Source organism: Glycine soja, chromosome 11 (assembly GCF_004193775.1).
Source record: "Glycine soja cultivar W05 chromosome 11, ASM419377v2, whole genome shotgun sequence".
Taxonomy (NCBI): domain Eukaryota; kingdom Viridiplantae; phylum Streptophyta; class Magnoliopsida; order Fabales; family Fabaceae; genus Glycine; species Glycine soja.
The window spans coordinates 41,879,560-42,003,397 of NC_041012.1; the positions used below are offsets into that span (position 1 = coordinate 41,879,560).

The 123,838-nt window shown below is 31.8% G+C and overlaps 18 protein-coding genes, 1 non-coding gene and 2 pseudogenes across 25 annotated transcripts; 7 read left to right on the top strand and 14 right to left on the bottom strand.

The window, feature by feature from the left end:
• Nucleotides 1-7,211: 7,211 nt before the first annotated feature.
• On the top strand, nucleotides 7,212-10,354 carry LOC114375114 (phospholipase A1-IIgamma-like). Its single transcript, XM_028332864.1, has 2 exons — nucleotides 7,212-8,045; nucleotides 9,531-10,354. Exons 1-2 carry the CDS (start codon nucleotides 7,386-7,388, stop codon nucleotides 10,134-10,136), a joined length of 1,266 nt encoding a protein of 421 aa, XP_028188665.1. The 5' UTR covers nucleotides 7,212-7,385; the 3' UTR covers nucleotides 10,137-10,354.
• Nucleotides 10,355-15,259: 4,905 nt separating this feature from the next.
• On the top strand, nucleotides 15,260-16,886 carry LOC114373808 (annotated as a pseudogene).
• Nucleotides 16,887-19,505: 2,619 nt separating this feature from the next.
• On the bottom strand, nucleotides 19,506-21,727 carry LOC114374859 (GDSL esterase/lipase At5g45910-like). Its single transcript, XM_028332574.1, has 5 exons — nucleotides 21,384-21,727; nucleotides 21,039-21,260; nucleotides 20,800-20,945; nucleotides 20,355-20,628; nucleotides 19,506-20,088 (listed from the first exon to the last, which is right to left on the bottom strand). Exons 1-5 carry the CDS (start codon nucleotides 21,685-21,687, stop codon nucleotides 19,856-19,858), a joined length of 1,179 nt encoding a protein of 392 aa, XP_028188375.1. The 5' UTR covers nucleotides 21,688-21,727; the 3' UTR covers nucleotides 19,506-19,855.
• Nucleotides 21,728-25,672: 3,945 nt separating this feature from the next.
• Nucleotides 25,673-29,429, bottom strand: LOC114376942 (GDSL esterase/lipase At1g28610-like). Its single transcript, XM_028335282.1, has 5 exons — nucleotides 29,053-29,429; nucleotides 28,726-28,959; nucleotides 27,512-27,660; nucleotides 26,593-26,866; nucleotides 25,673-26,122 (listed from the first exon to the last, which is right to left on the bottom strand). Exons 1-5 carry the CDS (start codon nucleotides 29,318-29,320, stop codon nucleotides 25,845-25,847), a joined length of 1,203 nt encoding a protein of 400 aa, XP_028191083.1. The 5' UTR covers nucleotides 29,321-29,429; the 3' UTR covers nucleotides 25,673-25,844.
• A 967-nt stretch (nucleotides 29,430-30,396) lies between these two features.
• On the bottom strand, nucleotides 30,397-34,387 carry LOC114374699 (GDSL esterase/lipase At1g28600-like). Its single transcript, XM_028332372.1, has 6 exons — nucleotides 34,266-34,387; nucleotides 33,824-34,145; nucleotides 33,546-33,758; nucleotides 31,627-31,775; nucleotides 30,893-31,166; nucleotides 30,397-30,757 (listed from the first exon to the last, which is right to left on the bottom strand). Exons 2-6 carry the CDS (start codon nucleotides 34,074-34,076, stop codon nucleotides 30,510-30,512), a joined length of 1,137 nt encoding a protein of 378 aa, XP_028188173.1. The 5' UTR covers nucleotides 34,077-34,145; nucleotides 34,266-34,387; the 3' UTR covers nucleotides 30,397-30,509.
• Nucleotides 34,388-37,417: 3,030 nt separating this feature from the next.
• Nucleotides 37,418-42,307, bottom strand: LOC114373307 (annotated as a pseudogene).
• Nucleotides 42,308-42,364: 57 nt separating this feature from the next.
• LOC114375906 (pyruvate decarboxylase 1) lies at nucleotides 42,365-46,504 on the bottom strand. Its single transcript, XM_028333767.1, has 7 exons — nucleotides 45,760-46,504; nucleotides 45,508-45,671; nucleotides 44,808-45,369; nucleotides 44,174-44,262; nucleotides 43,961-44,078; nucleotides 43,141-43,329; nucleotides 42,365-42,788 (listed from the first exon to the last, which is right to left on the bottom strand). Exons 1-7 carry the CDS (start codon nucleotides 46,234-46,236, stop codon nucleotides 42,618-42,620), a joined length of 1,770 nt encoding a protein of 589 aa, XP_028189568.1. The 5' UTR covers nucleotides 46,237-46,504; the 3' UTR covers nucleotides 42,365-42,617.
• A 2,013-nt stretch (nucleotides 46,505-48,517) lies between these two features.
• On the bottom strand, nucleotides 48,518-52,012 carry LOC114375907 (GDSL esterase/lipase At1g28580-like). The gene is made up of 5 exons (XM_028333768.1): nucleotides 51,669-52,012; nucleotides 51,395-51,601; nucleotides 49,685-49,833; nucleotides 48,969-49,242; nucleotides 48,518-48,828 (listed from the first exon to the last, which is right to left on the bottom strand). The coding sequence occupies exons 1-5, from the start codon at nucleotides 51,943-51,945 to the stop codon at nucleotides 48,581-48,583; spliced, it is 1,155 nt and encodes a 384-aa protein (XP_028189569.1). The 5' UTR covers nucleotides 51,946-52,012; the 3' UTR covers nucleotides 48,518-48,580.
• Nucleotides 52,013-54,001: 1,989 nt separating this feature from the next.
• LOC114375452 (signaling peptide TAXIMIN 1-like) lies at nucleotides 54,002-54,701 on the bottom strand. Its single transcript, XM_028333233.1, has 2 exons — nucleotides 54,394-54,701; nucleotides 54,002-54,283 (listed from the first exon to the last, which is right to left on the bottom strand). The coding sequence occupies exons 1-2, from the start codon at nucleotides 54,507-54,509 to the stop codon at nucleotides 54,160-54,162; spliced, it is 240 nt and encodes a 79-aa protein (XP_028189034.1). The 5' UTR covers nucleotides 54,510-54,701; the 3' UTR covers nucleotides 54,002-54,159.
• A 1,339-nt stretch (nucleotides 54,702-56,040) lies between these two features.
• On the bottom strand, nucleotides 56,041-58,123 carry LOC114374795 (pentatricopeptide repeat-containing protein At1g28690, mitochondrial-like). The gene has a single exon (XM_028332487.1). The coding sequence runs from the start codon at nucleotides 58,029-58,031 to the stop codon at nucleotides 56,454-56,456; it is 1,578 nt and encodes a 525-aa protein (XP_028188288.1). The 5' UTR covers nucleotides 58,032-58,123; the 3' UTR covers nucleotides 56,041-56,453.
• Nucleotides 58,124-59,422: 1,299 nt separating this feature from the next.
• Nucleotides 59,423-62,243, bottom strand: LOC114373550 (THO complex subunit 7A-like). Its single transcript, XM_028331032.1, has 2 exons — nucleotides 61,557-62,243; nucleotides 59,423-59,788 (listed from the first exon to the last, which is right to left on the bottom strand). Exons 1-2 carry the CDS (start codon nucleotides 62,151-62,153, stop codon nucleotides 59,657-59,659), a joined length of 729 nt encoding a protein of 242 aa, XP_028186833.1. The 5' UTR covers nucleotides 62,154-62,243; the 3' UTR covers nucleotides 59,423-59,656.
• A 766-nt stretch (nucleotides 62,244-63,009) lies between these two features.
• On the top strand, nucleotides 63,010-68,074 carry LOC114374654 (GDSL esterase/lipase At5g45920-like). The gene is made up of 5 exons (XM_028332321.1): nucleotides 63,010-63,349; nucleotides 63,475-63,711; nucleotides 66,714-66,781; nucleotides 66,922-67,086; nucleotides 67,667-68,074. The coding sequence occupies exons 1-5, from the start codon at nucleotides 63,248-63,250 to the stop codon at nucleotides 67,824-67,826; spliced, it is 732 nt and encodes a 243-aa protein (XP_028188122.1). The 5' UTR covers nucleotides 63,010-63,247; the 3' UTR covers nucleotides 67,827-68,074.
• A 5,270-nt stretch (nucleotides 68,075-73,344) lies between these two features.
• On the top strand, nucleotides 73,345-76,241 carry LOC114372853 (spermidine sinapoyl-CoA acyltransferase). The gene is made up of 2 exons (XM_028330394.1): nucleotides 73,345-74,430; nucleotides 75,476-76,241. Exons 1-2 carry the CDS (start codon nucleotides 73,616-73,618, stop codon nucleotides 76,017-76,019), a joined length of 1,359 nt encoding a protein of 452 aa, XP_028186195.1. The 5' UTR covers nucleotides 73,345-73,615; the 3' UTR covers nucleotides 76,020-76,241.
• A 753-nt stretch (nucleotides 76,242-76,994) lies between these two features.
• On the top strand, nucleotides 76,995-79,439 carry LOC114375943 (magnesium-chelatase subunit ChlI, chloroplastic). Its single transcript, XM_028333813.1, has 3 exons — nucleotides 76,995-77,198; nucleotides 77,422-77,531; nucleotides 78,235-79,439. Exons 1-3 carry the CDS (start codon nucleotides 77,096-77,098, stop codon nucleotides 79,285-79,287), a joined length of 1,266 nt encoding a protein of 421 aa, XP_028189614.1. The 5' UTR covers nucleotides 76,995-77,095; the 3' UTR covers nucleotides 79,288-79,439.
• A 649-nt stretch (nucleotides 79,440-80,088) lies between these two features.
• Nucleotides 80,089-82,057, bottom strand: LOC114375944 (nudix hydrolase 15, mitochondrial-like). The gene is made up of 4 exons (XM_028333814.1): nucleotides 81,832-82,057; nucleotides 81,610-81,752; nucleotides 80,637-80,756; nucleotides 80,089-80,506 (listed from the first exon to the last, which is right to left on the bottom strand). The coding sequence occupies exons 1-4, from the start codon at nucleotides 82,025-82,027 to the stop codon at nucleotides 80,294-80,296; spliced, it is 672 nt and encodes a 223-aa protein (XP_028189615.1). The 5' UTR covers nucleotides 82,028-82,057; the 3' UTR covers nucleotides 80,089-80,293.
• Nucleotides 82,058-82,538: 481 nt separating this feature from the next.
• LOC114375551 (nudix hydrolase 15, mitochondrial-like) lies at nucleotides 82,539-84,029 on the bottom strand. Its single transcript, XM_028333353.1, has 4 exons — nucleotides 83,667-84,029; nucleotides 83,308-83,450; nucleotides 83,094-83,213; nucleotides 82,539-83,002 (listed from the first exon to the last, which is right to left on the bottom strand). The coding sequence occupies exons 1-4, from the start codon at nucleotides 83,959-83,961 to the stop codon at nucleotides 82,793-82,795; spliced, it is 768 nt and encodes a 255-aa protein (XP_028189154.1). The 5' UTR covers nucleotides 83,962-84,029; the 3' UTR covers nucleotides 82,539-82,792.
• Nucleotides 84,030-86,936: 2,907 nt separating this feature from the next.
• On the bottom strand, nucleotides 86,937-91,031 carry LOC114373490 (protein IQ-DOMAIN 1-like). 3 transcript variants are annotated; one of them, XM_028330958.1, is made up of 7 exons: nucleotides 90,729-91,031; nucleotides 90,197-90,304; nucleotides 89,929-90,041; nucleotides 89,486-89,653; nucleotides 88,302-88,529; nucleotides 87,720-87,833; nucleotides 86,937-87,631 (listed from the first exon to the last, which is right to left on the bottom strand). In XM_028330958.1, the coding sequence occupies exons 3-7, from the start codon at nucleotides 90,001-90,003 to the stop codon at nucleotides 87,317-87,319; spliced, it is 900 nt and encodes a 299-aa protein (XP_028186759.1). In that variant the 5' UTR covers nucleotides 90,004-90,041; nucleotides 90,197-90,304; nucleotides 90,729-91,031; the 3' UTR covers nucleotides 86,937-87,316. The 3 variants fall into 3 exon arrangements, with proteins under 3 accessions (XP_028186759.1, XP_028186758.1, XP_028186757.1); XM_028330957.1 differs by having other exon boundaries at nucleotides 90,197-90,344; XM_028330956.1 differs by lacking the exon at nucleotides 90,197-90,304 and having other exon boundaries at nucleotides 90,729-91,019.
• A 1,025-nt stretch (nucleotides 91,032-92,056) lies between these two features.
• TRNAI-UAU lies at nucleotides 92,057-92,130 on the bottom strand. The gene has a single exon. It is a non-coding gene; the product is annotated as a tRNA-Ile (tRNA).
• A 4,484-nt stretch (nucleotides 92,131-96,614) lies between these two features.
• LOC114373308 (E3 ubiquitin-protein ligase ATL41-like) lies at nucleotides 96,615-97,307 on the top strand. The gene has a single exon (XM_028330798.1). The coding sequence runs from the start codon at nucleotides 96,615-96,617 to the stop codon at nucleotides 97,305-97,307; it is 693 nt and encodes a 230-aa protein (XP_028186599.1).
• Nucleotides 97,308-103,010: 5,703 nt separating this feature from the next.
• On the bottom strand, nucleotides 103,011-114,671 carry LOC114376659 (probable pre-mRNA-splicing factor ATP-dependent RNA helicase DEAH9). Of its 2 annotated transcripts, none has more exons than XM_028334867.1 (22): nucleotides 114,276-114,671; nucleotides 114,131-114,205; nucleotides 113,954-114,043; nucleotides 113,655-113,734; nucleotides 112,803-112,881; nucleotides 112,591-112,676; nucleotides 111,378-111,447; nucleotides 109,931-110,026; nucleotides 109,486-109,591; nucleotides 109,259-109,305; nucleotides 109,074-109,157; nucleotides 108,933-108,986; nucleotides 108,277-108,377; nucleotides 107,266-107,356; nucleotides 106,343-106,507; nucleotides 105,576-105,665; nucleotides 105,306-105,377; nucleotides 105,047-105,145; nucleotides 104,869-104,955; nucleotides 104,308-104,361; nucleotides 104,091-104,170; nucleotides 103,011-103,505 (listed from the first exon to the last, which is right to left on the bottom strand). In XM_028334867.1, exons 1-22 carry the CDS (start codon nucleotides 114,531-114,533, stop codon nucleotides 103,358-103,360), a joined length of 2,112 nt encoding a protein of 703 aa, XP_028190668.1. In that variant the 5' UTR covers nucleotides 114,534-114,671; the 3' UTR covers nucleotides 103,011-103,357. The 2 variants fall into 2 exon arrangements, with proteins under 2 accessions (XP_028190668.1, XP_028190669.1); XM_028334868.1 differs by having other exon boundaries at nucleotides 112,812-112,881; nucleotides 114,276-114,533.
• An 839-nt stretch (nucleotides 114,672-115,510) lies between these two features.
• Nucleotides 115,511-120,716, top strand: LOC114373834 (glutamate receptor 2.7-like). Of its 4 annotated transcripts, none has more exons than XM_028331379.1 (6): nucleotides 115,512-115,782; nucleotides 115,854-116,040; nucleotides 116,139-117,424; nucleotides 117,850-118,156; nucleotides 118,500-118,897; nucleotides 119,399-120,716. In XM_028331379.1, exons 1-6 carry the CDS (start codon nucleotides 115,762-115,764, stop codon nucleotides 119,897-119,899), a joined length of 2,700 nt encoding a protein of 899 aa, XP_028187180.1. In that variant the 5' UTR covers nucleotides 115,512-115,761; the 3' UTR covers nucleotides 119,900-120,716. The 4 variants fall into 4 exon arrangements, with proteins under 4 accessions (XP_028187179.1, XP_028187180.1, XP_028187181.1 ...); XM_028331380.1 differs by having other exon boundaries at nucleotides 115,865-116,040; XM_028331378.1 differs by having other exon boundaries at nucleotides 115,511-116,040; nucleotides 118,500-118,825.
• Nucleotides 120,717-123,838: the final 3,122 nt, after the last annotated feature.

Here is a 123,838-nt window from a genome sequence, read left to right on the forward strand (position 1 = left end):
AATGAAAATTAAATTGCAAAGTAGTGTAGATTAGGAAAAAGTAGGAAATATTTACGAAAAAAAACCTTTATTTTTTATATAGCTAGTGACGCTGTAATTTTTATATATAATTAAAACTATTTAAAAATCGATCCGGTTTTACTCTAATAAATATTAGAGAAAAAAATATTATCTGATCAAATATAGTTTATATCCAATATTCGACATCTAATCAAGAGAGCAGGATGTGTAAAAGAAAACACTGAGAAGCTCATAATATTGCTAATTATAGGTTAGAAGATTGATTTAGTAAGGTATAAAGGACACTAGGGATTTTTGTTTATGTTGGACTTCATAGAATTTTGTGACACCAAAAGTACCCAAATTTGTTTCTGGCGTGAAGACTTTCCTTTCTTAGATTTGAAGGGTTTGAAAGTTAAAGTGTAATTAAAAGTCGAAATTGCTTTGTTAGCTCAATCAGAATTGGGCGGAAACTAATTTGAGTTAGGATCAAATTGAGAAACGAAGAAATCTTATGATATCGAATGCATAGGAGTGATGGGACAAACACAATATGCCTTCGGACGAAAGCAAAAAGGAATTTCAAATAAGACATTGCATGATTATTTGTGCATTGATGATTATTTTTAGGTCAAGATAAAATAACAAATTAAATTAAAATATGTGCGTGTGCATTATCATTGACTAATAATTATTAAAATAAAAAATATTTAAAATTGAGGAATAAATTATACCTATTAATTATAACTCAAGTTTTACTTTTTTACCCCTTTCTGTAGTATCCGTTGTCAGAACTGAAGTTTCACTCGTTCTCTCCATATTTTAGTTACTTATTTTACCTGTTATAAACTGTTTGCTTTCATTTTTTTATTTTATTTACAAATCATATATATTTTTCATGAGAAGTAATTATATTTGAGTTGGATAACAGGTTTCCTCCTATATAAAATAAAATAATTTTGGGACCAAAACTCATTAACACTATAGACCGAAAAAAATAATATATATATATATATATATATATGATATTCGGTATTATTTTTCTATTTTCAGGAAGGACCTTTTGGTGGTTTAAAGGGCGTCCCATTATGCCCACAGGAGAGGCGTCCGTAGAAGACAAGCAAATATGGTATATAGTTTTTTTTTAAAAGTTAAATTATTTATTTGATTTCTATAATTTTATAGTTCTTATTTTTTTAGTTTATATAATTTGGAAGTAATTTTTTTAGTTTATATAGTTTATATTTTAATTCTCTTTTAATTCTTGAAACAAGCCATTGATTTGTAATTTTATGTATATTTTAACATACAGAATAATGATTTGACATAGTGAGAATGTAGTTGGAATAAATTGAGATAGAATTATTATTCTTATTCAAGAAAAAGATTAATTTTATTATGTATTTTTTATATTTGAATGCTTTTCAATTCAGTTAATTATTTGAAAATATAAATAAAATTGAATTCGAATAACATAAATAACATCCCAAAAGAATAGACCAAGTAAAAAAAAAAAAATTAATGCATAGTGTTTTCATTTTTTTATAAAGTAATAACAAAATGATAAAAGAGAAAACTCTATTCATTTCGTGGATTAGCTTCACATGGGTCATAGCTCATATATGTATGGATCAAGCCCACTGAATTGAACTGGGTATAGCCTTGTATTAGGAAGTTCAATACTTCAGCAAGATTCTCTCATAGACCGAAACAAAATAGCAAGCCTATGCCTTAATATTTTTTGGGGAATTACTTCACGTACTCTCCTTTTTGCTTCCAGTACTCCTTAATAATAATCAAAGGACAAAATCATCCTTCTTTGTGTGACAACCAACACCCCCTTCCCTCACCTGCACAACCCTAGTCGTCACCTCCACCCAACTCCAACAACCAACGCACCACCACCTCCATCCAACCCCAACAACCATCGCGCCACCAACTCCACCTCTAGGGATGGCAAAATACATTGTGCCAGTAGATATTCATGGACAAAATCTGTAATGGATACTTGATGGGTACCCATAGGTAACAGGTACATGTATTTTGTCAACCCGCATATTAAACGGGCGAGGGCAGGTATCATGGTAACCCACAATGGTGGGTACCTGTTACCCATTGAAATACCAAAATACCCTTGTATTATGTTAACCTAGATAGCACTACTTTTGCACTATAGCAATCAATTTGTGGGTACCCTAAATAATAAGGAAAATGATATAAAAGCACTTAATTAACATCAATCAATTTTCTGACTCAAAATAGATCTTCACAAATAAACATGTGATGGAGAAGGGATTGTACCATGATACTGTGAGATATTTGGGGCCATAGGATAATTTTATTGGCTGCCTACAACAATTCTCGTGTTGAGTTGGTGAGACATATATTCTTCTCTCAATGTAAAGGCACATCTTGTGATTATTCTTATGATATAATAAAATTTCCTTCTTTTGCCAAACAATTTTTTTTAATATTCATGGATACCCTTGGTATTTGCCAGTTTACACAAAATTTGCAGGTAGTTGTCTATGCGGATACCCGTAGGATTGAAGGGGCGGGTATGATCGGATTTTCTAGCATGCAGGGTGGGTAGTGGGTAGCCACTACCCGTGCCTGCACCCATTATCATTCCTACCTCCACCTGACCGCAACAACCATGGCGCCCCCACCTCCAGCTGACCCTAACAAGAAGAATGTGAATTCCTTTGCTCAAATGTTGCAAAAGGGAGGTGGCTGTTGAAAAAAAGGACTTTAAGTTACTGAGGATAAGGATATTTGGTGTTGCACATAAGGTTGCGCTAGAGTTAGCACTATTATTGTGAAGAGATTGAAGGAGATGGTTGTTGGAAAAAGGAGAGGAACTTTGAGCAGCTCATGGAGGTTGTTGGGAATCTTAAACATAAGAATGTGGTTGAGCTGGAGGGGTATTTGCCACCCAAAATCAAGACTGAAAATATTGAGTTGAAGGGGACTCCAAAACCAAGAAAAGGGTGTCACCTTATTTCAGAATAACAATTTGAAATATGATTTTTATATTTTGAAATAACTATTTCGAAATAGGTTTCTAGTTTACTTATACACTTTTGGAATAACTATTTCAAAATATGAAAATGATATCACAAAATAGCTATTCCTATAATATATTGGTAATCCGAAAAACCTATTTTGGAATACCAAATTCTGGAATGACCATTCCATGATAAAGAGAGGGTAATATAGGAATTTTAAAACATTTGAAGGTGCAGAAAGCAATGAATGAAGTGCAAGAAGTTTGGTCTATCCAAGTAAGAGATAGGGAATTGCTATTCATGGTTTATAGGGTAATTGGTAGCAAATGGGTTGGAGTGCAATTGTGTGGGCCATTTGGCAACAAAGAAATGCAATGCTTTTTGAAGGAAGTAACTTTGAGGTTGAACAAATTTGGCAGAGAATTATGTTTGCGATGTGGTCTTGGATGAAGGAATATTGCAAAGACTTCAATTATTCGTTTGTGCAGGGGCAAGTGAACCCAACTGTGTGCTTGACGTCTCCATAATCTTATGCTTGGTTTCGCTTGTTATGATGAGGTTAGTTCTGGTTTAGTTTCATAGCATATAGTTGGTGTTGTGGAGATAGAATTCATATCTTTTGTTTTGCAGCATTGTTTTTGGCAGATTCAAATTCTATTTTATCCATGTCTAGTGTTGTTGGTACTGGATACATAAGCTGATATTTTCATTGGTGTAATGTTCTGACTTAAGTCTTTTGTGAGAGCTTGGACCTCACTATGTACTCAATAACTAACACACACACATAAATTCTAATGGCTGATAAAAAAAAGGGAATTGTTATTCACACCTTCACCCTCCTTTCCTCCCTACAACCTTCCCACCACACCCCCATTCATGATCCCCTTCTTTTGCTCACCGTCACACGAATCACACCACCCCTAAGACATCTACACCCCTTCTCTCATTCTTGCTTTTTTTTTTCTTATCTCTAACGTCGTATCGGACCATCTTGGTCTTTCATTTTGTTACTTTTTGCAGCTCTTCCGTTAATTATTTTCTATAATATAGGTTTAACATGATTTAATTACTATGCAAGTCCCTAAATTTTTACCAATTTTTTTTTCAATTAGATTTCTAAACTTGTATTATTTTTAATTAGATTCCTGAACTTATATATTTTTTTTTAATTAGGTCCTTGTATTAGGAACCTAATTAAAAAAAGAAAAAAATTATACACTACATTAATATAAAAAGTTTTACACAATCATACAATCACATCTTTGTATGATAAGTTTATTCATTTTTAAAATAATTCAAGCAATGATTTATGATTGGATGAAGGTGTAAAATTATTTTACATTGTTAGTACATAAATATTAAATTTTTTTAAAAAAATACAAGTTAAACAACCCAATTGATAAAAAAAAAATTCAGAATTTAATTTAAAATGGTTAAATACTTCACGACCTACTCATTAATTTAAATCTTTTACATTGTAAAAACTAATTTTCATATTGTAGTTACTAGTTAGCAGTGTTGGGTCACACGTACCTTAATATAAAAATACATTCTTATACTATTACGGAATGCGGAGGACGGAAGCAGAGGGACAGTGGCAGATTGTTGACTTGAGGAGGGATAAAGACATTCTGAACGTGAAAATAAAAGTTTTTTTTAATTAAATATTAAGATAGGATAAAAGATGAATTTTATAAAAAATATTAAGGATAAAAGTGAAAAAAATTATAATAATTTAGAAGTTATAAATTTAAACACTATTTTATCTGGGAAGAAATGTTATACAAGTTAAACAATGCTATAAGTTAATAAAATTAATTAAACTCATTCTTAAGGCAAATTTACTCATATTTACACATTAAATTAAGAATATGCTCTAATGATGAAAATTGTGTTGAGACTAACGTCTCCTACAGACATGAAATCCCTGGTAGGCGTGCCAGTCTTATTCTTTTTCTTGATTTAGCTTAGCTTTACCACTTTAACCTTAATTTATTTTGACAAGTTACGCAAAGCATCTAATCAATGAGTTGCAAATACCTGCCTTCTTCAACTTGGCAGCATCTTGATAACTGTCTGCGTGTAGCATAGTGGCATTTGTTAAATAGTGTTTGTAACTTAGAAGGCTAAACAATATCTTTAGAAGAATTTATTTTGAGTTTTTGAACCATTTTTATAAGTCTCATTATATTTTAAAAGAATTTATTTTGAGTTTTTAATTATTTTTATAAGTCTCATGATATAACATAAGATGGAATAATTTTTATTATTTTTTATTTTAGTTGTAGAACTTAATTTAGATTTTTGAACTTGCAAAAATAAAATTTCTTTTTTCTCAAATGATATTAAAAAAAATTAAAAAAAAAAGATTTTTAAGGGTTCTTTTCCTAAAATTTAACCTCCAACATGAAAAACTTTTAAATAAAAATAATAATAGATTTAGTTGACAAGAATTTTTGAGTTCAAGAACTCAACTTAAAAATCTTTATTAAAGAAGAATCTAGTATCTACTTTAGGACAAAAAATTCCAAGGACAGACAGGAATATAATTATGGCTAGGTCAATTTATATCTCTAATTTCAATTAATGTGCGCGACGTATGTTAAACAACGCTAAATTCTTCGATCTATGGCAATATAATTGTTGTAAAGCGTAAAACTATTATGTTTAAAGAAATTTAATAATATATATATATATATATATATATATTATAATGTTTTTTTAAGAAAATCTTATTGTTGTTTGAGAATCTCAATTTTGAAAAGTAATTTGATGGGTAGTGAAATCATATTGCGAAGTTATACTTTATTTGCAGCATCAATGATTCAAATCTTGAAAAAGATCATTGTTCGCAAACAGGAAAGTTTCTGTGGGACCAAGCCTATTTGGTATTTACCCTGCAAGAGACAAATGGTCTTTGAAGGCAAGTTTGTAAGGACAGGAAATACAAAGTACATAACACGACTTCACAGCCATTACTCCACGTACTTAGATCGCCTTTAAAGGGGTGAAACCTTTGCTTGCGGCGTTGAAATTGCTGGGAAACTTAAACTTTGGAGTATTGTTATGTTATTATTTATTAATTATTAGGAAAATACTAATTTATGTTGTAAGCACGTTAATTAAGAAATTTAAAATATATTTTTACTGAGTGATGAAAAAAAATTTTACTTATAGTTTTTTTTTTTACGTTTTTTTAATAATTTTTAAATGAATATTTTTCTTAAAATTTTTTTAACTAATGTTTTAAGAACATCAGCGATGTCCGATTGCTTTTTTTTTTTTTTTAGTAAAGAGTGCCTTGAAAACCGTCAATATTCTATCCGTCTGGATATATAAGTCATAGGATAACATGATGTTGGTTAAAAGAATACTATTTCTCAGAAACTGATAATTATATATGACATGGTTTGCGGGAAAAGATATAATATTTAACTATAAATTTTAGAAGTATCTACAAATAATTACTATCATTAACATTATTACGATCATTGTCACATCTATTTTAAAAGACGGGACCACTGATTTTTTTATTTATTACATCGCTATTTTAATTAAACGAGAGGCCCTTCAATTATTTATACAACACGCGCGAGGCTGAACGCCATCTGGATGGACTATATTTGAACAAGATCCAAATCTTGTCTCCATGTTTTTTGGATTTCATTATATTTTTTAATTAAATATTAATTAAAAACTCGAGCAAAATTAAGTGAGATTTTATTAAATTATATTTCAAAAGTCCGTTAGAAAGATTAAATAAAATGATTGAATATTATATTCCATGCAATTGAATTGTAAACATATATATCTTGTATCCAATTAATTCGAACCTTATGTTTTTTTTGGAGGTGGAACCTAGCTTATGTTATAAACTTCATATCATGTTTTTATATTATATATATAGTTGTTTTTTAAGGGAACCTAGATATTTCTCATGGAGAATCAATGATTAAGTTATCAAAAGTATTTAAATTTATTCAATTTCTTGTATAATCATAGTAATTATTATTTTTTATTCTTTGAAGAGTGTCCGAAGTATTCACAACTTAGTCTAAAATTTAATTATATTTACATCTTTTCGTTTCTCTAAAAATGTATTATGTATAAATTAAATTTATTTTTTCACCCATAAATTTAGACTGTGCTATCAATTGAATTATATGATAGGATAAATTTAGATAAGAGTTTGATATTATAACACAAATTTTTCTATGTAAACTTGAGGAGTTGGAACCCTGACCACAGAGACACTGGCAAGCATGTGCTGTATATGATTGATTAGAACTTACAACAATAACTAAGCCTAGTGGCTTTCATATTCACACCCCTTCCAAAGGCAGAGAGTCATCTAATTATATATTTAGGAATAAATACATGAAGAGGAAGTTCTCTCTGGTTCCATATATAGCATCGTTGATCAAAAGGTGGATCGGTAAGGAAAAGAAGATCATGAATAGCAGCATAGCGAAAAAATGGCGACAACTCAGTGGCCAAGATCATTGGAAGGGTCTGATAGACCCTCTGGACATTGATCTCCGCCGCTACATCATACTCTACGGCGAAATGGCTCAAGCGGCATACGATGCTTTCAACACGGAGAAAGCATCAAAGTATGCCGGAAGCTGCAGATACGCCAAAAAGAGTTTCTTCTCCAAAGTTGCTTTGGTGAATGGCAACCCCTACACGTATTCCGTGACAAAGTTTCTGTATGCAACGTCGGAAATCGACGTCCCTGATGCCTTCATCATAAAGTCGTTTTCTAGGGAGGCTTGGAGCAGGGAATCGAATTGGATAGGGTATGTTGCGGTGGCCACGGATGAAGGGAAAGCGGCGTTGGGGAGAAGGGACATTGTGATTGTGTGGAGAGGCACGGTGCAGACGTTGGAGTGGGTTAATGATCTTCAGTTTCTGTTGGTTCCTGCTCCTAAAGTGTTTGGTAAGAACACTGATCCTAAAGTGCACCAGGGTTGGTACTCCATTTACACCTCTGAAGACCCTCGTTCTCCCTTTAACCAGACCAGTGCTAGAAGCCAGGTATGTGTATACATCTAATATTTCTATTTTCTTTTAATTCTCTGGGAAATTTAATGTTGTCATCGCTTTTCATAAAACATGATATGAAAGGAAATTGTTTCTTAAATACAATTGAATTAAAATGAATAAATAAAAAATTAATATAAGATCTTATTTCGTTCACATAAATAAAAATAATTTATTTAGTCTAGGAATTTCAATCTTATTGTTTGTAATTAAAAAAAATTAATGCAGTAATGTTTACATATCATAAATTAATAAGATTAATAATCTCTCTAATCAAATGAATTAGATGAAGAGTGTAATTTCTAACCTAGGACAGAAAAATTGAATTACAAAAAAGTTATTTCATTGATTTTGGAATGTAACTTTCAGGGAAAATTATTAGATTGTTATGGAACACTGCCTTTATGATTCTGGCCAATTTATGTATGACATGTATTTAAGATTTTTAATTTATAAAAAAATTAATATTTAATTATGTGTCTATAAAGATTAATTGAGACCATTAATTTAAGAAAAAACTAATAACACTTTATTTTATTATATGTATATGCAATAAAATTAGTTGGGACTACAATGATTTTGAATCACCTAACTTTTTTTTATTTGTTAGATGTGTATATGAAAAAAGATGAATAAAAAAAAAGTTAGGTGGCGACACTGAGAGGTAGACAAAATTGGATATATTGAATATTGCTTATAGATTTAAAGTTCGAATAAAAAAAAAATATTAATTCAAAAATCAGATAAGTACATGACGATCTCATGAGATCCAACCAGCATCCTTCGACAAAAGAAAAAACCCAAGCCCTATAGCATCAAAGTTACTATATGCTTTCTAAGCTTATTGTTATACCAGCCCCTGTATACTATATTATCTATGATATGATCAACTATATTTCTATTCACATTATTTTTTAAAATTTCATCATTTCTATATAACCACACCTCGTAAAGAGTTTCAGTGAGTGCTAGTTTTAGGAGTTTAGCTTTCCACCATTTCTTTCCGGTTTCTCAAATAGTCCACTTAAGTTCTACATCCCAAGTTTTAGGTTCATGAGTAACTTCAATCCATTTAAGAATTTGCTCCCATATAGATTTAAAGTTTTAATATTCAGATAATGAAACTTATGAAGTGCATTTCAGTTGCTGAAATCAGATCGTCTATCTTTTTTTTTTAGAAGAAGATCGTCTATCCTTTTTATCTGTCTTGATTGTCTTCTTTCTTGTTCTTTTAATAAATAAATAAAATTAACAAATAGGCGCAGAATATTAATAACTAATTATTGATTTTTGCTATTCAAAGGGAGAGAAAATTTAGTGATATCGATCTTTGAAACAACTAAACTTAAGCTAGGAAATCATATTAAGTAATTAATGTTGATAACATGAATACTTTCTGCTTCAAATTAAAAGACAGAAAAACATTGTTTTCTTGATGTTGATTTATCTATATATAAAAACAATTAATATTATGTGCAGGTCCTAAGTGAGGTGAGAAGACTGGTGGAGCTATATAAGAATGAAGAAATAAGCATAACTATAACCGGTCACAGTTTAGGTGCTGCAATTGCAACCCTTAATGCGGTGGACATTGTTACAAACGGGTACAACAAGCCAAATGATCCATCTCTCAAGGCTTCTCCAGTCACTGCCATTGTGTTTGCAAGCCCAAGAGTTGGTGACATAAACTTTCAGAAGGTTTTTTCTGGCTATAAAGATCTGACAACCATACGCATTCGAAACGAGTTGGATATTGTTCCAAACTACCCTCTTGTTGGGTATTCGGATGTGGGTGAGGAGTTGAAGATCGATACCCGAAAATCGATGTACTTGAAGAGTCCTGGGAATCCTTCAAGTTGGCATAATTTGGAGGCTTACTTGCATGGAGTGGCAGGAACACAAGGGAGCAAAGGAGGATTCAATTTAGAGGTTCATCGCGATATTGCACTTGTGAATAAGACCTTGGATGCTCTAAAAGATGAATTGCTTGTGCCAGTGTCATGGAGGATCGAAAAGAATAAGGGTATGTTTCAACAAAACGATGGTTCGTGGAAGCTGATGGATCATGAAGAAGATGACTTTTGATCCTTAATTAATTGAGACTTGAGAATGCCTTTATTTCGTTAAGTTTCACATTTGAGGTTGTTGTCGATTGGAGAAAATATTAACTAATTGGATTTGTTTATTATGTAATCCTTTGTTTTTTTATTTATCTGCATGGTGTAACCCTTTGTATATAAGAAGCCTCACGCGATAATCGTTTTGAAAGAATGGAGTATTGGTTGAATAATGGCAGCTGTCAACTTTTGTTTGTCGAACTTTAATTTGAAAAATGTAATTTTTTATGGCTTAAATAATTTTTATTATCAGTAAAATAAGTCATTTTGATTTTATGATCTATTTTTTTATTTTATTTTAGATGTACTCAATATTTTTTGTTTTTAATTTTATTACTAAGTCTCAACGAAGATCCCTTAAGTGAATACTTTATTTCTCTAATTCTTGATATCATTTTTTATTGCAATACTTTTTTGTCATTGAATTAACTACTAATTTTATTGTTATTTATCTTTTTTTAATATTTTACACAATGAAATAAATGTCTTTCATATTTTTTTGGCAAAATAAGATATTCTGTAAAATATAATGTCGTTATATATAATTTTAAAATAATTAACTGATTTAATATATTAATTATGTTTTAAAATAATTAATGTCGTTATATATAATATTAAAATTTTTAATGTATATTTAATGCACATATAAATTTACATAATAAATTGTAACAATTAATTTTGATCTAATAATTAATTTATTTACACATATAAATTTTTATGAAACCTATGATTTTTATTTAAAATTTATATATGTAAAAAATATATTATTAAATCAAAATTAATTGTAATAAAATCAAAAAATACATTAGTATATTTATGCTAATAATGTCTTTTTTCTACAATTTACATATATAAACAAATTAATTATTAGATCAAAATTAATTATCACAAAATTTATTATGTAAATTTATATGTGAATTAAATTTACATTAGAAATTTTACTATTATATATAACAACATTAATTATTTTACAATACAATTAACTTATTAGCTCATTTGAATAGAGAATTATGTTAATAATACGAAAATTACATGTTTGATTTCTGCTTGAATCATTAATTCATAAAACATATTTTTAAATTTTTTTAAAAAAATCGTATGGATCACTTACAAATTAGTGTCTCATATAAATTTGCAATTCATAACAATTTTACAAAAAAATAAAATTAAAATTATGCATGTTATATTAGGTGTACCAACAACTTACTTGGTGTGCAATAAGATACTTGATATGACAATAAAAAAAAAAACTTGGTACCCCCAGAGGCTCCTCGCTATGCGAAGGTATGGGGGAGGGATGTTGTACCAACTACTTACTTGATGTGCAATAAGATACTTGATATGACAATGTATAGAAAAATTTCTTTGTAGGCCAGAGAGGGAAAGGTGATTAAGGTAATTCTCTTGGATCCACTTTATTCTCATTAATAAGTATTATTGTCATTATTACTAACTAGAAGTGGAAGTCTATAATATACTGTCGTTGGAAGATGGAAATTCACTTATTAAGAGAAGGAAATTAAATCATTTTTATGCATGATCAACGATCGAAAAAAGTTTCATGATATCAACTAATAAAAGTGATTGTACATGTGATTTTAAAATGATTATTATAAAAATTAATTAATTTATTAGACATGTCATTTTTATTCAATTACAATGAGAAAAAAAATTCTTGTTACTGATAATGCTGGACTATTTATTCAATTAAATAAGAAATTAATGTTCTCACGGGTAATAATACTATCTTTTTCACTCACATAATGAATACCTAAGAGTTATTTTCAAAAATAATGTTTGGAACAATTTTAACATGATCAAACTATTTCTTCTATTAAGATTTGATTTGAAATTTCTTTACTATATTTTATTTTTTATTTAAATTTAAAATATTCACAATTATAAATGCAGATGAATTGAAAAAAATATATTAATTTTGAATGGTCTTGATTTAATGAACTTTCTCATATTGATGATATAGTTTCAAAATTTGAAGTACTAAGAGAATTATTAAAAAAAAGAAATTAAAACTCCAATAAAAATATTAAGTTATATAAAAGAAGTTAGATTATTTTTCAAAATACACGAATTCCTTATAGAATGTTATATTTATAATGCATAAAAATAAGTTTTCCAAAATCAAAATTACCTAAATTCTATCTAAGTCCTACAATATTATAAAATAGATTGAATAATGGTTAAGTCATCTTATATATTAAGAGAGTAAAATACTAGAATATAATGAATTAATTATAAAACCTTAATAAATTATTAATCTGTACATAAGATTAAGACATTAATATAGGAAATGACAATTTATATTATATATTGAATCTGTTTAAAAATGTTGTCATATGCCCATACTGAGGCATGGTAAGAGCGTCACATTTTATTATACATCTACAAGTTTAAAATGGAAGTTGAAGCTGCTTGCTTAGTTTGAAACACGCAACACGCAAATACCCATAACATCACAGAAAATGAGAAAATACGGAGACTGATATTTCTGACGATCGAGAATATGATATGCTTGCTAAATCACTCCCATGAATAATTCAGCACAAGCACACATTGACATTGACCACACTATATATGAGCAGACCGTAGCTGAGCAAATTTCACCAGATCATTCTCCATGTTAAAGTCAACTTATTGATACTTTCTAGAATTAAATGTAAGTTCTCAAAGGAACAAAGCCAATCCTTGGTTTAAATTAAATATTTTGTTGCAAAAATGATACTCGTATGCACAAATTTTGACCATGTTTAATTTCCATTTCTTTTAATTTTAAAATAGAACTGTTTGGTGAATAATTTAAAATGTTTAAATTTACTACCTCACTCAATAAAAGAATATGTTTTTAAAAATAAAAATATTATGTAAAATTAATTTAATCTTAAAAAATTTATTTTAATATTAAAAATACATAAAATAAAAATATATACATTTTAAAAAATGAATTGTCAATTTTTTTAGTCAATAAAAATTAATTTAGAAATGATTTAAAATAGTTTATTATTGACAATATTAATTGAAGAAACTTGATTTTAAAACTCCACCAAGTAAATCCATCTTGGATTAATGGTTATATACATGAAGAATAATTTTAAAGCTGACCACATTCAAAATGAATGCCCTAAATTTGACGTTGTAGCCAATGCTAGCTGGACGCCAAGCCATTCTTCGTCATTATTAGGATATAATACACATCACTGGATGGTGTAGCTAGTTGTGTGTACTGTGTAATAATATTCCATATGAAGAATGAGATCAGCATCGCTCTGAAAACTCATGACAGCCATGAAAATAAAGTCTTGTCTTTTTCACTGGCCAGAAAGTCTCCTTTCAGCCCGGTGGGCATAAACCAATGCTTTCCTCCTTCGTCTTTCTCTGTTTTCATTCTCGTCTACTTTCTTTTATTCCCATCTCTCTTCATTCTTGACTGACTATTGTAGCCGCCCGAAAGGCTGCTATGAGTCATATATGACTTTGTCATAAAACCATGAATTTTAAGCCATTTTGCATAAAGGATTCCAGGTGTTATATTTCCTGTTTATATTATTATACTTATATATGACATTGCTTGTGCTTCTTCAAGGTCATAGCATATTTACACTTACTAAAGATTGTTAAACTTTTTGTAGTTTAAACTTATGACTGGAATCAAATTGAATTCGCCATAAAAGAGGGATTGATTAAAACTCGCAATCACGAGTTAAGAAAAATGAGAAGGTTTGGTTATGCTATTTATATTTAATTATATGGTTCAGATTTAATTCTCTTAAAGATAATTTTTTTCTTATATATAATCAAATATTTAAAACTTATAATGAGTGGCTCAAAGTAGTACGTTGGATGGTTGATGAACATTTTATCTTTGTAAGGTCATCAGGAGCTTAAAACTATGCAAAAACAATTGAAAACAGTAACAATCCCATTACTCTGCATGAAAATTAATGTACACTTATAAACTCTTATCGGTATATTTGTATCGGGAAAACATATAATTAAGAACCGGCAGTTGTTTAATTAATTAATTTATTTATAAGAACCGGCAGTTAAGCTGGCCTAGTGGCCGGGAAGGAAATGGAAAAATGAAAATGAAAATATGCTTACTTATTTTTTTTGTCTTTAACTCTAATTAATGAGAAAAAAATCATAACTAATTTGAAATTTAACGGGATAAATAAAGTTGGATTAAGAATTATTTTCCTAAAGAATCAAATTTAAATAATATTTAAATAATTTATTTTTAGCTATAACACATTAAAATATGTTTGCTAGTAAAAGTAATCCAATAATTAATCTGTGTTAAAATATGTTTAGAACTAAAAATAATAGTAGATAATTAAATCTAGAAATTTAGATAAAATAATTAAGAATTTCAATTTTAAAAATTAATAGCAGGACGTGTTTATTGATTAAAACTAAGTAGGCATGATATCACGTACCGTCACTCGTCCATGGTGAGAATGAAGACAAATAGAAATGATCAGCTGAACTGGTCAAGGTCTGACAAGTTAGAGTTAGAGAATAGATATGACTTTCCCTTCTACGCTTAAATGGCAACAACTGCAAGGACGTTTGACTTTATTTATTTCTTTAATGACACGTGCCTGACATGCACAATGGAGTTTACGGTGATTACGTACTTACTAATTCAATAAATGAAAATGATTCATGGTTCCATGCTACCTACCATCCAACCTTGTTTAAGCCATTAATAAAATGGAATGATTATGTATCTATAAAGAAAATTTTAAAAAATAAATGAAAGATAAAAATAATTATATATGATATTATTTTTTACTTTGAAATATTAATTTTTTTCCAATGAAATATAATATCTATCAGATTCAGTTCATTTTCTGGTTAAAAAAAAGAAATTCAGCTCATTCTATAATCTTCCAAGATTTTCTTTGATCTAAATATTTAAAGAATTAATTGACTGTTTAAAAATGGAAAGTCATACTGATGGGCGAAGAATATAACATCCAACTGCATGGGAATAACGACCTATAAATATAAACAACCTTTGCACGAAGAACAAACCCATTCTAGAATAACCTTTGGTTCCAAATTCCTATTTCTTTGGATTTGCACAAAGTGATAAACCTTTCCTCTTTGAGAGGCCACTCAACCCAACAATGGAAACCCCAACGAGATTCTCAAGTTGCCGAGGCGTGGCCTTTGAGGTGAAACCTCACGCTGATCCCTTTGCAATAGTAACTACACCCACATCCCAAAGCCTCTCAAACAGCAAACGAATTTGGCCTTTAGACACTTCCAGAGTCTTCCCTTCTTCATCACAAAGATCCTTCAGCAGTGTCAGTAGCCATTTCTGTGACCTCGACGACGACGATGAAGAAGAAGATGCTCCTGAAAGCATCTTTGAAAAAACCTACGATGTAGAGAAACAAAACCAACTTGCCGCTGTGCACAATAATGGTATTGTTGGTAGCACTAGCAAGTCTGAGCAACCCTCAAAGCCTTCAAGAAAAAACGAATCAAGACTCTCAGTCATACTTCTAGATCAAGGCTTGTTCACTGTGTACAAGCGACTTTTCATGCTTTGCTTAACCTTTAACGTTACTGGCTTGGTTCTTGCAGCCACAGGGAATTTTCCCTATGCAAGGAATAGAGCTGCTCTATTCTCTATTGGGAACATACTCGCCTTAACTCTCTGTCGAAGTGAGGCCTTCTTGCGTCTTGTCTTTTGGCTTGCGGTGAAGACCCTTGGAAGGTCCTGGGTGCCTCTCTTCCTCAAAACAGCCACCACTTCTCTTTTACAAAGCTTGGGAGGCATACACAGTGGTTGTGGCGTGTCTTCGATTGCATGGCTGGTGTATGCATTAGTCCTCACTCTTAAAGATAGAGACAACACTTCACCAGAGATTATTGGTGTTTCCTCTGCCATTCTTGGCCTTCTTTGTCTCTCTTCTTTGGCTGCATTCCCGCTTGTTCGCCATCTCCATCACAATGTGTTTGAGAGGACACATCGTTTTGCTGGATGGATGGCCTTGTGTCTCCTTTGGGCTTTCATCATGCTTACTATTTCTTATGACCCTAAATCCAAATCCTACTCAAAAGAACTCGGATCAAGGTTGGTTAGAAGCCAAGAGTATTGGTTCACAGTGACTATAACCGTGCAAATAATCTTGCCATGGTTGACTGTGAGACGTGTTGCTGTGAAAGTGTCAAGTGCTTCTGGCCATGCTTCAATGATAAAGTTAGAGGGAGGGATAAAGGCAGGGATACTTGGTAGGATTAGCCCCTCTCCACTCTCTGAGTGGCATGCTTTTGGCATAATCTCGGATGGGAAGAAAGAGCACATGATGCTTGCAGGTGCAGTTGGTGATTTCACCAAGTCTTTGGTCTCAAACCCACCAAGCCATTTGTGGGTTCGCCAAGTGCACTTTGCGGGACTCCCTTATTTGGTGAACATGTATGATAGGGTCTTGTTGGTGGCCACTGGGTCGGGAATTTGCGTGTTTCTTTCGTTCCTTTTGCAGCCATCTAAAGCGGATGTTTATCTGCTTTGGGTGGCAAAGGGTGTTGAGCAAAACTTTGGTGAGGAAATTAAGGAAATGGTAAGTGGGGACTTAAAAGAGAAGCTTATAATCCATGATACTGCTGTGCAGGGTAGGCCAAACGTGTCTCAATTGAGTGTTACTGCTGCAAAGAAATGGAATGTTGAAGTGGTAATTGTCACAAGTAATCCAGAAGGGAGCAGAGATGTTGTCAATTCATGCAAAGCAGATGGAATTCCAGCCTTTGGTCCCATTTGGGATTCCTAGTTGTTTTTTCCCCTCTGTTACGTACTATGTTTATGGTTGTTTCCATCTGGCCTAGATAGGACAAATAGTTAAAAAGTGTGTATTTCGTCGATTCAAGCATCATATACTCCCTTTAATTATGAATGAGATGATATGAGTATCATTCGGTAAAAAAAACCATACCCGTTTTCAGGTGCTACTTTGCTTACGTATCATTTTCTACGTTGATTATTTAAATTAGTATCATTTTCTACGTCGATTATTTAAATAAGAACCGTGTACGTAGATCATTTTTTATGTCAAAATGGAATGGTTCTTGATGCCTTTCGGATCTTTTGTGATCCCTTAGTACCACCCATGGCACTTATATATATACATTATATACTTTGGGGGAATTCGAGGAAAATAAATATCAATGTCCTAAAGTTTGGATTTATAAGTCTTTTTTCTACTTATATGATGTTTATTAACTTTTTTTTACTTTTATTATGAGACTTCATCTCATATTTATTCTGTAACACGTGGATTCATCGATTTTTTTTTTTTTTACATAACATTTGATAGGATTATTACACAAAAGTTTCGGTACGAGATAAACTACTTGTTTTTATAGTTTGCATATTTTGTGTATTATCTCTTGTTATTATTGTATTTATGTTAATGTACTTTGGAATGATATGTAATCTCTTTTCAATGATATTTAAGGACCCTAATGTGGTTTTCTTTAAACTCAACTCAATTTTAGTTTTGAGTGAGAGATTCAGTTTTATAATTTTAGATGCCATTATAAATTGAAAAAATATAAAATAAGTTCATTGTTATATTTTATCACGTTTTATTGTGAAATTATGTAATATAAAAAATATTAAAACAATTAACATAATAAATAATTAAAAAGTATTAAAAAAATAAATAATTGTACAACATATGGAATTCAATTAATAAGATAAGGCATTCTTTGCTAATTTCTTCACCAAAAATTTTAATCAACAACACAAATCCATAAGTAACACAAACAGAACATAATAATAAATTTTCCGAACTGCACTTTTTTAAAGAAAAATGATTTTTCCATTTGAATCTTAAAAGAATAGAAAGGATCTTAACATAATAGATCAAGGGATAATTGTACTCAAATTCGACTCAAACACATATTCAACTCAGTTTCAACAACATCTTAACAAATTATAAAAAATAATATCAAACAAGATCTTAATAGAACAAATCAAATCACATAAAAACAGTGAGAGAAAGAGAGAATGCGGCAAAGAGAATACACTCACTGAAATTTTGGAAATGGTTGTATAAAAAAATAACTGCAAAAACTGCAACGAAATTCACTGCATAGTAATGTTTTTCTATGATGCAAGCCAACAACCCCGACTACTAAATGGAGTTGTTTTCAGGTTCTGTAAAAACGTGAAACCAGTGGTTTTAGATTAATTATGGGTACTTATTGAAAGGTTAAGACATTATTTATTATTTATAATTGCCTAAAAAAAAAGTAAGATGTGGTGTAGGAAAAGGAGGACTAGGGCACGAGCAGTTGCAGTGGGTGGTGATCGACGCGAAGCAACGAAGGAGACTACAGCACGTGAACGGAGGAGACAGAGTACCAGCATGAACAGAGGAGAGAAACAAACCAGAATGGAACGAGAGAGCAGTAGCAACACCAGCCAGAGAGAGGACCACGTTTGAGAAAAGACAAGGGTAGAATCAACCCCAAAATTGTAGAACTTATATTCTTTTTTGTTTGTGTTTATGGTAAAAATAGTTTTAAAATTTAGTAAAATTCAAAACTCTCAACAGATTTTGCCGAACATGTATTGATTTTAAAATAACATTTCAACATTATAAATTGACAATCACCCCAAACAGGATCTAAATTTTCACACTAATCTTGATTTTGGTTTGACTCATGTTATTTTGATAATGGATTGCAAACTTGTACCAGATAGGATAAACTCTTTTAATGCTAATAATTCAGACGTAGGTTCTATTTTGTTAAGATGTAAATAATTACTTGCGAATAATCCAAACTAAAGATATAGTTTGTAAAGAGACAAATGATGTTGCTCAGTTTCTAGCTAGGGGAGCCACATTTCATGTTAGACTCACAGTTTATTTTATTGCTATAAATATGGATTATTTAAGAGAATAAGACGTGTGAAAAATAAAAAAAATGTAAATTAAGCGTAAAAAATCAAAGTTGTTGAAATTATAGTGAATTTGATAGACTATTGATTTCAAGTTTCATGTAGCATGTAAATTTTATTTTAAAATAAAGTGATTAATTTTTTTATTATGAGAATTAAAGACATTATCAATACTCACAATCAACTAAGTGTGCTAGATCCCATATTATGAAGTGATTAATTTATTATTGAACTTTTTATCTTGAAAACAATTTCATTATAAAACTTAATATTAACTTTTCAATCCATGGCAAAAATTATATTTTTTTATCATTTTTAGTGGAACTGAAGTCTTGAAGTTTTGAATGATATCAATTTTATCTATTAATTACCAATCATAAATATTTTTAATAAAATCAAGTGCAATTAGAGATAAAAATCAATTCTCATGATTCTTAACATGAAACCAAACATTTGAATCAACAACTTGGTGCATTTCTCCTCTAACTCTCATCTCTATTTTTTTTTTTTTCTATACATTCACGTACCCATCCAAACATAAAGATGTGCCGAAGCCAATGCTACACTTGGAAGTCAACAAAGAATTGCTATTAAGTGCAGGTCCTACATATGCGTTTGATTGTGACTCAAATTTATTGTAAAAAAAGCTTTGGCCCCTATATTGAAATCCAGACAATACTTATAACAATATAAACGGCCTAACATTTTATTATTTGGAGGTCATTGTTATAGATTTTTTTCCATCAACACCAACACTAGGCTATCTTGTTGGGAGAGGTCTTGAGGGGAGGATATGAGAATGGACCGTAAATTAGACCTTTGGCGATGTACCTATAAGCTGCTTCTGTCAAATGAATTCCATCCCAATTTGCATATGTGGACGGATCTGCACATGCTTTTGAACCTGTGTGACCACACCTTGCGGAAATGTTGAAATTGAAGGGTCCACCTCCACCACAGCATGCTCTCAACGCTCCATTAGTAAACCCTTCACATGTAATCAAAGTATACGAATTTAGGTGAGTCTAATAATTTGAAAAGAAATGTCCTACCGAGTCCAACAAAAATATTGTACATATATATTTTCAAAAAGAAAACATTACACCATAAATAATTTAACTGATAAATCTATCGCATTCAAACAAGTTGTTCAAGTAATTTTTTTATTTTTTTTTGTGTATAGACTACATATATTCTTTACTAAAGACAATTCTAATCGATATAGAAACACTGCACAACAAACTAAGAACTAACCATGGTGTCCTGGTGCATGGAAGAAACGTTTGGCAGCACCATAATAGTCAGCATACAATATCCTTGCGTGAGGATTCTTTTTCCTTAGTGTCTCCAAGGCTAGCTTGAGCTCCCTGTTATGGTACTCTGCAAAACCATTGAAAGTTTTCAAGCATCCACTTTCATCATAGTCCTCCTTGTTCTCGCTTCTAAATAAAGTTAGGTATAGCGCAGAGCATCCAATTGGAAAATTCCCCGGCACCAACAGCTCCCTTGCTCCTTCAGCTATCAATCCCTAGCAAAACAAGGAGGGAAAGTATAATGAATTTGATGGAATAGAATACTTCACGCATTTATGTTATCAACAAATTGACTTGAGACAGATATTAAAGACCTGACATTTCTAACAAACCTAATAAACTAACATTTACTAATTAAAAAAAAAAAAAACTGAGGAGAGATATACATTGATGGCCATTGTTATTGCTTCAACGACTGGAGGAACAGTAGATTGAAGTTGAGTAACATTTCCAGCAATGGCAGCATAGTTATAATCATTACCACCTATCTCCCCCACCAGAAAGAGAGAGCGTTTGAAGTAGCTATCACAATCTGTCAAATGTCAGTAATTAAGGGGACAAAAGTTAAAATTCAATTGTTGGAAATTTCAAACAAGTGTTTCCTTAATTTGGTGGTCAATGTTACCTTGTTTAGTGGTGCAAAGTGAGGGTTTGAGTTTCTTAAACCAGCCAAGCTGAATGTTCAATGAATTATTTGTCCATAGATATTTTGCAAGTCCTGCTTCGATGAAGAATTTTGCATCAAGTGCTGTGGCTCCGGCAACGGCAAAATTCACTCCACGTTGAATGTATTGGTCTTTGGTAAGTGCCAGATAGGGTGGTAAATATGGCAAGTCATATGCCTCAGCTACATTCAAAATTCATGACAAATGAGTAGTATAATATAATGAGCTCAAATGTACATAGTTAAAATTTTATTTTCTTCTCTCTTTTAGATGCAAGAGATAGTGGTTATATTTACACATCATACCTATAAAATCAATCATTAGTCGTCCATCTGAGCAACGACCGGTTGCACGTTTAAAAAAGGTTTGACCATAAGGAAGCTTTCCGATAACTGGGAATAAAATGGCACCAGATGCAAGGAAATTGCCGGTGTCACTTAGAGAGTCACCAAAGTTGAAAATTGCCGTATATGGACGAGAACTTGGATTTGAAACAACTTTCTCAATGAAACCAAATGTGAAGGAAGTTATAATGACTAGCAAAATATAGATCTTCATACTTTCTCTATGAAGATGAAGATCAGAAGGTGGTTGAACAAGAACACGCATATAAGTAGAGTATAAATAATAGTTATGAGGTAGAGTTATATAAACCACTTATGTAGTTGAGCTTTAAATATTCTCACATTTTTTTCTCATCTTTCAGTTTGATATGTGTGATACTCGGTCAACTATTTGATTCAAGAAAGAGTAGTGAGTTGTAAGATGTGTGCATTTAACTGAAGTTTTTATTATGGTTGGACATTATTAGTTTCTGATTAGTTTCAACTGTGAACCGTAGAGGACGATAGCAACTAATTAAGATACTAGCATGGTTATAATAATCACCGTTGAGAATTAAACATACAAAACGATTCTGGTTATACTTTTTTGTTCATCTTTTAGCTAAAGAGGAATTGCATGTTGTTAAGGTCCAAAATTAATCTTGTTTTCCTCCACTGAAGGTCTCTTGCTTTTCTGGCTATTAGATAGATGATTATCCGGTAATAATATATTATCAACTTTGCACACTGCAATGCTGGTTAGTGTATTTTTTTAAATCTTTTGTTCATGAGAAAAAAGAAATTATGATTAATTTGAAATTAACGAAAGATAAGTAAAATCTAAAAATTATTTTTATTAAGAATTGAATTCGGATAATATTTAAATAATTAAATTTTAACTTTTATATCTTAATTACTTTATTATATTATTTATGGTATATTATTGGTATCTTTTTTTCTTAAATATAAAAGATCATAAATTAGTATAACTTGAACACAACACAAACAATTAAGTATAAATAAAAAAATCAATGAATATAAAAAATCACAAACAATTAAGTCAAGACTCAATTACACATATGAAACTGAAAGATTATGTACAGTACAAAAAATCTCAGAATGCATAAAAATGGATTAATAGTAAATTAATGGACGACGTGGAAGAGTTTAGAGGGAACGACAAAATTGGTCCACCAACAAACCAAACTCGAGATAATTATCAATGGAGCATCTGTAAACTTAATTATACCCAACCAGTAGCAAGTGTACCGACACCTAAAAAAATTAATAAACTGTTGGCAGACAAAATCTTTTTGTGGTTGAAAGTGGTGTTCATTCAGTGAAGGTCAAATGTGTATTTAATACTACAATATGGTAGCCGTGCTGAGAGATGTCAACATCTGAATTTTTTATCAGTATATATATTTTTAGTACATTTGATGAATAAACCGGAATGTGATAAAAAAAAAAGTACTTGTATATTCTAATTTTATTAAAAGAAAATTAAAAAAAAATAAAACATGTCAAAACCATTCCATTATTTTGTGTTAGTCAGCTTAATTAATATGATTAATTCAACGGGACAATTAGGCTTTCACATTGATAGGATGGAGAGCATCTTTGGACACGCATTGACAAAGTCATTGGACGTGAAAGCTCACGAAGCTGGTTTGCATAGCTTCGATATGTATCCTTTTATGTATTAGACACAGAAATTACAAAAAACTTATATTGGATAGGTATTCGATTAGGACGAAAAGATACTTGATGCAATATACTTTGAAGCGGAATGCACTCTCCGCCATACACCTCATATTTCACACTAACACGTCTAAGCCTTCAACGTATATAAGTGACGAGTATTGTTCGGCCATAATTATCGTCAATAAATCCGCTTAAGGATAATTACTTGATGAGAAGTACCTAAGGAGGATTAAGAAACATATTATCTAATTGGTAATCAGAACATGTATGCCCATAGATCTTAGGTCTAGTAAAATCAATATATAAAGAAAAGAGTCCCTAAGTAAGAAGATTGATTCACTCTTAAGTATTCACTGGATATAATTAATAGCTCTGAATCGAACTCTAACTTAAGTGTCAGAGTGTTTTTTGTAAGTAGTCCCTCTTTTGAACTTACACGCATAAAAAATATCAACAATGAGTCATCAAAGGGACTCAACATGAATCTTTCAACATAAGGATAACTATCCAATCCATTTGTCACAAAAACAAAATACAAGTTTAATGTTCAATGAAAACAATCTTGCTATCAATAACAACGAATGAATATGGATTCCATGCAAATTTAATGACTATACATTGTTCATGGAAAAAACTTTTGAACTAATCAATAATGGAACATAAATCAATATTCATATAACTTTTTAAGTATTTATTATAAAATTCAATCAATTTATTATATAAATAATTATTTATAATTAAATGATAATGAAAAATTTGTTTATATTACCAATGTATATAGACTAGTTTTTTCTTTCATTTTATAATCAATCTCTTCTTCTATTAAACTATTATAATTATATTTGATTAAATTACATTCACTCTATTTATGTATTTTCATTTCACCCGGTGAAAATACGAAGACAAATAAAATTTTATAATATACTAATATTTTCTTAAATCTTAAAAATGACAGACAATAAAGTTTGTTGTCTAAACTGATACGATGGAGTGTTGGCTTTAAGTTTCTGCAGCTAAAATATATATGGGTGTAACTAAAATAAGAGAAATGTTGCCAACGTAATATAACACTTTCTTTTTACATATTCTCTATTATTTTGCCATGTCTCGCCTGGCTTTAGAAAATTATTGATAATTGTTAAATTATCTTTAAAAATAATTATTTAGCAGTTATTTGTACTTAAATATTAAAGAATTGATGTTTAATTGAATTTTGACTACAGATATAAAAACTGGAGGTGCTAAAAGTAAAAAGTGAGAAATAACGAAGAAAAAAAAGAAGAAATAAAAAAAGGTCCAGTCCAGTGTCACACTTAATACACAGTTCACGCTAAGCGCGAGATAGAAGACACAAGCGCTAAGCGAGATGTTAAGCATGAGAGCCAGAATTTGAGTTCAGGGTGCAACATGCGTTAAGCACGTGATCCAATGGAATAAAGTGCACTAAACGAGCCTGCGAAGGCCCAAAGCCCACTTTAGTAACTATAAATAGAGAGTTAGTCCAAGGAAAAATAACACACCGAGTCTAAAAGCATTTTCACTATTACCTTAGAGCTTGAGAACTCTTCATTTGGGAATTCTCTTCTTTTTTTCATCATTTTTATTCCTTTCTTTCTTTCAACCCTCTCATTGTAAAGTCCTCATAGTCATGAGTGGTTAAATCACTAGTTAGGGTCTGACAGGCCTAAAAAGTCAACAATGTATGATGTACTTCTCATATTTATCAATGCAACAGGAGTCCTTTTTAGATTTTTCTATTCTATTATCTTTTCTATTCTTATCTTGCATTATTCATCTTTATATTCTTTTGGGGATTAGACGCTTAGGAGAGGATAAATTCTAAATAAGATTTAAAGAAAATATGCATGCATTAATTTTAGGGGTTAAACGTTCGAGAGATGGTAACTTCTAATAAAACAAAAAGAAAAGATTTCATAAGAAAATCATTGCTAGACATAGAATGATAATTTTATGCCCATACATTTTTGCAAACATCTAGAATTTAGACTTCATACATTTTATTTGTTGAATCTTTTCAAAGGAATTTAGGAGATAGATAAATAAAATAGGTTTGTCATCCTGAGGAATTAGGGATAAGTAAATAAACATATGTTGATAGAATAAAATCACTTGAATTGATAAAGAAAAATCATAGAATCATACATCTTAGGCAAACAAGACATACTAGGTCCTAACACTTGCATTCCATTGAATTTCCTCTTTAATTATTCTGCTTTTAATTCTTTCGCTTTCTATTGCTTAACATTCACTATTATTGCTTCCTTTTCTTTCTTCTATCCCTCTCTTTTATTTTTCCCTTATAAATTAAAAATATCCAAAATAATCCTATGTAATTTGATCGTCGGACTTCCGAGACTTTATTACTTGAATATTTGGTACACTTGCCAAACTCCTAACAATTATCTTTTCTTCTTTAATTATGAAACTAATGCATACATTAGTGCATGAGTAATAATTATAGTGTATTAAAATTAATGTTTAAAACAATAAATGAATAATAAATAGCATTTTAAAGTAAATGGTACAATTCTTAGCTGAAGTCGGTATTAATTATGCTAAAGCATGCAATCATATACTATTCATTAAACATCATTTTACATACAGGTGCTGCTAAAAAACGTTATGCATTATTCATTCATTAAACAGATACAACTGCACGAGGCAGTGAAAATCACCTTATTGGAGTACTACTTAAACCTCATCAAATACGTGGATATTTTACATTGATTTATATTTCATTGCATAGTTATTAAAATCTCTGATGGTTTCACCTATGAAACACGAGACATTAAATTTAGGAATTGTGTATGGCCCATCTAATAAACCTTTGGTCATCCATCTATAAGCAGCCTCGGTCAAATGATAGCCATCCCAGCTAACATATTGTGAAGGATCATCACAAGCAACCACTCCTGCGTCCCCACACATGGCCGTTTCATTGTAATTGTAAGGACCCCCACCTCCACAACAAACTTTGAGAACATTTCCACCAAACCCTGTAATGACATCAAAGTAAATCCTAGTATCACTCTTCCAAAACAAGAGGCCATGCTATAATGCCATACTGAATGATCAACATCACAAATATCCTAACAACATAAATCCATTACCTTAACTACTGTTTCTGATGTTGTTCTCCAATCAAAATTAGAGTTTCATCTTCGTAATTTACATAATGAAGATTTACATTAAACATTTGTATCAGTTACTGAAATAAAACTCTAATTCTGAATAGAAAACAACACCAACACTTTAGGAGTTGCATCTAAGTTTTGTTCATATATTAAATGTGAACTCAAGTACTTAACCTAAAATTTAGTTCCATTGTATTCACTTATATTAGTTATTCCAATCCAATTAGTACTACTGATTGATGGCACATGGATATGACTAAACTTTTCTGTTACTTGCAAGTTGCAACCCAGAAACGTTGATATGACACAAAAAGCTAAGAGGATAGATCTACCAAATTGTTCTGGAGAATTGTAAAACTCCAATGCAGCGTTGAAATAATCTGCATAAATGATATTGGTAAGAGGATATAGCACTCGAAGCCGATTTATTTCAATCTGGAGCAGCTCATTGTGGTATTCATAGAACGTATTTAACCATTTCAAACAGCCAGCTTGGTCATACTCCTCTTTATCTATAGTCGCAAAAATTGTTAAATAGGCTGGATTGCATCCAAGTGGTAAACTTCCAGGAACCATAAACGTTACAGCCCCTAAATCAATCAATTCCTGCATAAATTAATAAGCCATCCAATATTTAGCCAATGACTTAAAAGAAATCACAAATCCTTGGTTTCTCAAAAGAAACTAATAACAGTCTCACCGATGGAAGCATGCATCAAAACAAAATTGTCTTGTTGGATGAAATGGAACATTTTTAAATAGAAAAATAATTTCCAAGAAGCAGTAACCTAATTGTTAGCCATCAGTCTTCTTTTTCTTTTTTGTGAATAAAAGTTTAGGTGAGGTCTCAAGTACTCACTATTTGAACTCATGTCCTTATAAAATGAGTCTAATCCTTACCAATTGGACTAACTTTTGCTGGCGTTAACCATTAGTCATCCCAAGATGCAGTAGCATTTTTTTTCTTCAAGAACGCTTCTCCCTCCAAGAAATAAGTAAAAGCTTATTTTGCCAAATACTCAACATAATTCATAACAACTTTCTGTTTCATTCTTACTTTTCTTATCACTTCTCCCACTTTTTCTTTCTTCCTCTTTTCTTTCCTCAAACCTTTCTCTTCCATCCATTTTACACTCCATAGAAGGGTGTCAAGAAAACACTACTGATTCATTAATTACAATGGAATTTGAACATGAAAAGATATCACAATGGCTACTAGCCCACTACTAAATAATTGAATCACATTCTTACCCTGATTGCTGAAGTGATTACAGATATTACTTGGGGTATGTAAGTCACAAGATCTCCAAATGCGGTTGTTTCAGACAAAGGATAGCCATAATCATTGCCTCCAATCTCTCCCACAATAAATAAGGAGCTGCCAATAACTTTTTTGCAGCCTGCAAGAATGAAATCCCATATGCCATTGGAAATAGCTAGGGTTAGGAATCACCAACATGCTGACATAACAACATTTGCAGAAAAAGCATGAGAATGAACTCTTGCTTATCAAATTTTAAGATTCATTTAACTATTTCCTCTTCCTCCTTACACATTAAATAGTTATAGACAACACTTGATAAGAGGATTTTAAAGTTTTTATCATGGAAAAGCACTCTAATTTTTTTTAAGAAGCCAAAAGAATATATAATAAAACTAACCTTAGCACAATATGTGCCAAGGCTAGATAAGTCTTGATACAAAACATCGAAAAAAACAGAGAGGCTCTAAAGAGAAAGAAAAAAGAACAGGATGCAAGACCCTCGATCATCCACAAAATGGAAATGCATTCTAATAAATACCCAAAGAGCAATGAAGTGAATGAAAATCTTAAATGTTTAAATACTAAGCTGGACTGGCCTACTGAATATTTAAATCAATTGGATATACTATCATAATCAAAGTATTTATTCATATAAGCTTAATTTTGATAGAGTGGCAGTATTTACACTATCAATCAATTAAAACTCACCTTCACGATGACTTCTAAACTAATTGTTACAAAAAATTTAATAATTACATTTATAGTAAAAAAAAATTCTTTGCTATTATCCGATCACTGGTAAATTTGTTGACTTTAACCATAACCACCTTAAAAGTAAAAGTAATGCCCACTACCATTTCTATCTGGTTGATTGAGAGTACACAAAATTTATAGTGAAAGTGTATCAAATTTAAACTTTAATGAAATTATTGAATTTTGTAATAATTATTTAAAAGTGAATTTGGATGAGATAATTTAAAATGTTTCAATTTAAATTCTTTTATTTTTTTTTAATTTTGTGTTTGAATAAAAAAATTAAATTTTTTCAATTTCAAAATTTTTTGTTTGGAAATTAAATTTTTTCCTTTTCAAAATTTTTGATAAAATAGTGAAATGCATTCTTTTTAAAATTTTATATTTGAATAAAACAATTTTTTGAATAAAATAATTATTCAAAAAAAGAAAGAAAAGATAGCTTTACTTGAAGAAGAATTGCAGAGAGAAGGCAGCAATTCCTTGAACCAATCTAACTGAACCCCCAGAGAAAAGTTTGCGGTCACATCAACAGCGAACCCCTTTTCTTCAAAGAAACCGCGGTCCAGCGCCGTGGCTCCGGCCACCGCAAAATTCACTCCCTGCTCAATATTCCCGCGTTTCACCGCGCCGTTCTTGAAACCCAGATACGGTTTCACATACGGAAGCCCCAGAGACTCGGCTTCAAAAAAAAAAAAAAGCAGCAAAAAGAATGAACTTTTATGCCAGAAATTGACTGAAAAAGCAAGTGGGTATGGAGGAATTTGTACAATACCGAGGAAATCGAGGATAAGGCGTCCATCGGAGCATCGTCCATTGGGGCGATGAAAATGGGTTTGTCCGTAGGGAGGGAGCAAGCAATCGGGGCTCTGACGAGGGGAAATGAAGTACAAGTTGCCGGTATCAGTGAGGGAATCTCCGAAGCTGAAGAGTGAGGTGTAGCAAGCAGTGACAGTAGCAGCAAGTAGTAGTAGTAGCACTAGCACGATACGCAACCTTTGTATTTGTCGTTGCAGCGAACTAATTTTAGCGGACAAAGGCATGGTGGCGGGTGATCATCGTATGTTCCGCTGTTCAATAATTATACATTTTGCCCGTATTGCTCATGGGTGGGGAGATATGTGGTAGGGACTAGGGAGTGTGAATTCGGCTTTTACACCAAAATAGTATTATTACCAAAATAGATAAATGGTGCTTTAAAATATGAATTTATATAAAAAAATCATATTTTAAAATACGATTTTACTTTTGCAAATTTTTATTATTTTTTAAATAATTTGTTACAATTAAAAATCATTTTAAATTATTTCTTAATCATGACAAAAGAAAATTTATTTATTTCCTTAATAAAGCAATTTGTGACAATTAAAAAATAATTTGATATTTTAAAATAATTCTAGTCTACACTTACTGTTTAGTGTGTGATAAGATTTCCAAATTTTGAATTTGACATTGTGTCTAAATGATCTTTTGATATAATCTAATTAACTATCACAATCTTCATAGTCAAACAATTGAGTACACTAATCCTTCATATGTGTTCACAAAACGAAATCGTGGGTTCTATTCTCAATCCGTCTAAGAATGTGTGAGGGATAGCAAGCAAATTCACAAAACTACCTCTTTCACAATAATTCCCTTTCTCTTCTATTCTAATTTTTTGTTGGTACAATTAACAGTATTTTAATTTAGGTTATATTGCTAATATATTTTAGTTAATTTTTATTTTTTTTATTAGATAAAAAATTTATTTAACTGGTTGATAAATAATTTTTTTAACTTTTAACATTTTTTTTAAATGCTATTGTTTTTAACTCTTGACTTTTTATATGTTTTTTTTAATCCTCCTCAATGTATCTATTCATATTTATTTTTACTTTTTTATAATTAAATCATAATTTTATTATTTTTTTATATTTTATATTTTTTATAAATAAAAAAGATTACTTTAACTAATGTTTCAGAAAACACGTTAGAAATTATATAAAAAAAATCTTATTTATCGAATAGTAAAATAAATTTTTTAACTAATAAAAAATTAAAAATAATTAAAATATCTTTACAAAATATAACTATTATGAATTGAGTGTTATAAAAAAAAATCGTTCTTTTATAAATAGAAATGAAACTAACAGTTATATTATTATTGAAAGATATGGGCGTCTTATGCAAATCATGTTATAGTGTTAGCTACATTGAATTTATTTCACTTCATTTCATCAAAGATACATTTTAGCTATTGAAATGGCCATAACTAGTGTTTATCAAGCACAAGGTATTAAATCGGGGGAGACAATATGGTCCTTTTATTAAACCTTGAGCAATTATTCTATATGCAGCCTCAGTCAGGTGAACACCATCCCATCCAATATGCTTAGAAGGATCATCACAAGCATTCACTCCTGGATCCCCACAATCTGCTGATGCGTTGTAATTATATGGACCTCCCATTCCACAACAGGTTTTAAGATTAGTAAAACCTACATAGACATCAAAATATAAATCACAATTATAGTCCTTAATTAATATGCTTTGCTTAAGTATCAAGCTACACTATGAAAGTGTTAGAATAGAATGGTATTAAATTACACTACGAGTTGAGGAAGTTGAATTACCAAACATTGTGGGATCACGATATAATGACAATATGGCATTGTAATAATCAGCATAAATGATATTAGCATGAGAGTGAAGTCCCTGAAGCCTATGTAATTCACTTTGGAGCTTTTGGTTGTAATATTCGGCGAACTTATTTAACCACTTCAAGCACCCATATTGGTCATATTGGTTCTTATCCATGGTTTCATAGATTGTTAAATACGTTATACTACATCCCAATGGTATATTCCCAGGAACTATGAGCGTGCGAGCCCCTAAACCAATCAACTCCTGTAATTCAAAAAAAAAAGTATTAGTCTTTGGGTATGCATCAAAACTAAAATCAGAAAAATTGGTAACAGATTATAAAATAAAAGGAGTAAATCTTTAATTTAACTCATTGGACTTGGAGTTACATATGTTATCACTACGTGAACAAATTTAATCATCAAATTAATATTCATATTTTATTTTTGTCACTACTTTAATCTTTAAAAAATTGTCACCAAATCATTCCACAAAAATAGAATCTATCATTGTATCAATCCATAAAATACCTAAAATAGAGTATTAAAGTGGTGATAAATTTTTTTTTGAATTACTGATTTGATAATAAAATCTTTGAAGAACTAAAGTATTGACCTATTTGTTGATAAAAGAATTTTCAGAGTACTAATGTGATAAGTGATAACATATGGAAAATTGGAAGAGCAAATTAAGGATTTACTCAAACAAAAATAATAAAACTTACGTTGACAGCTGAAGTTATTGCCTTGATCACATACGGCACAAATGTTTTAACCTCTGCTATGCTCCTTTGTTGAAATAAAAGATAGTTGAAATCATTTCCTCCAATTTCACCCATAAGAAATAATGAGTTTCCAACTACTTCATGGCAGTCTGCAAGTTTAAACCTTAATTGAAATATCAGCATTATCAAGCTGGATTATTGTTGGATTTTTAAGGCATGGGAACGTAACTTTGTCTTCACTTTCTATAAAATAATGTTTGTCTTCACGTTGAATATAAGAATATAAAATTATGAAAAGTATTACTAACATTTTATTTAACACATTCTTTATTATTAATTAATCCAAATCGGCTTAAAGATGATAGGTCTGGATAAATTGAATGAGATTCTATATTCATTATGAATATTTTTGTGATATAAACAGCCGGAGAAATTGTCCCGTCCACCAGGATTTCAATAATTTTGATCGTTTTATTATATTGATGGATAATAATATTATGAGTAAATTACAGTAATTATCTATACATTTTCGTGAAGTTACAGCAATTTTTTTTTTAATTTTCTGTTTCTACACTAACTTTTCTTAATTGTTATAAAATACTACACTAACATCTTATATATATATATATATATATATATATATATATATATATATATATATATATTATTACTTTTTTTTACAGTATTATATTGACCTCTTTATTTGTTTAAAACATTAGGCTAAATTCATCTATAAGGGAAATTGCTGCAACTTATATAAAAAGGCAGAAATATTTGTATAATTAAAAAAAAAACAGTATTATTTACTCTAACATTATTTTAAATTATATGGACTTGACAGATTGCCACGGCAAAACGTTAGACAAGATTTTTATATATTTATAGATTATAGATAAAGATGAGCAAAGTTGTTTCGGCAGTTAAATATTTCCAAAATTGAATAAAGACAGGAATTCGCCATAGCCGGGCCTGGAATGCGACATTTCATGAGTGGGAATCACCAAAATAAAAACTTTAGCTTAAATATATTATTTATCTCATAAAATTAAAAAATGCATTTTTTTTCATTTTTATAAAAAAAATTAATGTTTTTTAAGAAAATTAAAATATGTTATATTTAATCCAGAATAAAAAAATATTACATTTACATCATTTATATATAATTGAAATAATAAAATATTTTTTTACATAATGTATATAAAAAATTATGATTATAAGTTTAAATATCATCGAACTTTGCTTTTTACCAAAATATTATAATGACGCATTTTAATTTATAAAATAAAAAAAGCAGTCAGTGTCAGGCTGCTCAGTAATCGATGATGGTTCCATGCTTCTTTGATTTTTAGGCCCTTGTTTTTTCATGCTTGGTTGAAAAATATCAATCACAAAAGCTACTAAATGAAAAAAGAATTAAAAAAAAATACTTAAAAAAGGTGGATGTGTTGGTGTAGTGTTCGTGAACGGACTTATCCTTGTTTATCTTATTGTCAGGATTATCTATTTCTATTTTTAAAATTAAAATTGACCTCCTTTCAAAACAAAACAAAAAAAACAATTGACCCGAGAAAGATTCGAAATATTTAGAACAAAATTTGTGAACGTAATAAATAAACATACGTACAGTTAAATTATAAATTAAGAAAATTTGTAACTACAATTAAAGTATATTTTACGATATATATTTCAAGAAAAATAAATATTAATATAAATATAATATTCTGTTATATAAAATTTACTTATTAAGTAAAAAATATTAATAACATACAACTATTTAAAAAAAAATATTGAAGTTGAGACAGAGTTGGAAGAATCCAAAGTACAGGCGAATCTATTTTGAAAATATATAAAATCCAATTTCTAAATATAAACCTGTAAAAGTTAAGTTGAAAATCTGAAGGAGAGGATGATGAAGTTACCTGCGGAAGAATTGCAGAGAGAAGGAAGCAGTTCCTTGAACCAATTCAATTGAACTGTCAAAGAATAATGGGTAGGGATAGAAATGCCCCTCTCTTCAAAGAAGCTTAAGTCTAACGCCGTGGCTCCAATAACAGCAAAATTTGCTCCCCCAACAACATTCTTCTTCTTCATTCCCAAATATGGTTTCAGCAGTGGAAGTCCCAGTGACTCAGCTGCACAATATAAAAATTGTAATAATCTCAAACACATAACATGCACATACACAAAGATGATATACCGATGAAATCGATTATGAGGCGGCCATCGGAGCAGCGTCCGGTGACCCGGTGAAAGAAGGTTTGACCGTAGGGAGGGAAAAAGCAGTGATGGGAAGGTGGGTGGGAGCTAAAATACAAGTTGCCAGTGTCTGCAAATGAATCACCGAAGCTGAAGATTGATTTGTAAGGGCATGCTGCCAATATGGTTGCTGAAGAAAAAACTACCACAAAACCAACAATTGCAATCCATCGCTCTTCACAAATTGACCTCATTGTCCGCTACTACACATTTGCAAATATCAATTAATTTGTTCTTGTTCGATTCATAAAATCTCAGTCTCTCTTTGTCCATGCAATACAAAAAAATTAAACATGTCCACCACATATAATCCAAGTTAGAAAAAACAATAGTATGAATCTATGATAATAAATAAAATATTGAACTTATCAGATTAAGCTCACCCTTTATGTACTGGCAAATGTGTAATTTATGGAATAACTGATTAACTCCTACATACAAGTTTTAGGACTATTACATATAGCTTGTTTGGTTTTAGTGTTGCCGATTTTAGAATATCGGTTTATAGCTTCTTAACATGGTTTCATGGTTTTAATTTTCATTTTAAAATTATGTAAAGTGATCAAGTACGTAAATGTTCACCAACTACACACCATGTCCACCACATAGAATATTGGTGTCGATTTTAATACTGTCATTTTCATCGATACTTCGAACAAAGTCTAATTCATTTTCATTGAAAATTGAAAGGTTATTAGAATGATGTATTTCGTAAAAAAAAAATATATGTAAAATCACAATTCAAAGAATTAGAGTTATAAAAGTTTTAAGGACGGACGGAAAGGAGTAAGATACCCTGTTATATATATGACAAGTCACAACTTCCAAATATTTCGCCTCTTTTGAATAAGACGAATAAAAGTATGATGACTTTTCTTAAATTCATATATTTATTTTACCCTAAAATTTTAATATAAAAATATAAATCAAACTAGTATTTTAGTTTATGCATTGCACATAATAAATATTTATTTTATATAATTAAAATTTATAGTTTATATATATATATATATATATAAATTAGATTGTTTACTCTTGTTTCATCTCTCTTATTTTCACAACTCCAACAACCTCCATTAATTAAATTTTATTCAATTGCATTGTAAGGGTCTGTTAAAAAGAAAAAAAAGTTTTCACGACAGCTTTTTGACATATTTAAGGATAATTTTAAATCATCTTTGAAGTCAATGTTGAGGAAAATCAAGACTTTTTATGACGTTTTTTTACAAAAATCATCTTAAAAAATTATTATTCTAATACGATTTCATTAAAAATCGTCTTAGAATATTTTTTTTAAATTAAAAATTGAGAATTCTAAGATAATTTTTTGAAAATAAATCATTTTAGAACGTAGACTTTCTAAGATAATTTTTTTTTTGTTATTTTTTGCATATCAACCGGTAGATCTCTTAAATAGCCAATAATCAACATTAATTTTATACTTTCAATCACAATTATAAAGATTTTCAATTATAAAAAATGTAAAGGAATTTTATTAGAATGAAAGAAGCAGTACAAGGCAATTAACAATAGAAGTAAATTTATTTAAAATACATCAATTAGAAAAATGTAGAAAATTACAATTAGGACCAATACTATAGATTGTGAGTGGAAGCTAAATTAAAAACTTAGTGCCAGTAATTGAAAGTCTCAAAATTACAATTTAGAATAGTGCACTTACCGGATGAAATAAATTTTAGAAACTAGTATCAGTATATGCACTTATGAAGGGTGATAAAGCATGCTACAAATTTCCAATTGTCTCTATGTGTGTATCTAAAATCCAATGCATTATATGTAGTGGCAAAAAGGCACCGTTCACTGCACGGTGATTAATTATATGAGTAACTTCCTTGTAAAAGTTAATTTTCAAAATTATTTCCAATTAAATTGATTTTAAAACTGAAGAACACAAACAGTTACATGCTGTTTCTATTTTCACTTTGGCTTTTTTAATTCTAGAAACAAGGAAACAATTAATTCTGTTTTTAATCCTGTTTCAAGACATATTCTCAAAATAAATTTACCAAGCAGTTTTATTTTTATTTCATATTGAAAAATGAAGTCACAATTGAAAGAAAAAAAAAAGCAGTTATTTATATTAGGAATGAGTTTGGATTCATTGCTCTTTCTTAATGCTTGTGCTCAGAGCAGATTTCTCTAATAATATTAATACTTCTAAGGAATTAGGAGTTTAGTGGTCCGGGAATTTGATCTCATTCCATCAAAATAATTAAGGATTGAAGAAAATTGTGAGCACGTTTTCGCAAAGTTCAACCCCGACAACCTCCATTAATTAAATTTTATTCAATTGCATTGTAAGGGTCTGTTAAAAAGAAAGCTTATCTCACATTATTTTAGCTTTTTATCTTGAAACACGTGTTTTTTCATTGAACATGAATTTCAATGCTTAACAAAACACATTTTAAGTGTTTACAAAATTTCCAAAAAGAAATAATTCATCTCTTTTCATTTTAATTTGATTTTTAAGTACACTTATGTCAATTACTTCATCTTTTCATTAAATCTTAACTAGTAAATCGTGCCGATTGAACCAAATATTGTGCAAGTCCTGTGGAGACAATCTTGAATACTCATTGATACTAGCTAGTTTGATTTAGTATGCTTGCTAAATTGTTACCTTATAACCCAAATCGATTCAATGAATTATTTTGTCCATGTAAAACCTTAGTTTATACTTTGAACAATGTTTATTGATTATTTGGTCATTTAACTGATAAAGAAGACTAGATGATAAAGTGATGGAGAGGATCCAAATTTGGTTAAGAATAAGAAATCAAAAGTATCACTATTTTTTTTTATAAAGTAAACCATAATTTTGTTCATCTTCAAAAGTGTAACATGTTATCACATTAATCATTAGTTCAAAAACTAAAAAAGAATTCTAAATAAGTTCTTGAAATTTCCAATAGTTTCATAAAAGTTTATAAATTTAACTGTTTATTGTCTTTATAGTCACCTAAATATGTTAATAATATTATTCGTAGTGATTTTTTTTAATTGTGCTGCATTTTCAAATACTTATTTAGAATTCTCTTAATTTTAAAGACCAGTGTAATATAGTTATACACTTTCAAGAACTAAAATGCTACTTTACTCATTTTATATATTGAATTTAAGGATAATATTAAAGCATCAACTGATTGAGAGAACTTTTTTATTAATCGATGATGTTAATTTGTTAGAATGCTAATTTTTATTAGTAGAGGAAATTGAATTCATAATCTTTTTCCTATTCTCTTCTCCCATAATCATCCAAGACCCACCTTATATATGCTTTGGTTTATGAGAACCTGTTCTATCCATACATTTCCAATGAATTTCCATTAGTAGCAAGTTGCAATTTTTGTTGAAAAAATAAAATTGTTGATATCATTATCACTGTTAATCTTAAAGACTATGATTGTAAAAGTTGATAATTATATTCTTGAAAGATATGTATGTCATATGAAAATCATACTATAGTGGTAGGTACATTGAATTTATTTCACTTCACTTCATCATAAGAAACATTTTAGCTATTGAAATAGCCAGAGCTTACATTCATCAAGCATGAGGTATTAATTTGGGGGAGACAATATGGTCCTTTCATTAAACCTTCAGCAATTATTCTATATGCAGCTTCAGTCAAGTGAACATTATCCCACCCAATATGCTTCGAAGGATCATCACAAGCACTCACGCCTGGATTGCCACAATCTGCTGTTGTGTTGTAATTGTATGGACCTCCCATTCCACAACAGACTTTAAGATCAGTAAAACCTACATAGGAATCAAAATATAAATCACAACATTATAAGTATGAAGCAATGTTGTTGATGAATGTGGATTGTGGTTTGAAAGAAACATCTAAATTACAATGGGAGTTGAAAAGGTTGAATTACCAAACTTGGTAGGATCACGATATAAAGTGAATGCAGCATTGTAATAATCAGCATAGATGATATTAGCACGAGGATAAAGTCCTCGAAGCTTATCTAATTCACTTTGGAGCTCATGGTGGTAATATTCGGCGAACTTGGTTAACCACTTTAAACACCCATATTGGTTCTTATCTACGGTTTCGTAGATTGTTAAATAGCTTGCACTACATCCTATTGGAAAATTCCCTGGAACAATGAGCGTGCGAGCCCCTAGACCAATCAATTCCTGTAATGAAAAAAAAGTACAAAAGGCTTTGAGCATTCTTCAAAGCTAAAATAGAAAGAAAAAAAATAGTCAGGGATTATAAAACAAAAAGATAAATCTTCGGATGACATATGTTACCACTAATTCAAAAAAATTTATCATCAAATTAATGTGATAAGATATTCAATTTTAGACAAGAAAAATTAGAATTTACTTTAAAAAAATAAAAGATTAGTGTACTGGTATAAAATCTCATTACATTCACATAAATAAAGAAGATGATTTATTTAATGGAAGATTTGTATTCAATTTTTATTTTATGTAAAATATCTTTGATGAATGATAATCACATATCACAAGTGAAATTAATATTTGATTCAGTAATTTAGGAGATAATAGGTGATGAAACAATTAACCAAGATGATAACAATTAAAACTTTTGGGCAGAGAGGGCCGAAATCCATTTATGATATTTCTTAATTCAGGTTTCAAAATCTTAAAAATCCATTTTTCTTATGGGTACAAGGGTTTTTTTTTTTACACTTTTTCCAACCAACAATTATAATAATGTTGCTTCTTCCCCCCCCCCCCACACACACACACACACACACATATATATATATATATATATATATATATATATATATATATATATATATAATGTGTTTATTATTTAAATATGTTTATCTAATGGTTATATGCTTTATGATTTTTATAAATAAAAATAAAATGCCGAAGATATTGCGTTGATTACATATGGCCCATATGTTTTAACTTCTTCTATGTTTTTTCGTATAAAGAAAGCATGATTGAAATCGTTTCCACCAATTTCACCCGCGAGAAATAATGAGTTTCTAACAACTTCATGGCAACATGCAAGATTAAACCTAAATTTATAAATCAATATTGTCAAATTGAATTGTAGTTGGGTTTGTAGGGCACGGGACCATAACTTTGTCTTCACTTTCTATAAACAAGTCCTCTCATCTTCATGTAGAATATAAAAAATATAAATTATGAAAACTATTAGTAACATCTTATTTAACACATTCTTTATTATTAATTAACTCATTAAAATCAACTTACTAGAAAGGATTTTGAGTTGTTTACGTGGATTCTAATTTTTAACATCGTTGTTGTTATTGTATACAAATTTCTTTATTATTATTTGAAATTTCTTAAGATTAATGGAATTAATAAGTCTTAGCCTTTAATTAAATGAGTTTCACACTTAATGTCATAAATATTCTCAATAATATATATAGAGATGAATAGAGAAAAAAAGGTTCTCACCTACATATTTAGCAAAAGCAGAATGGTCATTTTAATAGGAAAAAAATTGAAATAATCTTTTACTCCTTATAAAATAGGAAATTTTTTAGTCATTTAAAGAGTTTTTTAGTTTTTGTTTTGTAATTTTTTTAATCATCACTATCAAATAACAACATTAACTATATAACAACGGCATCGACAATTATTTAACTTGCTATATTATTAAGAAGTATGATAAAATAATCAAATATAATTTTCTAAAATTCCCTATTTACTAGTATAACATCATCAACTAGTTTGAACATATGAAAATTTTAAAATATAATTTATAAAAAATATGATAATTTTATTAGATTCTTTGATCATGTGATAAGTCAATGGATTACAAATATCGTTATTACATCATTAATTGATATTATTACTTGATAATAAAGACCGAAAAAAATTAAAGAGACTAAAATTAAAATAAAAATCTTTAAAGGATTATAATAAAAAAAACTTCTATTTATTGTAGGATCAAAATATTATTTAAGCCTATAAAAAATAATTACTGGACACTGTGATCTTTGAAAACCTAGTTAGAAAAAGAAATGGGAGACAAAAAAATATAAGTATGAAATATGATATAATGTAATAAAAAAAATTGAGAGAAGTAACATGCATTAATGAAATGTTTGTAATTAAAAGATGTTCGAGTTTCAATATTCTTAATATATTAATATATTACTATAGTATTTCCAAAATAAAATATTTAATAGAAAATTGTGAGCGTTCACCTCATTTTTTCAATGGATTGTTGAATAGAATAAAAATAAGATTTAATTGTACTTTTTATCATTAATTTTTTGTTTTTTTAACGAATTTGGTAGAAAAGTTTGTAAGTTTTTTAAAAAATTTTGCCAAAAAATAAAAATAGTAATAATATAAGCCAAAAGAGGAATATGGAAAAAAGATAAGTGAAGGAAAATAATATATATATATATATATATATATATATATATATATATATATATATATATATATATATAATGAACAATGTGATAAAAAAAAAGAAATAAAAATAATAGTGACCAACATTCTTGGTCCTTATGATAATTGTTGTAAGACAATCTCAATAAGGACCGGATTCTAATTCAGCCGGTATAACATCCAAAATCAAATCGCAAGAAAAAAAGTAATAAAGGTGATCGATATATGCAAATAGTTTAAAAATAACTCAAATTTGATACGTATCTTTTTTAATTACTTATTTCGTAAAAAAAGAAAAAGTGGTTGAAATGTCCTGCGCTGGTCCCTAAATAAGGGAAACTACAAGTCCATGTGATGTGATTCATTAATCGGGCAGAAAATAAATTAATGAATCGGTTTATCAACTACAAAACATATCCACCACATATAGTGTTGGTATCGATTTTTATTCTTTCATTTTTTCATCAATATTTCGAAAAAAGTCTAATTCAATGGTCACAAGCACTTGAAAGGCTATTAAAATGATTTATTTCGTAACAAAATATATTTAAAATCACAATTCAAAGAATTAGACAGTGGTACAATACTTTTAAGCTGGAGTGCTGGAATTGAGTAAAATACCTAACATATTGTATAGATGACAAGTCACAAGTTCCAAATATTTTGCCTTTTCAGAATAAGGTGAATATAAAAATAAAGATTTTTGCTACTTAAAAATTGAGATTTTTTTTGCCCTAAATTTTTAATATAAAAAATAAGTAAAGTTATCATTTCAATATTTTCTCTCTCTTTGATTTTCCCTCTCCCTAAAGGAAGGACTTTTTTAGCTACTCATGTTTTGTTTTCTTTTCCCAATTAAACAGTAAAATATACAAAAACTTGTCTAGGTTAAGAAAACATTTTTTTTATTTTGTCTGTTTTTAATAAATATTATAAAAATATTTCATCATCTCCACTTTTTCTATTTCAAAAAAATGTTATAAGAAATGTTGAAGATAATAAAATGTTTTTTGTTTTATCATATTTCCATACAAATATTTAAACAACAACTGCAATGTGACTCTAGTGATGAGAGAAATTAATTGACAGGAAGAATTGCAGAGAGCAGCAAGCAATTCGTTGAACTGTCAAAGCATAATTGGTTGAGAAAGGAATGCCCCTCTCTTCAAAGAACAGCTAAATTGGTTCCCCCTTCCACATTCCATCCATCCCTGATCCCCCAAAATTCTTGATTCCCAAATGCGGTTTTATCAGTGGAATTCCAAGTGACTCAGCTGCACACAACAAAAACTCATAAAATATAAGTAAATATGACCAACAACTCCAAAGAGATAACGTTTCAGACACACAGCACTAATAAGATAAATCACAGTTTTATCATCAATCACACGTACATGAGTCTATTGAATTAAGATTTTTAATGCTTTTCTTTTTATAAAACAGAAATTTTTTATTTATTAAAAAGAATAAAAAAAGGAAAATTTTGTTGAAAATCATATGGGAGTCTATTTTAAAATCATGGGAGGAGGGGTTGCATATTTTTGCATCTCAACAAAAATATTTTCCCTTTTACTTCTTTAAAGAATCCGAGGTGCAAAGTTTTTAAGGATTGATGGTAAGGAGTAAAATACCATATTGTATATGACAAGTTACAACTTATAAGTTTCAAATCCTATTTGTCTTTCCCTCAAAAAAAATAATCATATTTGTCTCTAGAATAAGGTGAATATAAGTACGAAGACTTTTCCTTACCTTAGGGCCTAGATTGATATTTTTTTATTCCAAAGTTTTAATGCAAAAAAATATAAATATTATAAGCATGTTACATTATTTTCACTTTTTCCTGTTTCTAAAAAATTATATAAGAAATGTTGAAGACAATAAATACTCTTTATCATCTTATGTACAAATATTTAGAATAAAAATGTGGAAACCAAAAAAAAAGTTTTTTTTTTTCAAAACAAACAATCCAAAACATGAAGCAAAAATGCAAACTATAGTACACAATAAATAAGGGATTAACATCTGTTCCCATTTTGTGGAATAGGCATCATAGTCTTTCTCAATATCAATCGTGTTATCAGCACATGAATTTACATACAATGGCTATATCCTCTTTGATTCATTAACAATTCCATTATACAAGACATTATTACAAAGCAATAATAGTTCATGATTACAACAAGTCAACAAGTCAGCAACACGAGACCAGATACAAATCTGGAAAAGCAAACATTTATTTCAACTTATTTTTCATTTTTGTCGTTTTTCTCTTGTAAATATCCAGTAGTGGAACTCTATTCAACAAAATACACAAAACAGGCCAATAATTAGGAAATGATTTTCTATTGAGGATTAGGAGGACGACTGTTAGCAGCAGCAACACGAGATCCCCATTCCAGCAATTCTTTGCTGGTGTCATCCTTGTGTACAAAAACTTCTATAAAACATAGTGAATCTTTCTGTGGTCCAGTAGCTTTTGCAATTGCTTCAGTCAGATCATCCTCTGTACGTACCTACACTCAACAATAACAGTCCTTTGGTACCACGAGCAAACAACTTACAAAATAATTTTTTTAGGTATTTAAAGAGCAGGAAATTACTACCAACTTACAAAATAACAGGCCTTTTCACTAACAACTAAACAGAGTCCAGCCATCTAATGCTACTAACTATAAATGATAATTAGCATTAAAGAAAGACCAATGATTGCACAAGGCATTATTCACCAACAATTATCATAGTATATAAAATTTAAATTTTGTTTAAGAACAAAATCAATGAAAAAAAAATTAGAGAACTAAAACCAAATTTAACCATATTTATAAGGACTAAACCATATTTAATCATTATTAAATTTATACTAACCTTGGCAGTCCAGCATTTGCCTTGCCCATTATGGATAGCGTCCACAAAGCGAGTGTAGTCCCAATTCTTTATCACATTGTATGGACCATCATGAATCTCAACTTCAATTGTATAACCTCCATTATTGATGAGAAAGATGATGGTCTTTTGTCCACAGCGAATCATTGTTGAAATATCCTGTGCTGTTACCTAAATAAGGGGAACTATAAGTCCATGTGATTCATTCATCAGGCAGAAAATAAAATAATGAACATGTTTACTTTCTGTTGATGCTCCTCATTATACAAACGTCTTGGATGTGTAATAATGGTTGAGATAACCTTACTTCAAAGGAATTCACTTTTAATTTCAACATCGGCAGCAACTAAATCATTTCCCTATTAGTTGAGGTCAGGTACTTGAATCAAATGAAGTCAACATATTCTTATAAAGTATAATATCCAAATGGTGCTAATGCATTTTGGTGAACTTACACCTCACTTTCAAATTTAATTTCTAATAATTTATTCACCTGATTACCTACTGATGTAACTAACTTGATTGATGCAAGGACTATCATATCTCTACAGGGATATACTTTATTTCTTAATGAAATAACTCTTCCCCAAGCTTAGTTTCTCTTAAAAAAATATATAATATAGTAGCATCCATCAAGTTGTTAGCACGTGTGATTATAGCCATTCAGCCATGGTTTATGGTGGAGCTTCCATTTTGGACAAAATTTCATACTAGGTGAACAATGAATAAAAAAGAAAAACATATGTATATTGTCTTTAATATTCTGGACACAGATAGTTTGTATTCTTATAATCTTACTAACCTGAAAACTGCCATCACCAATGCAAGCAATTACACGCTTGTCTGTTGCAGCCTGTGCATATCCAAGAGTAGCACCTACTGACCAACCAATGGATCCATACTGCATCTGGAATTCATACCTGCAAGATGGAATTCAAATTTGACAATGTTAATTCCAACAATATAAAAGTCGCAATTAGCATATTGCTCAATGCAGTCATAGTTAATGACTCACCCGCAATTCTCAGGCAGATGGAGCTTCTGACAGTTGAACCATGAGTCTCCAGTTTCAGCTATTACAGCAGTATCTCCGCTTAGCAGTTCCTGTTCAACACATTCAATTACTGGCCTAAAGGGCAAAACTTGCTTAAATATATTAATCTTATTGAAAGCAAATAATCTCGCATATTTAGTAATGTTATGTGAATAATCTGAAACTGCTATGTTCCACGTTTTTGTGCAATGTTTCACAATTCTAGGCCACTCACAATTAACAGATATACACAAACCATGAAGCTACTTATGAAGACTGTTAGATGGTTTAACGTGATGAATCTGATTAAGGAATCATGCAGTTACTACCATGATAGATGAAAACTACTGGACCTAAAATCAGTTGGTAAGCAAGACCATGGCAATGATTTCAATTAAATAAATATAATCCCGTATGTGGAGCTCATAATGTTCAAGCCTAGACAGAATAAATGATGATAACTATCTTGTACTTAAGCATAAAAACAGAACACAAGTTTAGAATGAAATCTTAGTTATAGAACAAAGTAGCATAACAGGTAGAGAACTCCAATTCCAATCCCAGCCAAAGAACCGCTTGATCTAAAAATTTGAAGGAGGCTATAAATAGAACTTACTTGAATGTGCTTGAATAGAACATTAACTCTAAGTGGTTCATCCTTCTCTCGCCTCAGAGGAATGCCTGGTGGGACATAGATACGCCGGTAATTCTCCACAGCTGCGGTGTTGGTCTTCACTTTTTTAGCCAATGCAGTTAAGAAATCAGCCATGAAAACCCAGCCCAAGGAAGGACCATTGCCAATGGTTACCCGATTAGGCTGCACTATTATGGCTTTCTCCTTCTTTATCAACAACGAGTATCCAACGGAGCTATAGTCATTGAAGATGGGGCCAACAAAAACATATGCATCAGCAGACTCCACAATTTCCCCACAAAAGCTAGAGCTGACAGCACCCCAGTATGTCCCAATGAAATGTGGATGATGCTCTGGTACTAGTCCCTTCCCGGACGGCATAACTGCTATTGGATATCCACTTGCTTCTGCAAACTCCAGAAAGGCCTTTTGTGCCTTTGCTACCCTTAGTTTTGGCCCACCCACAATCACTGGCTTCACAGCGTTGTTCAGTAAAGCAGCCGTTGCTTCCACTGCTGCTTCTAATCCTTCTTGATTGCTTACCCTACATAAAATCAAATATTTTATTCTCACCATTAAACTAACGCCAAATGTGGATGCAAGAACAAACATTATTCATGTCACTTCACCACACAGATACACTTATGTTTTTAAGAAAATAGAAAAGCCAAGAAATACGTACTTAGGTGCAAGAAAGAATGGCACGGGGTCTCTAGCAAAAGTTGGATGAGGAATTCCAGGAAGGTTACAACTTATGCTGATATAAACAGGCTTGCTTTCCTTCAAAGCAGTAGAAATTGCAGTGTCAATAAGTTCATGCGCATCGTCCAAGTTATTCACCACTGCCTGAAGAATCAAAGAAATTACACCAAGTTATTCAACACCAATGATACTAATCAGAGAATGTTCAATTTCATTCACACTCAGTGTTCACCTGAAAACACGTGATGGCCTGAAAGCACCGAAGCTCTTGGGTGAAATCGGGTAAACCGATGGTGTGGTGGAGGATCCGGTTGGTGCCGTAGTCGTTGGAATTGGGTCCTCCGACGATGCAAATCACTGGCAAATTCTCGCTGTAAGCTCCGGCGATGGCGTTGAGGACGCTGAGTCCGCCGACGGTGAAGGTGACCACGCAGGCGCCGACGCCCTTGGCGCGCGCGTAGCCGTCGGCGGCGTAGCCGGCGTTGAGCTCGTTGCAGCAGCCGACGAGGTTGAGACTCGGCTCGGCGATGAGGTGGTCGAGGAGCGTCAAGTTGAAGTCGCCGGGAACGGAGAAGACGTCCCTGACACCGGTCTCGGCGAGGCGGCGAGCAAGGTGACGGCCCAGGGTGCCGTCGAAGGCGGAGGGAATCACCGACGCTGAAGCTGAGCTGGGCTGAGCCGCCGCACCGACTTGAGTGGCACTTTCCATGTGAAATGATTGGATATTTTGACGTGTGTCTGTGACTGTGACTGTGACTGTGGATGGAGCGACAGGGAGGGGTTTATGTAGGGGTTTCCAAAACCATGTGCTATTTGTTTGCGGGATCCAAAAACAGGCAACTTAGGCCTTGTTGTTTCACATTTTTTGTTTTCGTGGACTTTAATATTCGTAAATACCACCGCAACACATTAACACTCCCAAATGGGAAGGGTGTGTGACAGCCAAGACTATTCCACTTTTGACGTTTTAATAGGAAAAAACTTGCCAATATTCTCTTTCTGAGTAGATTTGTTTGCACCAATTCCTTTGCCGGTTTCTGAATCCACCCATTCCTTGTTGCCAGCGCCTTGGTTTGTTTCTACCTTTTTAATTCTTTAATAGTATTATTAACTGTGTTCTTTAGTTTTTCTATTGATTGATTAAGGGTATCTATGTTACCTAATCTCTTACACGCCAATGGCTTGCTCCGAGACTAGTCTACACAGCCTATAAAGATGTTATTAGATTTGTCTAGTCATCCTTCAAATAGAAAACAATAAATATGAAATGGGTGATGGATGAGAATGCATCCTTTATTTTTTTTATTGATAAATATTAATTTTTAATTTTTTAATTTTTTTAATAAGATTGAATATATAATATTTTTCTCTAATTTTTTTTAATCATTCAATCAATCTTATAATTTTTTTTTTCTGAATTGATCTTATAACTCAAATATTAAGTATTATTTATTCAACAAATCTGCATTGTCCACGATAACCAAATAACAAATACAGTATTATATTACAATTGGTAGAAACTTTGGTAAACACGGCTTTTTTATATATATTTATAGTCATATCGTTCAAACACTTCAAGCGCAATTTACATCCAATATAAATTATGAGTAGGACTTAATGGTTTTTAAAATATGTTATTTACTTACTTAAAAACTTAATGTCTTAAAACTCTTATATAAAACAAACTTTCAAAACAAAAATCAAATTTTTTTAGAGTGTGTTTGGATGAAGAAATTTAAAATTTTGAGAAATTTAAAATTTTAAGAATTTTAAATACTTCAATTGAAATTCATTTATTTTTAAAATTTTGTGTTTGGATAAAAAAAATTAAAATTATGAGGATGAAAAAAAATGAATAAAAAAAGAGAAGATATTGTTGGTGTATTAGTTATACGTGTTTCTCTATGCTCATACTCGATCGATATCTTAAGAGTTCGGATGGTGTTTCTTGAAGAGGAATGTAAGAAGAAAATTTCAATTTCTCACTTTTTAGAAGGAAATTGAAATTCCAGATTTTTAATTGTTTAAAATTCTGTTTTAAAATTCTAAAATTTTAAATTCTTTATAAAAAGCATCCAAACAATGAATTCTAAATTACAGAAATTCAAATTTTCTGATAAATTATTTTCCTCAATTAAAATTCTCTATCCAAACGCACTCTAAGTGATTTAGTATAACATTTTTATCAATTTTACTTTTTAAGACGTATAATGTGACAACTCAAAAATCTTAAACTTTAATAAATAATCAACTTGAAAGGATTTTAACAACATGCTCAAAACCCAAAACCTATTTGACACTTCTTTTAAACTTAAAATTTGCCTGTCACCTTTTTAGTCACTTACTCATCATCCAAAACTTAGGTCATTCTCAATACCACTATAATCCACTCTTTTCCAAACAATGTGTGTAAGAGATAATTTATTGAAAACAACCTGAGTTATAGGAAATGTTTTGCGTTCTTTAGATCTTCAAATGTATGTTGTTGAATTTTTTTTTCATCTTGTTGATCCTTGGTTTTTCAGCCTATCTTCAACACATGGAGAATGACAGTCATGGCAATAGTTACTAGGTGGTTGTAAACTTGTAATGATGATAATCATAATATAATGAATAGCAGTAACAATGTTGATGTGAATGGTGGTGGATAAAAAGTTGGTTTTTCTTTGGAAACTTTGCAACGTTGTTTGATATGAAAGATTTGCTTAAATTTTTACAAAGATTTTGGGAAAATGGACTTTTAGGATGACTTGATTTTAGAAGCAAGACTAATGTTGGCTAAGAAGAAATTGAATGATGCCACTTTGTTTTACACGGAGTTCATGAACAACATTGAAGAACTAATAGATCATGAGAGTTTAATCTAGTATAAATTAGCATTTTTAGATAAACAAATAAATAACACTTTTGATATCATTGTCAATTTGTCATGGACAATCTTAAAGACCATGGTTGTAAAAATTGATAATTATATTCTTGAAAGATATGTATATGGACCATATTATAATGGCAACTATATTGAATTCTCAATTCATTTAAAAAGAAGAAACAATTTAGCTATTGAAATAGCCAAAGCTTACATTCCTGAAACACAGGGTACTAAATTGAGGGAGAGAATATGGTCCTTTTATTAAACCTTTGGCAATAAATCTATATGCAGCCTCAGTTAAATGAACACCATCCCATCCAATATGCTTAGAAGGATCATCACAAGCAATCACGCTTGGATTGCCACAATTTGTTAATTTATTGAAATTGTATGGTCCTCCCATTCCACAACAGATTTTAAGATCAGTAAAACCTGCACAGGAATCAAAATATAAATCTCAATGTTATAATTTGTTAAGTATTGTGGTGTTGAAGTATGAAGATGCATTGTGAAAGCATTATTGAAAACAAACTTCTGCTAAATTACAACAGAAGTTGAGAAGGTTGAATTACCAAACTTTGTGGGATCACGATATAAAGGCAATGCAGCATTGTAATAATCTGCATAAATGATATTAGCACGAGGATGAAATACTCGAAGCTTATCTAATTCACTTTGTAGTTTATGGTTGTAATATTCACCAAACTCGTTTAACCACTTCAAACACCCAAATTGGTCATACTGGGTTTTATCTATGGTTTCATAAATCGTTAAATAAATTACACTACATCCTATTGGTAAATTCCCAGGAACCATGAGCGTGCGAGCGCCTAGACCAATCAATTCCTGTAAAGAAAAAAAAAGTACAAAAGACTTTGAGTATGCTTTAAAGCTGAAATAAGAAAGATTAGTAAGAGATTATAAAACAAAAAAGAAATATATAAATCTCTAATTTAATCCTTCGCAATTACATATGTTACCACCTTTTCAGTAAAAAAAAAATGTTACCACCTTAATACTCCAAAAAATTTAATCATCAAATAAATCCTCGATTTTTTTTTGTCATTACTATAATCAAGAAAAAGATTTTTGTCACCATATTAATCCATAAAAGTAGAATATAATCATTTTATTAGCTCATCATATATATAAAATTGAGAATTAGAGCGGTGATAGTAGACACATAGTGCTTGAAATACAAATTTGTGACCATTTTTTTTAAGATTAATGTGATAACATGTAATTTTAGAATAACAAATTAAGGGTTTATTAAAAAAAAAAAACTTACATTGATAGCTGAAGCTATTGCATTGATCACATATGGCACATATGATTTAATCTCTGCTATGCTCTTTTGTTGAAAGAAAAGATAATTGAAATCGTTTCCTCCGATTTCACCCATAAGAAATAATGAGTTCTCAACAATTTCATGGCAATCTGCAAGATTAAACCAATATTCAGAATTTGATATTACCATATTTGCATCAAATTGGATTTTGTATTCGAATTTTAGGGCATGAGACTGTAACTTTGTTTTGCCTTTTCTATAAATTATTGCTTGTCTTTGTGTAGAATATCAAAAGTATATAAAATTATGAAAAATACTAATAATGTTTTATTTAAAAGTCTTTATAATTAGTAAAAATTTATTATGATTAATAAAGTACACGAGTCTTACTCTTTAATTAAATACGTCTCACACATAATTTCATAAATGTTAATAAGTTCCCCGTAAAGTTAGAAAATCAGTTAAATTAATTTGCAACTTCCTAAACTATTTAACAATTTTTAATTAGGTTCTTCAATTTTTTAAATTAGGTGTCTAAACTTTTATTATTTTTTAATTAGAGAAAATAAATATAAGTTCATAGACTCAATTGAAAAAAAAATCATTAAAAACAAATGCGGACCACTATTTTAACCTCTGTAGATTAATATTCTCACCTCTACTTACAACTTTGTAGGTTCTAAATTCATTGTTCTCAACCTGCAAAGGTGACAATACTGGCTTGTAGAGATTTGAAATTTTTTAATAAGATTCCTGATTTTTTTTTTATATATATTTTAAACAGGTCCTGAACCATATTATTTTTATATGGGTAGAGGTGGGGGAGGAGGTCCCTCAACTATGTAGAATATGAAAAAAAAATCAATTTAACAGTTAAAATGAATTATTTTTATAAAATTTCATGCAAATAAAAAATTAACTCCTATTTCATTGTACTATTTTATTTTGATGAGGAAATATTATTTAATATAAAAGTAAATGCCTATATTACTAGTTAACATACTATCAAATGCCCAAATTATGTGAAATTTAATATATATTTGATAAATTTATTAATTTTTATAATGATTTTCTTTAATATTGACTTAAATATTATGGAAAATCATCAAAATTTGTGAATTCATTTCTTATTTAATGAGTTTCATTAATAATTTTATATTCTTTAAATAATTTTAAAGACTACATTAAAAAATAATAAAGAGATGAAATATTTAAAATGTGACTAAATTATAAGATTAATCCTTAGAAAAAGATGAAATATTTTAAATGTGACTAAATTATGAGAGAGGATTAATCTCATTGATAATCAAAGGGCTTAATCATGCTAATGTCAAATTTTTTTATAAAAAAAACAGAAGTAGTTGAGAGCACGCTGAAAAATTTTAAAATCACGTGGAAGAGTTTTTTATTAGTCCGGTAATAAAATAATAAAGCGAAAAAATAAAAAGATAAAAAAAAGTCGTCTTCTCCTTGGTGCACAGCACAGTCCAAATAATTGGTAAGCATTAAGCAATTATCTTTCCAAAAGACGCTGCTGTTATGCTACGATTACGAATGGTATATTCAGAATAATGACAGGGATTCGCATTACCCGAATGTAACGTTTCATTATCAAAAGTGAGGAACACCAAAACAAATAGTAATTTGAAATAAAATAAGAAAAGTTCAGTTTCGGTAAATGTAAATGATGATGATGATGAAGAAAGTTACTTGTGGATGAATTGCAGAGAGCAGTAAGCAATTCCTTGAACCAGTTCAATTGAATTGTTAAAGAATAATTGGTTGGAATGGAAATGCCCCTGTCTTGAAAGAAACTGTAGTCTAACGCAGTGGCTCCAATAACAGCAAAATTGGCTCCCTCTTCCACATTCCATCCACCAAAATACGGTTTCACCAGTGGAAGTCCCAGTGACTCAGCTGCACACAACAGATAACGTTACAGACAATATTTATAAGTGAAATGAAAAATAAAAAGTGATGATACCGATGAAATCGATGATGAGGCGGCCATCAGAGCAGCGTCCAGAGACATGGTGAAAGAAGGTTTGACCGTAGGGAGGGAAAAAGCAGTGGTCGGTGGGTGGGTGGGAACTGAGATACAAGTTGCCAGTGTCTGCAAGTGAATCACCGAAGCTGAACATGGATCTGTATGGGCATGCCACCAACAAGCTTGCTGAAGAAGAAACTGCCACAAAAGCAACCATTGCAATCCATCGCTCTTCACAAATTGATCTCATTCTGCACTTTCTTCCCCTAAACATCCGCAAAACATCAATTTATGCTTTTATTATAGTTAACCAAAACATATGCATTCCTTATAATTTGTTGTAAATGATTTCTTATGTAGGAAGTCCACGTTCATGTTCCAAGTCCTTTATTATTTTATTTTATTATTTTAGAAAATTTTGTTATTTTCGAATCTGGTATATTTTTTATTCACATTCAACATACATGTCTTTGCAACATATTTGTAACCACTTCTACTAACAAATCACGAACTCATCTCACTGATAACTTTTATCTCACGTTATGATAATAACGACAAAGAGAATGAGGTGCTCTCCTTTTGTATCACTAAACTCACTCATCTATCTAAAAAAATGCACTATCTATCTGGAGTAAGGGTATGAAAGAATAAAATTGTCTTTCAGGTTCGTGTGTGTGTCGTTTCACATTCGATTTACAATGGTTATAGGTACGGTCATAATATTTTAATTTTCGCTGTTTGATTTGAATATGTTATTTAAATTGATGTGCATGTATAGATCAGTATAACAAAAATATCTTTATTAATTAATTAATTTTTAATTATCAACCAATTATATATAACAAAAATATCTTTATTATAGTAAAAATTTAAACAAAATTACATGACATCATCATACATTTTTTTCAATTATATATTTTTTTTGCCATAACTTTTGTTTGAAATATCTACCATTTATTTTATTAATATCTAATCTTTGTTAAGTTATTTTATATTTATCTTTAGTAGATTTTTCTTTTTAATTAGATTGTTTCTATCAAAATCGTTTAAACTCAAGACATTACTTAAAGTTTAAACCTAAGTTCAACCTGAACAACAACATATTTACTATTTATTTTTTAATTAATAAAACCAAATAATTACATATAATTATAGTAATTAAGATAATATAACAAATATATCTGATAATTAAATTAATCAATAAAATCAATGAATTTTGAATTTATATAATATGTTAATCAACTTATTAATTTTTATGTAATATTTTTTTATAATTATGATAATTTTATAATAATTTATCGTAATTATAATTATTATGGTAGATATAATATAACTTCTTATATTTGTCACAAAATTTGTGTCAGATTTATTTTCATATGTAAAAATCAAAGAAAAATATCAAAATTTACAATATTAAATAATTTAACTGAATTGACTTAGTTAAATAACTCATGTATGTATATGCCAATGAAAATTTTGCATAAACATTTCACCTTTCATTTGGCCAGACACTTCCTTAGTTCCTTTTACGTATTACTTTTTTTTCTCTCTTATTTTTCATCTTTTGATTGATCTTATTTTTGTCCCTTTAAAATTTTTATTATTAAATTAACTTCCTTGCAACGTTTATTTTTATCTATGTTTTTTTTTTTTCCATTACTTTTTATTTTTGATGCAGTGACCTCAAGGACATATCAACTTCTTACCCCCACCCCACCCACTTTGTTTATTTTTCTGTTTGCATAATGTCCTCTATTTCTGTTTTTGCATTCTTTTTTGGTTGGTCCTTCATTTTCTCTTCACTTCTCTGTTTTGACTCACTTTATTCACTTTCAAGACAAGCTCTACCTCTAAAAATAATTAGACCCAAACTAAAAGGGCTACACCTATATACAAGCACGTCTCCCAGCAACCTCAAAGAACAACACGTAATCTTGATAGGCTAAAAAAGACTATTCTACACTACTCCTAAATTTCCACCAACATATTTTACAGTGTACTCTATTTTCAAAGAAGCATGTCACCCAGTAAGTGTTATTCTTGCAACAACACAATATGACCCCTTCTCATTATAAACACACTATCCATAACAACGTTTGCATTCTCTAGACTTAACAATATTAAGTATGTACACTAGCCCAATCATTCACAAAAGTAAAAAAAAAAAACCACAACAATCACACAGACGATAACAATAGTAGACTTCAGAGTATAAAAGATATTTATGTATGATATTTATAAAATTGTAAAGGTTAATGGATGTATTATTTTCTTCTAATTTGTATAGTAATTACTTTAAAATCTCATCGATCGTGATTGTCAAAATACAATGACACAGAAGAAATATAATTTTTTTTCCCATTGGGGAAATGAAAAATTCCTTACATTCATTTGGACATAATTTAATCAAATACATGAATCAACTAAGAAGGCAATTCACAAAAGAATCCACCAAAATTCGCATCTACCACTTTAAAAATACAAATATCTAACATGGAATCTTGGAGATGAACCACTCCATAACCACTATCGGAGCCTTGATCAGCGCCAGAGCAAACTCAACTATGATGGTCACACAAAGACAACATGGGCATATGCATGTCAAAAGCAACCTGCCACGGCATGAAAATTCACACACATAACTTATGCTCAATATTTTGAATCAAAGAACCAAAATTATTAAGAGGGTACTTGAATTAGTAGAGAAAAAAGAGGGACTTACCCAACTATCCAAACAACCACACCCACAAGGGAGATGAGGAGAGACAAGAAGGCAAAAGGCAGGCCCAACAAAAACCCAAGAGGCCTGCACTCACAGTCTTCAGAGCAACAACACATGGTTTGATTTAATGGTTGCCAATTTGATCTTCTTTTCCAGATATTGCTTACTATCTCTTGAAGCTTTTAACTTAGGAAAAGCCAAATACTTACAATATAAACTAGAGAGCATTGACGGAGAATACTATAAGTATTAGTAAAATGGGTTAAGAAGAAAAAACAAAATAAAACAAGCATACAGAAACACGTAGTTAGGTGCTAGTTAGCCACCAGTACTGATCCTATTGCTAAAAAGAATAGGGTAAGGGTTGATTTTAATTACGAATACCAAAACTCCACGTTTATCACGTCTTAGTACATGATTAACCAACCTTATTATCTGCTTACGCGACTTTCTTAGCGTTATAGATAAAGTTTAATTTTAATTTTATTTTATTTTTGGGGAAATTAATTAGACGTGGCTGTTGCAAAATACAATTGTGTGACGCCAAGTCTGCGTTGCCCATGCTAAGATTGAATCATTGAATGTGATGTGTTCAACTGGGGGGGGCTATCAACTGAGGATTGAAATCAAGATACGGACACGACACGATGTCTAGAATTGGATTCAGCGAATTCTTAAAATAATTACAAGTCATCAATACTACATAAACCAGGTATAGTCATTATAAATAAAACTATCACGATGCACAATTATAATTTTTTTTTATAAATATTTTAAGATATAAATTAAAAATAGATAAATTATTTGAAAAATATACTATATACTATACTATACAATTCGTTAGTCATTTTAAAGCAGAGGTACTTTTTAGATAAAAAAACGTTCTTATTCATATGCCATACCGCCAATCAACTCTTTTTTTTAGTGACAAGGGTGGGGGTTCAAAGATTAATCTAGATAGATTTGCTATTGGTTCAAATCCTTGACTAATAACTTGGATTTGTTGAATATGTGAATGTGTGAAATGGGCAACTAATCCATTTTCGTTCAAAGATGGGGCTGGATTATTAGGATAATGGATAATAGGATCCAAACCCTACTTCTTTTAAGTTCGTGTCTCCCAAGCTTCACTGCTTAATTATCACTTTGGGACCGCATGCTTAATTTGTACTAGAGCATGTTTTTAACTGACTTCAAATTACATTTTTTATTTCTATAGCGTGGGTCATTATTGCTAGATTAAGATAGAATTTTTTTTAACAAACGAAAATTATTCTTCATGAGAAACAATTTACTCGAATCAGGTAAGACTATTGTAGGCAGAAAAATTCTCCCCCTAAATATTTAATATAATTATATATCTAAAATTCAAATTTGATACTACTAGTTAAGCTGAAGAATCCCGAGGGAATGGCTATTACATGTTTTAGTGAATACCCCGTACATTTTATCCAATATCAATGTGTTAGAAATTCTAAACCCCCTTATACTAAAAGAAATTGTCATGGCGATACGCTAAGGTTCATATCAGAAATCTCTTCCCTCTGTGTGTATCCCTCTAACTACTACTGTATGGCACAACAATTTGCCTTTTGCTTTTTAGGTAAGAACCATTATTCAAGACAAAAGAAAACTAATTCGCCCGTCTGCCATATGAATTTGATGAACAGATTAATTTCCTCTAAATTTCACTATAAAGAGTAAAACGAAGAGTTACAAATATTGATTGAAAAATTTAATGATTGAGATTGTGGTTATATGCATACACATATATAATAATTTATATAGTTTGCAGCAGCCGGACTTGACTTCAGCCTTGCTCAAAATAGTCAGTAACTGCATTTTGTGTTTTCTTCTATTTGATCAGTTGTGATTAACCTCCTTGAACCATACTTTCTGCAACTTCCTCTTAAAGCCACCATTGTATCTCCACTTCATCAAACATTGTTTCATATTTCAATAAATACTTTACATTATTGTTAGAAGCACAAGAAGCAATCTAGAGGGATCATCTCATTTAAAAAAAATGTTGTCGTGCATCTTTGCACCTTTTATAAAAACTAAAAGACACTATCAGCTCCAACCCAACTTCGGCCAGTGTCCTTGGATATTCCTCTCTCCTTCATTATTTCTCTAAGCTCAGTTACACTTTCCCATTTCCCAGCAGCTGCCAAAGTATTAGATAGTGCAACATATGCCCCCGGTCTTCCAGTAGCATTCAGCTTAAAAAGCTCATTTGCAGCTAATTTTGCCATCTCTAAATTACCATGGAGTCTGCAAGAACTAAGTAAAGCAGCCCACACATCCAAATTCGGTCTCTCAGGCATCCTCATGACAAACTCCCAAGCCTGATTCAGCATCCCTGCTCGACCTAACAGATCAACCATGCAAGCATAATGCTCCATTCCTGGCTTTACCAAGTATTCATTCTCCATGCTCTGAAAGATCTCCCAACCCTTATCTACAAGTCCAGCATGTGCACAAGCTGAAAGAGCACTAAGGAATGTCACATAATTGGGCACAATGCCATATTCTGTTTGGATCTTTCCAAATAGCTGAAGTGCTTCATCAGGAAACCCATTCTTCCCATATCCATCAATCATAGATGTCCATGAAAAAACATTCTTCTTAAGCATGCAGTCAAAAACTCTTCGAGCATCCACAACTCTTCCACATTTGGCATACATGTCTATAAGGGCACTTCCCAGTTTTATGTCGGCATAAAATGGAGTCTTCATAAGCTGACTTTGTACTTGTTGCCCAATTTCAAATGCCGCAAGCATGGAGCAAGCACCAATTACGCTGGCAAATGTAGAAACATTTGGCCTAAAGTTCAACCTTTGCATGTCAATGTAAACTTCAAGAGATCTCATGGCATATTCAGATGTCTTGCTGTAGCCTTCTATCATCGCATTAAATGCCACCACATCCTTGTCCATCGTTTTCAGAAATATACATTCAGCATCTTCAATAGACCCTTGATTCATGTAACCGGAGATGAGGGATGTTGAACATACCACATTCTTCTCCGACATCACATCAAACACAGTCCTCGCGTAAGCAACCCTCCCATTCTTAACATAAGAGTCAATCAGTGCAGTACAAAGAACTTCATCTCTCTCAATATCAGATTTAAGGATCTGGGTATGCACCATTCTACCCAGATCACCAAGCAGCGCAACATTACACCCAGAAGTAGACGCCTTTAAAATCATTGAAAAAGTAAAGCCATCAGGCTTCTCACCAGACACTAAAAGCCTATGAACTAAACCAAGAGACTCTTCAACTTGGTCTTGTTTGAGATAGCCACTAATCATATAATTATAAGCAGACAAAGTTCTGTCCCGCAAATCATCAAACACCTGGCGTGCATACCTCAAGCAATTACATTTGAGGTACAATATAAGTAGTTTGATGGAAATATTTGTGTTTGGAACAAACCCAGATTTCAGAATGCTGGAATGGATCTTTTGGCCGTGGGAAGGAGTCTCGGAATTAATGTAAAGCTGCAGAGCATTGGAAAACGAAGTAGAGGGAGGAATGAAGTCATGGTTTTGCGGAAATGGTTGATGGTGTGAGATGAGCGAAGTGCAGAAGCCACGCGACGAGAAGAAAGGTCGGAATATTGCATTTTTCATCTTCTCATTGACATCGCCGGAGCCAAGTTAAGTAAACCGGGTCACGGGTCAGAGTGTCGACGATACAATGGGAGATATAAAAAAAATGTGGAGCCATAGCATTTAATATAAAAAAATCAAATTTAGGAATATCAGTAAGCTAATTAATCTAATGATTGAAATTTTTTATATCATATTTACTTTTAACATTTTTTTTCACAAAACGAAATATTTCAAGCGAAGATTCTTTGGAGGTTTTTTAAAATTGGAGACTATTCAGGTTCGATTTGATAACAAAGGCAATAATATTTTTTTTATTAAAACTTAGTAGGCAATAGCAACTTCTATATGAAAAAGTTACCTTTATTGTAAAATTAATTTTAATGGAATAAAAATTTTAAGGTTTGGTTCGATCCACATAAAAGTAAAAGTCTAGTTTAGCTTACGAACCTGTTTAAAAGGTCGTTTAAAGACGTTTTTATCAATTATTTATTTTAAAACCTAGTGAAATACTAATTAAAAAAAACTTATAAAATTTCATATAAGTAATGTACAAATTCAAAAATAATTGATAAACAAAATCATATTGAATTCAAGTTGTTAAAACACAAAGTATATCAAAAGAAAATGAAAAAAGAGAGCATAATATTAAAAAATATATAGATTAAAGATGATTTATACTAATATAACCAAATAAAAATATTTAAATTATTTAAAAATGTTTCTACAAAGCATTCTTTTCTTTAAAAGTATTATTATTATTATTATTATTATTATTATTACTACTTAAACAAGCCACTTTGTTAAGCTTAACAAACTTTTTTTATTGTTTGGCTTTAGCATTTTTATCTAAAAAAGTTTTTAAAAAAACTTAAACTCGACCTTCATAATAAATAAGTCAAGTCCAACCAAACCTTAAATAGACCCGAGCCAAAGGCACTTAACAAACGACTCGACTCATTTTCATCCCTAATAACAACTTCCATATAAAAATATCTTTACTATAAAATTAATTTTAATGGAATAAAAATTACAACCATAATAAATGTAATGTCACTGAAGTTGTAGTATATCATGTATAATTACTTGAAAAACGTTAACAATACTCTTTCAAATAAACTCTATTGAATACATTCTTTATTGTTGATTAAAATTAATTTAAAATTACAAATTCAAAAGGAAAACTTTTTAATAAGTACAGTAAAATCCAAAAACAATTGTATTTTTTAACAAACTCCAGCCTGCACAAAGAGTATATTCCTAACATTTGTCTAATAAGCATACAAATACAAATTCAACATTTCATTAGTAGTACCTACTATAATTATACTCTTGTTTCTAAAAATCGTCATACCCCAGTTTGTATGGTTTAGATAGTGCTACACTAATACAATAAAAAAGAAAATATGAAGTGGACAAAACACAACTATATTGAAGGATTGGCTAGACAAAATTGGTAGAAAAATCCAATCGAAGTGCATTTAGTAGTTCCCTTTTTTTTTTATAGGAAAAAAGCATTAGTTTTACTAAGGTCTAAGCACTAGCATAATACTGATGTTTCATTTACATATGGTTCCTAATCACTGTAGGAAAAAAAAAACACGATAGAAATGTTACAACAGGAAGACTGATATTCAATCTAGTTACTAGTCAATTGCCATTGCTTCCGCCCCCCCATTTGTGTCCTCCATCCCATTCTTAAGCTCCTCGGTTGCCATTCTCATCTCCTCGACTAGGCTCTTCTGCTCTTCCTCTATTGTGTTCTGCAACTCATCCACCTGCAGGAAGGAGAGGAAGTGGAATAAATATTAACATCAACAGTTAAACATTGGCGACAAGGACAACAGACAATATCACTAAGAATAGTCTTATCTCAATTAACAGATATTAAACAAGATATATCACCTGTCCCAATTTTGGAAATCATGATGGTTACAGTTCATAAGATATAGGCTATGAAACACAACATACTGAAGAACAAAGTTCACGTGACATGGGAAAAAATAGACAAATAGAAAATACAAAACTTATTGAGAAATTCTTGAACCAAAGAGCCTCACTGAAACACTATAAACTCATTAAATTCAAGTGTTTCAGTTTGCACTGCCAACACAGGTAAGCATAACAGAGATATAAATCTTTCATTCTACAATTCAATAAATAAAAACAAGGCAACAGGCAATAACTGAAATGTATCAAGGATGAGAATGAGAGATTGGAACTCTTTCAAAATGCTGAATACGGGTCATTTTTGTAGAAAAACACATGGTCCCGATTTAATACCCAGGGGAATTAAAAGACATTCACACTGAAGTCCTCTTCAAATAGAAAATATTGCAGAATGATTTCATTATCCACACATGTTACATGATAAATTAAAAAATTACAATTTACAACTTGTTCGGGCCCAGACCAGCTAATGTATTTATATAATTAGACAATTGTCACCCTAATCATCAATGTAATTGTTGAATGCCCCAATCAAATAACCCTGAAGGCTGAAACACTGTTTTATAAGCTTCAACTATCCCTTTCAAATACCTTGCATCCTCTTGTTTCTCTTTGACTTTGTAAGTTTAAGACATATTTTAGTCTTCAGGCGTGTCAAAACTTAGACTTATGTTAAAATAAACTAATAATATTAGGGGACTAGCTCCTTCAAATGCAGAGGCAGTCCTCTGGTTTATTCAAATACAAATGCAGAAAACTGTAGAAAACAGTAAGGTATAACCGAAACAGAGACACAATGGTTTCCCCAGGCACCAGGGAATACTGCCACCCAAAGCCGCTCTCCTTAAATTTACTGCATAATGATTGTCTGCCCTCACTTAGACCCTCACCTCCCTCTTAGACAAATCTTCCTCAATTTTTACTTCTCCACTCCATGTTGCCAGCTGTCCGTTTCCACAAGTAACTCATTTGTCTTTCCCCAGCCATCCATTCCAAATCCAGTCACTACTGATCCAAAATTAGTGTCAGGCCAACCTTTCCCACTTAAAACCTTTTGCAAACATGTCTTAGATGTGAGCTCAAGGGCATATTATCTTACCCCACAGCTTCGTTTATTTTTCTGTTTACACGATGTCCTCTATCTATTTTACCATTCTTTTTGCTCCTTCATTTTCTCTCCATTTCTCTGTTTCTCCATCCACCCTGCTTTAATCCGGGCTATTCACTTGCCTAATGAGTTCTAATTCTAAAAATCAGACCCAAACTAAACGAGCTACACCTATACATGTCCCCCTACCACCTCAAAGAATAGTCTGTGTCTGTAATTTCTAACATACTCTGTGTCTGGTAACATACTCTTTATTTTCAGTGAGTGTAGTTTTTCACATACATTAGTGGTTTCATCCGAATATTGTTGTCATTTGAATCTTAATCAAAATAAAAGACAAATCTATAGTGTCATTAGTGTGCTCAATTTTCAGTAATCCCTTCTCATTATAATCACACCATTCATAACAACGGTTAAATTCTGTAGACCTAATTTAAAAAAATCAAGTATCTACACTATCAGAAAATTTCAGCGCAAATTGTGCATACCACATGTAACAACAGCGCAAATTGCTTCTTCCTGAGCTCCAACAACCTCGAACCAGCCGTGTTCTCGGCGTCCAAAGCGGCAATTTCGTTCTCCAACTCTGAAATAACCTTCATAGTCTCGGACCTCGGGGGCTGCATGGCAATCAACTTCCTAATAGCCTCGCACTCCTCCTTGTGCCTTCTCTCAACCTTGCTCTCCTCAAGCTGCTTCTTGAGATCCTCAATGTCATCCTGCGCCTGCAGGATCTGGCGATTCATTTCCTCCTTCAACTCGTTGAAATTCTCCTTCTCCCTAATGTTGGCCTCCACAATCGCCTTGCTCTTCAGAAGAGGAATCTCGAATGTCGTCAGCTCCTGCAGAAAGGCTCTGGCGAGCTTGTCGCATTCGTTGTAGTTGTTGTCTTCGTCCTTGTCCACTTCGGAGACGAACGAGGTGAACTTCTTCTGAAGCTTCTTCAAGGGAGGGTCGCCCCTGGTGGTGGTGGTGCGCGTGAGAAGCCTGTGCTTGATGATTACGTCATCTTCGGAGGGACCGAAGGCGTAGTTCGCCGCCACGGATTCGCCACGCGCCGAAACCTTCCTCGTCTTTCCCAGCATCTCGATCACTGCTGCAAGGCGAAAAGGGGGGAAAGTAGTGTAACGAGTAAGGAGGTCAGAATGGTGATTCCGCTTCCAATGCGGAGAAGAACGACCCTATTATTTAACTGATCGGCCCAATTGTTTCCTTGGCCCAGTGTGTATCAATTTATAGGATTGGGTTGGACTACAAAAGGTCCCAGACTTGAATGGATCATACTTTATAAACTGTTCAAAAATGTTGCTATTGGCCTCATCTAAAATTGCTTTTGGCTCCCAACCTCTAAGGAAAAATACCATTCTGCCCCCAAAACTCTTTGCTCATTCTCTCCCTTCCCAACCCTTCCATTATCCTTCCCCTCTGATTTGTGCCCCTGACCTAGTTATTTTTTTCCCTTCATTTTGTATTTAATGAAATCGTAATTTTATTGTAGATTTGTCTATATCAAAATCAAAATTCCATTATTTTTTTTGAAAAAAAATATTTGAATCATGATTTTGTTGTTTTCTTTGACACAACAAAATCATTATGAAAAAAATATAACAATAGAAATGTAATTATATGTTAAAGGGGTATCAAACAAAAATAACAATAGAATCATGATTCTATTATTATGTCTAAAAAAATAAGAAAAATATACAATAAAAGCATAATTATATTGAATATTATACAATAAGACCGGAATGTAAACAATTAGAATGGGGATCAACAGTAACTCAAAAAAAAAAAAAAAATCAGTTCTGCTGATTAAAAATTGCAAGTGCTGGAGCCCCATCTGTCCCTGTCGCTCGCCGCCCCCTGGTAGTGTCTTTGTCAGCACATGCCTTTTTAGTGCAATGCAATGAATTGGGTGCATTTAAATATTTGCAGCCTTTTTCCACCAAAACCTAAAAAGGATTGTCAGCTTTATCAAATGACCAATATTGCATCAACATCGTAGCATAGCATAGCAGCGTAAGTAAACGCAATCAAATCTGCATTCTCCATTCATTCATTTCTTCACTTGCACCCACCAAACCAAACCACACTCTAGAGTACAGTGAGCGAGTCTAGTTCAGAGCCACCCCTCCATTTCCACTAAGCCAAAAAAAAAAAAAAAAAACTCTTCTCCATCATGACAAGGCCAAAGATTTATCTCTTCGGTGATTCAATCACTGAAGAATCTTTCTCGGTTGGTGGATGGGGTGCTTCTCTCGCCCACCATTTCTCTCGCACGGTATTAATTCCTCGTATTGTAGTTTTAACCAACCACGTTAATTTCCATGTGATTTCGTTTTGTTTTTGTCGACAATTTTAAGGTAAAGTTTACGTTTTTTTGGCAAATGGGGTTGTTGGTCTCAGGCTGATGTGGTGCTAAGAGGTTACAGCGGATACAACACTCGGTGGGCGTTGAAGGTGTTGGAGAGGGTTTTCCCTGCGTCACATGGCGGTGACGGTGGAACCGGAACAGCGCCAATTGCTTTGAGTGTTTTCTTTGGGGCCAACGACGCTTGTGTTCCGGATAGGTGTTCTGCTTTTCAACACGTCCCTCTCCATGAATACAAGCAGAATCTTCACTCCATTGTTTCCTTCTTCAAGGTAAATTAGTCTCTGTTGCTTGCAGCAAGTGTTTAGATTAAAATGATTAGGCAAAAGTTGTAGTCAAGGTTTTAAATATCAGGATCGCGGAAAATCACATAAAAATATGATTAATGTGATTTCAATTACCATCACAAATAATTGAAAAATCTTGACATCACAACCATGGACCTTAGTTGTAGTTGTAGGGTGTTGAAACCCGGAAAAGGGTCGGTCACTGACACAGTGACACTGTTTTTAAGTGACGTGAAAAGGGTTTGTTTATTTTAGTTTAGAGTTTTGACTCTTGCGGAGTTGATAAGCGTGCTTTGGTTGCGTATATTGCATGTCACGAAAGGGTTAATTATTTGTCATTTGGTGGGGTCAAGTGTTATGATGATTTTCTGGTCAATATGGTTGTGGGGTTTCATGAATTGAGAAGTGAGAGGTGGTTTCAGCTAACACACGTGCGTGGCCGTGGGTATGGGAAGTGTGGTTGTTGTTTGCCACTTGACCATAAGATACGCTGTCATAAGGGACCCTGATTCTTCTTTGCTTTGTTTTTATTTTTTATTTTTCCATGGGAGTGGAGTTTGCACGAGATGTTTGTGTAAAGTTGCACCTTTTTATTGGTTTTCTTTCGGGGAAACTGGGAAGGGTTAGTTGGAGGGAGCCTACCGTTGTTTTCACGACCTAAACTCTTTTGTGTCTTCTTTCTCGTGTCTTTCTTTGGCTCCCATGCAATTATATTATTCGGTTTGGTCGACCATGAGCTGTTAGGTAGGAATGTTAGCGTGATATGGGAAGACCCACATTTAGGACTCAAAGAAAGAATTGGTGCCTCTCCTTAAGGACTAAGACATCATCTTTCCATGTTACAGGAATGTTAATTGTCTATTTTATATTATATATGAAAATTGATTAAAACTATGAACAAGAATTAGTTAGAACATACAATAATTACTCCTTCTTACAGACTAAAGGCATCATCTGCCCCCGCATTCCAGGAGGACGGGTATTGCTCCTTGCTGAGGCCCACGGGTCTAATGAATGCGTACTTGTATTATATATGTATTTTAGTTTAATGGGAAGATACATATGTATAATGAATGTATGGACTATATTCATCGGCAAAAGTTTGAAAGGATGTTGTAGAGAAAAGTAGAAGCTACTAGCTAGTTTGTTATGGAGTACAAGTAATAAGAATTTAATTCCTAATATGATAAGATGTGTAAAGTAATAAACTAAGGATGGATTGCCCTTGCATTGAAATTGAATAAGTTTATAAGGGGTATACCTTTATTTATTTATTTTTACTTTATATGCACTTTCTCTTTTGTAGGAACTAAATATAAGTTATAAATGTATCATAAAAATGTTTATAAATTCACGTAAAGTGTAAGAAGTACATAAATTTATTAAAAATAAAATATTTAAGAAAAATTAAAAGTATAAGGCATGTATCCGTAATAATTTTATTCAAGAAGAATATAAAAGAAAATTTAAATTGTTAAAAAACTCGGTCCTAATCTAATAAAATATATAATTAGTGTTTTTAGTCACACAGTTGATTTCCAGTTTGCCATAAATATATCTGAGTTCTTTTTTAGGAAAAAAAATATCTAGTTTCTTTGTCGTTTAGATGAGCCAGACATTCAACCATCTTGTGTATGGCAAATCTCAATAGCAAGTTATCTCTTTGTTCACGAGACCAACGTTGGACGTCGTGCATTTATTTTGTATGAAACGCTACTATATAACTTCTGGGTTTTACTGGATCGAGCAAATAGCTATGGAAGATCTCTGTTACAGTATTACATTTTCTGTATTTGTCTGACTCCAATGCACTTCCATTTTATCCATTATTTGCTCTTGGGATAAAAGTTTTTATAAAAAGCAAGACCCTAGCTAGCTCCATATTACACCAAAACAAAAAAAGCCTTCCCTCATTCTTTCGATATGATTGATTATATATTTACATCCAAAAATTTCAAACACTCAATTAATATTTTTTTTTCTTATCATATTACATTATCAATCAAATCAATTATTTATTTCTTTTTTTTCTCTCTCAAGTTAAGGATGTCCCAAAAACATTTTTCTTTTCAATATAATACTCCCTTTATTATTTATAAGATTTAAATTTAAAATAATATTTGTTATTTTTTATAAAATCAAATTAAAAGTATTATTTGCATTAATTATTTTTTACTAGAAGTATTCCTTTTAAAAGAAAAAGGAAAATGTATTGTCAATCTAATAGAAGAGAGAGAAGTATTAATGACAATGATAGTTTTTTACAATAAAAATTATAAATTTAAGATAAATTTATTGTTATCAAGTAAATTAACCATATTTTTTAATCTTGATTGGATGTTATATATAGAAATAGAAGGAGTATATAGCCTTTTTCTGGACCAGGTAGATTAGAATCAGCCTCTACCTTTCAACATTGGAAAAATGAAGTGTGTTTGGTTATATGGTCGAAAGTATGATCTGATTTTAGTAAAGATACATATATTTGTTACTATAAAGTAAAAAAGAAACTTTTAACAGAAAATTAGTTTTTCCTTAAAACCTTGGTTTGAGGAGAAGTAATAAAAGTAGTTTTTGTATTGGATTGAAAAATTTACATTAAGTTAAGTTTTCGATCAAGATAAAAACATTCAAACAATAAATTATTTATTTTAAAATCAATTTTGTAAAATTAATTTTACTAAAAATCTATATTACAAATGTTCTGGCAAACATGCACATGCACAGCATTGAAAGCAGTGCTTGTTACTTTATATTCCTGAGAATCAGTCAATTTCTGTGAATGTTTTTACAAAACCTGTACCTGGCAGTATGATATTCCTAAGTGCACATTCTTGGAAATCTTTCTTAAAACCTTGAAAGAAATGCCTCCTTGCAGTGGAGGATTTTTTTTTTAAAATCAAATCAAATCAATATATTTGTTTCTATTCTAACCCTCTTGTATAAATGATAAAATTAAATATTGCAAGTTTTCCTTTGAAATGCAGAAGCGATGGCCCACAACTCTTGTTCTCCTCATAACTCCTCCTCCAATAGATGAGGATGCACGTTGTAGGTACTGTTTTATTGGCCCTTTGTGCCTCATGTTGTCACTGCTTTTATTAGATTTTCTCCGCTTATATGATTTAAATAGAGATACAATACAATAGAGGTTAAACTCGATCGATTGGGTAAATTTCTATAAATCTTTTGCAGATATCCGTATGTAGAAAATCCACAGGGTCTTCCTGAAAGGACAAATGAAGCTGCCGGTGAGTATGCTAGAGCATGCATTGGTGTGGCTGGGGAATGTGGAATCCCTGTGGTTGATCTCTGGACCAAAATGCAACAGTACCCTGATTGGAATAAAGATTATCTATGGTCTCACAAAACTTTTAGCTTTATATATTTTCAAGCTTGCATCATATATACTTTTGCATCTTTTTATATACTCTTGCACCTATATTGACAATAGTTACCACTTAAATTTAAAATGCTGACAAACATGATGGCTTTGTCCTGTAATATAACTGAATGTGTTTCGAATTGTTGTTACATCGTACCACAATTTTACGAGAGTATCGAGGTTTTCATTGCTGAATTGGTTTTTCAACTTTACATCTACTGTGTTCCTGCTATGTGTATGCTTCAGTTATGCCATAATTGCCAATTTGGTAGAGTTTGCATGGAAGAATATCATTCTTTGATGGGTATGGTTTGATAAAAAATTTAAAGACCACTGAACTAAAAATTTAGTTACTTTATGATGGTACAAACAATGTGATTTGGTTTTTCCTAGAATTTAGTTGTATAATATGGATAATTAATTAGTGCCTGCACTCATTTCTCTATATGCAATTGCCTTTAATTTCTTGCTTTATACAATTATGAATCGAAGAGTGTGTTGTGATTATATATTTGGTTTTGATATGAATTTATGATTTTGGTTACTTAAATCCAGTGATGGTTTGCATCTCACGCAAAGCGGCAATCAAGTTGTTTTTGAGGAAGTAATTACAAAGCTGAGAGAAGAAGGCTTGAATCTAGAATCTATACCAGTTGATCTCCCACTTATTGCTGATATTGACCCTAATGACCCACTGAAGTCATTTCTGCAGTAATAGAATGACAAATTACAAAAGGGGTACGTGCCTCTTCTTGGGGTTGTTGTGCTTTTGTCGTTATGGAAAGATATGTTAATACAGTATATTACCCCATAGTATTTGGATCGTCCTTTTGTTGTAGCTATTCTCTGAGGAAAACAATATGTTGGGTAATGTCTATTATTGGCCTGTCAAATGTTATTTCTGTAACAGTGTGTTTGGACGGGAAACTAATTATCTAGAGGATTTAAAATTCTCTCCCTAAATAATCTGTTTGAATGCTCCATTAGAAGAAATTTAAAATTTTGGCATTTTAAAATGGAATTTGTTTTTAACTATAAATTGGGAATTTTAATTTCTTTCAAAGATGAAGGAATTCTAAAATTCCTAGTGGCTTTCAGAGAGGCGGAAGCTTGTTCGCTCTCGGAGTCGGAGGAGTCGCGTTGTTTGCACTCACTCTCACATGCTCAAAATGTCACATTGTCCACTTGCTCTCATAGATCCTAGCTCTTGGCCTCTCCTCCATTACCACGGTAGATCTATTCGATAGTGTTGACTTCTCAGATCTAATCAACATCGTCGTGGTTGCTGTAGCAATGCAGTCTTCGTTGTCGATCAAGCAATGACAGTGAGTTCTCATATCTATTTGATGCTGCCGTGGGATACTGTCTCTACGGCAACACAGTTGTTCAGTAATGTCTCTATAGAAATGCGGTCGTCATTGTCATCGATTGTTACTGTTGCTTGTTACGTGGAGGTTTGGCAAGGCTAAGACGTGGAGGGTGTGAGAGTGATCTGGTTTGTAGGTTTCTCAAGTCCAATGACGGGGCAGTGGAGTGGACTGGTGGTGAAGAGGACACTCCAAGGGATAGAGGGATAATTTGGGAAAAATAAAGATAACAAAGAATTCTTTATTCAAACAAGAAATTTTGACAATTGAAAGTAATTGAAATTTCTAAAATTTAAAATTTTCTAGAATTCCTAAATCTCTGATCCAAACACACTCTAAAGGAATTTTTAATTTTCTTCTTTCTTGAATGTGAATGAACCAATATGAAAGTTTGTACGTAGAATGCTAGATATATACATTCTATGGCCTCAGAATTCACATGAATTAGAGCCATTTGGATATGGCATGGAGACAATAGTATAGTAAGTACTGGCAGGATATCTGAAGTCAGTTTTCTGGTTAAAGTTTAGCTAATTGATGAGGTCAAATAAGTCCTCATCAGCATGCCGGCATCATCTGGAATTTGTGATATGACAAAAAGAAAACCGTCTAAAGTTTGTTGTTAGATACACTCCAATAGCGACCAAAAAGAGACTGGCATCGATCCATCCGTATTGAGCTTCTGTGAATGTGGATTTCATAAACTTCAATTTCATGAGTTTATTAGTAGTCTTGGATAAAAATACTTTTTTTGGTGAAAAAAAAGTAAATACTTAAAGCAAAACAATTACGGCTCATTCATTCTTTTTTTAAGAAAATAACATTTATAATTAAAAAATATATGCATTTACAAAAGTTTATGGTAATTGATAATTTATTAAAAATTATTTTTTAATATTTTATTTGTAAATTAAAGAAAGTTGAACAAAATTACATCATCACGGTTTGTGGAGATTGTCACATTTATTTGTAAAAGAGAGTACAGTTTAAGGAATAATTGGAATGAAACTAAAGTGTAAAGTATCTACTTGTAAAAGAAGTAAAGTTGAAGGAGTATTTATTTTCCTTATATGAAGACTTGGAGAAATGCTGATAAAACTGTAACAGTTATATTAATGTCATATTACATACAATATTTTTTTTTTAACTTACAGCAATACAATGATTTGTTAGAACTATTAGCATAGGTTCACCCATAAGCTTTTTTTTTTAGGGATAACCGTAAGCTTAGATTGTAAGTAATTTTATTTGTTTATTACTATTTAACTAGTCCTTAAATGTCATTAATAATCTTTCTAAGAAGAGTAATCTACCAAATAAAATTTTGGCAATTACAGGAAAAATCAATTGATCGCGCCTACAAAGAAAAATGATAAGAATTAACTCTTGGTCTCTTACCATTATTACCATTCCAAATTGGCAGTCATTTGGACTGTACTTGGGACTCGGTAATTATCACATAATTAAATTCATGCATTGTCAAAAGAGAAGGCAAATTGGCATCTAAAGGCACATTGATTAATATAAGCCAGATTAAAAAATTAATGCATATAAAGCCAAGTAGCCAACTATCCAAATATCATATATGCTCATGCATCATGCATTCATCATTCTTATTGTTTAGACGATAAAAAAGTGAAAAAACTGATGTGCCAAACTAACGTGGTTTCCACATATCATCATCCATCACTATGCTACACACGATTGCAAAGAACTTTTAATTTTTCCTCTTGGACAAAAAGTTTTGTCGTTTGAAAAGTTTGACTAGACGCAATTTCGATTCTTTTGCATGACTTTTTGTTTGTATTGTCATGTTGTGAAGACTGAAGATACATTACAAATTCTTTAGCTCATTTTCCTTGGTGCAAAATGGGTAAAATAAATTTGACATGTAATAAAAATATTAAAGTTCGCATAAGTATGCAGGTTATTAAAGTGAAAACTCCAACTTTAATTAGAAAACAATACAATAACACCTAAGCAACTGTATATAATTTTTGTTATGACTTAAAATGTTTTTGGTTTCTCAAATATAGTCCTATTTTATTTTTGGTCTCTAAATTTTTTTCTTGAATTTTGGTTTTGTAAAATTTATTTTTTTTATTTTAATCCTTCTAATATATATATATATTTTTATTTTAGTTCTTATAACATGTAGATAATTTATTTTTTATTTTTAGTCCCTATCAAATATTTTTTGAAGAGACTAATTCATAATGAACAAATATTATAGGGACTAAAACCAAATAATATATATATATATATAAACTAAAACAAAATATTAATAAAAGAGTTTTACAGGTACCAAAAGTAAAATAAAAACTTTTAGAGACCAAAAATAAAATACATTATATTTTAGGAATTAAAGCAACACATAAAATTTTGTCTCGGGCTTGATCAATGATGCTTTGGGTCTGGGCCTTCAGGGGCAAGTCTTCCAGGCTTACGTGGGCTTTCTTGAAATTCCAAGAACCTGCTCCTCAGACTAGCATGGGCTCCATAACTTAAATCTTGGGCTGGAAAGCTCTTCAAACTAGTTGGAGTTCCGAGAGGACGGGATTTACAACTCGATAATGAGAGGAACACAAGAATAAGGCACAGCCAGAAGGAAGATTTCAGTTTCAGCATTTTCAATGCGAGCACTGACTGATCTTAAACCGTGTTAAGTAATATGATAAAATGTATTTATCTATGAGAATGTAAGAGCTGTGCAGAGGTACCAAGTATATATAGTGATTAGCGAGAGAGAAAGAATTTAATTAAGAGTTTGTATTACAATATTTTAGTCTCACTTGAGCAAAATTCCAAGTTCTCAAACTCATCAACTCAAATAATTTTCTTGCGTTCTCCTCCAGTAATGGAGCTGTTTGGTACTATGATGACTCGATGAATACTAGGACACGACACAACCGCATCACCAATTCGTCTGCGCTATAAAGGCAAATCTATGTTCTATTTTTCGTTTCCACAAATAGTAGTTGCACAATTTGAACAAGTAATTCACTTCTTCCTTCCTATTGGCTCGAAGCTGACACCTGCAGAGCTCGAAAAAGTTGCTATACTTTTGTCACATGTGACTAGTAAGTTGTGTTAGTTTAATTAAATTCATGATTAAAAAAATTTTAAGGCAAAAATTTAAAACTTAACTCAAACTAATTTATTTGTAAACCGTTTGTGTTAGGTTAACAAGTTAAATTATTTAATGTTGTCTGTTCTTTTTTAAAATATAATATTTTTTATAACTTAAATTTTTTATTAAGAAAACTAAACACAATTGTGTTATTTATCTATTTATGAGAGATAAAAAAATTAAACATACCTTAAGGAATTTCAATAAGGATGAGCATGCGTTTCAAGTATTTTTTTCTATCAAAATTAATGTGATATTATGAGACTTACTTTTTGTAAATAGATCTAAAATATTTTTAGAAACTCATTTGAAGTAGTTTTAATCCATAAAACTCTTGTCGCTTTGATCCTGAAGATTAAGAATGTATTAATACTTATTCGATTCAGGTTGATAAGTCTATGTAATTAATATTATTTGATTTTTAAAAATTAAAAATATATATTATATATTATATATATTAATAATAATTATTACAAATTAAGGGATTAACAATTTCACATATTAAAACTTGTAATATAATCTAAAATTTGATTTAATTGATTTAATTGATTTAATTCAAGGCTTATTTAAATACAAAAATTATCCAATGTAAATTATTTAAGTTAATTTGTATCAATTCAAATTTAGGGGTCATTCACACCCTTACACCCCTATTTGTGAGGTTATCTAACTTTCCAAACATGCCTTCGGACAAAATAAAAAAAGCGTGCGGCTAACGTCAAACATTATTATAAAGCAGGAAGAACAGACGACTTCAGTACTTCTATTTATTTATTGGATAAGCACAGAGATACTGAGAACTGAGATGCCATTCTATAGCCCTCTATTTTGAAATGACTGAAGGAGAATTGAACGGATACCTACGAACGGGAAAAGAAAAAATCAGGGTTAAATCTTTCGACTCTTTGGTGATTGGTAGTATTGCTTTTAAAAGAAGGAAGTATAACAAATCAAGTGACACTAGTTCTTTCTTAGGCCATCACCAATGCTTATCACCTATTTGCTTTATAAGCACCATTGCTTCATAAGATAGTGTCATTGCCTCATTGGAGCTTGCACTTATTTAGCACCTCTCATATACAAGTTGCTAAATGTGCATTTGTTGTTGAGAATGGAGTCTCTTTAAATTTCAATGTCATTGAAAAGTTAAATAAAAATTTATTTAGAATTGTTTATTGAACCAAGATAATGATCTGACATAATTAATAGATAATTTTATCATTTAAATATATGATCAAAGATTCAATTTCACCTTTATGCGTATGAAAAAAAATATTAAAAAAAGTTAACCCCTTAAATAATTTTTAGTATCTGAAAGATTAGTCATTAATTTTTATCGATAGATATCTTAAATTTATTAAAAAAAAAGTTACACATTGATAAAGAAAATAATGAATAAACTTTTATGAAAAATAATGAGAAAATGGTTGTTAGAATCGTAACAACTACATCCAATTTATCATAAGAAAAATGGTGCATCTTTGAATTTTAGATCAATCATAAGAATCAATGATAAGATTGTAGTATAGGTTAAAGCTTCCTAATTGTTGAGTTTTATAAACTTGGTCATTTTTTTTAAATTGACGAATATTATAAGATTATTGAGTTTTATTAAAAAGTTATATCTAAATTATTTATAATTAATTAAGAATGTAAATATTTTATCTTAAAACTTTACAGTTAGCCTTACCCCCAAAAAAACAATCATTTTAATAGTGGGTCACATAATGAGGAATGCTGTAGGGTAGGTGGTGTGTGTTACAGTGCTACTGTGTTTGGTGAGCTCATGGTCATGGGGTGCAGCATGCTCCACGTCGTCGTCCCATCTTCTCACCGAACGAGTCATTTTTTGGTACAAACTCACAGCAGGAGTCATGCCATGCCTATGTATTAGTATGTCTCTGGGTTTGGTGTGAGACAGTGACTCCCCAAAGCGCAGAACACAACACACAACAATAAAAGAAACTTGTAAACAACAAGAACAACGGAACATAGATACACTTAAGCATGCAAAGGATCAAAACCTCAGAACGCACTTTGATCTTCCCTTCCCACCCTCCTTTTCTCCAAGACCACCCCTTCCCTCTCTCCCACCTCGACACTGATCCCAACCTCCACCTCACCTTCCGCTACCTCCGCGCGTACACCTCAACAACAACAACAACCTCCCTCGACCCCTTCCACGTCATCTCCTCCTCCCTCTCCCACGCCCTCCCCCACTTCTACCCCCTCACCGCCACCCTCCGCCGCCAACAAACCTCCCCCCACCGCCTCCAACTCTGGTGCGTCGCCGGCCAGGGCATCCCCCTCATCCGCGCCACCGCGGACTTCACCCTCGAGTCCGTGAACTTCCTCGACAACCCGGCCTCGAGCTTCTTGGAGCAGTTAGTGCCCGACCCGGGACCCGAGGAGGGGATGGAGCACCCGTGCATGCTCCAGGTGACGGTGTTCGCGTGCGGGGGATTCACCCTCGGCGCGGCGATGCACCACGCGCTCTGCGACGGCATGGGCGGGACGCTGTTCTTCAATGCGGTGGCGGAGCTGGCGCGTGGGGCGACCCGGATAACGTTGGACCCGGTTTGGGACCGTGCGAGGTTGCTGGGTCCCAGGGACCCGCCCCTGGTGGATTCGCCGTTGATTGGGGAGTTTCTGCGTTTGGAGAAGGGAGTTTTGCCGTACCAACAGAGTGTTGGTGGGGTCGCGAGAGAGTGCTTTCACGTGAAGGATGAGTGCTTGGACAATTTCAAGAGGACCTTGTTGGAGCAATCTGGGTTGAACTTCACCGTTTTTGAGGCTCTTGGTGCCTACATCTGGAGGGCTAAGTAAGTGCCACAATCATTTTAAATTTAATTTTCAAGAATTCACTGAAATCTCTGCATGAGATCATCTCAGTTACAAGTTATACATCAGAACATATATTATTGGTATGAAGAGTTAATTCTTGGTATAAAATAAACAGGTCCTAAGTCAATTTCTTAAGATTAAATGCTCGTTCTTTTTTTTTTGTTCAAATGTTCGTTCTAGTATTAGGATAAGTTGATTGTTAGTTTATTTTAGTAGTAAAATTAGTTATTAGTCAAGCTCATAGATTTTTCGCAATAACATAAAAAACAACAGTAAAACAGTAGTATTAAAAATAGTAGAACTATGGTAAGTAGTCTTTACATATTAAAAAAAAAAAATCTTCAGATTGGTCTCTAAATTTTACTAAAATAGATTAATTTAGGACTGAAGTGATGAATATTAGAAATTTCAAGGATTACTTTAACAATTTTATTACTTTAGAGATAATAGTATTTTGAGGATTAAATTGATAATATATTCAATTTTTCGATTAAGTTTACAATTGATTCATATGATTATCAAGATGCACTCTTGGTCGGTAAAAGAATCTAGCTCAATTATTAAATAGAATATATGGGTGTTGGAAACTTTGTTCGGTAAAAGAATCTAGTTCAATTGATTAAATATAATATGTAAGTGTTGTAAACTTTGTTGTATTTATTTTTAATTTCTACTAAAAAAAAGAGTATGACTCTTAATTAGATCGTTTCCTCTGATTTTGTCGTATAAAAAAATTAAAATAAGGGAGGAAAATAACGTACATGTTAGATGTCATGATTTTAAATAAAGTAGTAGATAAAGAAGAAAAAATCGCCCCTTGCATTTTGTTTGATGCTAATGTTTTGTTAAAATTGTCCCTTAAAAAATTAAAATACAATATATGAAAAGAATAATCTATTCAATTACTTGCGGAGAATTGCGAATCAGTATTAGAACTTTATATTTTCATGATGATATGAGCAATATTGTTTGTCTCCAATGAACGATTTACCATGTTTCTGACCATTCTATTTGCCACGACAGGGTCAGGGCCTCGGGAATCCAGGCTGATGAAAAGGTGAAGTTTGCATACTCAATTAACATACGGAGACTGGTAAAGCCACCACTGCCTGGTGGCTATTGGGGTAATGGTTGTGTGCCAATGTACGTACAACTTAGTGCCAAAGATTTGATAGAGAAACCCGTTTGCGAAACCGCAGAGCTAATAAAAAAGAGTAAAAGCAATGTCACTGATGAGTATGTTAAGTCCTACATCGATTATCAGGAGCTGCATTTTGCTGATGGAATCACTGCGGGAAAAGAGGTTAGTGGGTTCACGGATTGGAGGCACTTGGGCCATTCAACTGTGGACTTTGGGTGGGGTGGCCCAGTTACTGTTTTGCCCCTTGGAAGGAACTTACTTGGGAGTGTTGAGCCTTGCTTTTTTTTGCCTTATTCAACAGCCACTTCAGAGAAGAAAGAGGGGTTCAAGGTTTTGGTGACTTTGAGAGAGGCTGCGTTGCCTGCTTTCAGAGAAGACATGAAAGTGTTTTGCAATAGCCAAGAGCAGTGGCTGAGCCACATATAGATGTGGCTTGAGAGTTGAGCCATTGATTTGATGTAAACAAGTGAAGATGTTAGTTTTGCCATTGAATATTAGAATTCCCTTCATAATCAATGGCACCCACTAACATTTCCGCCCCTATCAATATTAGAATTCCCTTAATAATCAAATAGTTTGTTTGTTGTTATAAAACATTGTTACTTTCCTTAATTTATTATTGATTTAAGTATCAGAATTTTTGCATGCGGTTAAAACCTTTATCCTGAATTACAAGCATAAGTTACTCATGGATTTAAAATGAAGGAAAGTAGAAGTGAAGGTATTGAATCTTTCAAAGAAAAAGAAAGGAAAAAAAAATCATCATACAAATGATGAAAGAAATGTGAGATATCCTTAAAATAACGCTACAATTTTTAACATTAATCTCAATTTTTTTTAGTGAGCATATGATTGGAGAACACACACCTTTTGTCTCGTGTAGATGTAAGCGACTCCTTGCATCCTGCATTTTCACCATTTGAATTCTAGTTTTACTCGGATGGCCTTAGGCTCAATGGATTCGGGTTAAAAAAATCATAGGAAACTAAGAAGGCCACCTAATTCCGGTGCTTTTGTGAATGACCACAAAACTTATATTTATTTTTATTGTCAAGTTTTGACATCAATGGCATGTACGTGATTATTAAAATGTTACCATACAATGACCTCATATCCTTAATAGAGACTATTTAATAGTATTAAAAAAATAAATACATATCGTTTTTGTCTTAAAAGCTTGATTAGGAGAATATGTAGAAGTTGATCAATATTTTTAGTCTTAAAAACAAAGATGTATGTAATTGTAAGGATACATGGTCTCCTAAATAAAAAGGATACTGGTATTATTTAAAAATAAAATTGAAAACTTTGAGGAATGATTAATTGAGTTATTTTTTCAATTAAAAAAGAACAGAGAGAGAAGAATGAAATCTATCTATCTTCTTATCCGAAGTCTGGGAGGCCAATAGGAAGCACGCCAGCTGCTACGAATGGTGAATAAAAGACAAAAGAAACAAACTGCTACATAGCATACAGTCTGTCTTCTCTTCTCTTCTCCGGTTATGGCGTCCGCCTTGGGCACTTCTTCAATTGCGGTTCTGCCTTCGCGCTACTTCTCTTCTTCTTCTTCCAAGCCTTCCATTCACACTCTCTCTCTAACTTCAGGTACATTGCTTGCAAAGTCTATGTTTTTTGTCTGTTTTTTGCCTCTAATATCTTGTTTTGGATGGTGTGCTGCAAACCCATTTCATATATTTTGCTTCTCTGTGCTAAAGTTGTGATTTTATTTTGCCTGGGGGGTTGTAGCTGGAAATGGAAGGTGGGTCTTTGTGGGCATTATGTGATAGTTTGAACTTAGAATCTTAGTTGAGTGGTTGTGAATTTGCAGGGCAGAACTATGGGCGGAAGTTTTATGGAGGAATTGGAATCCATGGCATAAAGGGAAGGGCTCAGCTCTCGGTTACCAATGTTGCCACTGAAGTTAACTCTGTAGAACAGGTAGGTAGGATATTGGATTTTTGAGGTCTAGATGTTCTTTCAGTGTCTTTGCCTGTGTTTTGAATTGCATTGGGTGGATATACTAGGTGCACCCGAGATTAATTGTTGTAAAGATTTCCATTCTTTTGTGTGTTGTGTGTGTTGAGTCATTGAGCATTCATTCCTAGTGAATTTTAAACAAATTATGGGCAGAAGACAATTTTTAGACTATATTGTGAATTTGTGATACTTTTCTTGGGTTTAATCAACATGCACGGTAATATAAAGGCTTTACATTATCAATTAATCCAAAATCATTTTTTGTATGACCTTTAAGATAACTGTTGTAAAATTTAACAAACTTACCGTGCATGACTGCAGTTCATGATTGGATAATAGTATAAAAGTATAAAACACTTTTACATTGTTAGTGCATATATTATTTATTCATTTTTCTTTTCCCTTTAAACGTAGATGGTTTCTGTTACCATTCACATGCACATTTAGAGTGTGGTTGATTGGCGGAAAATAGCAAGGCGAAAAATAGAGGAATGTAAATGAGGCAGTATGTGAACTTATATTTTTGTCATGCATTTTTTCCGTTCAAAATTAGTGCTAGATTTCTTAGAAATTAAGGATTGGGGGCCAGGCCTTTGCATTTTGATTCTTTGTGTGGTTGTGTGAGTGTTACAATAATCTAACCCTGTAAACTTTTCGTATCCAGGCTCAGAGTATTGCTTCTAAAGAAAGCCAGAGGCCAGTATACCCATTTTCTGCCATAGTTGGACAAGATGAGATGAAGCTTTGTCTTCTCCTTAATGTGATTGATCCTAAGATTGGAGGTGTAATGATCATGGGGGATAGGGGCACAGGGAAATCTACAACGGTCAGGTCATTGGTTGATTTACTTCCCGAAATCAAGGTTGTTGCTGGTGACCCTTATAACTCAGACCCACAAGATCCAGAATTCATGGGTGTTGAAGTCAGAGAGCGTGTACTTCAAGGAGAGGAACTTTCTGTTGTCTTGACCAAAATTAACATGGTTGATTTGCCATTGGGAGCTACAGAAGATAGAGTGTGTGGAACGATTGACATTGAGAAAGCCCTGACTGAGGGTGTCAAGGCATTTGAGCCTGGACTACTGGCTAAAGCTAATAGGGGAATCTTATATGTTGATGAAGTTAATCTTTTGGATGATCACTTGGTGGATGTGTTGTTGGATTCTGCTGCATCAGGATGGAACACAGTAGAGAGAGAGGGAATTTCTATCTCGCATCCTGCACGGTTTATCCTAATTGGCTCAGGCAACCCCGAAGAAGGGGAGCTCCGGCCGCAGCTGCTAGATAGGTTTGGAATGCATGCTCAAGTTGGAACTGTTAGGGATGCTGAGCTCAGAGTGAAGATTGTGGAGGAGAGAGGTCGATTTGACAAAAATCCAAAGGAATTTCGAGATTCTTACAAAGCTGAGCAAGAGAAGCTCCAACAACAAATTACCTCAGCAAGGAGTGTTCTTTCTTCTGTTCAAATTGATCAAGATCTCAAGGTGAAAATCTCCAAGGTGTGTGCTGAGTTGAATGTGGATGGATTAAGAGGAGACATAGTAACAAATAGAGCTGCAAAAGCTCTGGCTGCTCTGAAGGGAAGAGACAACGTAAGTGCCGAGGATATTGCTACTGTCATCCCTAACTGCTTGAGACACCGTCTTAGAAAGGATCCCTTGGAGTCTATAGACTCAGGTTTACTTGTCACTGAGAAATTTTATGAGGTATTCAGCTGAGGATCATAGATGTAACACGGTTTGTATTCTGTGGTATTCCATGAGTATAATGCTACTTCATTATTTACATTTTACCTTTTCTGTGGAGATTTTCATTGTCGTTAAACATCAATAAGATTCATGAGTTCCTTCTACACAGGAAATTCCGAGCATTTAACGTGCAAGAGTCATTCTCTAATTTCTTCTGTTATTTGTAGCCTTTACAATTTTCTTAAACTTGGGTGGGATGTCGAGACTGTGGTTCTTATATTAGCATAAATTTGAAAGAAAAAAAAAAACTTACTATTTTGTTAAAAACTTTTAGTTAATCACACCACAACTTTTTTCTACTTGAATCAATTAACAAACGGTTGTGACTCAATCAACATTTCCCATTGGCATCAAGAAGGTTAATTATTAGAAGAATCATAGCAAAATACACTCCAAGATTAACTTCATAAGTTGTTAGTGGAACTCCATTTTTTTAATATTCTCGTGGCCATTATTATTCCTCTGTCAAGCAGCGCTTCATATATACGTATCCACTAACTCTCCAAGTCTCTCTCAATTCGTCTCTCTAATTCTTTAGTATGTTTGTTTGCTTCTCATATCCATTCAGATCTACATCACTCGGAAGCTAACAAGAACAACTTCTGCATTCATGTTATTGCTGGACGTGGTTTTGCTGAATGAAGCAAGTATAAAATGGGTTTCCAAACACACAGTAACCACATGTTTGGGATTCTCTTTAGCAAAAACTTTACACCATCCGGCAGAAACAACTCCCAGTAGCTTCTGTGTCTTTTTCTGATTTTGAAGCAATTTTCTTAACATATGAATCTTATTAATAAGTTTCCAAACACACTAAATGTGAGATTGTTAATCTTCATTCCTTCTAATGTAGATCCCATTGAATCTAACGCAGAAGCAAATATATGCTTCATTTCTAAAAAATGCAGCTTCAAGTGTTAAATTATTATACAAACTTAAAAGACAAAATCATTATTTGGAACTCCTCCTAGTATTATCATATGCCATTTTCAGTCATTCCTCCCCATATTTTAGGTCTCTGCTCTAGAAAAGCAGGTGGTCGCTGAAGTAAAAGAGTAGCCGCCCTAATCAAGATTGCAGCAGTTATAGCCCATATCACATACTTGTTATTCCCATCCTCATAATCAAAATAATGTACAAGATGTTTCTCCCCCATCCATTCTCTTTCCTCGGCTCTTCTGTTATCGTTCTGCATTCAAACCATGGTGTCAGAAATTAAGTTCATTTGCATTTATGTCAAAAAGGGCACCAACATTTCCACCAGGGAAAAAAAATAAGTTTACAAATTTTTAAGTGAGAAGAGGAACACTAGCATAAACCTTGAGGAACATCTCCAATGGAACATCAAATATTGCTTCAACTTCAGTTGAATTTAAAATTGGAGAAAATGCATCTTTGTCGGACAGTACTCCTACCACGGGTATTATTGTAACACCATACTGCATTTAAAAACCACTTTGTCAGGGTATTGAGTTATGCATATATTTAAATATTCGGATTGAATCATCAAAGAAAATAATAGACTGAAATAAAATAGAATGTAAAATTGCACTACGAACTAATGAACTTGAGCCTGGGTAATATGTGTCTTAATAGTTAAATGGTGTCAAAACCAGCTAAATTTGTATATTTCTACACACTCGAATCAGTCACAAGAAGAAAATATAATGAATCAAGAATGTAAAATTGAATTAAACTTGTCAACCAACTCATGCACCTAGACCTTTTTAGAAGCTACCTCATCCAATTTCTCCATAAGCACTGATAAACTGAGGAAAACTCTGCATTATTGGTTTAAAAGAGTCCTAATAAAAGAGTTTTATAATTGAAAATCTCTCGTAAGCTAAAAGCCAATCGAAACTGGGCATAAATGAAGAAGCTTTAACCTTATAAAGATAGTGAGATACATATATGAGCTCAACAGTTAATAATTCAATACAAAACATGATTCTGAGGGTAGTAAGATACTAAAGAGAGTAAAATACTAGCTAACTCTAGAGTTGATAAACATAACTGATCTGATTAAGAATCCTGAATAACATCCCCAAGCCCATAATGGTTGGAACTTGTGGGCAGGAGGGTGGTTAATCAGCTGAGTGTGTTAACATGACAGCACTGCCACTCGCTCAGAATCTAAGAAATGAATTCGTGCAATTCGATTGAATGGTTTACTAATAAATTAGATTAAATGTTTTTGTAACTTTGAGTGAGGAACAGTTAAATCTAAGATGAAATTGAAAAGAGAGAGACATATATATGTATATATATATATATATATATATATATATATACCTTAGTATGAAAGGGTGGGAGAAGAGTGAGTACAGAAACAAGAGAAGGGTCCAAGCCAATTTCCTCCTTAGCCTCTCTCAGCGCAGTTTGCACATCGTCAGCATCACCTTCTTCTCTCTTGCCACCTGGCAAAGAAACCTCACCTGCAATGGAACCCATTTCAGTTAGTATGCTGAAATAAAAATGAAGCGAAACATTGCATTGGAAAGCATGAGGTGAGACCGGAGTGGGTTGAGAGAGAGGAAGCCCGCTGGGTGAGAAATACTCGCAGATTCCCATCGCCGCCTTCGAAGACGCAGATCAGAACTGCTGCTCTCTTATTCTTCTTCAAAACGGTGAGTTTTGATTTGGTGATGAGATCATTAGAGGAAGAGGGCGAATTATGAATACCTCCTGTCTCCGTACTGTTCGAACCCATTCCCTTGTTGCACCACTTCACGTTTCTCACTTCTCCCCTTATATCTCTACTATTTTATTTTATAAAATTAATTTTACATTATTATTCATTTATTTTCAGATTTTATATTACATCATTAATATTATATATAAAAAAATTCATTATGTTAAAAAAATTAAAATAATAATTATTTTTACATGATAATTATAATGAAGACCGAAAAATTAATATGTTTATAATGCTCCAAATACTAAACTATTAATTGGTCCCTTAAATACTATACACTCCCTCCTCCCTCATGGATAATTCTTAATATAACAAAATAGTCCACAAAATAATGAATATTTATCAATTTTGTCCCTTCAGTCAAAAAAATCAATTTAGTCCTACATTGATATATTTTACTAATATTCAGGGATTAATTTAAAATATTTTTTAATACTTAAAAGATTATTTAGTATAATTTTTAATACTTAAGGAATTGTTTACATGATTTGTTTACTTTTAACTACTATTTAGGAGAGACAAAAGGTAATACTTTAAAAATGAAATCAATGGTTTATTCTAAATTCTAAGATTCTTGATAGTACATCTTTTGGAGTAAACCAATGAAACTTACTGATGACATTCTGTAAGTAGGAATTTGAATTCCAAGTGCCTGGACACTTTTCCTTTCTTAGTACATATAAATACCTACCTACTCTTGAAATCTACAATTGTGGATGAATAGTAGAATGAGCACATGTTAAGGGCAAAAATACATTAAATGTCAAATTCAATGCATTATTACATAGTTAAATCCCGAGGAAGCTTGAATTTAGGATTCTGCTCCATGAAGGCTGGAGGTCGTTGGTACACAACTGATGCAGCCCTTATCAAGATCCCAGCAGTCAAACCCCATATAAGGAATTTTTTATGTTCGATTTCATAGTCAAACAAATGTATCAGATAATTCTCTCCCATGCACTGCATCTTCTTTTGACTCCTTTTTTCATCCTGGTTAATATAATGACATTAGACACTTTCTAGATGAATTAATATAGAGGAATGTAAAACACATAATACAGAAATAAAACTAAGAGCGGACCTTAAGAAACATTTCTAAAGGTGCATCAAATACAGCTTCTACTTCAGCAGGATTCAGAACAGGTTTGAACGCTTTTTTGTCATGAAGAATGCCAATGACAGGAACCACTCTCATGAGGTACTACAAAAGAAGTAAAAACCAATTGATCACAACCATGTCAATCAAAGTTATATCAATTACTCCTACATGGGGAGGTGTAAAACGGAACCTATACCTTAGAGAAAAATGGTTCAAGAACAGTAACAACATCGACAAGTTCAGGATCCAACCCAATTTCCTCCATTGCCTCTCTTTTTGCAGTGTCCCCATCATCCTTATCCCCCTCCTCCGCTTTCCCACCAGGCAAGGCCACTTGACCTGCAAAAAAATGTCAGCAACATGCAATACACACGATCCTCATTTCATTCCCTATCGAGTCACAGTGCTTAGATATGAAGGGAAAGGAGAAAAACATTTTTCAAACATGTCATATTTAATCTATCAACATCTTAAAAAAGTACAAAACATTGTCACATAAATTGTACTACATTTAAAATCTTTAAGCAAACATCAAATGTATGAAACGTAACTGACCAGAGTAAGTGGAAAGCTTGGAAGAGCGCTTAGTGAGTATCACTCTCAGATCCCCAGCATCCCCTTCAAAGATGCAGATCAAAACAGCAGCTCTCTTGTATCCGATTTTTGCTGTGTTTTGAGCAATTGGGGTGGCTGATTTCGTGTAACTCACTTCTGAGACAACCTTATCTCCCTTCTCTTCCATGATCTGATCCAAGATGTCTTCAGGGAATGGTGGGGGTTTGTACAGGCGGAGCCGTTGAGCCAAGTCCAGGAGCCTCTGTGATGCTCCATTGGAGTTTGAAGAATCCATGAACTTGGAGAGAGAAAAAACTATCTTCTCACAATAGAAGCCATGAGTGGCAGTTAACTACTTATCATAATACCATATTATATAGTAGCATGCACTAATGATATTTGAACTTGTAGAAATTAATGAAAAAGGGTCGATGGTAGAATGGTACAGGTTCTATGATTGAATGATGTGAAGGAATACCTGTTTTTGGCAACAAATATTAATGTCCTTGAAACGAAAAGGTGCCACATGAATGGCTACATCCTCTTCATTCTTTATCAGTCACTTGTCACAACCAGCAATGATGTGTCTCTGCAGTTTTACTGTCTCCAATCCTAATATCACATTTATGACACACACATGCAACTGAAATTCTTCAAACTAATCAGACAACAAGGAGTTATGGCAAGTGCAATTTTCGTGCTAGAAACTATGGGTCCAAATAACTTAGCTTTCCTTTTTCACCCAATGACAGCTAAGGAAGATCAGAAATGGAAAAATGTTTAATGCAACAAATTGGACAGTAACTGAAGGAATTAGAAATGTACCAAGTATTGATCCATGTTGTTAGGTTTCTGATTTCAACATTGGTCTTAAGATTATATTATTGCTCTTTTAGTTGGATGAATCTCTTTGGTACTGAGTCACATTAAAAAGACAAGGGCCAGTTATGAGACGATAACGTTATGGCTATCCAAAATGCCGGCTTTTAATGACGAGTTCTCAGGAACCGATTACGTTATTTTAGTTGTACACTCGCGATCCATGTTTACATGTAATAAAACATTTATTTGTAGCGTACGATTGTTAATGTGTCAGTGTTTAAACCACTAAATTCCATTGGATTCCATTTTCTTTTAAAGAAAAAACTGTGACTAATCTCTTATCGCAGAAGCATTTGTGTAACAGTGAGAAACTTAGTTTTGGAAAGAAAAAAAGTGTAAGAAAACTTGTGGAGATAACTTTTGATACGTTACAGGCTTACAGCTTATTTTAACAAGCATTCCAAGATAATTTTAAACTTATAACTTGTATGGAAACAATTTAATTTCATTTTTTAAAATTATAAAAAACAACTTATATATGAGTATTTATATGATAAACAATTATTTAATAGATGCTTAATGAAACCGTTTATCCAAACTGAGAAATTGTCAGTGTCATCTGCTAGTTGCACCAGTAAACTTTGCAATAGGAAATGGGCACATAACAGATGAAAAATTGGAAAATTAATAGAAACAAAAAACAAAAGCTTTTTGTTAGGGGGAGGGGGGCCAGGCCTTAGGGTGGTGTTTCATTTTATAGGAAATGCAGGCTCTAATGCTCTATTGCCCCTTTAGCTATTGCCTTATTGGCCCTATATATGGCTATTGCATTATTAGCAATATATCTCTAGCATTATTGTTCTCTAAGTATCGATCATTTTATTTGACAAAAAAAATTTATTGATCATTTTAATTTATGATTCTATAAAAGTATCACTTTAATCTTTAATTTTGTAAAACGCCATTATTTTATTTTTATTATATTTTTTCCTGACATTTATGATTGAAAAAAATGATGTTTTACAAAGTTATGAAATAAATAAAAAATTTTGTAAAATTAAGTAAATTGTCTGTTATTTACCATGTCAACGAGAAATTTTTTATTCAATATCAGTGAACATCTAGATTTCAATTATGTAAATTTGTAATCTTTCACTTTAATTATTTTTTTCAATACTATGTTTGAATTGATATCAAAATAAGAAAAATTATTTAACTGACACATAAAAGATTTTTTTAAGGCAGTTGCTTCTTGCGCTCCCATAGTTCTTGCACCTAATTCGGAATATATTTTGTATTCCAAAAAGGTGCAGGAAGCAAATTGAAGGTACAAAAAGTAACTACCTAGCTTTAATTATGGGTTGTTTGGACTAACGAACCCATTGGACTATGCTCAACATGTCAGCTCTAAAATTACGAAGTACTTAATCTTTAATTTTGTAGTTATTAATTTATTATGAAATGGTAAAATTAATCATTATTTTTTTGTTGAATTATCGGATTTTAAAGCCATTTTTTTATTTTAAATTGAGTGATATTTAATTTTGGTAAAATTTATATTCAATCTCATTTTTCAAAACAAATACAATTATAATAAAATTTCACATATGTTTGAAATGGAATTATTTTATCCAAAAAAATGGAATAAAATATTAAATTACTTTATTTTTTAAAAAAATATTTTGACAATTATAATAATTACGTTTTCAGGCATTTTAAAAATATTCGGATTGAAAAAAGTGACCCCACCAAATAATTATAATAAATGGACACATTGGCACTGAACTTAATGTATTTTAGGGTAGGCTTACTTTTTGGAGATTTTTTTAAAGCTCTCAACAAAATTTTAATTATATGTTATTTTAAATATAAAAAAATAAGCTGATTAAAACGAACATTTAAGAGTAATCAGATCGTGGTAGTTTAACAGATGATTCTATTCCCTCCTTAGTTGGACATTAAGATAGATGCAGCAAGTAGGTGATGGCAATTATCAAGCATAATTAATCACCTGCCAACTCCAACTAATCGGTACTCTTTCCACCCTCCACTATCATGTAGGAGTTGTTCTGCAATTATTTGACATATCGTAACCATTATTGCATGTGTATATGATCTTATTTAAAACAATAATAATGACCCCTAATATAACTTTCTTAGAGAATTTCAAACAATAACCATTTCTCTAAAAAAAATTGAACCAAACATGTCATTAGTAATTTTATATAATGATTTTGCATTACAAACCCCAAATTTTACATTTGGCATAGTTTGGGAGCGTTTCAAAGCATTGTAAATGAAATTATTCAACTGGTTGTATTACACGTGATTTGTCACTAAATATCTGTGTTGACTCTTGCAAAATAATAAGTATTATGGTAAAAATACATATATATGTATGCATTATTTTTGTAACATAATTATAAATGGAGCAGAAACACTAGGAAGTTGCACAAGTCATCTCAATATGGTAATAATAAACCATGACGAAGTCAACAACTTGATCACATATTGGAAATTTTCTATTACAACAGAGAAGGAAAAAAATAGATATATTGTTCTATCTACAATCTCTCTTGAATTTGAATATACAAGATTGAAAAAGATAATAAACAGAAGCAATCAACAAATCGCACCCACAAGCAGGTCTGTTAACACATTCTCTGCAGTGGTTTGAATTTCAGTCACGCTCATATGCACAAATTGGAAGCAATCAATAAATAAATAAGTTGGCTTTTTATGGACTGTAACCAATTGAAAATTTCAAGTTATCAAAAAGGCTTGATACTTAAAAATTGTGATTTATCTTAACAACCCATCCAGAGAACTCATTGCACTCCTTGAACCACAGTTTTCTCAGTTGTTGGATAAGACAATCTCCTAGCTTTTGAAGTGCCTTTTGCGTTGGCTGAAGGAGGTTTAACCGAGACGGGAGTTTTAGGTGTTGATGTGTTCTTATCCTTCTGAACTTTGCTCGGGCTTGGCTGCTTGTGTTGAGATTTCTTCGGGGTGATGGATAAGCTAGGGACACGGCTTTCCCATGGACGAGCAGCAATCCAGCGTTCCTTCCAACTCCAACCCCAATTAGCTTTGCTAAGTTCATAATTACCTAGCAATTGGCTCTGACTAGAGTTGGCCCTCCACTAGTATGATTCATAAGATATGCATGTGATTATCAGTAGGATCAGGTGAAACAGGATATTGATACATTCCCAAGACTAACTAACCTACCTGATGGGAAAAGGCATATGCCATGGCTCTTTCACGCTTAACTGCTGCTTCTTCCCTGTCATGTATCCTTCCAAGGATTTCCTCCTTGGTTTCAGAACCACCACACCATTCAACCTGCAATTTATGCTGTCTAGTGCTTAGAACAAGATTAATTGGATTGAGTTCAAACAAGCTTGTGTATCTAGCAAAATATTAGATCAGTGTTAAAATGATAGAAAATTTCAAGCACTAATGTCCGGAATTGTTTTTCTTTTTATTAAGAACACATTTTATGCATATTTTGCAATGCAATTTAACTTTAAACTGTAGAATATAGAAAATGCAGTTCCAGGCAGACCATAAAATTTCTATAAAAGTAAACATGCATCTAATAATTTCTAGCACAATATGAAAGAGTCACCACTTAAAACCAAAACCAAGGTTCAAGATAACTAAAATACAGCATTTACCTTCATCAAATAAACAGATAAAAGTGCAGATCCATTAGAGAGAGCATTGGAAGAAAATATCTTTTTTTTTAAAAAAAAAAAAAATTTAAGACTTACACAAACTTAAAGAAAATTAGGGCAAGCTAAAGATTACCTCCAGATCATGAAGCTTTGCCTCCAGTTTTAATTGAGACTCCAGTTTCTTCCTCCTGATCTTGTCTTCGGTTACCATACAGATTCGGCGAGCTCTAATCTCAACTTGTATCTTGCTCCATGAATGAAGGTATGTTATAGCTGTACTGGCTTGCTTTTTAACAGAGAAACCTTCTGTTAGGATCTTCAGTTTTGTAAATCCTTTCATGCGACGTAAAGCTTTTCTAGCCTGGATAGTTTAAAAGTCAGAGTTGCAAAAACAAAGACCATTCGAAGATATTAACACAGGTTTGAACTATTATAAATAAGTAACACAAACCTACATCTATACATCTTTATAATCATCAACAGCATGCATATTTGGACAATAATCAAGAGTCAACATGTAACACCTTGTGAAAGAAGTCACATACTTATGAACTGTCTCTATAGTAGCCAATTTTGTTAGTAGCAATAAAATTAAATTGTTGACAAGCAGAAATGAGTCTTTAAATAAAAGGTGGAATTTAAGAGAATAGACAAAGATTTACCAATTCATGCTTGTCTTGAAGAGCTACAGCATCCAATTATAATTAATGAACAGGGAAAAGGTGTCACGATAGAGAGCTAAGATATCACTCTTTGCTCATAAATAATAGCAGAATCCAAAAATTCAATTTTAACATAACAATAATAGAAGAATCTCTGTATTAGAACTCCTAATCTTGAGAACATATTAGTTTCATGAAATGGTGAAAAAAAGGTCAATCGAACCCTTGCCATCCTAATGTATTAGTCCAAAACTCCAAATACACTTTAACAATTAATTCATAAAATTAAGAGCACATTGATTTAACTCACATTTTGCAACGTCCTTCACATCATCCAATACTGTAGATATATCTTAAATTATATAACGTGTGTATGTTTGTGTGTAAACATTGTAATTTAATTACAATAGGATTATGCACTCTCAGCAATAATTTTTCCTACAAACAAAAACTCAGCTATCATATACCCCTCTATAATGCAATCTGAAAGCTGACATACCAGCAATAATGGTACAATAGTACATAAACATTCGCAGTGGAATAATGAAATATACAAACAGAAGTATGATTGCTAAGGACATGCTCAATCAAAAAAGTCAGAGTAGAGTTATCCTGTATAAGAACCTGTCTCTGCAAAATTTTCAACTCAACACACCTTATAAGCTCGGAATGCAGTCTGGATCCTTTTTGCAGCAATAGTTTCAACTGACACCCCAGCTGACACAAGGTTTTCACTTTTAGTACCATTTGCTAAACCACCAGACTCTTTTCCTGGATAGCTGTTTGACTTTGATGCATTTAGTTTCTCTTGAGCTAAGATACCCTGTCTCAAAATGTGGCCAGATAGAGAGAGAAACATTCTCATTACAATGGCTCTCATGCAAAATAAATTATCATACTTGGTAATAGAAGGTATTGATGCAGCCTAAATGATAAATAAAGTGATAAAGTTGCTTTTGCAAACAACATCTACGGTGATTAATTCAGTTTTTTAGGAGAATAATGGAAATATATAGGTTTAAATCCAACAGATTGACATTTCTGCATCATTGCAAGAATTAGATAACTAAACAAAAAATGACAGGAATTGCATTATACCTTTGCTTTCTTTGATCTACCTTGTTTTGATTTTCTTAAGCTAATTATTGTCTTAAACCAATCACCTGAACCCATTCTTGATGCGAAGTAACTTCTTTCAAAATAACATAGCCCTGGGAATGAATATAACAAACATTAGCACATTACTCTCCATTAATACAGATATAGTATGTTGTTCATAATTACAAGAGATCCATCCATACAAAAAAAAAACCCGAAGAAGAAGAAGGTAAATGAAAACCTTAGACAGTTAGACACTTAGACTTACTTCTTCAAACATTTCATTAGTCTCTATACAGAAATAGATGCTTTTAATTGAAAGCTCGACAAAGGAATTCTCTTGTGTATGTTGTTCGTAATGAAGTCCATGTATATTCTATGCCACCCATGAAAGATTATGTTACAAATATATCATCCTACCAGCAATCACATTATGATCAGAAGAGCTAGAGATTGGATCACAGTTTGAGACACTTAAAATAGAAAGCAGTAAAAATTGCGAATATTGAAGCTAACTGTAGTTATGAATATAGGACATGCTGTTAGAGTTGATACCAAAAAGCAACTCTTTTTTGTCTTCCCGACAATAATAACAGCCAAGTCAGCAAAACTCATAAGAGAAATTTAAACAAACTCATATTGTGATCTACCAAAACAGCACATAAAAAACACATGGATCAACAACTCAACTTCTGAAAAACAAAGAAGGAATATGCCCAAAACAAGCATGCAAATGGGAATTCTGAGAATCACAAGAAGAGAAACAAGAATGCAAGTAGGGGTGAGAATGACAGACATACCAGAGAAGTTTCAAAGGAGAACTTTTTTTGTTTTCTTGAACTGGCAACAAAGAAATGAGGGGGTGGGGGAAAATGATATATTAGTGTAGAAGTAAAGAGGAAGAAAAGGAGAAAGAGAGAGAGTCAGCAAAATAATAAAAGGTGGGTGTGAATTGTGAAATGTGGATTGCCATGACCCAATACCAGCTTTAATTCCCTCATCTAATAACGTATAAGTTGAGTGAAAGATGGATATAAGTATAAAAAATAAAATAAATAAAAAAGGAAAAGACTTTATCTCTATGAAAGCGACAACCGACGAATTACAAATACATGGTGATGGGGTCAGTACGTGTAGTCCTGCCACAGAGGACAGAGAGAGAGAGTATCGTGATATGGCATGGTTGGATTTTTGAAGAACTCGGCAAGAAAACCTACAACGACAGCGGAACTAATTTCTTGCCTTTCTGGCTCTTCTATTCAATTATTATTTATTTTCCACATATTTTTGGAAATATATTTTCACAAAACTATACACATACAGATAGAAAGACAAAAGGAGAGAAGATTTTAGTATATATAAAAAAAAGACAAGAGAAGAGAAGAAAATGAAACAATACCTCCCTGTCCCAGAATAAATAATAATAATAATAATTTTATAAACTAACCTTCATATTAATAAACTAAAGTCAGACTTACTAGAATCATTGCTGAAAAAATAATTAATACAACATCAAAAAATTAAATGCAACAATATTTTGAGATAATTTTCTTTTAAATTTAATACATATTTTGGAACGAAAGAAATACTTTTTACATTGATAGTCTAAAACTTTTATTTTAATGTTATTTGAGTCATAAATTCTTAAATATAATATTTTTATTATGCTAAGGATTAAAAATAATAATTTGTTAAAATTTAAGAACTAAAAAAACACACTCAACCAAATTTAGAAACTAAAACAATATATATATATTTTTTTTACTAAACAAGGGAGTATATTAGAATTTTTGATAATTTTTGTTTATTATAAATTAATGTAACAAAAATAATATACAAACTTTTTTCTTTTAGAGGCATACACAAAAAACAGATATGTCATGAAGACAAAACAGATATAGAAACTTTTCTGTATAATGTAGTTGTCTGGTTAATGAATATACAAACTTTTCTGCAGATAGAGAAGGGATCCTTAAATTAAGGTTTCGGACGTGGAAGGTTGTCGGCCTTTGGTTGGAAATCAAGACGTGACAGATAGGCGTGAACGATGATTGTTTCCGGTACAGCGTCACCTACTTTATCATTAAGCTGTGTCAGATGTGGACCAAAACTAAATATAATTTAAAATTGGTCCCGGCGAGGCTCGAACTCGCGACCTCCGGCTCATAAGACCAGCGCTCTAACCAACTGAGCTACGGGACCAATTTGTTAATTTGACCTACAATATTTAAATTATTCATTTTTATTTTGTTATACTTGAATTATTTTTTTGTTATAGTTGAGTTCTGGTACTCACGTTAGCTTTCTTAATCTTCTATATTCCACTAGTCACTCCTTATTTTATTTGACTTTTTGAAGCTTATTTTCTTGTTAAGCTTGGGTTCTTGTGCTATTATTAGCTTTCTTAATATTGTCGTGGACTAGTCACCCCTTATTTTTATTTTATTTTTCGGTTCTAATATTTTGTTCTTATTTATTGAATGAAGACTTTTATCTCAGTTGAATCATAAAAAGCTACGTTCGTTACATAACTAATCTGCTACTTCAATTTTACTACCTTGAATCAATGTAGTATTTTTCATCATGTTTGTTAAACATCACTAATAGAGCAATCCTACCTGGCTTTGTGTTTAATATTATTTATACCAAATTGGCTGAAAAGGCTATATTCTTAATTGGTTGGGCAAGGTTTAAAAGTATTTAAATTTTCTCATACAGTTGATCCTACGAATAAAAAAAATTATGCTTGGTACAATATATATTTTCAAATAGACACTTGATCAAGTATTTTCACCTTGCATAGAGAATAAAAATAGCAGTCAGTCAGGTTCACTCATTATCATTCTATCAATTTGTTGTCATTTTCTACGATCCCTATTTAGGTTCCCAAATCATCCCGCAAGAAGAACTTAGAAAATAGAAATAGAACAGAAATCTCATTCACATGATAAACTCATACCTTCTTTCGTTCTGGTTGGGAATTGTTCAAACGCTAAGTAATGACATAATTGTAATAGCTTTCATTTGTTCAACTTATAATACTTTCTGCTGCAGCTTCTTAAGAAGGTTATCTCTTGTATATCTCTCATTTTGAATTTTCTTTATGTTTTCTATAATGCGTAAGTGGCCATAGAAAGTAAAAACAGACATGGCAGCTCACCAAGCACTACGGTCTTTATTCACAAAACTGTTTTTCCTCATATATGTTGGTGCTGGTCTGGCATTAGTGTGGTTGCTTCCTAGACTAGTAGTTTTTTTTAGTTCGGATAGAGTTTTTTTACCCGTAAGAATTAAACATGATATCAGAAAATTTACAATACTTACACATCATATTTAATCTACTAAACTTCACTCCTTTTCGAGAAGGTTTTAACTTGAGTTTTAAATATAACAATTTTCATTTGATTTTTTATCCTTTTATTTTGAAATACGATATTAATCTTTTAATTTTTTATTCAATTAAGTATATTTATTTAATTTTTAAAATAAGTAAATTTAGTTTTGTTGTTCATTATTGTTTAATTAGAACCCTTAAGTTTTCATTTTCTACCCAAAATTCATAAAAATTAAATGAATTGATTAAACTGTTTTCAATGTTTTTTACTCAAAATTTATCCAAAAAAAGTTAAATTAATTTTTTGGTTCAATTTGGTCCAATAATTTTTTTGTTTGATTTGCTCCTATAATTTTTTTCAAGTTCAACTAGGTTCTAATTTTAAATAGGTTTAATTAGGTTAATTTTATCTAAATTGTTAATGGTATTCGACCATAAGAAGACATCACATCACGATCACATAAAATTTTACCATTAACGTTGATTTTTGTCTAAATCGTTAACGGTGTTCAGCTACAAAAAGATAACATGTTACAATCATGTAGGATTCCACCATTAACGATTTGAATGAAATTGACCATGAGAACTTAATTAAACCTATTTTAAAATTAGAAGATCTAATTGAATCCAAAAAATTAGAGGATTAATTTGAACCAAAGAAATAAATTAGAAGACAAAAACCTAATTTAACAAAAAAAAACATCAAATTTTACTCAATAAAAACTCAAATCTTTCTCTAATTAAATCTTAATTTCATGCATATAGAATCTTTCTAATTTTATCATATTTTAACTAAACTTTTATTTTAAAAGAAACTTTGACTAAACTTTTCAGATTTGATGGTATTTGTAATTCTATATTTAACACATATTTATTAAGGAGTTTAGTTCAATTGATTGAATATGGTATGTGAATGTTATAAATCACATGATCTTGTGTTTGATTTCTATGGAGAAAAAAATTATACTTATTTTCATATTTCAAATTTTAGTTGTTCATATTTATTTCTCATAATTTGATCTTCTAAGTTTAATTATTCACATTTAATCATGATAATTTTCCAATTATTACAATCAAGTTTCTCATATCATATATATTTCGTCCAATAACTAGTGAGAATGTTATGTAAATATAACGTTTCATTAATTTGTATAATTTGACATAGGGAAATACGTATAAAGTATTTAAATAAAAACAAAATTTTATAAACTATCACAAATCATTTCTTATTTTATATATATATATATATATATATATATATAGAATAAATAAATGGGAAAATTTATAAAGAAAAGAAAAGGATTTATTTATTTATTTTTAGATACATAAATAATAACATTTATATATCTTAAACAAATAGAAGACTATATATATTAAACTAATAAAAAATAAGGTTTTTTTAATTTTTAAAATTTTGGGTTAATAAGTTAGCCTGACCTACTACAAATCAATCTATATCAAGCTAATAAATATTTTGGGTAGGATTGGATTGAGATAAAATATTTTTTAGCCTAAATTTTATTAGCTCAATTTATGTTTTCAACAAGCTGAATCCCCTTTTGGCACCACTAAGTCAGAGTTATTACAATACTTTTAAAAAAGTATATTTTTACCATAATAATTTAGTATAGTTAAAGTCATCACCTTTTTAGTAATGTTTTCCAATACAAGAGATGAAAGATTAAGAGCAATGCTACTTGCTACATAACTGAAAGAATTGATAGAATTAATCCAAAGATTAATAAAAATATTCAATTTGATTCTTGGATTGGATGAGTTATGATAATAATTTCAAAATTAGTAACCACGCTAAGTCATTTTGACAATATATTTGTGGAATTGTGGTTGTTCAGATTTATTTTCTTTTAAATAAAAGATCTCGTACATCATTTAAAATATTTAAAGTTACCCAGGAATCAAACATTTAAATTTAAATGAGTGTCTTATGAATATTGAAAGTGGAAAAAACAATATTATTATCAGTAAATTAGATCCTTCAAAAATCATTAGTTAATTTGAGAATTGAGACAATACAAAAAAAAAAAACTTTTGGATAAAAAAAATAAAAATTAACCATTAATTTTCTGTCTAATATGTAGATTTTTAACTATTATCAGTTGCTAGCACTTTTTATTCTATTTTGGTTAAATTGTGATTTTAGTCCCATTAATTTTTCAAATTTATTATTTTTGTCCTCTTAGATTTTAATTATAACATTTGATCCTCTAGTCTTATAAATGAGTGATTTTGATCCATCTGATATATTATTAATAAATAATTATGATTAATTAAGTTATTAAGTTAATTACAAATTAATCAAAATTATTAGTTAATAAAAAAATTAAATAAAAAATTATTAATTTTAAATTTCCACAATATTGTATTCTGTTTCTTTGCAAACACCTTTTTTTTACCTTCAATGTCGCACATGACTCCATTAGTGACATCACACTATGGTTAATAGTCTTTTATTAAAAAGATTTAATGATTAATGATTTCAATTTAATTTAATATCTTTAATAATTACTATTATTAGTTAATAATCTATTAGGGATTAAAATAAAATTTTTATAAAATTAAGATGACCAAATGTTATAATTAAAAATTAAAGAGACCAAATCATGAATTTGAAAAATTAGGGATCAAAATTATAATTGACCCCTTCAATTTAATAGAAAATATTCTTTCTATCTACCTAAGTGAAAATAATTATGTGCTCCAATACAGTTAAGGTCATTTCCATAAATTTTAAAACTAATGCTGCCTTGATACTGAATCCCAGATATTAGTAAATGAATATCTGATTAATATTTATTCTATACGACGTACCATCTTGAACCATATATATTTTTTCTTATTTTCTTTTTAAATTGTAATGCATGAAATTTCTAGTCTTTTTATTGAATAATACAAAAGAAAATAAAGATGATAAATATTATTTTATTCAATTTGATAAGTTATTATCCATGGGTCAATTAAAATATAGGAAAAAGTAGCAGCGCGTGATAGCATAGTTTATTAATGTGTACAACAAGTCAAAATCTAAACAATTTTTTTCAATGAAATTAACTCTGTAATGTAGCGAGAAGTCTACAATTGACCCCATGGATCAATAACTCCACATACCCGAGAAACTCGTTTATCACCCCAAAGTCAATAACATTGACGGAAACAAAATTAAGATTCAAATGAAAGGCTTCAATTTAATTTTCGTGTTCCAATCTTCTTTTCCACCCACCAAACCAACCAATAATTTCCACCTGAAGCCGGACAATATATTCCGTAGAAACAAAATAAATTAACCAAAACCATATCTCCATATACCTTAGATTGAAATTGAAACCAATCAAGCATGTCTAAAGACAAAGATGGTGAGGAGCCACTTGGTATAGGCCTTCAGGTGATGCTAGCAGCAGCTTTCTCATTATTTGGTATGATCTTATTAATCATCATCTTCCATTTTTGTGTAAAATATTTCATTAGACGCCAACAAAGGAGACGCCAAAACGACCTTCTTTATCAAATCAGCACTCAAATTGCACCAATTGATGTGAGTTCTGTGGAGCCACGCAACTCTGGCCTTGACCCTTTGATCATAGCTTCCCTGCCTAAGCTCTTGTACAAGCAAACGGACCAATTCAAGCAAGGTGAAGAAGTTGTAGAGTGCTCGGTTTGCTTAGGCACTATTGTGGAAGATACAATCAGTAGGGTGTTACCAAATTGTAAGCACATTTTTCATGTTGATTGTGTTGATAAATGGTTTAATTCTAACACCACATGCCCAATTTGCCGCACCGTGGTTGACCCAAAGGTGCAACCAGAACATGGTCATTTAGGTGCCACACGGCTTCACAACCAAGTCCAACCCACAGCACCACCAGCTGAGGGTGGTGATGAGCTACCAGATGGTAATGAATTGGAGAGGGTGGGATGTTCAGGTTTGAGAATAGGATCTTTTCATAGGATGGTTAGTAACAGGGAAAGATCCGGGAGAAGGACTCAGAGCTGTGATGGATCTACCATAGTAGATATAGAAAGACACTAAATTAAGTAGTGAATATATTGTTAATTATTTGTTAATTTTCTCCTTTCATTTGGATATATTCCTTAGTTTAAATTAGTATTGGTATGTTTTCATTTGGATATATTCCTTAGTTTGAATTAGTATTGGTATGTTTTTTGTAATGAGTGTTGGATTGTTTACGTCACAATTTTCTCGCTTGTTTGTCAATGCTTGTATTTCAATTTATTTACTTAGGATACCAAATAATATTATGTGAAATTTGATTTATTAGTTTAATTATTTTGTCACCATAATATTAATATTATGCTTATTGATCATTAGTTTTGGTAAAAAAAAAAAACTTATTTAATCATCATTCAAGACTTTATTTAATAAAATAAACTCAATTTTAGTCAAATTAACCACTTGGTGAATTAGTCCAACTTCTCATCAAATTAAGTATAAGTTACACTTTTTTTTCAACTTTTCAATTGTTATATTTTCATTTTTTCTGAAATCTAACTTTTCTTGAATAAAAAAACTTGAGAGATATATTTCTTATCAAGTCCAAGAAAAATAACAACAAATAACTGAATCTTTTGAATATATTCTCATAATTTTTCACTCAAATTAATGTATGAGATATCATTACATTTCTGGATGAAATTGATATATATATATATATATGTATGTGCGCCTGCGCCTTAGTTGGCTCCTCCAACTTACCACCATAAGTATACATCTTTAAGAAAAAATGAAAGTGATAATTTTTGTTGCTCACACATTAGACCACCTGTTTGTTATATTAACAACTGGCATTGATAAAAAAAAAAATACTACCAATTACTCAAAATTTAAACTACAATTTAATTTCGTTCTTGACAGATTTTTTTCTTTATTAAAAGTAACTACTAAATACTAATGCCATTTTTTAAGAGTACCTATTAATGACTTTAATATTTGATAAGAGAATTCCAATCTATAATTGGATTTGGACGTTCTGCTGCTAACATAAATGAAAAAGGACTATTAATTATGATGAAGTGAGGATGATCATCCTAATGAGTAAAGATTACATGATCGACCCATTCATGTGGGTGCTTTTATATATTTAATTATGAAATAAAATAAAAAAAAATTTATATATGTATTATAATTTTGTTAATTTTATATCATCCTTTAAAATTAAGGTTCACAAACCAATACCAGATAAAGGTAGAATATAATTATGATTTTATGTAAAAAAAATCAAATAAAAACATAATTAACACAAATTGTGACCAGGTAGGACACAACCAAGTGGAGACCTGAGAACAAAAGAATTGGGCAAGAGCCAAACATATCAAAACTTGGAGACAATAGAGAATAATCCTTTAAGGTGTTAGTACCAAGCACAAAGCTAAGACCAAGGAAAAAAGCATGAAAGAAGGAAGAATCCTAGAGACTAAGAAAAGTTGTACAAGAATGATAAAAAAAAAATTAAAATTTAATTTTTATCCTTTTTTTTAAATATGTGATTTTAGTTCTCTTCTTTTTTAATTGACATATTTTATATTATTAATTTTAAAAGTTTACTATTTTAATTCTCTAATTTTTTAATTGAGACATCCCGTCTCTCATTTTTTAAAATCTATGATTTTAATTTCCTTATCAATTTCAAACTTGTTATTGATGGTGTACTCCTTAAATTCTTTTTTAATAAATCAAGTTTGTTAGCAACTAAATAATTTAAAAAAAAATATCATGTGCATAACATGTATAGAGTACATGCATCAACTTTGAGATTGAACACAATGATTTTTTAATAGTAGGAGACAAAATGTCTTAATTAGAAAATGAAGGACTAAAATCGTAAATTTTTAAAAAATGGGACATAAAATGTTTAAATTAAAAATAGAAAAAGAGAACTAAAAATATATATTTAAAAAAATAGAAAAATAAAAATTACATTTTAACCTAATATACAAACTTTTTACTGTTTATGAAGTGGTTTGGGCAAAAATATATAGATTTCTAATATGTTCAAGAAGTGAAGAAAAGGAAATCCAAGAAGCTACAAACACCGGTTATCCCCTTCTATTTGTATAAAAGACATTGAAAATAGAACAATTTATCAATGTTGTCTACCCAAACGCTTCTAAGCTTCACCCAGCTTGCATGCACAAAAGTATTTCCTGATCCTGAATCCTCTCTGCATGATTAGTGCTTAGTTTCATGGACTTGTCTCTCAACAACTCTAAGGAAAGTGAAAAAACCACATTATGGTGGCAGAAGTGGTGAACAAACCAATAAATATATATGCACACTGATGCACACTAGAGATGAGTATAGCCATTAGAGATGACAAATAAATATATTTTGGATTATGGATTAAAAATAGATAGCATGTAAGGATAAAATAAATCAATTTTTATTCTATTTGCACACTCATGCATACTCATCTTTTTTTTTTCTACCATGAATGTTACCCAAATTATTCAACTTTAATTTCATACATTAATCATTTGTATTTAATCACTTAGTTTAGTTAATCAACCTATGAGATTAGGATAAGAATATGTGTCTTAACTCTTAACAACATTAAAAACAATACTCTTAATAAAGGACTACTGAAATCTCTTTGTTTAAGATATTTTTTAAAATTTAGAGAGGAAATATATTAAGTGATTCATAAGATCTTAATTATCAATATTATAATTAATGATTATTATTTATATTTTACCTATAAAATATATTTTTTGCTGAACCAAATCTAGAAAGATTTTAGTAACATATCTTTTAATATATTATTTTTTCACATAATTTTATTAATTAGTTATCTGAATTCTGTTAATTATAAAATAAAACTCACAAACTTTAAAAACCAAAATGAAATGATAATTGTTGATTTAAATATTGATTTTTGAAGAGACAGTTTAAACGTTGATGGTTGAAATTATAATAAAATGAATAATATATACCTATAGAAAATATTTCAAGTTGTTAAGATTTTAATTTTAACTATTAAATTTTTAATCAATCATTGTTATTTATATTTTCGTTGGAAAATATACTTTTACTGAGTCAAATCTTGAAAAAAATACATATATTTTTTTATTGTTTAGTTCTATAGATTAAAGAACTTAGAAATTAAATAACTGTTTATTTAAGAGGATTTACATTTTTGTTTCCCATCATTCCAATTCCTATCCTTTTGCATGAAATTTCATCCCCACATCCTCCAATTTCAAGAAAAATAAAGATAAAATTATATTTTTAGTCTCCCATTTTAAATCTAATTTCGCATTTGGTCCCCCATTAATTTAATTCACAAATTGGGTCCCCTATTTTATAAAATCCTGTCATGTTGATCCCTAGAACCTCAATTGGAGATACGTTAAATTTAACGGTCACATGTAGAGGCTCTTGAAATTCTGCACCGAACTCTCTCGCTCAATGCAAGCATTTCCAAGGAATCTCTCATATGACATGTGGTAGTCAATGTCTGAACCTTAACTGTCAACGTCTTCAGGGAACATTTTAAAATTTTACAAAATAGGTAGATCCAATTTTCAGGGAACATTTTAAAATTTTACAAAATAGGTAGATCCAATTTGTGAATTAAATTAGTGGGAGATCTGCTAAATTGAAACTAAAACAGGAGACCAAAAGTACAATTTTACTAAAAAAAACTATACCTTCTTCGCCTACCTATATCAAGCAATCTTCCCAATGTTCCTTATGCTCCAATATTTGATGATTTAGGTTCCACCACACACTATCAACCATAACATCTATGTATGGTGACTGTGGATTAATAGACAAAATCAGGTGAATCTGAATCTCAACACATAATGAACCAATTCATACAAAACCTGAGAATGTATTCAATGAGTATAATTTAACTATTCCAACGAGAATGAATCGGTACTCTCATTCTTCTAGTACAGTTTTTTTTTTTGTGATATATCTTACAATGTGAGTCTATGACTGGTTTCATTGATTGTGTTATACATTTATATATGAAATACATGTAGGCAAATCAATTTGGTGGGAGAGGGATTCCCTCCCGTCGGCTTTAATCATTTATTATTATCCCAAAAATAACATCCTTTAATGAGAAAAATTAAGATTCTGTCTCATTTTTTACTGGACAATGCTTATTACATATAATTCTAGAAAAAAAATAAGAATTAAATTAGGGACAGAGAACTATTTTATGTCATTATAAAACTTCAAATTTTGCAAGTAGTATGTAATTATTTTCTTAAAATTTAGATAATGACATAATTATAAAAAGTAAAGTCTTATATATTTTTAATACAATTGAAACATAATACAAAAAAGTAACTATTTTTATAAACATAACTATGTAAACATTTGTTCCTTTGTCTAAAAACTAAAAAATACAAAAAAAAAAATATTCCTTTATAATATAATATTGATGGAATTAGATTAAACGATTTAATCCTTTGTTTTGTTCATCCTAATTACAATGATTTGAAAACATTATTTCATTATTAAGTTTAGAATTAAAAATAAATATGTCAGCTTATACACATTTAATGAATGATTTAAATTTAGAAAACAGTGATAATTGTATTTAAAAAACATCATGCCTCAAACTCATTTAAACACTTAATTAAGCATTTTAAATAAGTTGATAAACTATAGTATAGATTATAATTATGCAACTTATTGTGAAATATTGTTTCCATGTAACAAAGTAAGTACTTATTATCATAGTTGAGATACTATTGCAGTTTTGGTTTTTAGTATAAAATGATATGTTAACATATTAGAAATATTTTTAAAACAATGACATTTAGCAGAAAAAATATGATTAAAAATTGTATATAATGATCATGATAGGGACATTAATTCCTTGGATAATACTTTAATTTTACATACAATTTAAGAGAAGTGGTATCAATTATATATAACAAAAAGTGATCATTCGAAAATACTGTTTGAATCAATAAAAATATATTTAATAAACAATTTACTTGTGATTTAAAAATAAAAAATCTTATTATTCTACATAAATATCTATAACAATACATATAATACATAATTTCACAACATTAGTTGAAACAAAATATTGTTTTATCATTGAAGAGAACGAATCTAAAATATTGCCCTTTATCATGAAATGTGAAAGGATTGAAAACAATTTTTATGTGAAGTTTAATTTAGTTGAAGTTCATAATTCTATTGTCAAAATTGATTGAGCTTGATGTTTGGCATGAAAGATTTGATCACACTAATTTGAAGTCATTAAAGTTTATGCAAGATGAATTTGACATGATAAATCCTGAGAGTAATTAAATTGGATAAGACAGTGGTTTAAACTGAAATTGATGGCCAACTTGTAGACATAATGACTAAAAAAACGCTTTCTATATCAAGTTTGAAGATCATGGAGAGCTTAACACTAACACAACAAATTTCAAGGAGTAGTCATGAAAAAATTGTTATTCGAATTTTGAATAAGTTTTGATAGAAAAATTGTTATTTGAATTTTGAATAAGTTTTGATAAAAAAAAATTGTTATTGATGTGTATTTTTATCTTTTTTTTAGTTAATTTAGTTTTAAATAAATCTGATGATAGATTTGATTGATTAGAAATTTTAAATTAATTGTGAGCCTTTACATAGATATTCTCTTTTATGAATTTGAATGATAATTTTCCTCCAATTTAATCTCTTTTTTTTCTGCAAGTTCCAATAGTTTTATATTTTATTTTACAAAATATGCCCATCACATTTAAAGAATAAAGCATTACACTTTTCAAAAGCCATAGCCCACGATTGCCTTCAAAGATTACAAACAAGAAAACATTCTAGAGTTTGCAATTTCTTAATAAAAAAATAAACCTTTTCGTTCCTTATCCTTAAACAATAATTAACAACTATAAAGGCATTGAGACAATAACAGCCCTGAGGACTACAGAGGATTAAAAAAGACTTCCAATAGCCTTGACAAAGTATGCAATTTACACACAGGAGAGTCCTAACACCACTGGTTAATCTGCTCTACTTGAACTGAAATTTGTCATATATTAACAATTTCTTTCCTTCGCCTCAGACACAGTTAATTAGCCTACGGCAAATCAGCGAAGAAGATGATTAGATTGCTGTAGCTGGTAGAAGTGAGGAGCAGCCTCCAATAGACATGAGGGATCTATGGTTATGACATTACGCATGTATTGTCGATCAGTTGATACAAGAGAATTGTAAATAACCCACTTTGGATTTACTCTGCAAAAGAACACAATTTTAGGTTAACTTCAGATACAGAGATCATCTATTAAAATATTTCATTGTATCCCCTAGAAAAAAAGGAAGAAAAAAGATACAAAAGTCAGAAGTTCAACAGACACCGGAAGAGACTACAGGATTTCTGTTTTAGTATTCCAGGTTACTTGATAGGCAGAGGAATATGGGCCAACAGCAGAGCAATGAAAGGCCTAAAAGGGGGAGCAACCCACCCAAGCGTTTAGAAGATTATGTTTGAAGGATCCTAACAGATTCTGTTATTCACGGATATGCTCGCACTAAAGGAGAATCTGCCAGAATAATTGTTATTTGTTATTGCACAATTCTGATTATTGCTTTTTGCATTTTGTTATTTTCTGTATTTGTCATTTAGCAATTTGCACGAGTTATATATACGGTCTGAAATAGATGAAGCAAAAGTTATCAGTCTCCTTCTTCCCTTGTTTAGTCTGGAGGTTCCTTATTCCTCGAATTCAGACAGCTTGATACCCAACATTACTTGATCTTCTAAAGCAAAAATAGTAGTGCACATAATACAAAACTTTCACAAACTCAGTTTGTACTAACCTGAATAGCACTGATGATGGATGAATATAAACTTCCTGTGATCCTCTTAACGTCTTATACATCCCGTTATGACTGTATTCCTTTTAACAAGGTACAGAAACAAAATTTAACCAAGTCAAATGATTTGCTTCACTACAAAATTTGTGGTGAAAAATGGTAATATACATGAAAATGAAAGAGAAACGCATGTATTTTAGTGTGTCAAGAAGTATCTCACCTCTAGATGGCATGCATTAGCGAAAAAGCCAGCAGTGACTGCTTTTCTGACCACCTGGAAAGGTATAACATTTAAATATGCACCTTATAACCTAGCCCCATTTTAAAGAAAGTGTACAACTTATTTGGACTTATGACATAAGCACTCATGTATGTGTTTGGAAGAGCTTATGAAAATATTAAAATGACTTATGACACGCCCATAAGTTGTTTTTAGCTTATTTCAATAAGCTCTCCATGATAGCTTATGAAAAAAATATATAGCTTATATAAAAACAGTTTAACCGTTTTTTCCCCTTCAATTACTAAAACAACAATAGGACCTTAATTAAGTTGTTTGTCCAAACGGGCCATAAAACCAAGGAACTGAAAGTGAAATCATGTAGTAGGGCGAAAAACCAAAGAATGGGACAGGATCAATAAAATAATAATTACACTAGTGCAGAGCTTTCCATAACTTTGACTATTTAAGCACCCAACAGAGAATAAATCAGGAGAAGATTGAAGACAGTTTTAAAAAAATAAATCATAATCAGTAAGTATAAAGAAAAAAAAAACCAACCTGCATATCACTTTCGCAAGATTTTAAGACTAAGCCTATCCTCTTGGCAATTCTTTTGAGTTGTTCTCTAACTTCAAGAACCTTTCTCTGTGCAATTTAAGCATCCATGTCAACATGAATATTGGAAAGGACATATTGAAATGCCTAAATTGTGCAAAATTGCTAACCATATACACACCATGGCATGGTAGTTTACATAGTTCTTGTGACACCACTGTGAAGATTTACCAGACTGATGAAACCCCTTATATACATTAAGGAACGTTACATGGTCACCCTGTAATTGTACCAATTATCAAAAGATCACATTTACGAATAAAAAAAATACTTCATACATCATATTGCTACAGATAAACAGTTATATCACACAAATAATGTAGAGGAAATTACGGTTTTAAATAGAAAAAGTGAGTCAGAAAAAACGCAAACTAAAGTACCTCCGCAGCAGCAAATCTCAATTTTGCTTCATCTGATTCCTTTTGTATCCCTCTCCCTGAGATCCAGATAGACTGTATACATAGATAATTTGAAATTAAGGTCAACTGCTCTATACATTAATGTTCAGCTATATATTTGTGATGATATACAGATAGAGTTCATTTAATATTTCCCAATGTCAGCATGAAAATTGATTCTTACACAGAATTTTATTAAAATTTGTATCTAAAACAATTATTTATGGTCATGACTACAGCAAAAAGATTCACCTGGACGGAAAGAACAGCAGCAATGGTGATTATCTCCTCTGAACACCCAAGTTGACTGGAAGCAATTATCATTTTTGAGACCATCGGATCCTGGCAAATGTAGTGATAGTGGTTGTGTCAGTAGAGGTAACAATTATAGAAGCAATCATGATACATGCTAGTGATGGCAGCAGCAATAGTAGTGATGGCAACAGTAGCAATGGTTGTGGTGGCAACAATGCTGGTACATCGTAGCAACAATTGTGGTAGTGGTGGTGGTGGAGCAAAACAATTGCGTAGTAGCAAGGTGAAAGCCTGAAAGGTGGAAATTTTCTCTATCCAATCCTACCTGTTCCTAACCTAGCTCCCTCTTCTGGATAATTTTTGAACTAATGAACATGACAGGATAAGCTTATCCTATCTTGTCAGCTCACCAAACAATACATTAAAAACACAGGATATGATAGCTTATTCGTCCTATCTTTTTTTATCCTGACCACTAAATGACTCTCTTAAAATGTGGGTTTGGGTCTAACTCAACCCCAAAAACTAGCTCTTAGGGTGAGGGTTGCCCCCCCCCCCCCCCCCACACACTTATATACTCTATATTGGTTTGATCTCTAACCGAAGTGGGGCTTGGATTTTTCTCAATAGACTCTATATGTCTACTGTACTTAGGACTAACCCTAGGCCCATGGTGAATAAAACAAGTCTTTATAATTCTACAAATAGAGATGAAGCATTTAACAAATGAATCAAACATGATTTTTGTGGTAAGAGAAATTTACAAGTGGAATCTCTGCAACTTGAAATCCAGTTGGTGAAGTCAGCTTAGCATCATCATCCAAAACCCTAAGTGAGTAGAGAATTTCTAATGCTCGGATCATTGCTTCAGTAGATGGAGACGCTGGCCAGTCAAAGCCCAAGATATTATCAATCCCCAAGGCCTTTAACTGGAAATAACCAGAAAAAAGTGTCAAGTAATTAATTTTAGGATTGATCATTAACTTGATCTACCGACACACACTATTACATCGAACAATATTCCAGTAATAGCACTCCAATGAAATGATATCAGTAATATCAGAAAAGGTAGAGGTGATAATTGGACAATCCATCTCATCAAACACTATACTACTAAGCTTTTTCTTTTGTGGATAAAATTGATAAATTTTAGTAGAGGTGATGGACAACTAAGGGGAAGAGGCTAAAGAATGCAACAAAGTTGTTCAACATCTTCCATATTAGAAGAGAAACCCCCCTTAAAATTAGCCATAAGCCAAGTAACAAAAATACCAGACCATGAAAAAGAGTTAGTAAATACCAGGCCAGGAAAAAAATAAAGGCGCACTAAATTCATTGGAAGAAAAGAGTTGATAAAATGAATTGTCAAAAACACTGAAGTTTCGAATGCAACTTCCTCTTTCCCTCTCTCTGGTTAATCTTGATTTTTTTTAATTAAATTATCATATATGGGGAACAAATACCCTTTTTTATTATTTATTAAATTCAAACAAATTCATGATAATTCAAAATAGCAATGATGCAACTTTTCATTAGTCGTCATTCTATTGATCAGAAAAATATCATCCCAGTCAAAAAGTTCCATGCTAGGAGAAAAAGAAATAACAGATAATGGTGGTAACACTAAAAAATAAACCAGGCTAAAATACTTCTGTTTCTGTGAAATTATTCCATAACAGTTACTAACCTGGATAACGCAGGAGACCATACTTGATCTCTGTATCTCTGGAATCCCCTCATTAGACATGTGGTTAAGAAAATATTCTTCTGTATATAGCCTGGTTGCAATCATGGGCTCAGTGAATGATTGCCAAAGTTAACATTTACAAGATACAAATTACAATTTGAGATGTTGACACGGTAACAGGAACACAAAACAGAATACAATAAACAACCATTAAAAAAAATTAGTAAAACACAATGACCATTATTACACCGCGAAATTGAAGAAGCAATACCAACTTCATGAATGGAATACTTAATATGATATCAGAACACACACATATGAGGAGGAATCAAATTACACCGGTATAACTTTGACCACTATTACATCATTTCTATAACATGATATAAAATGCGATTTTTATTGATCCAACCGATGAATTATATCTATGTATTACCAAGATCTTTTGTGTCAAATTTTGTCAAAATTGAACAGCAGCAAGAAGGTAATCAAATAATTCATATTTTAGTATTTGAAATGTTTATATTACATTGATTTTAATTTATATGAAAGAGGTAGCAAATGATTTTGGATTAACATGAAATTTTGCATATGTGATCTATGTGAAAGAAACTTTTAATCCAACGGTGAGTTTTAAGAAAATATTATCTAGTTGAAAATTATAAAATGATGTAATAGTTGTCAAAGTTACACCGGTGTAATTTGATCCCTCCTCTCTCTCTTTCTCTATATATAGAGATATATATGACTCTCTCCATATATAGAGAGAGAGAGAGAGACAAAGGAAGGTTATGACCACAAACTACAAAGTAGACAGGAAAAGATATCCTCCAAACCAGATTAAAAAAATTAAGTTAATATTTAGTTAAATAATTGTGGTTCTTTGGAAGAAAATCAGTTACCACATACAAAAGTCGATCTCTTATCTCTGAAGCAACAGGTGACTAGGTTAAAAAATCATAATTCATAGTGAAACATGTTCATTAAACAGTTGAAGGTAACTAACTACTACACCTGTAACACTTTCCTGGTCGAACTCGTCCAGCCCTACCAGCTCTTTGTCTAGCAGAAGCTCTAGAGATTGGTGCCACAACCAGATTTTCAATATCAGAAATCTATTACAAAGCATGGAAGAAAATTAACCTTGGAGACATAAAAAATCTGAGTAAGGGAGAGGAGAAGAATGGAGAAGGGACAGCTTCCAGAAATAAAATTACACTTGGAGACATCAAGAAATCTGAGCCAACGAGAATTAATAAAAATTTAGTGGATAAATTCTAATAAAGTGAATAATGAAGAAAATACAGAATAAATGTTAATTTAAAATTCATTAGTATATCATAACTGAGAAATCGTCATCCCAATATATATTGAAAATTTTAAGGTTTTAAATCCTTCATGAACCAACAATGACTTGTATAAAATTTAAATAAGTTACATAAAAAATTGATGAAGCTTTTTTAAATTTTTAAGAAAATACCAGGGCAGAAGTGGAAAGTGAAGATAACTCCTCTGCAGTGGAACAATCTTAGATGAAAAATGGAGATCAAAAACGAAACTTGAATGGAAGTAAAGATAGATCAAGTGACATTTATAAACCAAAAACAGGAACAAATCAATATAGGGATCATTACTATATCTCTTTAATAGAAACAACAAAATGAAAATACCGGATTGTAGAACCGCTGTTTAGAGAATCCACTGTCAACAACATAGACAATTCCCTGCATGATTAGAAAAATAAGAATGGATAAGGAGGATCTTGTCTCTAACCATAGGCATAGTCAAACTTATGGTAAAAGAGATGTTACTTCCAACGTCAGTGATGTTTCTGCTATATTAGTAGAAATGATCACTTTTCTCTTTCCTCGAGGGGCTTGAGAGAACACTAACTCCTGAGAGAATGTAAAACAAGTATCACTCCATTCAGAAATTACAATTATAATAAGTATAGAAACAAATTTTTGACAAGTAAACCCACAGATGTATTTCTAACCTGTTCAGCGCGTGAAAGTCCTGAATACAGGGGCAAAACAATCAATCCTGGAACAAAGAAAATTCCATGCATTAGTTGTATCTCATTGAAGACTTAAAGATATGAAATCATTTTCTTGTTATGTTCGGAAAACACAAAAATTTATACATATTTTACTCATTTTTGTTGTCAGTAATTAAAGACATCAAAAGCTAACAGTCCAAATAATAATTATTCAGAGTGTGTACCTGAAGAGTGCTTTCCAGTAGTTTGAACCTCATCATTAAGTAACTGAACAGAAGCATCAATATCATCTTGTCCAGTAAGGAACACTAGAACGTCTCCTGCAGGCTCCTAAGGAGAGATAAGAAAGACCAAACAACCATTTCAATCCATTTTGTTTTTGTTTTAACTATTTAGATAAATCTGACTTTCTGCTTACATCAACAGCAGAAATGTATAGTTACTAGTTACTATAGTATGCATCAAAATGAGCACTCATATTTTGGATCAAGAGTACACTACACTGATTTAAAATGCCTCACAAATAGAATGCATTAGTTGAAGTTATCCTGTTTCGATATAAGATAACATACCCGCTCATGGATCAAGAGTACACTACACTGATTTAAAATGCCTCACAAATAGAATGCATTAGTTGAAGTTATCCTGTTTCGATATAAGATAACATACCCGCTCATGGATCAAGAGTACTGTTGAAACAGCAGCTTGAACATAGTCTTGGACAGGTTCCTCAGAATAATTAATTTGTACATTGAAGCCTCTACCCTAAAAATCATAAAGCATAAAGCATAATAATGTATTTGTATTTTGTATATCGAAAACTTTAACCTGGAAATCACAAAGTCATAGCAATGCCCCACTTAATTAAAATATTTCCAAATTATATTGTAGTTCTGAAAAGTGAGGTGTTTCTTTGTGAAAATTAATATTAAATGGAAAAGAAATACACCAGGGAGATGATACAGACAGGCAGGAAAAATTTAATAATAATAATAACAATTGTAAAAAAAAGAACAAAGGAAAGAAGGAAGATAGCAATACAATAGCAGCCCAGTTCTGTCATTGGATCAGATACCACACTGAAACAATCATAGGCAGAGAACTAGAGAGAAACCAATACATAACCTTGTTGAAAGCAAATTCAAGGGCAAGGGAGATGCAAGTGACCTTAAATATGAATATGTTTTGCCCAGTGTTATCAAATGGCGGCCATGGCGGAAAAGCGTGGCGGAATTTTGAAAAAACGCCACCGAATAGCGGTGGTGTGGCGGGTTGCTAATGGTGGCGCCATGGCGGGTCATGGTGGAATAGCGGGAAAGGCAGAATAGTGGCCTTTTTTGTTTTTTCGCAGTAGGTGTTGGGCTGACCTGACCCAACCCTACCCGATAATATATTTTGAAAAGCGCAGCAGCCACGAACAGAAACAGAACAGCAGCGAACCAGCACCCGCACCCAGCAGCCACCACTACCAGCAGCGACGACCGGCAGCAGCATGACCCCGCGAAGCAGCGACCAGCAACCGCACCCAGCAGCGTCGCAGTGACCAGCAGCACCATGAACGGCGGTGACGAACGGCAGCATGATGCATGGCAGCATGACGACGAAGACGAATATTGTGGACGACGGACAGTGGTGCCTTTTTTTTGTTTTTTTTTTTCCTTTTTTTTTCTGTTTGACATCCGTTTTTTATGTCTGCAGCTTTTTTTTCATTTTTCTATTTGACACTCTTTTTTTATTTTTGACAGTCCCATTTTTATTTTTTTTCCTATTTGACGTCACGTTTTTTTTTTCTGTTCAGTCCTCTTTTATTGTATGAACTCATGAAACTTTTTTAACTTTTTTAGTTTATTTGAATGCAATCCATTGTTTTTTTCAATTTCAATGAGTTTATTTAGTGTTGGTACTTTGTTATTTATAATTATATATATGTATTCTTTTTTTGTCCGCCATGACATCTGCCCTTTTCCACTACACCATCCACCATATTTTTATGGCGGATTTTTGGCTTTCCGCCATGAACCGCGATCCGCCATTAACAACACTGGTTTTGCTTCAAACAAATGCACTTAGAAAACAGTAGGCATGAAAGCACGAGTCATAATCCCAAAAATAGTACCTCAACTGATAAGATTACAGGTTCCACTTGTAGTCCATGCTCCTCGTTTTCAGGTTCTCGGCGCTTTTTTCTGTTAATAGAACACATTGTTGTATAAGTGACTGCTTTTTCAGGTGACAATCAACATCTGAATACTCAACACAAAAAATCCAGAATACTTTTAATTTTAAACAATTCAGTAATTTGGTATTATATATTAGATAATAAGTAACAGGTATGGTGAATTGGACACAATCCTAATGGTTGTAACTAAGTACAACAAGTACAGAACTAGTCAGCTTAACAGTGAATCCAGGAGAGTTTGTTAGGCACTCCTATATAGGTAATAGGCAAAAAGAGGGATCTGCATATGCTGTAACAATCTTTTATATGTGGCAAGAAGTGTGGGAAGCATGAGGTGAAGTTAGAGGCTGGGTGGGGATATAAGGGAAGAGGGAATGAGAGATACGCAATCAATTGGGTAGTCTTAGGTGGCTCTTGCCATAGGGCAGATAAGTATACTTATGATATTTTCTTTCTTTTTCAACATTTTTCTGCATTTTCATATTGTAATTAGAGCTTTGTTGTCTGGATTTACTATAATCCCTATAGTGAATTCTGGTTTTATCAGTTATGCTTACCAAATGGGAAAAGTAAGCAACTAATATAACAATGTTAATATTAGACACTACTAGACAGGCATGCTAACAATAACAAACAAATGCTTACCAAATGTGGCCAAATTTTACCCATAGTCTAAAGAAAGGAGAAACAACCAAACTGGATTAAATATGGTATTGCAAAGGTTATATTTTTTTTTTCCATTGTGCTTTTGTGGGTGCAGCAGAGAGGAAGAGTGTTGAAACATGACAGTTTAAAGCTACTGATTAGACAATGATCTAGCATCACAAGGTCATTTCTTTGAGAGAATAATATTAGCATTACAAACAACTAAATGCAAACAGATATAGGTGTATTTATGTATGGATAAAAATGTCCTCCACTGATGATGAATTTGGATTCTGATAGAGAAACCTTATCTTTTTGCAGGTTTGTTTTTTTGGTGGCTGTCTAAATATGATCCAGGTGAATCTTAAAATCAGACAAGCAATTTTCTTGATAAAATCTTGTGACATTTTTATGAAGATAAATTCTATGAATACAGCTTTCAGAAGAATGTTGAAGTGTAAATAAAAGTCTGAACAATTGAAACATAGCACGAGCAGAAGAAAACCTCATTCGAAAGAAGTCAGACATCGACTTTGCTTCAATAGTAGCAGATGAGATAATCAACCGCAACTCTGGCCGACGCCGTTGAATCTAGAAAAGTAGCAAACAGAATTCATACAAATTAAAAGATTAAAAAAAATTAAAAATAAAGAGGCCAGTTTTTAATTACCAAAAAAAGAACAGCATTTTATTCCTATAGATATGTTGTGCCCGTACATTTAATACCTTTTTCAATAGTCCAAGCAAAATGTCAGTTGATATTGACCTTTCATGAGCCTCATCCAGCATTATAACACTGCAACAAGTATTTACAGAGGTCGGCGTAAAAGGAGTTCAGAACAGGAAAAGGGAATATAGCATCTTTTTCATAGAAACGAATATAGGGTCCTTGCTACTTGGCATGGCCACAAAAAAAAGGTGTAAAATTCAGTATAATGAACACTATTTATATAACAATTTAACAATTAGCATTTGCATGGACAACATTTAAAGTCTCAATAGTCAATTAACTTGTTTTGTATAAGAGCTAGACTAATATCCCCTGAAAACCTCTGTTGCTATACTGCCTATGGGGAGGGTTAGGAAATCTGTTAAATTAAAAACTGGCAAAATTCAAGGGCACCAAAAAGAAAGATACACAAGGACAATCTCGAAGTCTGCTAGCGACTTCATAAAGAAGGAAAAGAACACCATTAGTCTTGATGTTTTAAAAAAGAACATAACAAAAGATAGGATGCTGAACTGCCTTCATACAACTGCCATAGTAGGAGATATAAGGTTGGTTGGGCGGTTAAGAAAGAAGAAAAGGAGGGAAAGGTCGTGGGTTCGATCCCTCTTGCTAACAAGAAACTAACAAACTAACAATTGAAATTTGTCGATAAAATAAAATACAACTGCCGCAGTTTCTCTAGTTCATGCTCAAATGCTCGTCCAGGCACTTTGACATCTAACTCACAATTTCTGTACACATAATAATGTCATTTTCATAATAGTTATACAGGTAACGTATGCATGTAACATTTGAAGTAAATATTTCATCGAAATGTTAAAAAAGGTGATAACAAGTACCTGTATTTGGTCAAAAGAGGATCGTCCATCATTTCCCTTAGCAGCACTCCATCAGTTAAGAACTTTAGCACAGTTACATCCTGTGCTGACACAAAACGAGAAAAAAAAATGTTGTAACAACTCCACTCATTCGTTATCATCTAATCAACTCTCCTCTTCTACTATTTATTTTATTTCATCCTTCTTGTCTGTGATATTAACATAAATTATATATACGCAAGTGTGTGCAAGAGTAAAATGACAACAAACATAAGATGCAAATAAGTGATAATTGAAGAGAGTCAGAGAGAGATGCTCACCGGTTTGGTAACATCTTCAAACCTAATGGTGTAGCCAACCTCTTCACCGAGTTTTACTCCCATTTCTTCGGCAACTCTGGAAGCAACAGCCTGTAAAAGCAAAGAGATAAGATTTGCGATCAGAGAGAACTGTGAATGATGAATTGAAGAATGAGTGATATGATGCGAAGAAGTGACCTGAACGGCAAGTCGCCTAGGTTGAGTGCAAGCAATGAGTCTGCCACCAGCGGCCCAACCTGCTTCCTTCAGGTACTGCAATGCACAATGCAAACTGTTAGTCACATGAAATTTGCATTTGAATTTGAATTTGGAGGAAGATGACCTGAGGAATTTGAGTGGTTTTGCCACTTCCGGTTTCGCCGACGATGATAGTGGTGGCGCGAGTCTCGACGAGGTAGAGAATGGCGGTGCGGTACTTGAACACAGGCAAACGCTGGCGCTGCTTATCGATGCTGGCGTAGCCGTATCGAGAAGAAGAAGAGGAATGGTGAGAGCCGGACAAGAAGAGAACACCGCCTTCTTCATCGTCCACCACGCGACCCTGAGGCCTCTCCGTCCCTGGCTTCCAGAACTGCGACATGTTTGGTTTGTTCAATTGTTCATCGCCCCAACGCACGATGACCGCCGACTCCTTCAGAATTCTCCTCTTGGATCCTTTTGCTCCAGAGGACCCAATTTCACTTGGCCCAAACCCATGTGTGTTTTGTTTTAGAAACAGAATAGTTTAGTTTATGTCACTTAATTAAGTGCTGTTGGCTGAAATTCTGACCTTAGGTCTTATACTAAAAAAGTAGTGTGTAGTCTTTAGTTTGATATCTAAGTAAGGATAGATTTGGTCTTATACTAAAAAAGTATTACATTAAAGATATTGATTTAAATAAAAAAAAGAATTTATAATTCATTTTAGAAAATATAAATTGCATAATACTATGTAGAGTTGGGCAAGATTAATGGATTTTGTTGAGTCTAAGTTATTATGTTTGGCGGAATCTCGAGCTTGTTTAGATTCACCAAGTATATATTTCCTTAAATAAATGTCCGGGAAGCTTAAATAAAATATATCATATGAATTAACTTAGTTTTAAATATAAAAAATTACTTTTGTTTTTCAAAAAAGTTATCTCGATATTTTTTCAAATATGTTATTTTAAATACAAGATTTTGTTTTGAAAGATTTTAAGTACAAGATGAACAAATTTATAAACACAATATGACTTATACTAATGGATTTTTATAAAGCTTATATGAGACTATTTTTTTATTTTACCTTTGCAATGTTTTCATGAGATAAGCTCAAAACAACTTAAATAAATTTTAAAATTATTTTCAGAAAAAAATCTAAAAATGTTTCAATAAAGTGACAATTCTTAAGTATTAGCTGCAATAAATAAATATAATAAACACAAAGAAAATTAAAATAAGCTAATTTTCGTACGGGAAAGGGATGAGGTCCAATTGCGATTCCTCAACCTCTTCTCAGCCATCCGTATTGACGTTTCAAATGTCTAACTTAATATCATATTGTCATGAAATATCTTTCCTATTCTCCATTTACTCAGCCAGGGTCCAATCCAAGAATAAAAAACGGAAAATTTGTTACGTTTCAACTTAATACTACTACTAGTCAAGATACAAACTTTCAAACTGATATTTGCAGCAGAATGATCATCACTAAAGTTCTAACATTCCATTCTATTATAGGATCATGATTTCTGAGCATACATATTTCATTACAAGAATGTAACATCACTCTGTCGAAATTTAAGTTTTAAGTCAGTTATATTACTTGAGAGCCAATATGAATTTTCATGCCCAAACTTACAAAGCAGGTAAATATCTTTTGCTTTGGCCTTCTCTAAAAATCTTGCTTCTCCTATTCAAGTGCCTTATTGGAGCTCAGGTTGCCTACAGTTTCCAAAATACAAGTGTTGGCGTGGTAATTGATGCCAATTCAGAGGTTGGAAAACAACAGAAGAGAGCCATGCATATTGCAGCTCAAACTTTCAATAATAACTCAAAGAATCACAACAACATAATCCTTTTCTTCCACGACTCTGGTGGAATCCCTTTACAAGCAGCTTCAGCTGGTAAGCACTATTTGATGATGAATATTTAATTATTTTTTTACTTTCTTAATTTCATTTAAGCACTCTTTATAGAATATCTTGCTGCTTCTTGTTTCCAGCTGAAGAACTAATCATGAAGAAGAAAGTTAAAGTGATTGTTGGCATGGGGACATGGCAAGAAGCAGCTCTAGCTGCTGACCTTGGAAACAAAGCTCAAATTCCAATTATTTCATTTTCTTCTCCTTCAATAGTCCCTCCTTTAATGCAACATCGTTGGCCTTTTTTGATTCAAATGGCTAAAGATCAGGCTGCACACATGAACTGCATAGCAGATATTATCCACGCGTACAACTGGCAGAAGGTTATAGCTATATATGAAGACAACCCTTATAGTGGTGATTCTGGATTGTTAAGCCTCTTTTCCGAGGCTCTCCAAAAGGGTAACGCGCAGATTGAGAACCGATTGGTTCTTCCACATTTCACTTCTTTATCTGATCCAAAAGGGGTTGTTCTTGATGAATTGCTTAAGCTGTTGCCACTAAAATCTCGTGTTTTTGTTGTACTTCAAGCATCATTCCCTATGGTAACTCACTTGTTCAGAGAAGCCAAGAAGATTGGATTCTTGGGGAAAGATTCGGCTTGGATAATCAACGAGGGGATCACAAGTATGTTGGACTTTGCAAATAAATCTGTTTTATCCTCTATGGAAGGTACTTTAGGAATCAAAACCTACTATTCTACAAATTCTACTGCTTATACTCATTTGCAGGAAAATTTCCAATCTGAGCATGCTGAAACAGCAGGCACTAAACCAGGATCAGATGCATTACGAGCTTATGATAGTGTTATAATCATTACAGAGGCCTTAGAGAAAATGAATAGAAAATCTAGTAACTCAAAGCCAAGGGTGTTCTTGGAGAAAATTTTATCTAGCAATTTTAATGGTTTAAGTGGTAATATAAGATTCCAAGGAAGTCATCTATCCAACACTGCAGTATTGAGAGTCATCAATGTGGTTAATAGGGAATACAAGGAATTGGACTTTTGGACCCCAAAATTCAAGTTTGCTGGATCTCTTGAAATACTGAAAGACAGAGAGACAAGGGGTGATTATGCTACAAATAACTTAGCTGGCCCAGTGGTTTGGCCAGGAGGCCTAATTTCTGCTGATCCTATTGGATGGAAAATGCCTACGGATACAGAACGTTTAAAAGTGGCAATTCCCACAAACCCTGCTTTTGTTAATTTTTTGAAGGAAGACTCCCAAAAGCAATATAGTGGTTTCTGTATTGATCTTTTCCACGAGGCACGGAAAATTCTGAGTGACAAGTATTCTGGGATGCCTTATGAGTTTCACCCCTTTAATGAATCCTATGATAAACTTCTACAGAATGTCATAAACAAGGTAAAATCTTTGCCTTCTGAACGCATTAAGTTCTAGTATGCTTGTGTTTGCTATTTTCGTCTCATCTTCAATATATGCGTTGCACACCACAACATAACATTACCACATAGACCAAACATCATATGCATATCAAAACTAAAGCAAATTGTTTCTTAATTTACTGCCTTAGTTGACCTTTGTATTTGAACAATCCAAAACTTGTATTCTCATTCTGCACCAAATTGGCACAAACAACATCATTTGTCAAGGAAAATATATTCACCCCGAAGCATTTTTATTGTTTGAATGTCTCAACCCAAAATGCTTTCTGGTATACTTTTTAAACTATATCCTCTTATTAGAAATTTTTAGTATTTCAATTTTATTCTAAAACAGAAAGGGAAAAGAAAACTAATGCTTCTGTTTTGGACAAAAATCAATTGCAGTCCCATGATGTTATTGTAGGAGATGTAACAATACTTGCTGAACGATCAAAGGATGTGTGGTTCACTCAGCCATACACTGAGTCAGGCTTATCACTTATTCTTCCAATAGAGACTGAAGGGTCAGCATGGTTGTTTATGAAACCTTTTAGCTCGGAAATGTGGATCGCAACTATTGGAATCCTCATCTACACAATGTTTATCGTATGGTTCCTGGAGCATCACTTGAATCCAGATTTTGGTGGACCATTGAAAAATCAGATCAGCACAACACTGTGGTTTGCTTTTTCTTCTCTATTTTTTGCTCATAGTAAGTATAAATGTATAAATAATGAAAACTCTCTCACTTTCCTTTTTCTTAGTATTACATTCAGAGCTAAAATCGATTGGTAATTTAGTATGGGCCATTTTCGTTTGTGCTATTTCTGAGTCAAGCTGCCATCTTGTACAAATCTTATACACAGTGGCTTCAAAAGTATGGATAAAACAATATATAAAGAGTAGCACTTAAGAGTTGCAATACTTCAAAAAATCGTGTTTAGAGAAAAACTTTAAATGTTAGATTTCATAAGGATTTCTTCTTCGATTGGAAAACCTAAAACCTTGTTTTTGCAAACTAATTCTGACACATATCTGATTTTGATGTGCCTCAGAGGAGAAAATAAACAGCAACTCTGCACGAGTAGTAGTTGGTGTATGGCTATTTCTTGTGTTTGTTCTAACCTCAAGCTACACTGCCAATCTTTCGTCATTACTTACTGTCAAACGATTGAAATCTGGAAGAGATGTTGAGTGGCTAAAGCAAAACAACTTATCAGTTGGTTGTGATAACAGCAGTTCGTTTGTAAAGAACTACATGATAAATGTGTATAATTTCACACCACAGCAAATAATAGAGGTGGATGGTGAACATGACATTGTGGATAAATTCAAAAGCAAAAATATTTCTGCCCTCTTTCTTGAGAGCCCGTATGAGAAGGTTTTCTTGAATAAGTACTGCAAGGATTACACTGCAATTACAGCTACCTATAAATTTGGAGGACTGGGCTTTGTAAGTGCTTACTGCTTACAACTCCTTTTCCAACCGTAGTTATGTATTTAGCACTCTCAAATTCTGTTTTATACTACGAATGTCAGATGAGTTTGTTCATTTTTTACTCTGTAGAGTTAACTTCCACAAAAAAAAATTTAGAGATGCAGCAAAATTACTCTAAAAATAGGAGGAATTATATAGGAAAAACTTAGTGGCTGCCCTTTTAAGTGTTGGTGGTGTTCTCTAATTAGAAATGGAGTTTCAGCTAGTAATCTGCTTGATAAAAAAGGTTTGCATTAAAAGATCAGCACAACTGAGGTAAAAATCCAATTAGAAAACCTTTGAAATGGAAAACAATATGCAAAACACCTAAAATCATGGTTTAATCTATCCAAATTATATTCATTCTGAGAAAACCTTTGGAAATGGAAACTTGTTTTGTAGTCCTTGAATTGATATTATACTAAATAACAGAAGATTTCAGACTTGTTTTTCTTCCACTGACTATCATATGTGCAGGTATTTCAAAAAGGATCTCCCATGGCAAAAGACTTTTCTGAAGCCTTTTTAACACTAGCGGAAAATGGAGCACTAAAAACTTTGGAAGAGAAATGGTTGACCCCTTCCAAGGAATGCTCAAACGGCTCAACATCTCCAGAAACTGAGAGCCTGACCCTCCACAACTTTTGGGGTCTCTATATCATATGTGCTGCCATATCCACCATATGCTTTGTGATGGCCTTATTGAAAAATCACTTAAATAAGCATAACCATATTGAAGAGGAAGATCAACATCAAGACAGTGCAACAGCTGATGATGATAGTGTTTGGAAGAAAGCACTCAGAATTGGTACAGGCTTTTACAATAATGTGAATAACAAAACTTTAGGTAGAGCTGCAACTTTTGGTGGAATGCAGCTTACACGTCGCCGGAATTCCTCAAGATGGCAGAGCATAAGCACTTCTGATGATGTGGCTAATCCACAGAGTTCTCAATCAGCAGTCAAAGATATGCTGTAAACTACTACTAATATGGTGTAGTCTGCATAGTTGACATATAACCTTGTCCCTTGAATATGTGGTCAAGGATTCAATCTAAGTTTGTGTGTATGGAAAAATCTAATCCGGATCAGTTGGGGTTACTTTGCTCCTGAGCCTTAATTTCAAACAATTTCATGAAATAGCAACTAACAAGTGCTGCTTTCCTACATTGCTCCAAGAGTCGACATTGAGAAAGCAACATAGTTTTTTGCGTTCAAGAAAAATTGCATTCCATTGAACATAGTCTAAGCCATTTTATAGCTTTACAAGGAAAGTAGATAAAAGGAAATAGCAGCGCACGACTTAGATTCTTAAGAGTTAAGATCGTGCGTGGTATTTGACTAAGTTCAAAAAGAGAAAAAGAACAACCAACTAATTAATCCCTTAATAATAGGGATTATTGAACGACTACTAATCCTACCACATAATCGTCAGTCAGCTACTTGGTATGGCTAGTGGGAATGTACAATAATAATAATAATAATAGAGACTACTGAAACAATAGTGAAACCGTGAAGCAAATCCTAAACAAAACACGTTGAGGCAGTAAGCCCTAATTACTAAGAAACTTGAACAATCATAACATGCTGTTGCTAGATTTAATTTGGCGGCGGAGGCGGTGCTCGGCTTCTAGGATATGGCGGCTTAATTTGAATGGGTCCATTAGGTTTCGGAGGCGGTGGAGTCGGGATCCTGCGTTTAATTGTCTTGACCTGCAGCATGTGAGGGTGAGGGAAATTCAACAATGACCTGTGATCAGAATCGGAAGCATTGGTTATGAAACTAAAATAGGAAAGTAGCAATGCATGCACAAGGATCAAGCCAATCAACAGTGTCTTAGAGCCCATAATTGTTGTGTTTAGCGGGGAGTCTGGATTATGATATGTATACAGATGTGAAGATGGCGGATTTGTTAATCACTTAATCAAAGCACCAATTTCCAGGATAAAGTTGCCAAATTTCTTAGCAAGCTTCTGTGAACGACACTTGTCATATTATTTATGGGTGTATTTTTGGTTTATTATATTTTAATATACCAAATTTTAAAGGTTTAATTTTCATTTTTTTTTATCTTTTTAAGAGTTTTATTTTATTATATTATTTTTTAGGAGATTTTTTATATTAAATTTTAAAATTTTTATTTTGTTTTTCTTTTATGCTTTTTAAATTCTCATTCTAATATTTTTATTTTTTTTTGCTAAAGATAGCAGTGTTTTGTATTTTGTTAATGTTTTAAATTTTGATGAAACAAGTAACATAATTAATTTTAAAATTGAAGATTAAAGTAATTAGTTATTTCAAAATTTAAGAAAATATTGTACAAAAGGAAATTTGCATGAGATGTACCAATAAACACGGGTAAACATTTAAAAGCAGCATGTGATTATTTGGATTTGACGGAAAATAAGAAAAGTTACTTGTATCAAATTAATTCGTCAGACACATTAAATTTAATTTTTTATCTTTTAAATTTGGTTCAACATAATCTTTTCATGAGTTTCTTCTGTTTACAGTTAATGTTTGCTATTAATTTTAACATAACATTTAAAAACCACCAAAAAAATATTATTTACTGATGAAGACATGTTTATGTATGGGTGATTAACATAGTAATGATTTTTAATTGGATAAATAATTAATTTAGTCATTAAATTTGTAAAACACCAATATTTAGGTCTTTAAATTATGAAAAAATAAAATTTGTCCTTAAATTTAAAAAAGTACATTCAGTATCAAACATCTTTGTTAAATGAAATTGACGATGTCTATATGGTCTGTTGGACATAATTGATAGTGGAAATTTTGTTGTGTGTGCTACTGACTCACTCAGTTACATTACATTATCATATAAAAATTAAATGACTAATTTGTTAGAAAATTCTATTTTACTTTTTATTACTTGAGTAATATTAAAAGGGATCAACATTTGTTATTCATTTTCACCAATGTCCACCATTTGTATCTTTTGGTGTTCCCTTCTTCTCTAAATGAGAGTGAGAGACAAAGCCTCCAATAAGAGGATTCCTTATCTTTGACAATCATTTCCACGGCCTCATTTTCTATAAAACAACTGACAAATCAATTCCTAAATAATATTATTTAATGTCATTTAAATTCCTAAATTTAACACATAAATATCAAATTAATCCACCACAAATAACTACACACTAAATCTAGCATTACATTTCTGTTTTAGTGGTTTCTAACAACTCAGACACCACATGTGAACTAACCAAAGAGAAACTGCAATAACACAAAAACAAAAGAAAAATGAAGTATTTTATAGTCTTCAACTCCTTTTGCAAGTAATCAATAATTTCCTTCGACTCTTCTGTCCGTCTTTCTTCAATAGGATTCACCCAATGAAAAAAAATTAATTTTTCCAACATCTCTTGTGTTCTTTTGCACTTCTTTTGTCTTTTATTATTGAATGGCAAATGAGCAACTTACAAGAGTATGTATGTGTAGAAGAAAAACATGGAATACCAACACCATCTATTCTTTTGTTCATTGCTTTCCTTTTTAACCTAAAATTTATTTTATTGAACTCAAAGACCTTATATACTTGTATAATATATGTTTTTTTTTTCTTTATTAACAAGTGGAATTAAGATTTCAATATATAGCACTTTTTTTTAGCATACCACAATTCAGGCTTTATGGCATATAGAGCACTTGGCACCCCCCATAAAGTGAATAAGTATGTTGTTAATTCATTGGTAAGTATATCAATTCGTCCAAATAATAAAGTAAAATAAAAATTCGAATGTCGAGTCCACAAAGACTTTGATTATATTCAGAGTTGTGTATATCCAATTTTCAATCAATTAATGAATTGGTTCAACTATTAGTAACATGTGACATTAAAAGTAAATTGACATAAAATTAAACTAATTAGCTAGCATGTGCAAGGCGAGAAAAAAAAACACTTAGAGCGGTGAAGCAATGGTTGGTGCAAAATTACGGATGTGTTAGGGGCTTGGCCTATCAAAACTATTTTTGCTGCAATGTTAATGATTTTTCTCTATTAAATATTATTTCAATTATTACCTACATATACTCATATATTCTAGTCATGATTTCTCACACAAAATAGTCTAATTCATTTAATTCTTCTTCTAATCCCTTAAAAGATAAAGTAGTTGAATTACATTATGAACAGAGATGCATAAAATAAGCTAAATAACATCATATTATCCCCAAAGATGAATTATTTAGATGTTATTTTTCAGTTCTTAAGAGATAAATATTTTCTAATGCCTAAATCCTAAAACATAGCATAAATATGGATAATCAAACCACAAACATGAAAATAAGTAAAAAAAGAGACAATGAAACTGAAATAACATTACATATATAGTAAGAGTCATTGCATCAAGAGTGTTTGGTTGTTAAGCTCTCAACAATAAGTGGTTTAGCCTCTCATTATCATGAGAGGCTTAAAATTACAAAAAGGGTGAAGGTGGTGGAAGAGAATGGAGGGAAAATGGTGAGGAAGGAAAGTGATGGCTCCCAATGGTTGATTCTTCTCTTCTTGGACGTGCCCTAGTTGTTCTTCAATGTGGGAAAACTGAATACATTCTTTCCCTCCTTTTTCCTCACTTAAAATGCAACTCAGTTCTATTTTCTTCGTGACCTCGCGCTAAGTGAGAAGTAAGTGGCTACGCGTTAAGCGCGCCTTCACGTGACATTTGGCTTCCCTAGGTGGCTTCTTCATGCTAAGCGAGGTCTGCCTGCTAAGCAACCGCATCACGCTGAGCGAGTGTGGCACGCTAAGTGAGAGTCTTCAGGCCTTCAACTCTCTCCCACGCCTTCTTCTATGTTTCTATAAAAAAATGCATCACCAAATAGTATAAATTTACTAGTTTAATCATTTACTGGACAAAAACTTAGAGGATGTCAAAATCCTAATGATTC

What these genes read in the sequence shown, in the direction of transcription:
- LOC114375907 (XM_028333768.1), bottom strand. Translation starts at nt 51,945, where the DNA reads ATGTTTAGGGGAAGAAAGTGCAGAATGAGATCAATTTGTGAAGAGCGA. An exon ending in CCTCATCATCGATTTCATCG is followed by an intron (nt 51,602 to 51,668) that starts GTATCATCACTT and finishes TGTTGTGTGCAG; the next exon opens with CTGAGTCACTGGGACTTCCA. An exon ending in CAATAGCTTCAGCTATCAAT is followed by an intron (nt 49,243 to 49,684) that starts GTAAGTTTTTTT and finishes TTTTCTTTACAG; the next exon opens with GAATTGATTGGTCTAGGCGC.
- LOC114373308 (XM_028330798.1), top strand. Translation starts at nt 96,615, where the DNA reads ATGTCTAAAGACAAAGATGGTGAGGAGCCACTTGGTATAGGCCTTCAG.
- LOC114372853 (XM_028330394.1), top strand. Translation starts at nt 73,616, where the DNA reads ATGCAAAGGATCAAAACCTCAGAACGCACTTTGATCTTCCCTTCCCAC. An exon ending in GCCTACATCTGGAGGGCTAA is followed by an intron (nt 74,431 to 75,475) that starts GTAAGTGCCACA and finishes TTGCCACGACAG; the next exon opens with GGTCAGGGCCTCGGGAATCC.
- LOC114376942 (XM_028335282.1), bottom strand. Translation starts at nt 29,320, where the DNA reads ATGCCTTTGTCCGCTAAAATTAGTTCGCTGCAACGACAAATACAAAGG. An exon ending in CCTTATCCTCGATTTCCTCG is followed by an intron (nt 28,960 to 29,052) that starts GTATTGTACAAA and finishes TTTTTTTTGAAG; the next exon opens with CCGAGTCTCTGGGGCTTCCG. An exon ending in TCTCTGCAATTCTTCTTCAA is followed by an intron (nt 27,661 to 28,725) that starts GTAAAGCTATCT and finishes TCATTCTTGCAG; the next exon opens with GCTGCAAAAAAGTTATTGGC.
- LOC114374859 (XM_028332574.1), bottom strand. Translation starts at nt 21,687, where the DNA reads ATGCGTGTTCTTGTTCAACCACCTTCTGATCTTCATCTTCATAGAGAA. An exon ending in ACTTTGCACCACTAAACAAG is followed by an intron (nt 20,946 to 21,038) that starts GTAACATTGACC and finishes GACATTTGACAG; the next exon opens with ATTGTGATAGCTACTTCAAA. An exon ending in CCATGCACCAGGACACCATG is followed by an intron (nt 20,089 to 20,354) that starts GTTAGTTCTTAG and finishes TTACATGTGAAG; the next exon opens with GGTTTACTAATGGAGCGTTG.
- LOC114374795 (XM_028332487.1), bottom strand. Translation starts at nt 58,031, where the DNA reads ATGAAAAATGCAATATTCCGACCTTTCTTCTCGTCGCGTGGCTTCTGC.
- LOC114375944 (XM_028333814.1), bottom strand. Translation starts at nt 82,027, where the DNA reads ATGGGTTCGAACAGTACGGAGACAGGAGGTATTCATAATTCGCCCTCT. An exon ending in CTCTCTCTCAACCCACTCCG is followed by an intron (nt 81,753 to 81,831) that starts GTCTCACCTCAT and finishes GTTCCATTGCAG; the next exon opens with GTGAGGTTTCTTTGCCAGGT. An exon ending in TCCCACCCTTTCATACTAAG is followed by an intron (nt 80,757 to 81,609) that starts GTATATATATAT and finishes TTTTAAATGCAG; the next exon opens with TATGGTGTTACAATAATACC.
- LOC114375452 (XM_028333233.1), bottom strand. Translation starts at nt 54,509, where the DNA reads ATGTGTTGTTGCTCTGAAGACTGTGAGTGCAGGCCTCTTGGGTTTTTG. An exon ending in GTGGTTGTTTGGATAGTTGG is followed by an intron (nt 54,284 to 54,393) that starts GTAAGTCCCTCT and finishes ATGCCGTGGCAG; the next exon opens with GTTGCTTTTGACATGCATAT.
- LOC114373834 (XM_028331377.1), top strand. Translation starts at nt 115,752, where the DNA reads ATGAATTTTCATGCCCAAACTTACAAAGCAGGTAAATATCTTTTGCTT. An exon ending in TTTACAAGCAGCTTCAGCTG is followed by an intron (nt 116,041 to 116,138) that starts GTAAGCACTATT and finishes TCTTGTTTCCAG; the next exon opens with CTGAAGAACTAATCATGAAG. An exon ending in TTCTCTATTTTTTGCTCATA is followed by an intron (nt 118,157 to 118,499) that starts GTAAGTATAAAT and finishes GATGTGCCTCAG; the next exon opens with AGGAGAAAATAAACAGCAAC.
- LOC114374654 (XM_028332321.1), top strand. Translation starts at nt 63,248, where the DNA reads ATGACAAGGCCAAAGATTTATCTCTTCGGTGATTCAATCACTGAAGAA. An exon ending in CCATTGTTTCCTTCTTCAAG is followed by an intron (nt 63,712 to 66,713) that starts GTAAATTAGTCT and finishes TTTGAAATGCAG; the next exon opens with AAGCGATGGCCCACAACTCT. An exon ending in GATGAGGATGCACGTTGTAG is followed by an intron (nt 66,782 to 66,921) that starts GTACTGTTTTAT and finishes AATCTTTTGCAG; the next exon opens with ATATCCGTATGTAGAAAATC.
- LOC114374699 (XM_028332372.1), bottom strand. Translation starts at nt 34,076, where the DNA reads ATGAGGTCAATTTGTGAAGAGCGATGGATTGCAATTGTTGGTTTTGTG. An exon ending in TCTCTGCAATTCTTCCGCAG is followed by an intron (nt 31,776 to 33,545) that starts GTAACTTCATCA and finishes TTAAACTTGCAG; the next exon opens with ACTGCCATGAAGTAGTTGGA. An exon ending in CAATAACTTCAGCTGTCAAC is followed by an intron (nt 31,167 to 31,626) that starts GTAAGTTTTATT and finishes TTTGAATTACAG; the next exon opens with GAGTTGATTGGTTTAGGGGC.
- LOC114373490 (XM_028330958.1), bottom strand. Translation starts at nt 90,003, where the DNA reads ATGGGTTCAGGTGATTGGTTTAAGACAATAATTAGCTTAAGAAAATCA. An exon ending in GTAGATCAAAGAAAGCAAAG is followed by an intron (nt 89,654 to 89,928) that starts GTATAATGCAAT and finishes ATTTTGAGACAG; the next exon opens with GGTATCTTAGCTCAAGAGAA. An exon ending in CTGCATTCCGAGCTTATAAG is followed by an intron (nt 88,530 to 89,485) that starts GTGTGTTGAGTT and finishes TAAACTATCCAG; the next exon opens with GCTAGAAAAGCTTTACGTCG.
- LOC114376659 (XM_028334867.1), bottom strand. Translation starts at nt 114,533, where the DNA reads ATGTCGCAGTTCTGGAAGCCAGGGACGGAGAGGCCTCAGGGTCGCGTG. An exon ending in CGACCAGGAAAGTGTTACAG is followed by an intron (nt 107,357 to 108,276) that starts GTGTAGTAGTTA and finishes GATTGCAACCAG; the next exon opens with GCTATATACAGAAGAATATT. An exon ending in TGAGATTTGCTGCTGCGGAG is followed by an intron (nt 105,146 to 105,305) that starts GTACTTTAGTTT and finishes GTACAATTACAG; the next exon opens with GGTGACCATGTAACGTTCCT.
- LOC114375114 (XM_028332864.1), top strand. Translation starts at nt 7,386, where the DNA reads ATGAAGAGGAAGTTCTCTCTGGTTCCATATATAGCATCGTTGATCAAA. An exon ending in AGACCAGTGCTAGAAGCCAG is followed by an intron (nt 8,046 to 9,530) that starts GTATGTGTATAC and finishes TATTATGTGCAG; the next exon opens with GTCCTAAGTGAGGTGAGAAG.
- LOC114375551 (XM_028333353.1), bottom strand. Translation starts at nt 83,961, where the DNA reads ATGGATTCTTCAAACTCCAATGGAGCATCACAGAGGCTCCTGGACTTG. An exon ending in CAAGCTTTCCACTTACTCTG is followed by an intron (nt 83,451 to 83,666) that starts GTCAGTTACGTT and finishes ATTTTTTTGCAG; the next exon opens with GTCAAGTGGCCTTGCCTGGT. An exon ending in CTTTAGAAATGTTTCTTAAG is followed by an intron (nt 83,003 to 83,093) that starts GTCCGCTCTTAG and finishes TATATTAACCAG; the next exon opens with GATGAAAAAAGGAGTCAAAA.
- LOC114375906 (XM_028333767.1), bottom strand. Translation starts at nt 46,236, where the DNA reads ATGGAAAGTGCCACTCAAGTCGGTGCGGCGGCTCAGCCCAGCTCAGCT. An exon ending in CCATTCTTTCTTGCACCTAA is followed by an intron (nt 45,370 to 45,507) that starts GTACGTATTTCT and finishes GATTTTATGTAG; the next exon opens with GGTAAGCAATCAAGAAGGAT. An exon ending in CATCTGCCTGAGAATTGCGG is followed by an intron (nt 44,079 to 44,173) that starts GTGAGTCATTAA and finishes TCCATCTTGCAG; the next exon opens with GTATGAATTCCAGATGCAGT.
- LOC114375943 (XM_028333813.1), top strand. Translation starts at nt 77,096, where the DNA reads ATGGCGTCCGCCTTGGGCACTTCTTCAATTGCGGTTCTGCCTTCGCGC. An exon ending in CACTCTCTCTCTAACTTCAG is followed by an intron (nt 77,199 to 77,421) that starts GTACATTGCTTG and finishes GTGAATTTGCAG; the next exon opens with GGCAGAACTATGGGCGGAAG. An exon ending in AAGTTAACTCTGTAGAACAG is followed by an intron (nt 77,532 to 78,234) that starts GTAGGTAGGATA and finishes TTTCGTATCCAG; the next exon opens with GCTCAGAGTATTGCTTCTAA.
- LOC114373550 (XM_028331032.1), bottom strand. Translation starts at nt 62,153, where the DNA reads ATGCTGGGAAAGACGAGGAAGGTTTCGGCGCGTGGCGAATCCGTGGCG. An exon ending in TTGCGCTGTTGTTACATGTG is followed by an intron (nt 59,789 to 61,556) that starts GTATGCACAATT and finishes TCCTTCCTGCAG; the next exon opens with GTGGATGAGTTGCAGAACAC.